The sequence below is a fragment of the Nelumbo lutea genome, chromosome 7 (assembly GCF_056320005.1).
Source record: "Nelumbo lutea isolate HS-2025 chromosome 7, American lotus-T2T, whole genome shotgun sequence".
In the NCBI taxonomy this organism is placed as follows: domain Eukaryota; kingdom Viridiplantae; phylum Streptophyta; class Magnoliopsida; order Proteales; family Nelumbonaceae; genus Nelumbo; species Nelumbo lutea.
Window position 1 is genome coordinate 22,286,814 of NC_142690.1, and position 141,061 is coordinate 22,427,874.

Sequence of the window (141,061 nt, forward strand, 5' to 3'; positions counted from 1 at the left end):
TGACGTTTGATTGCACTACTTGAAACTTTGTCCACAATCATCCTTCAACCCTTAAAACACTAGTCCAGGGACATCTAATCCTTAAGGTTTTGTTTGATTTGAAGGAGTCAAATCAAATGCAGCCTAAAGAATGTGATTCCCACTTGGGCACCAAAAGTATGATAACCAATCAATTGGTATTTATCAAGTGGTAACTAATCATCTGGTGCCATTATCCAATGTTGGTCTTCAGCTATCTAGGGCCTTGGGAGGGGTGGACCGAAGGACTACGTATTCTTCTAACCTTTAGCATTTTCTTTGCATAAAATGGTTGCCTTCAGACTTGAACACACATTCCCATTATTGTCAGCCCGAGATTTTATCATTATTTTGTAACTAATTAACTGGTGCAAATTTATATGGGTTTCTGATTGGTTAAAGATTTTCAGATTCCATACCATCCCGGCACTTTGTAATTATCTAAAAAAGACAAGAAGGAATTAATATTCAAGTTGGTTCAATTCAGCCTTCTTCCAATTATATTGGGTCGACTACATGAATCTTGTTTCACAATTCGGATATATAATCCTTGAACAAGGCAATAGAAATAGACAGCAAAACTAAAACAATATCAAAATGGAATCACGGTTACTTTTGTTAAGAGTCAAATGCTGGATTAAGGTTAATTTGTACTGTAGTTCGTTTTGGCATTGTTTGGTAAGAATATTACTTTATACTGAAAATGAAAGTAAATTTGTTCTTGCATTTAATATGGGAGCAAAGTATGCTTCTAAAAACAATGAAGAAACACTCTGCTGGTCAAATAAATTAGGTAGACCAGACTCTTGAAATTTGTGGTTGTACTCATTTACCAAACACAGTGCAAAATCTGTAAATGCAAAACCGAAACAGGTTTGTATTTGTACTTTTTGATCAAATTTGCATTTACATCAATAAATATAATTTTTACACTTTACCAAGCACGTTTATGACTCTATAATGAAGTAAAGACGCAAACCTTACAAAGACGCAAGGAATAATGTGGCTAATGTTAATGGTTTGCATTTTTCTTTTTGTTTTTGAGAGAAAGACAAGAGGGGTTAGAGGTTAGCAAAAACTTTTGCTAAATTAGATTTATGTTTTTGTATCACCTGAATTTTCTCTGTTCTCCGGCTTTGTTCAACCAATACATTATAAATCAAGGTTTTAAAAAACAAACCGGACAATGAACGGTTTGGGGTCCGGTTCTTAGGTCGAATGGTTTGACCTTTCAAATAAAACAGATGGCCCGTTTTGATAAAAAAAAATAATAATAAAAAAATGTCCAAAAACCATTGGAAGGTTCGAACAGTTTGACCACCTGAATCAGCGGTTTGCTGACCAAATCAACAATTTTTGGCCAAAAGACGGTTTTGGGATAAAATGGAATTAGTCAGGTTCCTGATTTTTTTGGTCCGACCATCCGGTCCGGTTCGAGCCGGTTTTGAGAACATTGTTATAAATAACCATGTAAATATGATTCCATGGCTGTGACCTAGGTTTGAATCTTTTTCTTTGCATTTTATTAGGTGTTTAAGTTTTTAAAGAAGTTGTGAGTTGCTTAGGCTATGTCTGGTTCAACTTTCATTCTTGTTCATTCTTTCCAATAATAAAATCTAGAATGGACTGACAATCCTATGTATAGATTTTTTAGGGGTAAGGCTTCTACGTCCTCCTCTCTTAAGTTATTAATTTTTGTATTATTAATAAAATTTCAATGGCCACCCACTGAGAGCAAATTTTGGGACTTAAGAAAAAGTAGAAATAAGCAAAATGAGAAAATGTTTCTACAAACCAAACACTATTTAAAAAAAAAAGAATTATTTTTAGGACAAGAATAAAAATAAATTTTAAACCCATTTGGTTATAAATTTCATCTTCATTTATTTTTTATGGAAGCGGTTAATATCTATTTAAAACTAAAAGAAATTAATTTGTTGAATTGAGTAGGCAGTTGTGCAAAAGAAGAAAAGAGTTTGGAAATTCAAAATAGAAATGAAATATAAAATTTCTAAAATTAAAAATAAAATTAATAACATGAAGAAATACAAAAAAATCTAATAAGTTCATCAAATTGATAATAGTATATTCAATAAAGATAATAATATTAATAGTCATAAAATATAGTAAAATATGACAAAATTGTGCCCCATACTGTTTATTTTCATTTTTTAAGGAAGCTCTGTGCCAGCAGTCATAACCCGCTGACATATATTTTTATTGGCGGATGTCTTCACAACAGATTGCTGGCCATCCACCGCTGAAAACTATGACAATGGTTATTATTCATTCTTGCCCAAAATGAGCAAGAATTGAAAGAACAAAGCTTGCAGCAGTGAACCTAACATGCCTTAATGGCTGAAGCTGAAATTGGCTAGATTAATATATCATTTACTACTTTATTACTTAAATATTTATTCACTATTAACAATAAGTCGTTTAATTCAACTACTTCAGCCATTAACAACAGACCATTGATTGACAACTGAAGTGGGTGAACTGAATGATTTATTGCTTTGTCTTTTAATGAATAAGTTATAAAGTTGGTTTGAAGTGTGAACTCCTTAGGGCTGTAAATGGATCATATTGGATTGGCAATGAGTAGACCCGAATTTGATTTGTTTATATTCAAATTTGAATTGGATCTCATCTATCATACTTATGTTGGATTGCAATCCCGGTGTTGAATGGCATAAATAAATAAAACTAAAAATGATTTTGTTATTATATTTTATGAACAAAGTTAATTAAAAATTGCAATCCCTTCATAATATACAAAAACAGTAGAGGTAGAGTTAGTCAATTTTCTAAACTTTAGGGGTAGTTTAAGAAATTTGCCCTTCATAATATACCCTTATTAAAAGGGAGAATGGCGGTTCAGCCCAGGGTCAGAATTTGTTGGCTCAAAGTACATTTGGGATAGGTGCCAGCTCGAAATTGATGCCAATTCACGGGTGGGTATAGGTGCATAAAGTGTGAGTTTTTGACCTTTTGAATGTGATGGTACGCGATCTAGAAGCTCCTAGCTGGAAGATTATCTGGATACTAGTCGCGTAGCGAGTTGGACTGAGCTGCAAGACAAAGGATCAGAGAACCCAGGGTGAATAACCCGGGGAGGTCGCTTCGATGCTTAAGTTAGTATTGTACTCTGATTGTGAGCTGAAAGTTTGAATGCAAGTAAGCTAGTGAGCAAGTAATCACACGTACCTGAGTCTTGGGGGTTGATGCCCTTATATAGCTGGGATGTCATGGGTCTCATGAAATGTTCTCGGGGTCTTCGACTTGAGCCGTAGGGGTACGCTTGGGAAGGCGGGAACCGTGCTAATTGATGGGGGTTACCGTTTCCCTCCGATTCGGATGGGATGAAGTTAAGACGAATGGTTATGCGGCATGATCCCGAAAGGTTCGGAGATAGCTGACAAGCTCCTAGAGATCTGCTACATGTCGATTGCTTAGCCTTAGTCATCCAAGGTGCCTGGATCTCGGTGCCATCAAGGTGCTCGGAGTTCGGTGCCATCCGAGGTGGTTGGGATTTCGAAGTAACTAAACTTGCCGAGGTGATTGTGGTGCTGAGTCATCGTCCAGTTGGTGGTCTACATCCACATGTTCTTTGTTTATCAAGTCGGGCCAAATCACCCCTCATCAATTGCCCCCCACTCCTCGCACGAGGGTCACGACCCGATGCAAGGAGTTCACGTTGAGTTGAGGTGGATTTGGCTTCAGTCGGTTTAGTGGTTTGAGTGCAACTGGCTTTGGTATGATTGAGTACTTCAATTCTGGTTCGCTCTCGCCCTCGAACACTGTTGCGAGGTGGATCAGCATTCCTTCTTCCTGCTTCTTCTTGGTCGGGAGACCGGTGTTGGCTATTGTGGGGTGCCGAGGGGTTTTGTCTCGAGCCAGCACCTCGAGCCCCAAGCTGGCGATCGTCGAAGTGCGACTCGCGATTCTCAAGCCGTGAGTGTTGTTGCTGACTGGTCCTTTCATGTTGGATGACCTCGGGCCTATCCTTTGGGTTCCCTCTTTGAGAAACTGGGGGGTGTGTTGGCCGTTGGTCCTACCCCGAGGTGGGGTCTGACCCCTAGGAAGGACCGGAACCTCTGAGTTTCCCTCATCCCAATGGGGAGATATGCGAACGCTTAGATGAGGCTGCTGGTGGTGCGAGCGTTGGTTCTGGATCTGATTTTGGTACTGACCCGGTTGCTGGTTCGGCTACAGTGGTGGAAATTACTGCTAGTACTGTTGATAGAAATAATACTGTTGAAGTTGTTGAAGCTATTGGAATTGATGCATCAGTTGCATCTAAATCTGCATGGTTCTAACACTTTGAACTAGATCATTGAACTGGTGACACCCAACTGCGAGAGGAATCATCGAAGGGGATGGTGAACTGCCCGATAGTCACTTAAGGGCCTTGAGGGAGTGATGTTGGGTGGTCCTGCCCCCCTAGTGACACTCATGTCGATGCCCTTGCTAGTGTTACTTGGAGATACCATTGAGAGAGAGAGAGTAAGGTAACGAATGAGGTATAATGTTGACATTTTGATCAGATCCCATAGATGGCGCCAATTGATGGTGCATGATCTGGAAGCTCCTAGCTGGAAGATCACCTGGATACTAGTCACGTAGCGAGCTAGACCAAGCTGCAAGACAAAGGATTAGAGAACCCGGGGTGGCTAACCCATTGTGGTTGCTCTGATGCTTAAGTTAGTATTGCACTCTGATTGCGAACTGAAAGTTTGAATGCAAGTAATCTAATGAACAAGTAATCGTGCGTACCTGAGTCTTGGGGGTTGATGCCCTTATATAGCTGGGTTGTCGTGGGTCTTATGAAACGTTCCTGGGGTCTTTGGCCCAAGCCGTAGGGATCCATTTCGCTCGGGAAGATAGGAATCACGCTAATTGATAGGGTTTACCATTTCCCTCCAATTTGGATGGGATGAAGTTAAACCGAACGGTTACGTAGCATGATCTTGAAAGGTTCGGAGTCAGATGACAAGCTCCTAGAGATCTGCTACATGTCACTTGATTAGCCTTAGTCATCTGAGGTGCCTAGAGCTCAGTGCCATCGAGGTGCCCGGTGTTCAGTGCCATCCGAGGGGTTGGAATTCCGAAGTAACTAAATTTGTTGAGGTGACTGTGGTGTTGAGTCTTCGTCCAGCTGGTGGGCTACATCCACGTGTCCTCTGTTTATCAGGTTGGGCCAAATCACCCCTCATCAGAATGTTTATACCATTTGTAGTGAAAATTAGAAATCTACATTGGGCTTGTCTGTACTTCTCCGTAATAAAAATGAAAATGAATGATGTTTATGTATGTTTGATAAAAAAGTGTTATTAACCAATATTATCATATGTATTGTCTATGAAATTACCTTAGACATAAAATTAATATAACAAAAATTATAAAAAATCCATAAACCTTTGTATATTGTTTATTATATTATTGGTTCTGGTTTTAATCGGTTTGGAATAGCAAAATCCGCTCGTAGGGACATAAAACAAACCAATAGAATCAGTTGATTGGTTTGGTTTATTAGGTAGATTATTGACAGCTCGACTCAGTATTGATGGTTCTTGGTTTTTGTTAGGAGTGCAAGTTGGGTGGGTTGGTCTGGGTTTGAGCTCAACCTAGGCCTAATCCACATTAAAATTTGATGCATTCAAGTTGGACTCAGATTGGTCAATCAGAGGGAGTTTGGATTGGGTTTGGACTACAGGGTTAAGCTTGAACCTAGCTAAAGAAAATATAAAAACCTGAATTTTTGGACTTAAGCTCAGCTCGAGGGCCACCATATAAATTTGTGAGCTTTGATCAGTCTGAGTTCGGTTGGTTCGACCCAAGTTGCATAGTTGTACCTATAGTTTTTGTTAGGGGTGCAATTTGGGTGGGCCCAACCCTAAATTTTGCATGGATTGGGTTTGGATTTTTGGTCTTCGGGCCCAAGAAGTTAGGCTTTTTATTTTTTGGGCCAGGTCTGGGTTTAACCCTTAGGTAGAGTGGGTTCATTGACCAACCCGAGCTCAAACACAACTCGAATGCATCAAATTACAATGTGGGCTGCGCTCGGGTTGGGAAGATCGGGCTTGACCTCGACCTCAGGCCTTAATCCCAAATTTTAGGGTCAGGCCCGAGTTGACCATAAACTCAGATCAACCTTCTAGACTTGCACCCCTAGTTTTTGTTCGGTGACTCTGGTTTGAGTTTGTGTCCTACTTGTTTGACAATGTTGAGATTTCAACAGGTTTAATATTTCATATCGTATCATATATTTGAAAAATATATATGGGATACGCATGAAAATCGGGGGTCTCATCTTTTTTCATGTGTATCGGATCCATATTGGGGCGTATCGAGGGTGTATTGGGGCATATCAACAAAAAAGATACAGCCAAAAACTAAAAAAAAATAAAGGGAGAAAGCAAAATTTTCCCCCTGAAATAAGCCTTCTTTCACCCCCAAATGTCTCTAAAACTCCAGACCTCATTCCTAGAATTACATTTGCAAAAATTTGCAAGAAACAAGTGTGAATCGCTAATTTTTTTGAAGATCTTTCAAGTTTTGAAAAAATATGGCAGAAATAGGTAAGTTTTTTCAAATTTTTATAATATCTTGTGATTTCTTTTTTCTTGAAAGTTTAAATTTATGTTGATCTAGAGTTCTTACATTCAAAATCACATTTTTTTTTTGTGTTATCAGTAGATTTATAGAAATTTCATGAAGATATTTGGGAAAATATACATTAACAAAAATTTGAAAATGTATTTTTTTTTCTTTGCCTATAAAGACTAAATATGTTTACATCTATGGGTTTATCTATTATATCCATAGAGGAATTGAAATTTCTTCTTTAATATATATATATTTTTTATTTTTTATATTTTTTGAATTAAAAAATAAAAAATTATATTTTATCATTTGATCACATAATATATTATAATTCTATGGATAATCTATCATACCCACAAACCAATTGAAATTTCTTCTTTAATATTTTTTTTTTATTTTTATATTTTTAGAATTAAAAATTAAATAAATAATTAGTTATATTTTATCATTTGATCACAATGATTGAATATATTATAATGCTATGGATGATCTATCATATATCCATAAAGCAATTGAAATTATTATATAATATTTATTTATTTTTGATAATTTTTAGAAATAAATAATAAATATTTATTAATTATATTTTCACTTAAACGTTGTGCCAATACATGTTTTATGGTTGGATAGAAGAATTAGGTTTTTCCCATCCCATAAAACATCAAAATCTTAAAAATTATAATTTATATATTATAATTAAACATATAATTTTTAATAAAATTATAATTAACTATAAAATATTTCTTCATAAAATTATTATATATATATATACCTCATTTCTCATTCGCATGCGTATTCAACACATATCCCATTACCTTTCGAATACACTTGATATTTTCGATACCTTAGCCTTCATGACGTCCAAACTCCTAAGGGTCCCGAAAGGTCGAAAATTCCCAAACATATCCCTTGAAGTTGAAGATCTCCTCCTGCACGGCAGAAGAGATAACAGGGTATGGATTTGTGTGAATAACGCCGTTATTTATCGTTATAACGGCCGCCGTTGAAACACCCATTTGAAAAAGCTTGGTGTTTTCTGGAACATTCCAGCTCATTCCCCGCTCCCGTGGAGTCTGCATACGGAAGCAAAGAATTTAAAGGTCTCCCCCTGTGTCCTGCAAGTCTGTTCTGTTGCTCTCTTCGTTTGGCACTTCTATTGGAAGTCTATCTGTCCTATCAAAACAACATTATATTTCTTTCTTTCTGCAACTGATTTTTCTCCAAGTTCAGATATGAGGTAAGCTCTGGCTCGATCTCTGGTCACAGCCTTCCATTTTTCCTTATTGCTCTTCTTTTATCTTTATTTCCTAGCTTCGCATAGTGGGTTCTAAGTTCTAACCAACAAAAGAAAAGAAAAAGCTGTTATCTTGATTTGAAGGTTGCTCCTCTGTTTACCTCCTGTAGTTTATGTTTGTCTTTTTGGTTTTGAATGTGGGTTCTGACGTTCTGTTTTTCTTTCTCGTTTTTTCTTTTTCTTATTTTTCAAGCACTGGACAATGGGATCCAGTTTCTAACTGGAAATATAAGAATAATAGATATTATCTTGATTTGAATGCTTTATGTTGTTTTTCTTTTTACTTTCCTGGTTTTTAACATGGGTACAAGTTTTCTACCATAAAAAAAATGGGTACAAGTTAATTTGTTAAAATGATATTTCTTGGTTATATATACTTTAGATTCCCGAACTTTTATAGGTGGAACTCTGTTTCTTTCTTGTACAAGTTTTAAGAAATATTTTCCCTGGTTTCTGATTTGATTTTCATTACGGATTTCTTGACATGGGTATTGGTTAAATCTTGCTTACTATTCTTGTAGATATTTGTGTTCTTCTTTGTTTCTGTAGTTGATCAGTAGGGGATTCTAGTTATGACAATATGGGAAGATCAGTATGGGTTGGATAGCATACTTTTTATTCAGTTTTGAAATCCCCTCTTTTGTTGTCTCTGTGGTGAAGCATTTATTTCTCTGAAAAACAGTATCTAACGTGTCTTCATTATAACATTCATAAGCAAGTCAAATTTACAATTTTTATTCACGACAAAAACCCATGGTTTGTTTCGGGTGATTTCCTATTTTTTTTCTTCAAATTTTCTTTGTTTTTCCAGGGGAGTGCTTGTTCATCCATGGAGTAGATTGAATCACAGTGGATGAACATATGGGCTTTGGAAAAATATAAGAAAAGTTAAACATAAAAGCTTCAAACAGTCTTAAAAATGGAAGTTCTGGATTTGACATTTATACTACTGTCATTCACTAATGAACTTTCCATGGGTGGGGGTCCTTTAGCTCTGACGTATGAGGAAGTTGTTAATGATAAATGGAGTGCTTGTGAAATCTATTAAGGAAATCAAATTTAAAGAAGAGGAGAAAAGGAATATCAAAACCAAGTTTTTATATCATTTATATGTATGAAACCATTATGTGAGATAAAGAATCTAAGCATGCAATCAAAAAAAAAAAAAAAAAAAGATAAAGGATCTAAGCAACTAAAGATTACTCATTAAAGGAACTTGCCTTTTATTGTTTCAGCCGACACCCAACTTTGAAGTGGGCTCAGCGGTCAGATAAGATCTACTTGACGGTTGATTTACCTGATGCCAAGGATGTGAAACTGAAGCTCGAGCCTGAAGGGAAATTCATTTTCTCTGCCACCAAAGACAATCTCCCTTACGAAGTTGACATTGATCTGCATGACAAAGTCAACGTTGAGGTATTGGCAGCTTGCTAATTGAGCTTCATATATAAATGAAAATAGAGTAATCACCATTGCTGTGGTTACAGGAGAGCAAGGTTAGTATTGGTGTGAGGAGCATTGTCTATGTCATAAAGAAAGCTGAGAAGAAATGGTGGGGCAGGCTACTTAAGCAAGAGGGGAAACCACCTGTATTTCTCAAGGTGGATTGGGATAAATGGGTTGATGAGGAGGATGAGAATGGTAGGTTATGAAGTTTTAGGTTTTATAGTATCCCTATACTTGTATACCTCAAATTCCCTTAATAACATAGATATTTATTTATTTTTCTGTTTGTAACAGAGAAAGCTGGCATGGACTTGGATGACATGGATTTCTCAGTAAGTCAGAGAGTTGAAAACTTGCAAACATACTCATGAGTGCAATATATCCTGTTGAAGAATTTCCTTTTTCAATTAATTTCTAATGTGCAACATAGACCATCTTGCATATGAAGAAGTCCTTAAGAATTCATCTTATAAGATTTCGTAAGTGCAATATAGGCTACGTTGCTCGATATATTTATGTTAGTGTCAGAATCTGTTGCTGGAAATTGAAATTCAGACCAAGTTTTTGGACTTAAGATGTGTCTGAGATAACCTTTATTTCTTTCAGCAGTAAGCACCAGTTCTAGCATTTAGGTTGTGCATGACATTCACATTAGCAGTTGTACTGGGATGGGGTTGTCCTCTTGTCATCTCTGGATGGCTTGAGATGGTTTCCATTCCAGGTGCATGCTGGTTGATATGGCAGTGATCCATTGAAATTCCTCTGCTTTTGACTGCTCTAGAAGGAGGTTTTCCACAGACTTCCTTTGGAGAAATGAGACTGATAGACCAAATGCAGGGTTCAAGGAAGAGCTAAATAGAAGATCCACTATAAAAGTTGAATTATGAGGCTGCTTGAGCATTATATGTAATAGGTTCAAGTGGCTGAGTTTTGCTGACCAAGATGAACATTGTGCAGAAGTTAGACATGGGTGGGGATGATTATGATATGGATGAACCCAAAGACGAGGAAGGTTAGGACTTGTTTACAACACTGTATCTTTCCATGAAATTCTTCTCTTTTCCATATTTTATAGATATTGAAACTTCATAATGCATCACTTAGTGGCTGGACCTTACAGAAGCTTCCATATTCTTGTAATGTTGATCATCCTTTAGTCATTAGATTGTTATGTTGATCATCCCAATGTTTTATTACTTTTGTTGTCTTTGCCTTGTCATAAGCGAACTTCATTGTAAATTTGCAGAAGAGATCGAAGCAAAAGAAGAGGAAGAAGAAAGCAAAAAGGAAGGAGAACCTGTTGCAACAGATGCTGAGGCGGCTAAGGCTTGACTGCATTGGTAGAACTAAAAGGTGACTAGAAATCAAAATTTAATTTTGGGTGTCCAACCATGACGAAGTCTTCATCTTAAAGGTGTGCAAAGTTGTTGGTAGTGTGTTCTGGATCAAGCAGTAGGCATTGAACATTTCCAGTTAAAATGACTGGCTGTGTTTTATCTAATTTTTATATTCTATAATTGGGTGGCAAATGCCAATTCTGCATGATCCCATATGGAACTGTTATTGCTAGAATCCGTTTCCTCCCTAAGGATTGTCAATTCAGCAATTTATATATTGTGTTGCTTGTGAGTTTGCCTTGGCTTGTCTAGCAGACATACTGAGCTGAGGTGGGTGGGCTTAAACAGTGTTTATGTGTGTCGGTTAAGTTTATTGGGGTTTTCTAGTTGGATCCGAATCTGGCTGGATAACCAAGGATTTTTTTCACATGGGAACTTGGTTTTGGGCCCAGGTTCCTGAAGGGTCAGTTTGTTTACAGTATGGGTTTCATTTGCACTGGTGTAAATGTATGGGACTACAAATTGGGCTGAGTAAAATTTCTGGTTTACTTTTGCTTCATATTTGAACGACTTGTTTTTTTGTGAGAAGTAAAAAAGTGGTATCCACTCTATATGAAAGAGAATGGAGATACCGAGGGGGTTGTTTATTTGGAAGTGAGGTAGGAAGTAAGATGAAAGGAAGGTGGTGCAAATTTTGCATCAGTTTTTGAGATGCAAAATTTGTATTGCCAGTGAATGCACGAGGCAAAAAGTACAAATTTTGCAACAGGTATGTGCATATTATGTGTGCAAAGAAATGTATGCAAAACTGAACTGGGTGCAAATTTTGTATCAGGTTCAGATTTGCACTGCAAACAGAGGTGAGGGGACCTCATATGTGATATGTTCCCTCTCATCAATCTCTACCAGCGAGTCAAATTTGAGTCTAGAAGCCTAACACTTGTTCAAAATGGCCCATTGTTTAGCTCAGTGTTATATTAAGATACTGAAATGACCCCCCTTCTTTTACATTGTGGGGAATGGGTGGGTTTGAATTGTACTGAACATGGTCGCGTAGGTACTCCCCACATCGAAAAGAGTTTTCTGAGCGGGTCAAGTAGGGGGTTTCCAATGCGACCCCGCCTATTTTTCTACATTGTGCAATGTGGAATATTGCCGTTGATCCCGGATCAGATTGAGCGGTCTGGAGTCTCTGGACTGGCTGTGAAAAAGCAGCAGTTATAGCAAATCCTTCTATCCGATGAGATTGGGCTCCCAAAGTCCAACGAACATCAGATCAGCCCATTAGGAATGAATTAAGATTGGGCTGAGCCTTGTTTCAAGGTTTATTCCACTTAGACCCACTATGATGATTCATTTACCGGTGGGCCCTGTATTGGGTGTAGACCCGAATCCAGAGCGTTAAGTATAGATAGTTGGGCAGAGTCCAACCGATGCCTTCAATTAATAGATGGAGTATATAGAAAGAGAATGATGGTTACAAGCTTCAAATTTTTACATTGTAGCGTGCAATGTCGCACTAAAATCAATTGAGGCTCGGTATGGGAAAAGTGCAAATATAAATACGTGGGGTGCAAAACCTTGTATATGGTATTTCTATGCCTTTAATTTGCTTGGGATCAGTTCGGAAAGAGTATAAATATAAATATGTACAATATGAATATATACAAAATAATACAAAATACAATGTTATACACACTACAATGTATTTGTATTCCTTCCAAATTAAATTAGGTTGCTACTATCCAATTCAACCATGAAAATAAACAATTCGAAAAAATCAATGCTTGAAAACGATTCAAAGATATAATTTTCATAATTGAAGTAGATGAAGAAGGCACTTTGAGATGTAAGAGCAGAAAATTACATTTAATGACCAAAAATTAGTCAAGAAAATAATAAAAAATAAAGTACCAATAATTTTGTCATAATTACCAAAATTAGATTAACATGATTTTCAATAAATATGATAAATTACCAAAAATAAAAAATATATATAGAACCATTAAAATTACTTTTTGAAAATATGTATTAATTATCAATAATCTTCAAGAAATAAATATAATTAGTTCATATTGTATTTAAAATACATTTGTGTTTTCGTATAAATTATAAATTATATAATTTAAACATAATAATCCTTGCCTATGATGATATTTGTTCACTCAACAAAACCTGTGCATGGCAGGGGTCCCTGCTAGCAAGGGTGTTCATAGTTTGGTTAACCGAGCCACGGGGCAATTTTTGCAAACCGAACCAGAGCTACCAGTTTTTCCATTTCTCCAAACCCAAACCAAACTGGTACCACCAGTTAACCAGTCTGCCAGTTTCAATTTTTGACCAGTTCAGTTCTTCAGTTTTTTATATATATATATATATCGGTCAATTCAATTAACCGTTAGCTTTTTTGTAAGTTAAACAAAAAACGAACCTATCCTTTGGTTTTTCAAAAATTTCAAACCAAAACCGAACCGATCAGTTTGGTTAACCGCATTTTGCGGTTTGGCTTTCTCGGTTAGGTTAGATTTTTCGGTTTTTCATGGTCACCCCTACCCGCTAGTATGATACAGAAGACCACGCATTGAACGGCAAATAAGTTAACAGAGATGGAATTCATTAATAACGAAAAACAAACTATGGGCGTTTACTGAAATCTCAGGTCTCTTGGAATAGTTAAATAGAACACCCAGATAGACTATCGAGTTCTTCTCTTGAAAGAAAATAAGAGAATCCATACACCTTTTTACCAAATATTTCCAGCAAAAGATTCTTTGACTGAGATCTCCACTGGCATTACCGGAAAAAAGAAAAAAAAGATATCCACTGGCAAACCTGTTCAAGCACCAGTCACCTCGCTCATTTCCTGTTCCACGGTGCCTGGGGTGACTGGATAATATTTAAAGTGGAGTTCCCCAACATCATCACCAGATAGCTTCTTCCATCCATTCGGTCCCACATAATAAACTGATTGAAGGGGAAAAAGAAAGTTGAACTTCCCAGTAAGTGCACACATGCAGGTAACACACACATACGAGAGAGAGAGAGAGAGAGAGAGAGAGAGAGAGAGAATACCACTGGCAACTCCACCACTAGCTCCATCTCGGAACGTTGCGTGATAAATAGCTCGGCGAGCCAATTCAGCAGCTTCTTCTACTGACATATCATAACGGTATCTGTTTAACAAGAATAAAATTACAAGAAAAATGAGATATATCACACTTACTATAAAGCAAACAATCAATGGATCAACATGAACAAAAGGCATACCCATTATCCAATACACCATAAGCATATGGCGAACCAGATCCAACTGAAAATCGTGTTCCTTTAAGTCTTCCCCCTTCGCTGTCCACATAATACAATCCAGGACCCTAAAAGGAAATAGAAGGTAACAGTTTAAAAGAGCCAAATTGGATAAAAACATGATATCATGGATGAATAAGATTATTACCGTCTCATCCCATCCAGCAATCATGGTCCCAACAGACAGACCCATTCCACGATATGAGTACAGAATGTTCGTCAACAGCTTTGAAGCCCCTGTGACTGAAATCCTTCTCTTGTTTGCCAGCTCATGCAATCGGCACTAAAAGCAAAAGTTGAAACACAAAAATCTTTCAATGCTAGAAAACTTGGTGCAGAACAATCTTATTCATCCGAAAAACAGAGTATAAAGATCCATGAGCTAGTTCATTGCTTTTTATAGCACTTTGTAACATATATAATTTAAAGCATTGAATAAAGTAATTGCTAGAGAAAATATATGGACTTCTGGTGCAAGTTTAGGATTGTTGAGGATCACCAGTTCGCAGTTGCCGGTTCCCAACTACAAGATCTCAATTATCAAAAAGCAAAACAGATACATCTGATTTTACTCCAAACAGTTGCAGATAACCACTAAAAGAATGGAATATTGCAGATTGCTGCTATAAAAGACACACTACTTATGAATACAACACTGTTTAATTAAAAAAAATTATGGCAAATTATGTTAAGTTTATCAAGTATCACAAACTCAATTCATTGCCAATGTTATCCTAGGAACCAGAAGTTTTAGCTGCATATAACAGACAAGAAGAATTCCAAGTATCATGTCAGTATCCATGCCTGATGTGACTCCAAGATTCTTTAAGAATTTCAAAAATCTGTTAGATAGGATTCAAAGAGTCCCATTTTTTACTTCAAAATTCAGTCAGTGTCACACTGACACAGCATGGATACGGCATCAGAAATGGAATTTGCACTAAAAACTTAAGTCTCCACATAGACATGGAACCAAGGTTCAAAGTATCATTACGCGCTACTGTATTGGCAGGGGTGTATTGATACTTTTTAGGCCACGTGCTTTATTTTTTTTAGTTTTTTTCAAAAATTCATTTTTATACATGCTTTTATATAATTTAATCAATAAAAAAATTGATTTCCACAAAACACCTGTAAACAGGTGTATCAAGAAGCCAACAATACGACATGATACGCCTGATACGGGGCATGCATATTGTACTGATACTTTGAACCTTGCTAAGTAATGAATCATGGGTGAGTTTCAACTGCCTGAAAACATCCAAAATTCCACTGATGCAACGTGGTGATATGACATTGATCAGGACTTTTGCACTGGTGAAACACCTAATAATATGCATCTAGATCGAAAAACACACAAGTTGAATGTTCCTAACCATCTGATCAATTACCCACTTTTGGATCTTATAACTAGTAGATAATATGAATTCACAGTATGATTCTTTGATATTTCCAATGGAGATGATAAAGTTGCACATTAGAATTAGATAAAGAAAGAAGCTAAACCAAAACAAATCAAGATAGCTAATGCGTTGATCTCAATTCATTTAAACTACATTGTAATGAAAACTTGGCTCCAGCTTCGTTATAGTTAATCTCAACCACAAAAACTATTAACTTATTACCCTGATAATTTAGATGAGATGGTGCATGTTTATGGAAAAGGGTGCATAGGTTTTAGGATAGAAAGTTTTTTATGCATGGCACCCATCTTACAAACTCCATAATAAACTATAGCTGTCAAAAAGTTGATTCAGATAGGATATACATAGAACCAAATTTATGGATAGGATTGCAAAGGAATCTGGTTTTGATCCAATTAAATAAATGCATAAATTTTGGGACCAACATTGGGTGATGGTATTTGTTTTTTAATTTTTGAACCCGTATCTGGCTAATTAGATAAGACCAAATCATGATCTAATCCATTGATAGCCCTAGCTTAGTCTAATCACCAAGATGCACCATGTACAGCATATATCCATTTCTGCAATACAGTTAGTGGTTATATTATCAAATAGTTCCTCCTCACAAAGCAAACAGACAAGGAGCAGAAAGAAGATTAATAAAATTTACAAGTATGTTACCTTGATGCCCAAGTTTCTATGCCAAAATTGGCAATCAGCAGCTCCTCCCGCCATTGTACCAAGCATGTAAGGATTGATTTCAATAATTTTCTTAACAGATTGTGATGCTGCAAACATTGCAAAAGAAATGATTCAAGAAATTTGGCAATGAAACACTTGCTGATGAGATGAAAACCTGGAAGATACCCAGTATTATTAGTGAGGAATATAGTTGTTGCAAGGTGTAAAATTTCTATTCCTTTTTATCTTCAACCCACCCACTAACCAAAAGAAGAAAAAGAAAAAAAAAGGAAAAAAATAAATAAAGAAAGAAAACCATACTCATACATTCCATTCTTTGTGAGCGATTGGGTCCCGAGAGATGGTGAGATGGTAGTTAGGGGGATTAAGAAGTTATTTTGCTGGGACTAAGTCAGTATAAACATGATATACATGTGGCATGGGCAAAATATCAAATCAGATGTGCTTTTTTATACATATCTTCTTTTTTGATTAATTAAAGCTCCTAATTCATATATGAGCAATAACTCCCTTTTTTTTTTGTGCACAGTTAACCTATTTATGGCAGTATTACAAAGTGTTAACTAGTCAATCAACCAGTCAGTTAACAGCTTTACCAACTGCATAGTCAGTCAATACTAAATACCCACAGGAGGCCACATAGTACAACTAAACATCAACTGGGTTGACAAATGACTAGTCAACCTAGCCATAAACAAATTTATTTTAAATGTTTATTTCTTTGTTTTTATATATTTATTTAAACAATATTATATTTTATTTATGCCCTTGATTTGTTGTATAAACGCTAGTTTCTTGAAAAAAAATCATGATGGACACCTAGGTCTGATTCTACCACCCAATGCAGTATCAACTCAAAGGAAGAAAAACAATGCATGGCCTGGAAAAGGTTATTAGCCTTTGAAAAAGTTTGACAAAAAAGGATGGAGGACGAGAGAAGGTTCAGAGTAGTAGGAAGATGGAGGTCTGAGGTGTCGATCGAAGCCAAGACTTTCAAATTCGAAGAGGAAAGGATCAAAGGTGAGGATGCAATGAAAATCAGAGAGAATAACAGGGTGCCTGTGTTGGTATCAAAGGAGGTCATTGTCTGGATGAAAGGTTTCATAGATGGTAAGGTGAATGGCTGGAAAAACTCCATGTCAGTTCTACGTAAGAAATATGTTACAGAATTGAAAAGAAACAGAAAGGGATGGTTTATCTCTGTGGTGGAGTTTTTTGGAACAAATTGAAAACAAATGCTATGTGTGCCGGAAGGGAGATTACGGAAAAGGTGGATGGATTTTGTGAAGATGCTACGGTCTTTCCTTGTAGCCTCGGAAGATAAGAGAGTGGATGGGGTGAAGAGAACTGGTCAAAAATCCAAAGACCAGGGTCAAAAAGTTCAGGAAGGGGCAGTTTCGATTAGTACCTCTGGGAGTGTAGAAGTGCAAGGCCTTCCAACTGAAATGGTGGTTGCTTGCTCTTCTATTCATCGAAGATTATTGGTAGGAGCAGGGAAGGATGAGTGGAAGAAAAGAAGGGTGCTAGTGGCTGATAAAGGAGTGACAGATTGGAGGAGGGTTCTGAGTACAGTTGCAGGAGAGATAGGTATTGGGAGTGAAGCTATGCTGTTCCCTTTTGCAGAGACGAAAGCTGTGCTTGATGTAGGCGACCAGGAACCAAGTTTTAAAGCAGTTGTGGTGGATGGAGATCTGATACAGGTTTAGAACTGGAGCCCAATCTGCAATGAAGTCGAAGTCCAAGATGGGTGTGTCCGGCTGAAGCTTGTAGGCCTTCCATTTCACCTCTGGAGAGACTCTGTTCTTGAGCACATCGTGCAGAGTCTGGGAGGCATCTTGGTGAAAGCTGATAAACAAAATCTGAGTGCCGTAGAGTTACAGGTAGCTGGTGTAAGGCATGAGAACCAGACGAGGTTCTTTGAAATCTGCTCGGATGAAGCCTGGTACAAGGTGTGGGTGGCTTCAGAAGTTGAACGGTCATGATGGGAAGGTGCTCCTAAGGTAGAAGATGATGAGCTGGCAGGGTGGTGGACACGTGGAGCAGATGAAAGTTATTTTTGGGGTTACTGAGCCGGCTTGGGAAAACCAAACGACAAGCAACTTGATTAAGGAAACTAATTCAAATGGGTTTGAATTAAACAAATTAATGGCGAGCTCTTCTTCTTATGCTGATGTGGCAAAGAGGCAGGATGGGTTGGGGAGCCGAAAGGTTTGGTCCGAGCCGTTGAAGGTGGCGGGTGGGTCGGGCACGGTGAAGTTTGAGTCGGAACAGCGTTGGAAGGGCCCACATGACAACTTAAAAGGTCACGCGGGCGGGTCGGGTGGGTGTAACACAGAAAGGAGGTTCCACTTGAAGGACCCACGTGATAACTTAAAATGTCATGTGGGTCAGGGTATGGGGACTCTTCTTGGGCCACTGATAGACGATGATAATGGTCTATCATCGTCCCAAGTCACGAGAAAGGGGAGGAGCTTAGCCCCCTCCGACGCTCCTTAGAGAGGCCGAATCCAAGATACGCTAGGGAAAGAACTGAAGAAAGGGAAGAGAAGGATGAAGGTTGGGTGCAGTGCAGTGCAGTGAAGGAGATGAAGAATCGGAGGACTTTTTTGTTGATGGTACTAGCGTGGTTAGTGTAAATGACGACGATAGCTGTGCTGGAGGTGACATGGACGGGTGGAATATTACAAGCTTATTTCAGGGTGAAGATTGTAATCGGCTTAACTCATTCCCAAGACTACAGAGTATGCAAGGAATAACAGAAGGGGCAAACCAGGAGAACCGGAAGCAGAGCAGGAACACACATCTAGGTGTGAACCAGGGATAGAGTGAAAGATCACCAGGATGACCAAAGGACAGAAGTACTTTCCAACCAACTCAGGGAGATAGACGTTTACCAACCTCTGGAACAAGAGAGGGAGGCCGGGAGCAGTCCTTTTCTAGCCTGTCCATCATTCTCAGGTAACCAAGTGAATTCGGTTTGTGCTACTAATGCGTCTCCTGTGTCTTTGGTTCCAGATTCCGTTCCTGTTCCATGTCCTGTAGCCCATTAATATGCAGCCGAGCTAGTTGGCAGGCTCTCCAGGGAGGGGGAGAGGGGAAGGAAGGAAAGTGGGAAGGTGCGGGAAGGAAGGTATAGGAGTGAAAAAGTGTGAGAAATCATTGCAAGAGTGTTTAAGGAAGTGGAAGGAAAGTTGATCTGGAGGAGGGAAGGGGAGGAAGGAAGAGGGGAGGGGTTAGTGGAGAGGAGGGAAGGGAATGACGGTAGAGATGGAGAGGACTACAAGGAGAAAACAGGGAAGGAGGGAGGTAATAGGAGAGGGAGGATGGGTGGAGAGGAAAGAACAGAGGTGAGACCAGAGGATAGGAAAAAAGGGTAGGTGGACAGAGATGGAGGGGATTCTGTAGGAAGGGTAGGGGTGGAGGACTCGGTGAGAGAAGACATGATAGCAGAATTTGTAGGGAAGTTGGGTTGTAGGTTGGAAGATTTGAATGTGTTGAAAGAAAGCTTATAGAAGAGGAAGAAGGAGATCAAAACAAAGAAGAGGAGATTGAGTGAAGTAGAGAGACTGAAGAGAAATGTAGAGGGTGACAAGAAGCTCGGGGTAAAAGGAGATAGAAGGAAAGGGGGAAAGTAGTGGGTAGGTGGCAAGTGGTTTAAAAAAGAAGCGGAATGAAGATTCTTAGTTGGAATGTGAGGGGAATTGGGAGTGCAAGGAAGAGAGTGACAATAAAAGAGGTAATAAGGAGGTATGACCCAGACATTGTGTTGTTGCATGAGTCTAAGAGAACGGAGTTTAATAACAAATGGACAAAGAGTGTATGGAAAGCTAGAGGGATTAGCTGGGTGCCTACTCCCTCGTGGGATGCTTCCGGGGGGATTGTAACAATGTGGAAGAGGGATGTGGTTGAAGGTTTGGAGGAGTTGATCGGAAAGTACTTGGCTTGCATGAAGTTTAAGCAGCAAGAGGATGATTACATGTGGGTGCTCACAAATGTATACGGACCAAATGACTACAGAGAGAGAAAGGAGTTGTGGGAGGAATTGGCTGATGTTAGAGGGTTGTGGGATGGGCCCTGGTGCATGGGTGGGGATTTCAATGTGATCAAGTTCTCGGAAGAATCCAATAAGGTTAATTAGAGGGTGGCAGAAAGCATGAAGAAGTTTAACAGTTTTGTGGATGCCTTTGAGCTTAAAGAGATTCCCCTAGCCCATAAGACATTTACATGGTCAAATCTCCAATCTAGACCCATTTGCTCTAAGCTGGATAGATTCTTGTTCTCTTTGGATTGGGAAGAACATTGGGGAACCTTGGCTTCTAGAGCTCTCCCAAGGGTGACCTTGGATCATTGGCCCATAGTATTATGTAAGGAGGAAAGAAGGTGTGGAGGTTCTACCCCCTTTAGATTTGAAAATATGTGGTTACTTCATCCAGGGTTTACTAACAAAGTGAGGGAGTGGTAGTATGAATGTAACCCAATGGTGGAATGGGAGGGAATGAGATTCCATAAGAAACTACAATTCTTGAAAGCAAAAATCAAGTAGTGAAATTTGGTGGAGTTTGGGAGGATAGAAGAAAGAAAGGGAGCTCTGATGGATAAACTTGAAAGCCTTGACTCTAAAGAAGAAATGGGAGAATTTGGAGAGGAAGACAATGAACTCAGGAGAGGTTTGAGAAGACAGTTAGAGGATTGCCTACACAAGGAGGAAATTAGTTGGAGGCAAAAATCTCGATGTAAACGGTTGCGAGAGGGAGACAGAAACACTAGGTATTTCCACTCTTTGGCAGATGGCAGGAGAAGGAAGAACTTTATCTCCAAATTGGTAGTAGATGGAGTTGAGTTAATACAACAAGAGGAGATAGTCGGGGCCTGTGTGGAGCACTTCAAAATCCATTCTAAGCAGGCCTGTGAGTAGAAGGGTGTGGGTAGAAGGATTGGATTGGCTAGATGTAGGGGTGGAGAACAGGAGAAGGTTGGAAAGAAGCTTTAATTTGGAAGAGATCAAGGAGGTTGTGTTTTCTATGGATAGAACAAAAGCTCCAGTGCCGGATGGGTTCACAATGGCTTTTTATCAGGACTGTTGGGATATTTTGAAAGATGATCTTTTGCGGGTGTTTGATGAGTTTTTCAGGAGAGGAATTGTCAATTTGGGTGTGAACTCTACATTTATAGCCTTAATTCCAAAAGAGAAAGATGCATCCCACCCGAAGGATTTTAGGCCAATTAGCTTGGTAAATAGCTTGTATAAGATCATTGCGAAAGTGTTGTCTTTGAGGCTGAAGGAGGTATTGCCAGATATCATTGTACATTATCAAGGAGCTTTTGTGAGTGGAAGACAAATTACTGATCAGATTTTAATTGCTAATGAGAGTGTGGAGAACTTTAAGAGGGATAAGAAGAAGGGAGTGGTCTGTAAGTTGGACTTGGAAAAGGTTTATGACTTGGTGGACTATGATTTCTTGAGGAAAGTTTTGACTAAATTTGGGTTTGGGGCTAGATGGTGTAAGTGGATCAAGGGTTGTGTCCGGAATTGTCATTATTCAGTGCTAGTGAATGGGACAGTAGTAGATTTCTTTCCAGCCAGTAGGAGAATAAGAGAAGGAGACCCCCTCTCTCCTTTCTTGTTCATTCTAATTGTGGAGGTATTGGGGAAATTGATTCATAGAGCAAATTCTAGGGGGCTCATTAGAGGTTGGAGAGTTGGGAGGGTGGAAACCCCCCTTACTCACTTACAGTTTGCTGAATACACAATTCTGTTTTGTGAAGGCGGTAATGTGAGCTTTATCAGGAACTTGAAGTCCGTGATACAACTGTTTGAGCAAATGTCCAACTCGAAGGTTAACCTTGGGAAAAGTTGTGTAGTGGGGGTGAATATGGAGGAGGGAGAGATCAGGGAGAGTGCTGAAGTGTTGGGGTGCGAAGTCTCGGGGTGGCCTTTGAATTACTTAGGGTTTCCATTAGGTGATAATCCTATGAGAGAGAGCTTTTGGAACCCGGTAGTGGAAAGGTTTGAAAAAAGACTGGTATCCTGGAAAAGAACTACCTCTCTCTTGGTGGGAGAATTATACTAATTAAAGCCACGCTTGCTAACTTGCCCATCTTTTTCCTGTCGGTGTTTAAAATCCCAATGAAGGTTTCTAACAGATTGGAGAAGCCAATGAGAGATTTCCTGCGGGAGCTGGGAGAGGAGAAGAGGGATCATAGAGTTAGCTGGGAGATAGTGTGTAGGAATAAGCCTTGTGGTGGTTTGGGGCTTGGGAATATTAGGAGAAGGAATATGGCTCTTCTGGGAAAGTGGTTGTGGAGGTTCCCTATGGAGAAGGAGAAGCTATAGGCTAGAATAGTGGCAAGTATACATGGGCTGGAGCATAATGGATGGGACACTGGAATCAAAGCTAGGATCACAAGCAATTCTCCTTGGAAAGCCATTCATGACCTGCTTTCTCTCCTAATATCAGGTATGATTTGAATTCCGGTAACTCCATAAAATTTTGGGAACAAACCTGGGTGGGGAGTGCCCCTCTAAAGGATCAGTTTCCTTCTTTGTATGCTCTATCTGATTTAAAAAATGAGCAAATCTCATCTTTCACCACCCCGTCCTCTTCCACTTCTGGGATTGGGTGGAACTTGGATCTAAGAAGGGATTTGAGGGACTTTGACTTCGATAGTATTTCGAGCCTTATTGCACTTATTGATAACGTTGCCTTAGACCCCACTAGGGCGGATTCTAGAATTTGGACAGCTTACTTGTGCTTCCTTCTTCAAAGTCTTAAGTCAATCCACCAGTCCTACTTTCCCCCCTTTCCCTGTTGATAAGGTTTGGTGTAGAGCAATACCTCCCAGGGTTGGTAGTTTTTGTTGGGAAGCCTATCTGGAAAGAATCAACATTGGTGATCTACTCCAAAAGAAGAGACCCAATACTAGCTTGTCACCTCATTGGTGTGTTCTTTGTAAAGCGGATGGGGAGGCTGGCTTTCACCTACTGGGATTGGGCTTTCTCCATATTTGGATGTAGCTAGAATCCTCCATCAGACATGCAGAGCCTTTTTTCCCTTTCTTTTTTCAGGTGGTGGATAAAAAGGGGAAGGACTATGTGGAGAGGACTAAGGGTTGCAGTATGTTGGACACTTTGGGAAGAAAGAAATTATTGGATATTCTCAAAAACAGAGAGAGGAGCAGCAGATCTGAGGGTATCATACATGTCAGGGTTGTACAGTGGCTGAAATCTTTGGAGCTATTCACAGATTACACTGTGGATGACATGTTGAGGAAGTGGGGTGAAATTGCAAATTGCACACAGACCAAGTCAGTAATTAGTGTGTCTTGGACCCCTCCACCTGTTGGATTCTTGAAATTAAACTTTGATGGGTGTAGTAGGGGAAATCCGGGACAATCGAGGATTGGGGGTGTTTTTAGGGATGAGAATGGGGTCATTTCTGCCATGTTCTCAGGCCCAATTGGAGTGGGTGACTCCCTTAGAGCTGAGATCTTCGTAGTTATGGAAGGAGTCCAGAAAGCTAAGGAGTTGAGCATAAGGAAACTCATAATTGAAGGGGATTCAAAGGTGGTGATAGGGTGGCTGAATAAAGATAACAATGGCTTATGGAAGTACAACAATGAGAGGAGGAAATTTAAGTGGCTAGTGCGGGAGATGGAAGTTAAGATATGTTGGCTTAAAAGATCGGCTAATTCCCTAGTTGATGATTTAGCTAAACAAGGGGCAGAAAGGGATTCACTGTTTTGGGCTAAGTTGTAACTTTAGTGTTTTTTTCCTTTTCTTTTTCCTTTTCTTTTGGAAGATAAGTGTGTTTGTCTTCCTCTTGTAAATCTTCTATTGACGATTTAATGAAAGTGTTATTGATAAAAAAAATCATGATGGCACATAGTGTTATATGAAATAAAAATAATACATAAAACAAATGAAAACAGTGGAGGAGCTCTTTAAAGTCTTATTCAAGTTAGTGGTTTGCCATTATGCAGTTGCCACAAACAAGGGGAAAGTGTCAAATAGTCAAGGTTAACCTCTTGCCTTGTACAACAAAGACTATCCACCTTTTATCTCAACCTTCCCATCCTTTTTTTTTTTTTTGGTTTTGTTTTGAACATTAATCAATCAGAATATATTGATTACAACTAAAGAACAAAGAGTGTACCTTAAGGTCCTTAACCCTTTCCTCCTTTCTGCTTTACCTTTCCATCAGATTTCTATGGAAATATTCCTCCGCTACAACTGGTTTACTACAAACCTTTCCTAGCCAATGCATCAGGTAGACCATTTGCTGATCCTTGAATCCAAATGAACCTTGTCCCTATCTGCCCTGCCAAACTTCTAATTATCTTTCATGATATGTCTATATTTGCCACAATCCTTGGTTATTGTTTCTCATTCATCACACAACCTTAGAGTCCTTGTACCACTTATCTTCTATAACCAAGAGAAAGTCCTAATCTCAAATCCTGTAGTAACCAATTGGTACTAAGTAGATGGTCATAACTCATAAGCTCTCCAGGATTGCCCATGCTACCTCCATCAAAGTTTAGTTATGGCTGATGACCTGATTCAGGTGGGGTCCTAGAACAGCTAATAGTATAGCTGATCATCTGGAAAAAAGGGTGAACAGGGCCAATGTTGATCAGGGACAACCAGGACATGGGTCTGACTTGTAACGCTGTCTTTGTTTGGAGGTTTGATCAACACTGAATAGTCATAGCATGAACTCGGGAGGTCATATATGCAATTACACAAGAAGAGAACTTGACTACATAAGATAGGTCATGGTCTCATGGATGTCGCATCAAGGGATGGAAGAGAGGAGCCAACTAAGTGGAACTAATTGGACTATTTGGGAAATGCATGTGGAGGCGCATTAGAACAGCTACTTTGTGGACCATTTGGGAAGAAAGGAATTCTAGAATCTTTCTTGACAAGGAGAGAACACTTCCAGCAGTGGGGTGTATTTTAAATAGAGCTATACCCTGGTTAAGAACCTAGAACCCTTCACTCTCTTCTCCTTTGCAGCAGTTTGGATACCTCCTCCAGAAGGTTTTATTAAACTGAACTTTGACGGGAGTAGCCGAGGCAATCCGGGTTTGGCAGGGATTGGAGGGGTCTCGAGATCTGAGGAAAGCAATATCTTATCTCTGTTTTCAGGTCTGGTGGGAGTGGGTGATTCTACAAGGGTTGAACCGTTGGCTTCTGTACAAGGAGTTCAGAAAAGTTACTGATTCTAAGGTGATTGTGGGTTGGTTGCAAAACCCTGATTCAGCTACTTGGAGGCTGGAGCTATAGGGATTTAATGAAAAAATTTTAATGGTCAACTGGACACATGACAATTAGAGTCCAATGGGTGGGTAGGTCGGTAAATGCTTTTGCTGACTCTTGCCAAACAAGGGGTATCTAGGGAAAAGCTATTCTGGGCAAGTTTGCAACTTCTTCTGGTTTATTCTGTTTTCACTGTAATGTCTAGGAGAGGCTGCACCTCATGCCTCTCCAAGGGATGCTTGTAACAGCTTATATTTCTCTGATAATGAAACTATAATTCAATTATCAAAAAAAAAAAGAAAAAAAACTAAGTGGAACTAATTCATGCCCTACAACAAGAGAATAGAAAGGAACATGGAAATGTAATGTAAAGCAGTGATTGAGGGATAAATTGATCAACAATGAACATGGAATTTAAGAAAATCAAACAAGAAGCTAAATGTAAATGTAGAATGACTTTGGACAAGTGCATCAAGAGAGTAGCAAAAGTGATGCAGAACCAAAGGTTGAGGAAAGGGAAGTCAAACCCTTTCTTTCCTCTTGATCTGTATGGACCTTCTAGTGGCTGTATATTCAGCAAGGCCAAGCCTATTATTTTGTGAGTTGGTCCAAAGGTCCATAACATTAAGTCCATTTCAGCAAGCCCAAGAAGTTGGTTGTCAACTCATATGGACCCAACATGAGAGGCAAAATATTCAAGTCCAATAAAATCTTCTCAAGATTCTCGTAGGCCAATCAAATATTTGAAGGATTCAGAATATTCATTGTTCTAGTAAGTATTTCTTTAGTTAGTCTCATTGTTTAGGGAAAGAAATAAAGTGTAGATCTCAAAAGAGATAGTTTGAGTTCTCTACGTAAATCCATGTAAACACTTTTTGGTATGAACAATGAAGGTCGAATTATTTTGCAATTTTATGGTCTCCTATAGGCTTTGTTTAAAACCCCTTCACCAATTTACTAGTTCTTTTGTTAGTCTCATTGTTTAGGGAAAGAAATATAGTGTAGATCTCAAAAGAGATAGTTTGAGTTTTCTATGTAAAGCCATGTAAACACTTTTTGGTATGAATAAATGAAGGTTGAATTATTTTTGCAATTTTATGGTCTCCTATAGGCTTTGTTTAAAACCCCTTCACCAATTTACTAGTTCTGTTTATTTAGTTGGTTGATTGTTTAATTTTCTTATATTCTGTCCAGCCTACTTTGTTACGCAAATCAAGGTTTATCTTTCAAACATACAAACAGAGGGCCTTGTGGCCCGTTACCAGCTTGATTAGGAGTTCTGGATTGGCAGAAAACAGAATTATGGACACTGAACTGGGCAACCTATCATGAGTGGACATGGCGGTGTTCTGTACACATGGGGCCCATGTGGGACCCACACCTTATGGATATGGAACACTGGTGTGTTCACTTGTAATAGGTTGCCCATCCTTGTGTGCATGATTTTAACTCTAGCCCATCCGGTTCCCCTGCTTAGGCCCATCCCAGCCACCTAATAAGCTTCTGTTTAGGTAGGCCCTCAATCAAAAAGAAGTTGAGAAGTCTGAAAGGAAAAGGAGAATTCATGAAGAGACTCAGTAGTGGATAATATAAGAAGAGAAAAGTCACTAGTGAAAAATATACTATTTAAGATACTACAATTAAGACAAAATTTCACTAATAAAAACTTGCCAAGAGGATAACAAAAAACTAGGCTAAGCTTAATAATATAGTAACCTATATAATAAGTTAAGGAGAACAAATTTAGCATGACACAGAGTACATAGGGTCCATTACTTGGTGTAATGGTAAAATCTCGGGCTGGCATGCGGGAGAATGTCAGTATGAGTCAAAGGGCAGCCACTTTGTAGCAAAAAAAAATGCTGACGGTTAGGACTGTACCTAGTCTACCCCTCCCAAGACGCCAGATAGCTGGGACCAACATTGGGTAATGGCCCTTTTACAGAGAGAATATATGGATCCAAATCCAGATATCAAAGGTTGGAACAAGGGCATGGAGATGGTTAGCTGTCAACGGATCATCTTTTATTATTTGGTCCAGCCAAAATAAGGATGTAACCCCTCTAACTGTTAGTCCTGTTAATTTGTTGTGCCAGTTTGCAGCGTTACTTTAAAAGAAACCAATGGCTAGGCCATTGTTTCTAAAGTGTGCCTCTACCAAACTGAGCATTAAAAGCTACACAGCGTAGTCAAAAACACATACAACATAGCCACAGTACTCATGAAGAACAAATTCTTCTTCTATTGTTTCTGTATCATCTCTCTACCAAAACAGAACATTAAAAGACACACAACAGCATAATCACAACACTCAAACAGATACATAAATTTTGAACTGATATTTGTTAATATTTGAGGCCAATTTAAAATTTTACTTGGACATTTGTCAGTGAGATCCTAGGGGCCATTACTTGGTGTAACAGTAAATCTCAGGCTAGCAAGCATAAAAATGCAGGTTCGAGTCCAAGAGTGGGCACTTTGTGCAAAACAATGCCGAAGCATAGGACCTTATCCAGTCTACCCCTTCCAAAAGAGCTAGGACCAATATCGGGTAGTGGCCTTTTTTATAAGTCGGTGAGACTCTGGTTGCTTAGTCTAGATTTATATTGACGTATTTACAAGAAAATATACTTGTGTTTAGATTGTATCAATTTGTATTTTAACTGATTCAGCAACTATGTGACTTTAGAGGCCTAGCACCTAGTTTGTTTGAGTTCAAAATATGGGTGATTGGCATGAATGAAGAATCTAAAGGTTTTCCCCTAATCCATCACCTAGGTGATGGGTGATGGCTAGGCAGGTGCCTAAAACCTTGGTGCCTGGCCAACTATAGTTGGGAGCAAGATATAGGAAAGACAACTGAGATGCTTTTTCAATCTCAAATAAAGAATGAAAATTTTCATCATTGAAGGATTATTTTGCAAATTGAAAGTCTTAAAGCACAGAGGGAAACTTAAAATCAAGTAGTAGGAAGAGATTTTAAAGCTCATTGTTTAAAGGTTAATGGACCAATAGGGCAGAATGGAGGGAAATGATCCGTGCAGTTGACCCTCAATTAGCTTGGTCAAGAAAGATCACAACAACAGCGATAATGGACAGGAACTTCTTATTAACTGAGTAATTTATTCAGTAAAGGTTAAATTGCTCCAAAATAATTAAACGAAAAAGAAAAAACGTGAGCAAAGTTTAACACCAAATAGACACATTCAATGTAATGAAAGTGGTTACAGTTGGACACATACAGATATATCCCCCCATGCTAGCTCTAGAATCGGCAGCGACCATGACTCCTTCCTTGAATATGAAAGCAAGTGTTGTTGTCCCTTTTGCTGGCTTCAGCGTTTGTTTGGCATCTTTCTGAAAGCCATCAAACTGCGGAACAAAAGAAAAGGTTCAGCCTCTAGAAATCCTTCTTTGTGAAAACTAAAATGGAGCCATATTAAAACAAAGCAACTGCTTATAAAAAAAAAATAAACAAATAAAACAATTACATCAGAGCTTACATCAGTAGTACAAGGAAGCTCAAATGAAGGGACCGCTGAGAATCCACTGCTAAATTCATTGCCTACCCCAAACAGCGGGGAAGCTGATTCAAGACCACTTAAATCGAGCTTCATGCTTATCACCTAACAAAAAAAAAAAAAAAAAAAAAAACGGAAAAGAAATAAAATTAAGGCAAATATCTCTAATTTTAAGAGAACAATGAGTGATTTACAATGAACAAAACGCAATGCAAATAAAAAAGAACCCCCCCCCCCTAAAAAAAAGACGTAGACAATTAAAACCATGAATATTCCACCAGAGATAAACCATAGAATCGTCCCTGGATATAGAAAAAGGCCTAGCATGACAAATTATCACACTACAGTATTCATTAGAGAGAGATCCGGAAGTCCCTATTATGCAACCTTCATTCGATGTAGTTGGCTAGAATCCAGCTGCGTAAAAGAAAAAATCGTTTCCTGTGGCACTTGATTCTCAGACCATAGAGAATTTAAAAAACTTAGTTTACAGAAGGATTTCGAACATTGAAGGGAGAATAAGTGAAAACCTAGCCTCACCTGTGAAGTAGAAAAATGAGAAGAAGAAACAACGAACACAAAACAATGAACAGAATCCGCAACCTAAAGAAGAAATTGTTGTTGCCGAAGAAGGGAACCAAAGAGGACGCCAAGCTTGAAGAACAAGAAACGTTTTAAAGGGAGACAAACAACGCAGATGAAAGCCGGTGCTCTGTAAACTCGTAGCGGACCGGATGATCTGATTGGTTTGATATAAAACCACACCCTCTCGATCTCGTTTCGACTTTGTAGTTGTAGAAGTAGAACCCAAGGCAGGATTTCGACTTTACCAAAAAGAATGGTCCACCCAGGCAACTAGGGAACCAGGCCGAACGGTTCGACCCTAAAACTCTTCAAACAGAAGTTACAGAACTGATTTGGGAACCCGGATTTTTTATAAGCCAGGCTATTTGGTTGGTCATGTGTGGGGGTTGTAATCGGATTGGTTTCGGAACGGACCCAACTACATCCATATATGAACCGATTAACAATCCCTTTGATCCGAATACGATCCGAAATGTTGGACTCGGATAGGATTCGGATTTAATCTGCATCCAAAATATTATGCTTAAACATAATAAGAAATTAAAAAAGTTTTAAAAAATAATTATTTTCAACTTATACGCGTATGATAAATGTGTAAGATATTAAATTAATGTTAGCTATACATTATCTTCATTCATGCTTTATCCCAATTAGATGGGCCAATTACATGAATCCTTTTCACCAATTCATTTTATCTAAAGTATATATATTTCAGACGAGATTAAATTCATATTATTTATAAAAAATTAAATCCATATTCAATCCAATTATTAATTGGATGCAAGTTGTAACATCTAAATTTCATATAATACGTCGAATTCAGTATCAAATCAAGTATCAAACTTTTGGAGTAAAATGGGATTAAAAAATTAATGGTAATATGAAACGGTCATGAATGTTTTTATATCAAGAAACCTGCCTTGTTCAAGGTTCTGCTGTCTATATATTGGGCTCGAGCAAAATGGGATTAAAAAATTCTGCTGCCTTATTAATCACCCCTTCATATCAAACAACCTAAATGGTCATGAACATTTTTATTGAGCTCGATTAGCAAACGAGTTTATACATTGGGCTCGAACTTGACTTAAAGTTCAGTTAGATGAGTCAAATTGAGCTTTTCATGAGCTGAGTTCAAATGGCTTGTGAAAAACGCAGTTCGTGGCTATCCCTATTTACTAGTAATGGGTTGGGCTACACGATTGACCTCTTGAACAATGTTTCTACTTGTCTTAGTGAAGAAGAGAGCAAACTCTTGGACTAGCAAGTCACTAACCAAGAGATTCTGAATGCCATAAATCAGATGTCCCCCTCCAAAAGCTCTTGGACCTAATGGCCTCCCAAATTTCTTTTTCCAAAAATATTGGAAAGTTGTGGGAAGGGCTGTTCTTGAGGCAGTTCATGAGTTGATCTTTAAATCTAGTGGAATGCTTAAAGAGCTTAACAATACTATTATCACCCTCATCCCTAAGGTTTTGAGTCTTCATATGGCTTTCCAATTCAGACCGATCAGCCTTTGTAATACACCCTATAAGATAATAAGCAAGGTGCTGCCTAATAGGCTTAAAGGGGTGATTAATAAGCTCATTAGCCAAAAATAGAGTGTTTTCATCTTTAACAGGCAGATTCATGACAATATCTTGTTGACCCATGAAACCTTGCACACTATGAAGAAATCAAAGTCTAAATGCAGGTACATGGCCATCAAATTAGACATGATGAAAGCCTATGATAGAGTGAAGTGGAATTTCCTTGAGGCTATGATGGAAAAAATGGGTTTTGATAGTGAATGAAGAAACTGGATTATGCAGTGTGTAAGCTCTATCTTGTATAGAATGCTTATTAATGGTTCTCATGCTAAAGTGATTCATCCCTCCAGAGGTCTAAGACAAGGTGACACGACCTCCCATATCTCCTACTAATTTTCGAAGCTCTCTCTGCTTCTCTTGTTGCTAAAGCTAGGAGCAATGGCATCTATGGTTTTAAGCTCATTCATAGAGCTCCCACTGTTACTCACCTCCTTTTTTTTTTTGCCAATGATAGTAATCTCTTTACCAAAGCTAACCTAGAGGAAGTCAAAGAGATTCTGAATGTTCTTGAGTTGTATGAAAAGGATGTGGGTCAAAAGAGATTGGCATGAAGCAAGTTGATCACCCAAGCTTCTATCTTGGCCTTCCCTTTGAAGTTCAAAGATCCAAAGAGGAAAACTTTTGATTTCATCACTAATAGAGTCGCGAAAAGACTTCAAGGTTGGAAGAATCAAACCCTTTCCCATGCTAGTAAAGAGGTTTTAATAAAGTCAATTATGTCAGCGTCGCCAGTTTGCTTAATGTCTTGTTTTCTTCTTTCTCAGTCGGTTTGCAACCATGTTTCATAATTGCAGATTGTGTTATTGGGGTGACTCATATCAAAGGAAAATATCCATTGCATTAAGTGGAATGTTGCTTGTAAGAACAGGAATGCCGAGGGTTTGTTTTAGGGACCCAAGTGCTTTTAATAAAGCCCTATTGGCTTATCATGCCTGACAAGTTTTAAGAAACCAAGACTCTCTAGTAGCTCGAGTTCTCAAGACAATATACTATCCAAATGAGTCTTCCCAGAAATTCCTCTTGGTTAGGAATGGATTCAAACCAAACCGAGTCAAATAGCTAGCTATTCAAGCTCAGTTCCTCAAGGTAGTAAAAGGCTCAAGCTCAAACTCAACCTTGGTTCAAGCTAGAACCTTGAGCTCGAGCTCGGCTCGAGTCAAAAGCTTGTAAGTTCGAGTTCGGTTTGGCTCAAGCTCGACTTGAAAAAAATGTTTTATAAAAATAAAAAATTATTTTTATTTGATATTTAAAAAAAATTAAGAATTATAATAATTAGTCATTATTATATATAAAAATAAAAATACTATATATATATATATATATTATTTTCTATAATAATAATAATAATTTTTCGAGCCGGCTCCCAAGCCTCACGAGCTGAACTTTATTAAGCTCAAACTTGGCTTGAAGCTTAGTTGGAACTGAGCCGAGCCAAGCTTGAATATCTCGTCAAGAGCTTGGCTCGTGTCCACCCCTTACTCTTGGTATTGGCGTAGTCTTTGTGTTGGAAGAGATTTAATCAAGAAAGGTTGTATTATAAGAATTGGCAATGGGAAGTCAGCGGAGGTTTGATTGGACCCATGGATTTCATCCCTCAGGCTATGTTTGATTGCAATACAAATAAATTTGTAGTGATGCAAAACTATGGTAGTGCAAGTGATTTGAGTGTAAATTCTGATCTATTTTTGTTTTAAATTTTAGCTTATTTTGTTTGGTTACAGTACAAATGAAGTCAATTAAAACATAGAGCAGAATAAAATAAAATTCAAAACAAAGTCAAATGAAAATTTGCATTTTTTCATTTGCACTCCCATGCATTTATACTAGTGCAAATAAAATTACACTGCAACCAAACACACCCTCAAAAACTTGAGAGCGCCTATCTCAGCCTAAGAATTGCTCTATAACTATGGTTAGTGAACTCATTGATCATGAGTCTAAATCTTGGAAAGCCCAGACTGTTAGAGATCTCTTTCCTAACCATGTGTCCTACAAAATTTTGAAGATCTACATCCCTTCAGGTAACAATCAGGATACGTTTTGTTAGAACTTCACTAGCTCCGGTGAGTTATCGATTAAAAGTGCCTACTGGTTGGCTAAGTCCATCCTTTCCTGAATTTGAATTCAGACAAATGAATGCAGTTTGAAGCCATAGTGGACTCCCCTGAGAATTGAAGCTACCAGGATTTTCATTCCTTTTTCTTTGATAGAAAAAAAAAATGTGATATCCTATTCATGTACCTATAGCCATATGATGTGTACACAAGGTCAGAAGACAAGCTGATGAGTGTACATACATGAAATATGTTGTACAGAAAGAGTTACAAGCTCGTCAGGCTTCACGTCCTCTTGGAGGCAAAAGCAACACTTCATGACGAAATACAACCCATGAGATCCAAAGAACAGGTATCCTTAATTGTCAAGGGCACTTGGATCCATACCCTTCAATCATCAAGATTCATGAAATAATCCTGTGCAAATAATGAATAATATGACTGGCATCCTAGTTTCTCCCTAATTTTGTGTACCAGTTGATTGCATTTCTCCAATAGTACCAACATTTTCAACGAAATGTCTGGCCCTACACTACAATCTTTATAATAAGAATCAGATGCTACTAAAGGTTTGTTCTTAACCTTGTTTGCCAATGATGTGGTCTCATTCTTATTCTCCATCAGAAACTTCACTTTATGTGTTCTTCTCTGATCATTCTCACCAAGCAGATTGCATGTCCTAAGACATGATTTCAGATTTGACGTTGACTTTCCCTTTGTGCATAATGATGGAGCTGAAATGTTGGTGGCTCCTGCTCTTGCATGCTCGTGTTGATCGAGCCAATACCGGACATTGGCTCCACCAAACATTTGTTTCTTTCTCTTTGCAAATTGGTAAGCAGCAACTGCATCAAGACGGTGCAAGAAAAAGACCTTAGCAGAACCTGTATAGAAGAAAACCTTGGTTTTTGATTGATCGATTGGCCCGAAAGGCCTAAACTTTTTTACCAACTCATCCCTGGAAGGCATATTAAAGTCTCTAGGGAACTTCATATGCAAAGAAGTGGGAACCTCTGAACAGACATTGGAAGCTTGACAATTGACTTCTCTGCTCGAGTCAGCACGCTCCAAAGCACATGCATAAAATCTATTTAGTGGGAATAAAGCAAGAGAATGTACAGACTTTGAGGAGAAATCAGAAGCAACTTCTTGACCAAGCTTCTTCACATTAGAACCATCTTCAGATACCTTTCCTGTGCTCACATTTCCCTTCATGCTAGATACAACACCAGCATCATTATTTTGCTCAATCTTAACTAGATCACCACAATGATGAGAGGGTAACGGTGCCCTAGCAGCTGCATCACTTACAATACCAGCCCTACCAGAAGTAATGGTTTCCACTATATCCTTGGGTACTGATTCAACAGAAAAATGTTCCATCACATGACTTGAGCTGCAATCAACTTTCATAACCTCACAACGAACCTCATTGCTGATCTTACCACTTGATGGCATCTCAACAGTATCTTCTTTATCACAAGGAGTGAGCTGAGACTTCTCATTGTTAACTGTAATGCCAGAATGACCTTCAGCCTCCTTTTTCCTGGTAACAGTAGATTGATGTAAAGCTGAATCAAATAAAGAAACTTCCATTGTTTTGACTGCCTCAATTTCATGACCACGGGGACATGTATATTTTTCAGGTGCAACATCAAGATTCTGGTACACCAAACTTCTGTATATCAAAATTTTCTGGCTCACAGACACTGAACTCTCCTGCTCGGAATAGAATGGATCCAGTGCAAGGCAGCGCATGTATATTAGGATGTCATGCAAGCATTGAATCTTGCCATCCTTGGAAGGGTAGGTTCGAGTCCTCAACCTTGTAAGAGAACCCACGGAAAAATCATTTGGAAATTGTTTTTCAACTTTCATTGTCAAAGGGTCAATATCAATGCTGTTAACTGCAGCATCAACCTTAACACTAGGCCAAGCCTTAACACTACTACCATTATTAACATGACGTAATACCTGAGTATCACTGAGCTCAATAGGACACTTTTTTTTGGAAGAGACGTCAGAAATATTCTGGTAAGCCAGACATCTGTATGTTAAAAACCTCTTACGTAAGGTCTTCAAACTCTCTTTTCCAGAATAAAATGGATCCAAAGCAAGACAACATAAGTCACTCAACATGTCATCAAGGTAAAACTCCTTTTGCTTAGAATTGCTGTTTGGAGCCCTTGAACTAACCCTTGATTTCATGGGAAAGCCAATGCAAAAATTCAGTTCATTGGATCCTGTTTTTATCCAAGGATTGTCATGTGAATGTGCATCTAAAGTTGCAGGTCTACTATTCGTCTCTTTGGAAAGGATACAATCATCCAATCTGCAAGGGCTAGAAACGTCATCCCACCGTTGCTTATTTGTTTCACATGTGGTCCTTGCACTTGCATCTGTATGATAATGACCTTGAAATTCGTTTCTGCATAAGTTTGTTATTTCCTCATGGATATAATTAAAATCTGACAGAAGAGAACAATTACCTTTGTGGAGCTCAGTTCCATCACTTTCCTTGCTTCTGTCCTTCATATACAATTGTTGTAGAGTGCCAGCACTAGCTGATTTATCAACTGAAATGGAAACCCGTTTCATTGATGAATTCAACAAATTAACATTTTCATATTGATTTGACCACAAAGGTTCAGATTCTTCATTTTTTTCGGTAGTCCAAGAATTTACTTTGCTCTTCATACAGGTTGCCAAATCCTCTTGCACTTCCACTGAAACTACCTCAGGTTCCTCTACCTCTACTTGATCTTCAAGAGGTTCAGATTCTCGAGTAACTAAAAGCATTACCTTATTGTCAGAAGAGGAATGGAATCTCATCTCGGGGAAAGTTCCTGCACAAGCATCAAAGAGTTGCCATTTATAAGAATTAAGAACAAATGCAGTGGATATTTTCTCTCTAGGCTCTACACAGGCATTTTAGTACCATTTAATACTGTCAGAATCACTACAACTGCGAGATGACCAATCAGAAGGAATACATTCTAGAGATCGCTAATCAGATCATAATCAGATCTATTGTGATAAAAATACTAAAGACAAAGAAAAAAGGATAAAAACTCAACATGTAAAGTACATTTTGGTGTGAATAAGGTTGTAACCTCATGAAGCATGAATATTGCAAGCACAAGCATGCAGATGTTCAGAAAGGGGACAAATAGATGATCTATGATGATTATATTCTTTTTTTATAATTGGTATGATGGTTATATTCTTGGTACCTTACATCATATAATGAGCAACTTCAGACTGGTCAATACCACATACCTCATCCTGGTTACCAATTACCATCCCCCATTTTATATGTAGGTTCTTGCTTGTCAGTACCAGTATACCACATACTCCTCTAATAAGAGTAAAATCAATTATTGGAAAGGAAACTCCATATAAAATCATCTAATTGTCAGAAATTGTGTTCCCAATGATCACATAACCTTTCCTCTAAATAACCCAGTTCAAAAGAATGGTCTTTGCTACCAAGTGGATGTGGATCCAATGTCCCTCTCCTTCAGGAAAGATCAGCTTTCTTGTTGTCTGCTCATCTTCAGTTGTGCCATTAACAATGTAAGCAGAAGAGACAAAAAAAATTCATTTTCAAGCACCCAGTTGGATCACTCTGCCTAGTGAATATCCTAATTAAGGAAGCCCCCCCCCCACACACACACACACCAAAGAAATATAAAAACATAGAATGAGAAAAAAAAAAGACAAATAAAAAGAAGAAAAATATATAAAGAAAAAGAAAAATGACAACAAGAGGGTTGTATTATTTGTTTATGATTTTGGAACACAAACCAACCAGTTGGACCCAAATGATTGGGATTAAGGTTGAGTTCAATTGATACAGGTACAGAACAACATCAATCCCATTCATCAAATCCTAACTATTTCATCACAATATTCTTCCATACATCTTCACTAGACAAAAAGGCAAATTAGCTCTAAGTTGGGCCTTTTAGACAACTGAAACAGCAGATTACTGTAGATAAATTTATATAAACAATAACTGTGCTAAGAGCCTCAATAACTGTGCTAAGAGCCTAAGACTTAAACTCCATCCATCGATATGAACAATAACTGTCTCTTCAGCCATTAGTCTATCAAAATATCAATAGTGAAACTTCAAGGTGAACCAATAGATCAGATAATTAAAAAAATTATGTCACCAGATAAACTAGCATTATTGTAAACCCATTTTGTCTAGATTGATGATATGGATTTTCTTAAAGAAAAGCAGAATAGCAGATAGCTTGATCTCCAATAATAGAACAGAAGATACAAACCACTGATACATAAGAAGAGCACCCTCAAATGAAAATTTGATTTAATGTAGAATGAGCAATGAGCCAGCCCTCTGATCATTGTATGTCTGCTTGTAGTCCTTTCAATTAAGTTTTTGTGACAATATACTAAAGTATATATTTCGTAACAGTTCTCCACATACTACTACAACGCCAGAAAAGTTTAAGAATCACACTTTTATACCTCCAACAAATACCACAATTTGTTAAACTGTCTCAATTTTCACTAATTTAAAAGATATCTTTTGGAAAAACCTTGTATATTGTATTTCTAAACCTTGCTTTGCACTGTACATATTTGTATTTGTACTCTTCCCAAACTAAGACCATAGAACAGCCACCCTCACACATTGCCAAAGAATTCTTTTCACTCCCAGTAGACTGATCCAACACATCTATCTTTAAACAAATCCACCACCTCAACAAGACCCCCCCTTTTAGCTAGTGTTATGCATCTTGATTCTTCTTAATATAAATGATTTTTATTAAAAATAAAGAAAAATGAGATCCTCTTTCTCTTCTTCCTCCTCCCCCTCCTCTTTCATCTTCCTCCTCATCCCCCTCCTCTTAAGGAGGCGTATGGGAGCCTTATGCCTCTTATGTTCGGAACTACACCTCATGCCTCTAGGTAGTGGAACACCTTGCTACATACCTCCATGTTTTAAAACATTGATTAAACTACATGAACATAACATATAAAACATACTCAAGCACTCAATAGTTCGAGCGCATGAAACTCTCAATCTCTTATTTCTCTCCTAATTGGATCACCCTAATTCTACAAGCTGTTTTGTACTGAGCCCCTTGAGGCAAGCCCAAACATATCTATTCTTTGTTAACCCCCATTTCTACTAATGTTGTTCTTTTGTTTCAGATAATTGAAGAGTAATTTATTTTATTATCAAACGATGAGAACTGTTACAAGCATCCCACAAAGGGGCACAGAGCTGCAACCTCCCATGAAAATGTGAAAAACCACAGAGCACTAGAGATAAAATATTACAGGTAGCCTTGTACAGATGTTCCCTGAAAACCCCTTGTTTAGCAAGATAATCAGTCATAGCATTTGCTGACATGTCCACCCAAAGTAAGCTAACATTCATATTCCTTAATAACCAGCTAGCCTTCTTTAGAAGATCCTTGTAGTACCAAATGACTGAGCTCGGATCTGTTAACCAACCCACCACAACCTTGTTGCCAACAACTCAGCCCTATTTGAGTCACCCATTCCTATGGGGCCCAAGTACAAGGCTAAAATATTACTTATCCTTATCTCTCAAAACCCCTCCTATACCTGAGGAGCCAGGATTGCCTTGACTACTTCCATCAAAATTCAGCTTTAACAACCTTCAGGTGGCAGGGTCCACACCAAAGTAATCCTTTACTTCTTGGAGGAACTAGTTACTGCCACTGACCAATTCCTCCACAAGTCATCAAAGGAAAACAAGTGGAAAGAATCCAAAGTTTTCAGCCAATGAATTGCCCTTGTTAAGATGTACTCCTCGACATCGACAAGACTTCATTCCTTTTCTTGAAAAATTCTAGTATTCCTTTATTCCCAAATTGTTTGAAGTGCAGCTGCTCTAATACATTTCCACATAATCCTCCCTCTTTTAGTGGGCCACACAAAGTCTGACGGATCGAAAAGTAGACTTATATGAATGGGTAGGTTCCACCTACATCCAAACAACGCAAAAATCCAATCCCAAATAGCAACAGCAAAAGAGCAGGAAATTAGGAAGTGGAAGCAGTCCTCACCATTAGCTTTGAAAAGAATACACCAGTTAGGGGACAAGCACATAAAAGGCTTTTTATTCTACAAGTAGTCTAAAGTATTGATTTTCCCATAAAACACTTCCCAGCAAAACAAAATAAGGGGGAACAGGCCTAGCCCAAATCTCCTCTACCGGAAAGACCAACTGATTTGAGAAAAAACCAAAGGTCTTAAAAAAGAAGCACACGTGAAGGACCCTTTTGGATGGGGAGACCAAATCCTCTTGATTTTAAAGGACCTAAACAAGCATTATCAAGAGCCAGAAGGAGTTGTGAAACAACATCAAGTTCAACAGCCCTTAAACCCAATGGAAGCCAAAATTCCAACTTAAAGATAGAAGAGAAGGGGAGGAGGGAAGAAAATTGGAGACAACCTTATGCTTAAACAAGGAAATAGAGTAGAGAGAAGGGAAAAGGTATTTGAGAGCCGAATTTCCCACCCAGACATCTTCCCAAAAGTAAACAGAATCCCCCAAGAAAACATCATACTTAGCAAAGTTAAGAAATTGGGGAAGGATATTGTGAATTGCTTTCTAAGAAGTGGTCAAGGTAGCCCGACAAAAAACACTAGCATCCCAGCCATTTTCCAAGCACCCATGAATACTAGTTATCACCTCATACCACAATCTCCCTCTTTCCAAGGGCCATCTCCACAACCACTTACCTAGCAAAGCTATATTCTTTAGAACCAAATTTTCTATCCCCAACCCACCTTCTTCCTTGCTCCTACATACTATTTCCCACCCCCACCTTATTAAGTGGTCATTCCTTGGCTCCCACAAGAAATTCCTCATTAGTTTCTCCAACTCCAATTCCAAGTCGTTAATATTTTTTCAAACTTTTCCAGGATTGGAGTCCAAAAATCACTCTCTTCGGGTTAGCACCTAGAGGGAGCCCTAGATAAGACAAAGGCCAAGAAACAATGTGATAACTTAAGCACTCTGCAACAGACTCAATAACCTCTTCATTCAAGTGTATCCCCACCACACAGCTCTTATCTAGGTTTTCAGGTTAGAGACACTTTCAAAGTAATTTATTAAAATTTTCAGATTCCTCATTCTCCTTAAGTCATCCCTTCACTAAAAATAATGATATCATTAGTAAATTACAAATGGGTCATTCATCCTTGTCAATACAAGACATTTTTTTATAGATGAGGAACCAAAATTAAGAGTAAAAACCAATTTTTTATATATAGATTAAGAATTTAAGAACCTAGAATGGATATGTTTGGGCTTGCCTCAAGAATCTCAATTAGGGGTCTAGTGGTGGAGCCCTCGACCTAGCCACCATGCTTAAGAAAGAATAAAAAGAAAAAATTTAACTGAAGAACACGTCTGGGCTGAGGTGCAAGGCGCACAAACACACGCCCAGGTGCACCAAGTTCACACATTTTTAAAGGAGTTGTGCCTGGGCCTAGGCGAGGTGCAGACCTTGAAATGCACCTGGGCACTAGGCATGTGGATGAAGACACACTACATTCAGAATCTCCATCAGTGGACCCAGTGAATCCACCTCTCAATCATTCAGGTTTAGATGAAATCTTGGGGTCCATGCCATCTAGGATCCCAACCACACAGAAAAGTCCTTCACCACGACACCCTTATCTGCAACACTGGAAAAGCATAAAAAAGAAGCTGGTTGATACACCTAACATCCTTCCAAAGTACCATGTGGCACCACTACCCAACTTAAAACAAATATGTCTCCAAAAGTCCACCCTAAGGTTCACAATTCCCCTACAAAGGTTGGATCCATAAGATTGTAGTGGCACCAATGAATCCCGCTCCATAGGAGATCTCCCAAATTTGCAGCCTACCACTTGTCTCCACAAGTGGTCCTTTTCTTAACCAAATCTCCACTTGCTGAGGAGAGCCTCATTAATGGCTTTGAGTTGCTTCAAGACTGCCCCCTTTCTCCTTAGGTTGGCAGATGGTCTTCCAATCCACCAAGTGAAACATCTTCTCTTCCTCTGGTCCATCCCACAAGAAATCCCTCCTAAGCTTCTCCAATGTCTTGGCTATTAAAGAAGGTAAAGAGAACAAAGACATGTAATAAATCGAGAGGCTGGACAATACACTTTGTATGAATGTGAGCTTCCCATCCTCAAAGAGACTGCTCTTCCACTTATCAAAAAAAAAAAAAAAAAAAAAGACTTCCACCTAGCCAACTTCCTTCTAAATGTCTCAATGACCAAGTCCCACAAGGTAGTAGATCTGTAGCTAGCACCTAGGGGTAGGGGTGTAAACGGATCGAATTCAAATTGGATCATGCAATATCCGAATTTGATCTGATATCCGATGGATATTGAAAATTAATATCCAAATTTGAATTCGAATATTCAATTCAAATTGAAATTGATTAATTAATTATTTTAGATAATTAATAAATATATAAAATAATAATTTATTGATATAAAGTATATAAATATATAAATCATTTATATAACTTAATTATTATATAAAATATTTTATATATTATATATAAGAATTAAATAATCGTTCGAATTTGGATATTTATCGAATCGAATTAGGTCATATCCGAATTCGACCAATTAGATATTCGAATTATCCGAATTCAAGTTGATTATGTCGAATATCGAATTCGAATTTGGATTTTCGAATATTGTCTACACCCCTACCTAGGGGAAGCCCTAGGTACCTCGTAGGTAGGGATCCCACAAGACAGGACACAACTAATTGCATAATGCCACTTCTTGTATAAGGTAATTAGATATAATAGAGATGTAATATAACAATACAAAAGCATGTAAAAATAATTCTATATGGTACGTGTTCAAGTATTAAACAGAAAAAAAAAATGCATATTATGGTACATATTCAAATACTAAATAAAAAAATATCACATTTCTTATGTTAACAGCAATATTCTCCAAATGCAGAAATAAATCCTTCTCTCTATTCAGTTTCCTTGAGGAAGAATCAAATTGTGGCCAGGTGTCTTTCTTCTCCTATCACCCCTGATACTTTTAATTAGGATTTAGGGTTTAGAAGAGGTTTAGGGGAGGCAGAATTGACTTGTGTGGCAGACCTCTTGTTTCTCTTGGCTAATGTTTGTCTGAACCCCCTTAGAAGGAAGTTCGGACTAAGCCCATTCCCCCAAAGGTCTCTGTCTTTTGTTGGGAAGTATTCCTTGGAGAGGTTAATACTTTGGACAAGGTGCAGAAGAAAAAGCCTTAATTGTGCTTGTCCCCAAACTGGTGTTCTCTTTGCAAATCCAATGGTGAGGACTGTTTCCATCTGTTTTTATCTTGCCCTGATGCTACAGCTATCTGGCGTTGGGTTTTTGCCATCTTTGGTTGTAGGTGATTGCTGCCAGCAGAAGTCTCTCAGTTGTTTGAACCTTCAATCCTTGGAAGACAATCAAAAAGAGGAAGATTAACTTGGAGGTGTATTAGGGCAGCTTCCCTCTGGACTATTTGGGAGGAAAGGAACACTAGAATCTTCCACAATAAGGAGAGAAGCCTTTCTTAGTTGAAGGATTGCATTTTCATAAGGGCAATACACTGGTTGAGAACAACAAACTTATCCCAGTAACCCTGTCAATGGTGGCAAGCACTTCATCCTCAAAACAGAGTTTTGTTGTAGTTTGGATCCCTCCTTCTGAGGATTTTGTTCAACTAAACTTTGATGGAAGCAGCCAAGGTAACCCTGTCCCCTCTGGCATAGGAGGAATCTTGAGAGATAAGGACAGCACTGTCTTAGCATTATTCTTAGGTCCAGTCAGTTTAGGAGACTCTACCAAAGCAGAGCTTCTAGCTGCTGTACAGAGGATTCAGCTAGCCAGTTAACTTGGTATAGAAAAAAGGCTGATAATTGAAGGTGATTCCTAGGTTGTTGTGGGGTGGTTGCTGGATCCAGATTCAACTCTCTGGGGTTTAAGAGATCTTCTTAAGAAGGTGATTTGGTTAACAAGGAATATGATAGTGAGGATCCAATGGGTAAGAAGATCGGCTAATGAGAGGGCTGATTCTCTTGCAAGACAGGATGTTAACATGGATTCTCTGTTCTGGGCAGCTTTGTAATTGTGTATTATCTCTCTACTAGTGGTTACTTGTTTTTCATGTAGTTCTGATATTTATTCTTAAGAGTGAGGCTGCACCTCGAGCCTCTCTCTGGGCTTGTTTGTATCAGATCTATCTTTTGATTAATGAATTAAATTTCAATTATCAAAAAAAAAAAAAGAGAAGCAGAAAACGAAAACAATGAAAATAAAGAAAAGAATCACTTCCCATACCATTGCTTTTTTAATCATATACTCGTTTTTACAAGAGCAAAAAGATTATTCATTGTCAATCTAATGAACTAGAAGAACAATGAAAGACCACGTACCCCTTATGGTTGCTTCTACGTCATCATTACTAGCAGAGCAACTCTCAGAAAGCCTCATCGTTTCACGGTACATCCAATCTTGTCTGATGGAAACATATTGTCTAAAAGCATTAACTTGGCCAGATGCTCTAACTGTACTAGTAATTTCTGCATCTTCAACCCAGCAACAAATGGCCATTCTCCGGGCAAAATCCAGGACCTCTAGTGGTTTTAATAACTTTGCTTCAACAAAACTTTCCACAGAACACTGTCCTACATTTTTCGGATGCACCATATTTTTATCTTCCACTGAAACCTGGCAAGGACAAGTTAGCCATTCCACGATTCTGTGATTCCACGCCACCAAAGCACACTCTAGCGCAGAGGATGCCCTCCATCCAACCTTCTTCGACATTTCCATAAAATTCTTCTCGAAAGACAAGATTTCTGATTCCTGAAAATACTTAGTTTTATCACAATCAAAAAATGAGATCTTAATCCCACGACGACCCCTTTTGCAAACCCAACCCGGCCACCAGGTGTAAGGGAATGCTTTTGCCCAAACAATGTCCCCTGCACAAAAACTCCCAACCCCCGAACTCTCACTCCCCTTCATTATAACAGAGTCCACCTCTTTCAAATTCTTACAATCACCTCTGTCTTGCGAACCCCCGCAATGTTCTTCCACTTCCTCCAAATCTTGAAACTGTTGCCCATCCTCTGAAACCCCGGATTCCTCCTCAGAAACCCCAAATTCCATTTCAGTCGCATCTTCCTTTCCCTTATTGCTTTCACCTTCGCTACAATTCCAAGATATCAGAACAGTCCTATCAATGCAATCCCTTTCTGTATCATCTTTACTTACAGAGGAACCGAAGGAAACCCTATTTGATGCAAAAGCTACAGAATCTCCGTTTCCATTCTTATTCTCCCTCCTCCTCGAAACACCGAACTTAGCTAAATCCGGACTATCTCTTCCTTGCTTTCTACTTCTATGAAACTGCGAAATTGGAACACCGATATCGAGGTCCCCACTCACATCACTCCCAGAGCAAGTTTCTGAAGTCCCATTCAATGGAGAAACCCCAGAAGCCTTTATTTTCTTCTTCTTATTCTCTGGAAATCCAGACTCCCGCCCGTTTAAATTCGACAACTTACGCTTTGCGGCGATTCTTAGAAGCCCAGAGAGTGGGATCTCTTCGTCGCTTCCATCTTGCAAATCTTCAGCGTTTTCATCACTGCCCCAGCTCCTGTGAGAAAAGAAGCTTGAAACGGCGTCAGAACAAGAAGCCCTAGATCTCAGTTCTCTGGACAGCACCATGGAGAGACACAAAGAATATCACAGTCACGATCTTCCGCTAGAAACTCCAATAAATTCGATACAACCGCGAAAGCGGATGCAAAACCATGGAGATCTCTCAGCAATTCGCCATGTCCCGTGTATGGAACTGCTCTGCTATGGTGCTGTTGGCTTCAAAATGGGAAGAATCGTGGAAATTGCTTTCTCGTTGTTTCTTCATTGTTTGGTTTCACTTTTCAGAAAAGCAATTCCCTCATTGAGAATTTGCCGCCAAATTGGAAAATAAATACCGCCAAAACGGAAAACTCCGTGTGATGATGTGATCTCTGTGAACCCTCCACCGCTCCACGGCTCCACCCTCGTGTGATTTGTGAACGCCTGAAATTTATGCAAGCATTTCGACGCGCGGCTGCAACTAAAACCTCTAAATGGAAATCCCGCTACACACTAAAGAATATCTCCCCTAGATATTCCTAATGTGCGATTGTTACAATACGAACAGAGTTGGGGATCTGTGGAGACCCTAATTACATGATCATTCATGAATGAACATACTAATATTCCGTATCCACGGGACGGGCCTATAACAGGCCTAGATTCCCTCCCCCATAAAAATCTCCACGTACCCCAGAACACTACACACCGGCATCAATACATTGGGAATGTCTCCCGTGTTTTTAAGGCTACGTTTGTTTTGATGGAAAAGATAGGAAAAAGAAGAAAATTTTCAAGAAATCTTTATAAACTTTGTATAGGTTTTTCTAACTTTTCATTCAAACCAAATATAGGGTAAGTGTAGATTAAATTCATGATATATGTATTTCTTTTGTTGATGCCTCATCTGTTTTTTTAGGGAAATTTCCTGATTTGAGTATCATGTACTTTTGGTCCTAGTGCCATTTTTGTCACTAAACTTTAAAATATGATAATTCAGTACTCAAACTTTCAAAATTTAACAATCCAGTACCTGCTATTAATTAGCAGTAACCAGCTGTTAAGTGGCATTTAAAAAAGATATAAATACCCTTTGAGTGTCATCTATTTTTCTTTATCAATCATCAAACATTGATAAAAATTTAACGGTCTCAAATCCTTGCCTTTTCTATTCAAGAAAGTTAGGGTCACCAGAATGCCCACTCAAACGTGACCCCAACTTTCTTGAATGAAGAAAAGCAAGGATTTGGGATTATTAGTTTTTTGTCAATGTTTGGATGGTTGATAAAGAAAATTAAATAACACTTGAAGGGCATTTGTGTCTTTTTTAAATGCCACTTAATAGTGGTTAACATCTATTTAACGGCTGGTACTGGATGGTTACGTTTTAAAAGTTTGAGTACTGAATTGTCACATTTTAAAGTTTGGAAACTAAAATGGCACTAGGCCCAAAGTACAGGGTCCTAATAGGGAATTTTCCCTTTTTTTATGGAAAAATGAATGTGCTACACAAGCATGAAGCCGGGGTAATATGTCCCCATAAATCACAGAAACAAAATAAACTCTAAGTCCTAAGGAATAGACATACAATCAAGAAAAACACAATCAGAAATCGAAGAGATAGCCAAGTTTGCAACCCAATCAGCCGTCTAGTTGGCTTCTCTATAAACATGCCAGCATCTTATTCCATTACTAAATTTACTCTTGCACAACAGGCAATCATCCATAATTTTTCTCAAGTTCCAAGGAGGAGAAGTGATCCCTTTCAGTTAAGGTGCTCCTCTTTACAAATAGCATTTCTCAATGATCTATTGAGGGGCGGTAATAAAAAAAACATATAGCTCTATTCAAATAGTTTGGGCTCGAGTTTGATTAGATTTGAATCGAGTTTGAACCTTAGAGTAAACTTGATTAGTTATTTGAACTTGAACTTGACCAATAAAAACATTGGCTCAAAATGTCATGAGTCTGACTCAATTAATACACACACACATACATACATACATACATACATACATACATTCGTATGTACATATGTATATATTATAAAATGTAAAAATATATTTTATAATATACTATAAAATATATTTTTACTTTCTGTATATAATATGATACCCTATATGTTATAAAAAATATATCATATATATAATATAAAAATATATTCATTTTTCAATCCTTCTGAACTGAGCTTGATCTCATCAAATATTTAATCGAACTGAGCTCAAAGATAAAAATATACTTTGAATTGAACTGAATTGAGCTTGATCTCATCTTAATTTGGCCCTCCTAGCTAAACAGTGTATGAGAATAGTTTAAAGGCTGAACTCATTGTTGAGTAGGTTGCTTAAGTCAAAATATTACCCCAATTCGTCCTTCTCCCAATCCTTTTCGTGGCTTGGAGAAGTAATTAGATCAGCCCCCTACAAGATTGTCCCTACAACGTCCCTGTTGGAAAATAATAAATAAGACATATAGAATTAATCAGTAATCGTTTTTCAAACCGAGAACTTGCAGGAGTATGATATTGCAGAATTGCAGAACTGAGATGAGGGTTAAGTCATGTCACTTGGTTATTCTCCTTAAAACCGCATTTGCTCCCTACGGTGTAGTCGAGTGATCGCAAATCGGTTGCCAAGATAAAACAATCCACAGGTCACTAATAAGCGTGCACTCGCTTACTAGACCTTTACGAACCACAGAGAGATGATGCTCAGATTTGTAGATAATACAAAAAGATTGTCGAAAATGTAAATGGTTTGTGTGAAAATTAGATCAACCAACACTCATTTTATAGAGTGTTCTCAGGGCCGAATGGATATAAGTGTTTGTTTAAACAGGTGCCTCTTCAGAACAATGCACTTGTTCGAAAAGACATAGAAGGAAAAGAGACAAGAACCTGTTAGAAAAGACACATAAAGGATGAGACATGAATAGGAAAAGAAAATTATTCAAAAAATAAATTCAAAATTAAAATTCAAATGATTAATTCGGTTAAAAGCAAAACTAAATGTAGTGCACTCTCACCCTTGACACACACATGTGAAAAACAACGCCAATCCCCCTCACATGCATGGGATATTTATAGTGATTTACTCATATCGATCCCTACCCATAGAGAGAACAAAACTATAGATACACTCTACATTTATTCATTTCCCAAGCAATGTGGGACAAAGAGTTTTCCCATGCACTCAAGAGTGAGAAAAGGAAAAAACAAACTAAAAAGCAAAATAGGGAGGAGAGAGATTCTTGAAAATTTGAATCTCCCTCCGACCAACAGTCCCACAACACATCCCCACCGTATATTGAGAACATCTTCATGATGACAATAACAGAAATGATGATATCATTATTGGGAGATATTCATAGTGCTGTGGAATCGTTGTGGGGGCAATGTTGTGTGTGGGTGGGTGTGGGGGTCTGATTTGAATTCTAATATTGGGAAAGAAAGTCTTAGAGAGAGGGCTGATTCGGCAAGTTGGCGATGAATGTTCGATAAACATATGGAGCCACCCGTGGATTCCTTCTAGTGCGGACTTCAAGGTTCATTCCAGTAAACCTCAAGGTTGTTTTAAGTGAATTGTTGAACCCAACAACTAAAGATTGGGATTTGAAAAAGTTAGTAGATATTTTCCCTTCTAATCTAGTGGAGGAGATGGCTTTTTTGTTGGGACAAACATCGGTGGTGATCAGGTCTGATGTGAGTTACTAGTTAAATGGTTAAACTCGGCCTGTATTCAACCACTAGCCGAGATTTGGCCCGTCTTTTGTGGACATCTTGGCACAGATACCTAGACTGGAGACGGTGATGTTTCTTACATATGTTTCTCATAACTCATACAGGGTGGCTCACTATCTTGCCTGTTCCTTGTGTGGAAAAGGTTGTTGGTTGGGATCAACCCCTGTTTGGTTGACGCCCATTATTAATTCCCATGGTGTACCTAGAAGGTGATTATCCAACTATTGACCCTAGATATTGTATTATCCAATTTAATAGACCCAACCTGCAAGTATTTGATTACATACGTTCTAGCAAATTATGAGGTTGACATTAAGTGGAAACTATGGAAAAATAGAAAACAATGAAGTTTTTTTCAAAATCCCAAGTTATTTTTCAAGAGTTTCCATAATTTTGGATGAGAATCTCAACCAATTTATGCTTTGTTATTATATTTAGAGATGTGCCCAATTTTTACATTTTTTTTTTTACTTTTTGCATTCATTTTTTAATTTAAAAGTATCATTACTTAACTATGACATCGTGGATGACACATTTGATCCAAACGATTGAATTGTGTAACTATAACCAAGATGAAAAAACAATTTTATTTCTGAGTTGGTTTAAAAAAACACGGGTTTTACATGATTAGAAGTATTGAATATAGATATAATTGATAAAATTTATATATAAGCAAAAATTGTTTAAATATATGATTCAATGAGAGAAAATGTGAATTCATATCTTGAATGCAAGACTTAATGAGAGTGAATTTAATAAATTAAAAAGTAGTGATTCAAATTATATTTTCTTTCCCTCACAACTAGAAATAAAAAAATTTAGAATCCTGGGTATTTTAATCGAGAATGGGATTCAATGCAAAATAATGGAACTTATATACACAATGGCATTTCTTAACTTACCACCCACCAAAAGCCATTCTACTATATTAATAGCAAAAACTTTATTTAATGTCATTAGATATGATGATGTATCATGGTTCAATAAAAGGGTGGTTGTGTTTTTAACCATACCACCTATTTTTTAAAATGAAAATATTGGTTTTGAACCACCATAGGCATTCTGATATGTATGGTTGTGGTTGTGTTTGAACCACAAAACTGCAACAACATTCAGTTCGTGGTTCATTTTATGGACTCAATGCATCGTCAGCTTCATGTGTACAGAAATGATGCATATATATATATATATTAAAAATATAATATAATATGAGAATACATACATAGAGGTGTAAATCAGGCCGTGCCGCTCGTGGCCCGGTATGATAGTTTGCGGGCCGTGCCAAGCTTGACATGATCATGCGAGCCATGCTGGGCCTAGGATTTTAGGTCCACGGGCCAACACGGCCCAACCCAGCCCAGCCTGGCACAACCCACATATATATTTTATATATAGTTATATAATATTATATAAATCATAATTATATAATAACATATAGTATATAATATATTAATAAAATAATTATTTTTTTAATGTTATTATATTAATTTATTTAATTATTGCATATATAAGCAAATTTATACACAAAATTCATATAAATTAAAATTTTAAGTTTTTTGTCATTTTTTAAATAAATAGCTTTGGCCTAATGCACGGCCCGACCTGGCCCAAGGTTTGACCCACGAGCCAGTCCGGCCCATAGCATGACCCGGGCCTGGGCCATGAGCCGTGCCATGCCGACCCCCAAAATTTTCACCGGGGAGGGCGACACGACCCGCAAAAAGTGTGGGCCACCCACAAGCAGTGCTGTGCCAGCCCCCGGTATGGCCCACTTTACACCTCTATACATACAATATGTTAACAAGTATATATAATTATATATTTTTCACATGTACAAATTATATATTATATTTTGTACATAATTGCAAATAGAACCTCTCTCTTAAAATATTTTAATAAGGGATAGAAAAATGTCTAAAATAAATATGCAATTACTATTGAGGATGATATCTACGTAAGAAAAAACGATACAAACTTAATGAACAAAAAACGAGACCTTAAAGTTTTTCTTACAGGATTCTAATGGTGGGGACCTAACTGTATCACTATAACAAAAAGTGATTGCCATTAGCAACTTTAGAGGAGGTTTCAGCAAGAGTGAGAAGCTTTAGGGGAGGTTTCAATAATCTATCAAAAAATTACTAATTTCTTAAAAACAAAACAATATACACCCGTTTCGGTGGAGCTGAGATTTTCGGCCAACATAAAACGTTCCAACCCTCTACCAACTTATCTAATACCGCACATTGCACCATGCTGCATCCACCATAAAAGTGGGACCTGATGTACGGTGTAAGATCATGTTGGTAAGGGTTGGAACGAGTTTCGTTGTCAGGTGATCCGGACTCGTTACTGTGGTATTAGCTAATGAACGATAATCTCTTAGGACAAGAAAAGTTAGTTTCCCCCGAAAAATCCGCGGGAAATTGAACCAGCGGAGCCGGAGGCAACCGTTTCAACATAGGACGGAGATAGAGGGAGGGAGGGAGAGCTCTGTTTTAGAGAGAGAAAGAGGCTGTGGAGGTTTTGGGATAGGGGTGTTAGAGAGGGAGGGAGGAGAGAGAATGTGATGAAAGAGTATATTCTTTGTCTAACCTGTTAGAGAATGATGAGCAGGGGTAGCTGGTTTTGATCCCAACAGAGAGAAAGCGGAAACCTCCTTCCCCTGCTTCATCGTCCCTGTCGACCTATCCCAATTACGTTACTTAGAGAAACAGAATAAATAAAACAAAGATCTGGGTTTCATAATGCTACGTTGGTTGTAACGAAGGCTATCAATCATCTCTACGAGAAAAGGTAGCAGATGTTTAAGAAGGAAACACAGGTCTTACGAGTAAATATCAAAATACAAATTGGGGAATGTCTTCAAAAGATATGGCCCCGAACAAGCCCAAGAGGCTCTACCAAGCATGGAAGGGAAGCAACGTAAGTTTTCATTTTCCTTTTTCTTTTCTTTTTTTGTTCTGTTCGACAGACGGAAGTTCATCTCATTTGAATTCTCATCTACGAAGAATGTGCTTGTTTGATCGTTAGATCAATTGGGTTGTGATTGATGAACTCCGAAAGGAACAAATATGTGGACATTACATTTACGAAAAGGGTGACTACTTGTTTAATTTTGGTTGTTGCATGGGTTGGATCGATCATTTTGCTTCGCCTAAAAGAAAGTGAATTTGGAAATTTTGATTTTGATTTTTTTTTTCTTGTAGATTTTGTGAAGATGATGTTGCTGATCATTTGCTGGTAGAGACGTGCTTATTTGATAAGAAAATTAGTCGCTTTTTTTTGTGTTTTTTTTCCTGATTTTCTCCAAAGGAAGTTTGAAGAGCAAGCAATGCAATGCTTTTTTTTTTTTTTTACTTGGATTCTTAATGTTTCATGAGTTTTTGTCATGGAACCAATGGTTTTTGGGTTGCGTATCTGAACTAATTCACGTTTATTGGATTTTTTTTTTTCATTTTTATTGCTTTATTGTCACTGGTCCAATGGAACAAATTGAAATTAGAAGTAAATAACTGAGTTTGTATTTTTTTCTTTCATTTTATCCTTTCTTTTCTAATAATTTATATTATTGTATCGTTCACTTGGCATGATTTGAATTTACTAATTTGATGAGGAAAAAGTGAGCTTTATTGGCAAATTATTTTTTCCTGTTTGCAATTGAAGTTGGTGGGGGACAGTATGGGTGATTGGGTTCATATTCTCTTCTTTTCGGTTCTATTTATCCATGATTTGGGAATCTTTTTTTGGTAAATAACCAAATTTCATTAATTATCAAAACAAAATCAAACACCAAAAACACAGTCCTAGAGGGCTCCAAATACAAAAACAGTGAGAGACATAATAGACTAAACAACAGCCCCTCCAATGGCAACCCCAAACATCAACAACCTATAGCTACCCTATAGTACACACACTAAAACAGCAGCATAGTACTACAACCAACAAACAAATCACAACCAAGAATAGACACAAAACTAGTTCCAAACAACACTTATTAGCACAACCAGGATCTCATAACATAATCACAAAGACCCTGGTCATACTTTGCCACTTCAAGCTTCTGGCCTTTCAGCTGTATCTCTTGAACTATTCAGCACCTACAAAGTTTGCTTTACCCCATAGGTCACCAAACAGCTGAGTATTTCTTGCCTTCCATACATGATAATCAGTGGTGCAGAAAGCAAGGTGAGAGAGAATAGCTGCCAAACAGTTGCATTGAAACAACTCTTGAGTCTAAATAATCTCTGGCATCGGCACCATCTCCCATATTCTTCTAGTTCTAGTATAATCACAATAAAAAAACAGATGACCAAGGTTTCAATAGCTTGGTTGCAGATTGTCATTGTTTAGTATGATAATAAGAAATTTAATTGGGATTGGGATAAATGATACAAGCTTGTTTTATTAGAAAATCAAATTTTCTAGTTAGAGTTTCCAAAAATTCATGATTTTCCAGTAACCTAGTATTATTTTAAGTGGAGGGTTTTGAATTCTAAGCAATATATATCTAAGAGAAATCTAAACAATATATATCTAAGTTTCTTAAACCCTGAAGGAGAACTTGTGCATAGTGATTCATGTTTGAATAGAATGTGGTGTAGTTAATGGCCATTTAATTGTTCTTATATTAGTAGATGGGTGATGGATTTTGAAATTGATATTAAAGTCTCTCCTACATTATATGGAAGCAAGGGCCCCAGACTATAGAGCACAAAATACCATGAAGTAGAAGAAAATGTTCAAAATTTTCTCTCCTTCCCCTCACTGTACTCCTCTCTTACATCTTGGTGTTTTCTTCAATGGGTTAGGAGTAAGGAGATCTTGGATGATGATATAGTAATTTTATTTTATTTTTTATATTATTTGGGTGCCCTAATATTCCTGGCATGACATTCTGTGGAAGCTTCATTTTGATTTACGGAATTGTGAGGGACTTTTTTTTTTGTTCAATACTCCATCTTCTGCAACAGTAATAAAGTGATGAATATTCTTGAGACATATTTTGGACACTTGGTAATAGAACCTTGATAGTCTAATTATTTTATATACTCCACATGCATGAAACACTATTAACTAATGAAGCTTTGTGTGTGTGTGTGTGTTTGTTTGTTGACAGAATTTTTTTTGTGGTGGGAGAATGATCTTTGGTCCCGATGTTTCATCGCTGTTTCTATCCACATTCCTAATAGGCGGACCCGCCCTAACATTTTGCATACAAAGTTTTGCAAAAGCAAAAGTCCCAGAACAATTTCTTGGGTATCCTATACCAACTGTGGGATTGATTGTAACAATATTGGTTAGTATATCTTTCTTTCCCTTTATTTTTTTTATTATCTCTATTTTAAGGATTATCAGTGTATTCTCAATTTCAATGAATCTCCATAGTTCCAGTTTACTCCCTATTTTACTTTGGGATGAACTATTGTAACTCTTTATTTGATTCATCAATATTCAGTTCAATGCCATTCCTCATACATCCATATATTCTAGTTGATTTAGCCACTCTGAAATTAGGCAAACCTCAAAAGACTGTGCTGATCAGAAACACTGCCTAATTAATAGTTTCTTAAGGGTGATAGAAATGACAAATATCTTCTAGTAACACTTTTCATAGAATATGCTAATTCTTGACTGGGAATATTGAACTGATGAGTTTATATATCGAGCAATTTTAATGCATTAGTTTTACATAGTCTAAATTGAGATGTCCTGGGGAATGAATGGCACATGGGGAGGGTTGAAGTTTGCACAATGCATTATAGACAACACAGCAGAAAATATTATTTTTGGGGATTTTGACTAGCATGCAGAATTATCACTATATGCTTTATGAAATCTATTAAGAATAAACTAATATTTCTGAATGGTCCTAATATCTATTAGAGTTTAGAGATGATTGCAAGTTCAGGAAAGATAGCACAAATTTAATTTGGAAGTAAAAGAAGTAGCTTATGTCATCTAACTGTAAATATTTCTATCCTCTTCCCACTTAAGTCTTATACTAGCCATTTTTCATCAGTTTTGCTATCTTCTCTTAGAGGTTAGGTCCATATGAAATCCACTCCCCTGGTTAGCCAGAACCTGCATTGGGTAATAGCCTTTTTCTCTGGAGTGCAAAATATATTTTCTAGTATTGGGTTTCTACTTCATTGGATGCTTCTGGTGTTAGTGGTGTATTGTGTCTCCGATTCAGAGGTTCAGTATTTATGTTGGCACCGTATGCATTTTTAAACATTGAAAGACCTGTTAACATTTGAATTATAAGGTTGCTCTGTGCCATTTATATATCTCTAAGGTATCATTTCTTGACCTGACATAAATATGCCTGCTCTTTCTGGATTTAAATTGAGAGTTTCTCACCACGGCCCAAACTTGATTACACCTAATCTCTACCCAACTCAATTTTGTAACAGAGTGGCTGAGATGCCTATTTTAAGTTTAGGTTGTAGAATCAGTACACATTTTTTTTTTTTAATGATGGGAGGTTGTTTTTCCTACCTGTTCAAATCCATCTTTGAATGCTTTATGCTAGCATGAGTTCTCTTCAATTATATTTGGCACATTGCTGGTTAACTCTGACTCTTTGATGAATCATGCAGGATTTGACATTTCTTTTCTTGACATCGGGTAGAGATCCAGGTATAGTCCCCAGGAATGCACGACCTCCAGAATCAGAAGAATCTTGTCATATGTCTACCTCATCTATGGAATGGGTGAATGGAAGACTTCCTCAATTAAGATTACCCCGTACAAAGGATGTGATAATAAATGGTCACATAGTAAAAGTGAAGTTTTGTGATACTTGTTTGCTTTATCGTCCACCTCGTGCTTCTCATTGCTCAATCTGCAACAATTGTGTACAGAGGTTTGATCACCACTGTCCATGGGTTGGTCAGTGTATCGGAGTGGTAAGTTGTTCTAATGTAGTCTTGTTTAAGGATTAGGACAACTTTTGAAGATCATTTAATATTAACTGTTATAAAATGGAGACTACACACTTTTTATTTTAGTAATAAGGTCAGTCCAACCTTTGTTCATTTTCTTTATGCTGACCATCTAAAAACAAGCAATCTAGTTGATAATGCAACCTGTTTCTGGATAATAAGTTTTCTGTGTAAGGTCCTTGCAAAATTCTAAGTTATGATCATGCATCAGTTTTAAGGTATACATCTGATTTTACAACATGATGCTGGTATGCCATACTCATCATTATTGCCATAGGTCTGGAAATTCTGATACAACATAATGCTGGTGTAATCTGATTTTACAACAAGATGCTGGAAATTCTTGGTCAAGCATGGCCTTCTAGAAGAAACAGGAGACATGATGGATTTGATCAGATAGTGGGATGGTATCTGTTAGGTTTGGTTAAGTTTTGACCAAGAATCTCCCTGAAAAGATTTCTTAAATTTCCATTATACAAAATTTGTATGAAAATTTCATTTCCATACCATACTTAATAGTATGCATAAATTTGGATTTCCAGTTCCACTGAACAGAACTGTTAAGCTTGTTCTTTCTTTTTGCTTGAAACTAACTAGCTTCTCCATGTCAATCTGGTTGCAGCGTAACTATAGGTTTTTCTACATGTTTATTTCATCATCCACCTTCTTGTGCATGTATGTCTTTGTATTTTCCTGGGTCAATCTTCTTAAACAAAGGAATGGGCGGTCACTGTGGAAGACTATGTCAAATGAGGTTCTATCAGTTATTCTCATAGTCTACTGCTTCATAGCAATCTGGTTTGTTGGTGGGCTAACAATGTTCCATTTCTATCTGATTTGCACAAACCAGGTGATCTTCTTTCTCCTAAGATGTAAATCTTGATTCTGGAAGTGGTGAACATTTAAATATTTTCTGCTGAAAAGAGAAATAATGATATATTGTTCTCATCATTTTATTTGATTTTTTAATTCTCAAACCCACCATCAACACTCTCTGTAGAGTTAACTGGAACTTAATTTTCCTATCCTTATATGTTGAACATGGTTGACTCATCAAAATTTATGAATCAAGGTTTTAACCGATTCATACTATTATTAAATTCATTTAAGATTGCTTTGCATTGTTCAGGATATTTGATCTTTCTTCTTGCTTTGGATTTTAGGAAATGCAGTCATATCCATGTTTTGCTGACTAGTGTCTTTGTCTGGACAAAACTGCTCTGAAGTGTCCATATTATAGTTTTGGTCCAGACAGCAAGTCTCAAATCTGGGTATTTTGACAATTATAGAATCATCAGGATAACTCATATCAATTGGAGTAATTAAAATGGTTTACCTTTCAGGGTTGTTCTAGTCATTCTTATGTTTTCTACCATGAGATAAGATTTGCAGACATGGCTAAACATATAGATGCTGATCCTTGAAACTGGAATGCAACTCCTTCATTTCTCAAAATGCAGGACATGAATAAATAAATAACCATCCCAGTATTCTTATACTATCTTTTAATTCTAGTTTTAAATTTATGTCCTTCCACTTATACGTCGTGCTCGATGTCATAGAATTTATATTATTTGCGAATTTTCTTCTAAATGCACCATTCACTAGGCTAGTATTAATGCAATATTTGTCACTGAATTTGGTACAATAGCATGACAAATTGACAATATGAAATAAGATTGTACCCATGTTTGGACAGAAACTTATATACTAGAAGTATTCTTGAAGTATCTGTAATTGATAAATAGAATTAAAAAAAAAAAAAACAAAATGAGAATAGATCTATTATAGGACTGTTATTTTGAGTACCTCCATTTTCTTATCTTTCCCTTTTTCTCTTTGATGGGTTGGGGGGGGGGATGATGAGACATTGCAAAAGGTTCAAACTAGTTTTATTAAAAATTTATATGCAAAATCAATTGCTGCAACAAGGTAAGAAGTGCCCTCTTGCATGGTCTGTAAGACTGTAACCTCAAAAGGATACCCCTAATTAATAATTAGAAGAAGCAGTTGATACTTGATAGTCACCGCCACAAACTCATATTTGTCCATTATTATCGTTGGTTTTATGAAAGATCAATTAGATAGAATACAGTTCATATGCTTTTACATTGTATCATCTATAGCTCTAGTATTTTCTGTAACCCATGGTTTTTAAAACCTAATTTGCCTAATGTGATGAACCTTTCTTTTCTACAGACAACTTATGAGAACTTTCGGTACCGCTATGATAAGAAGGAGAACCCATATAATAAAGGGATGGCGAGGAACATTAGAGAACTATTTTTCTCAAAAATACCACCTTCGTTAAATGATTTCCGATCATGGGTGGTGGAGGATGATCAGGAAGAAGCAGAATCTATTGCTTCAAAGAGGGGTGGAAGCATCATTAATCGAAAAGAAAAAGTTGACCTAGAAATGAGAAGTAAACTTGCAGAGGATGGGAGTATTTCACTTCCTGGAATACTACAGAATCTGGATTACAATGGTATTGAAAGTAACTTGAAGAATAAGGATGCAAAAGAAGGTATTGTATTTGATCCGTTTTTCTTTCCTGTGGATCAAGAACAGCGAGATCCTGGATGGAACTCTACTGGTGGAGATAAGACTCTTACAGATGAAAGGAATGTACAAAAGAGTTCCCTTCCAACCGAAAGACTGGTTGTTCATGCATAGAGGTAATTCAATTTCTGTATTTCCATTACATGTAACTAGACAGATAAATTAACTAATTGAATTGCTAGTTCTTTATAATGACATATAACTAGAGATATTTTATTCATAAAATAACTAGAGATATTTTGAGCCATACTGTTTTTTTCCCATATTGGTGACCATGGGTTGAGAACTCTGAAATAGACTAGCAACTCAATTAGTTGATTACATGTAATTCAAATTATCAATATGTTAAGAAGCTTTACTTACACTAATGTATTTAAAGAAACACATGAATTGGTAATTGGCAAAATGTAATGGAAATTATGGAATGTTCAAGAAATCCATTTGTGCTAGTCAAGTTATCTAATGAGAATCCTAAATGATTTGACTGAGTTGGCAAGATGATGTTTGGCCAGACTGGCCAGTTCACATCTTAAGCCTACCAGAACTTTATTCTAGTTAAACTGATTCAGACATGCATTTCGTTCACGAGTTGAGTTTGTAAACAAAGAAAATATTAAGGTGAAAAAATTTCTGTTAATTGTTGAAAGGTTTGATTTTAGAGCTTTCAGGGTCTGTTTGGGAGGATTGAAGCTTGGATTGATCTGTTTTCACCGAGCTGCTTTGGAGAAGCCATTAAAAGAAGCTTCAGCAGAAAACACTATTTCTGTCCAAAAGACAGATATGTTGGACTGTCTGGAGTTCACACCAAACTTGGTTTATGGGCTGTCCAGATGCAGATGGGGCCCATCTCACAAAGCCAGAAGTCACTACCTGAAAGCCCTCCCAAATGGGCACTATGATTTAAAGCTATGCCATGCAACTTAATTTGTAAGGAGTTAACATGCAGAAACTAGATTTTAGAGTCTTAGTTACTCTATCTCCATGTCATATAATTATGGCATTCTTAAATTTAAATTAGCATTTGGCAGTACCATATGTTTTTTTTTTTTTTGATCTGTATGCCCTTGACCTTGTATCATTGTTTGACAACAAGACAAACAGGGATTTTACATGATTTATGATTGTTAAGGAGAAAAATTATAGCAGTCTATTTGTTTTCTCAGATTTGCAACTAAATTGTTGTATTGGCTGAAAGCTTGGAATTTGGAAGTCAAAATCTTAGCTACCAAGGCTGTACCTGCCTATGAACCGTGGATCAGTTTATAATTGGTGAGCCTTGGATATATCTTGTCAGAATCAGACTACTGTGACAAGGATATAGAACCACACATCCTTCAAATCTAATTCCAAATTTTAGAATTGTAACCTGATTATATAGTAATTGTGGGTATGTTTTGTTGACAGGTTCAGTATTTTTGTCATAATTATTTGACTGATTGCAATCATTCTTGTATTTTGAACAGTGGGTGTCATCGAATTCTTTTTCAACAGATCCAGTGACAAAATATTCATTAATGCAGGGTAAATTGTCATGTGGGTTTTCCAGATTCATCAGATGACAGTTATTCGGTGGCTTGGAGAGGCTATTGGTTTAGTTCTAAAAGTGTAGGGGCTGAACTCAAGCTTACTGATGCTATTTACTGAATAGAAAGGCAGACACAATAATTGAAGTCATTCTTCTATTCACTGTAAAGTGTTTAAAGTCTCATTAATTGGAATTAGTAAACTTGGCACACAGAATGCAGAGTAATGCCAGAGCCAGCAATAGAACAAAGGTGCTGTTCTGGAAGTAAAATGGTCATAGGTTGTGGTTTTGCTCCTTTTTCTGGACCCAAACTCTACTTTCCTCTCCTTTTTGTAAAATATCTAGAGAAAAATGGTCATGATAAGATGAGAATGGGTAGAATCATTTTTGAAACAGGAATATTGGTATTTTCTATACATGTTTTATACAGAATATGTGGTAAATGTTCAAGCAGAAGAGGGCATATAAACACTATTTTCACTATTCCAGATAATTTTCCCCTTCCCTCTTAGGACAATTGTTAATCGTGATTATTTGTTCTAGTTGATAAAGTAAACATTGAAACACTAATCAAGGTCATGTAAAGAATTCTAGTACATTGAAAAGAAGCACTAGTTAATTTTTTGTTTTCTTTAAAGATGCTTCTATAAAAATCTTAAGAAAGGGAGATAATTTTTTATTAGGGTTTGACTATGATACTGGAAAGACGTGATATCAGTAAAATTTATAACCAATCAACTGATTATAAAATTGTTAATCATGATAATTTTCACCTTTCCCCTTTGTGAATTCCATTGACCAACTATCCCCCTCTCAAAATCCAAAAAACGAACCCTCAATTCCTTAAAACTGGACCAGACCGGTTGACCCAGGAACCGCTCATGGCACCTTGCAGTCATCCATCTAATCTCTTGTAAAGTCATTTTGGATGAGGATAGTCATATGTTAATAGTAATTCCTTTGATGAACTTACCATGAAAAATAGGCTTGGCTTGGGTTTTTTCTTCAGGCCTAGCCAAAGCTCAGGCCCACATCAGCCTTGGGGCCTGGCCCAGCACTTCAGGCCCATACCATAATATATAAAAAATTAAGTCACGTCATGTAGCCTTTTTTGCTCCAAAATCCTCACTCGATTTTTTTTTTTCTTTTGAATTTATTTTTTATTTTTTATTCTTTGAAAAATGATTTAGCATGTGCCACATGTAAACCTGTCTTAAATATTTCCAACTCAATTAAAGTAGAAGCCCAAATCTCCCGCAAGCAAAAACTTGGCACACATGACATCCAGATGCACATTGGAAACATCTCCCGACATCATGGCACCACACATCTCACCATGAGAATGGGACCCACAATAACAGTAGGACCCACCATGTATGAGAAGTGTGGTGTCCGATCATGTTGGAAGGGTGTTATTAATCATGAAAATAGAATAGAAAATTGAAAGTTGCCCAAAAATGAGATAATCTTTTTCTTTCAAGTCACATAGATCAACACATAATGTTATTTATAATAAAAACTAAAAAATATAAAAAACACAAAAACCTGTGCATATCTCTAATATTATATATTTACCATATTAAACATAAATAAATATGTTAACTAAGAAGCATTTTTGTTAAGAAAGAAAGTGAAATATAAAAATCCACCAGCACACCATGATTTGATTACTTATTTTTTATGAGTTCTAATAAAGATATTGAAATTATTATTGTTATTTGAAATTGCCACATTCAATGCATGTACATATTTACTAGTTTAGAATATGTATGATAGTGCTATAACCGATGTTAAAAACATTTGTCAAAGAGACACTAATTTTACAATTGTGATGAGCTTTCACCAAGTCTCATCACTTGGCCCTTATTTATTTGCACATGTCATAGATGAATTAACTAAGCATATTTAGGAGAAAGTCCCATGGTGCATGTTGTTTGTTGATGACGTCATTTTAATTAATGAAATTAACAAATGAATAAATGCAAAATTAGTCTTATGGACAAATGCCTTAGAAACGATTGAACTTAATAAAATGGAGTTAATGCTTTAAATATAAGATTTAATGAGAAGGAATTGAACGAGGTAAAAGCAGTTGTTCAAATTACATTTTCTACCCTTACAATTAGGAGGGATCAAATTAAAAAATAAGGGGTATTTTAGGCAAATAAAAGTTCCAAACTATCATTCATACATGCAATGATGATGTATTGTTGTATGATTGGAATTGCAATATTGTACAGAATGGCAAGTGCCAAAGACCCATGCTCTCCATGAACTGAGCCACTACCTTTTTTAGGGGTAGTTTGGTTATGTAATTTACTTAAATTCTTATATGGGCAATTTTTGTTAAAGATCCACTAATGTTGATCTAACAAATGGTGAGTTTTAGACAATAGAAACTAACTTACAAGGACAAGGAGACTCTCTAGAGGTTTTGAAAAGTCATGGTGAGCTTAAGAGAAATGTGAAAAAAGGCATGATGAGTGTTAGATAATATCTCTTACAAAACAGGTATAATATTTTAACTTCAGATTTTTGCAAACAAGTACCCCTCTGTTTTAAAATACCCTCATGGTTTCTAACAACGGGATAAATCTCTCATCCATTAAGTCACGGTCACATTCCGCATATAACAACATAACTTGACTATTAATTGTTGCTTTAGTTTCTTGTTGGCCTAATGATAATCTTATTTATAAAAACAATAACGAACAACGCATGACTAAGGTTGTGCTTGGTACCATCATTGGGTTGATTAATACAAATTGGTGAGAGATATAAGTTGTCAAATCACATGTAAGAGTTACTTCAGCTAGAATGATTAGACTTCACCCCTTAGGTCAAGAATCACCAATTTAATGTTTCTACAAACAACTTCTCATACATGCATTTTTAATTAATGTCTATTTCAACAATAAATAGCTTCTAATGACAATATTTGTATGCCAATAACCAATTTATATTGATCAACCCAAAATGTTTCAGGTAGAAACATCAATGGTACCAAACACAACCTAAATTGGATGGGTAGAAAAATGTTCTATGAAGTCATTGCTTACTAGCATTCTATGTCAAATATTAACAATCAAAATTGAAATTGGAATTAATTCATAATTCAACAACCCTGTGCTTTGATTAGGAAGGAGAATAAAATGAAACAAATGAACTCATCTAATTAAGCTTGAGAATTTGGAGGGGGTTTTGATTGAAAAATAGGTCTGCAAACACATATAGAGGAGATGGAGCATTTGTCACAGTCTAATACAGGCTTAGCCTTGCCTACGCTTGGCGGGCTTACGTTGAGTGGCACTATCATAAATTTTGCTAGTATGATTATTGAGAGAAGTCATGTTTTCTATTGACAGACCACCAAAAGCTTAACGTATTCTTTGAAGAGGGGTGGTCAACCTCCTTGGGTGCCTGACCTTGACACTCCTAGACCAACTTCCCTTGCAGGGCGGCCCTAGTTAATGGCTACCATGGCTACCAAGTTTCCTCATGGGCACACACATGCTCATGGGGATAGTGCATGGATCGGAACTATGCCATCGACACTAAAGGGAGGCTTGGCATATGGGCCTGGCCTAAGCATGTCCCTTCACCATGCTAGCCCCATGTCTAAGCTGGATGAGTTACCCTGTTTCCCATAGCACACAAGTGTGTTCTGGCCCAGCGGTTGCCTATCATCCTCGACATACAAGTGTCCCTTATCATCGGTGCCAAGTCGCCTCACATCATGGTCGTCCCCCTTTGGCACGTAAGAGGTGCCTCTCATAGACCGGCAAGAGCCAATAGAGAGCCCTGACCATGCACAATGAGGTCATGATCTAGTGCCGCTAACCTTGGTGGTGCCATCTCATCGGGCAACACCTAGCCCTCCAACACACATCAAGCTTGTCTTGGATATCGCACGAGTTTCGTCCACTGTAGAACTACCCTCGTGACATTTGGTATCAGAGCCAATTAGCCAAATGTTGTAGTTGGTATTAGAGCAAATCACCCAATTGTTGTTGCGGTTGGTATTAGAGTAGATTAGCCATCTACTCCTGTAATTGGCATAAGAGCACATAGAGCCAGTTGAATCGGTCATCTCGACAAGCAGCACATCGTGGGGTGCGGCCCCTCGACACTCCCACTTGGGTATAAGCAAGCATATACATCAGGCCTGGCAAGAGGCCATTTAACGTGTCCCCATTCCAATGACCCCGAAGCAGTGCTCATGTTGGGGTAGATGCATGGACCATTTTATGGAAGGCATATTGTGGTGGTCTGAGTGGGGGAGTGCCATGCTTCCTCACGAACATCTATCACTATTCAATTAGTGAGGTGTGGGTGGTGCTCCTGCATCTTGGTTTCATGACGGATGATCCTTTGTTCCATAGCTTGTTTGAGGCACTATTAAGACGGGGACAATGATCCAAAATTGGTTGGCATTGACGGTTAGTCAAGGAATTTCATTGAAGTGGTAGCATTTGCATCATAAAAGGGTCCTTGGTTGAAGTCATAATATTGGAATATTAGGAATGTGGGTACGTTGGGCATTGGAGCATGGTGGCCCTACACTGGCAATGCATCGGAGGATATGCTCAGTTCACACTAGGTGGAACATTTGCAGAAGCAACCACACATCACAAAGGCGAGTGCATGTTTAGCAACATCATGGGTAAAAATTGCCACACTTGCGCATAACTCGGTCGGATCCTTAAGGGAGCACACATTGGGCCCCCCTTGGAGCGAAGAGGTAACTCGACTTGGTGAGATGAAGTGTAATTTCAAGGGCCAAGAGAGCATAAGCCATGACTAGGTTTGAGTAACCCGGACATGGCGAGGTGAAGTCTGTAGGCCAACATGGTGAAAGAGTACCCAACACACTACACCAACAGCAGGAGAAGACCTATCACATCGTGATCGGTAGCACCACCGAAAAGCTACCACAAAGACAATCAAGTCTTGAGGTAAAGAATACATGGGGTGGACCACCGCGAAGTATCACACACTCAATTTCTTCGAGGGTCCTTCTAACAAACATTTCGACGGCATAGCCATTGTGTGGTTTGAGTAACCTCAACATAGTGGGTGAAGTCTAGGCATGCCGGCATGGTGAAATGGTTCCGTCAATACATGGACACCAACATAGGTGAAACCCGGGTTGACCAGGTGACCCTTAACTGGAGCACACGTGGATGGCATGGGACACATACGCCCATTCACAAAGGAGCCATTGTCGAGGACGATAATGGATTGAGTAGGGGAGTTTGTCATGGTCTGACACAGGCTTAGCCTTTCCTATGCTTGGTGGGCTTACGTTGAGTGGCGCAATCATAAATTTTGCTAGTATGATTATTGAGAGAAGTCATGTTTCCTATTGGCAGACCACCAAAAGCTTAACATGCTCTTTGAGGAGGGGTGGTTGACATCCTTGGGTTCCTGAGCTTGGTACTCCTAGACCAACTTCCCTTGCGGGGCGTCCTTGGTTAATGACTAGCATGGCTACCGGGGTTTCTCATGGGGATAATGCATGGATTGACATCGTGCCACTAACATTGAAGGGAGGCTTGGCATGTGGACATAGCCTAAGCATGTCCCTTCTCCATGCCAGCTCCATGTCTAAACTGAATGAGCTACCCCGTTGCCCATAGTGCACAGGTGTGTTCCAGCCCAGCGGTTGCCTATCATCGTCGACATATAGGTGTGCCTTCTCATTGGCTCCAAGTTGTCTCACATCATGGCTGTCCCCATTTGGCATGTAAGAGGTGCATCCCATGGACCAGCAAGAGCTAGTAGAGAGCCTCGACCTTGCACAATGAGGTCATGATCCAATGCCATTGACCTTGGTGGAGCCATCTCATCGGGCAACACCTAGCTCTCCAACACACATCAGCCTTGTCCTGGCCTCCTTTGGCTTGGACATCGCATGGGTTCTTCCGCTGTAGAACTACCCCCATGATTTCTCTAGTAAAATTCTGGTTAATGAAAGAAATAAGAAATCTCTCTCTCTCTCTCTCTCTCTCTCTCTCTCTCTCTCTCTCTATATATTATATATATATATATATATATATATATATATATATATATATATATATATATATATATATGCTACAATAAAAACTATGATGGATGACTTAGACTCTTTTGGAATTTGTTTGGCTAAAATTGACCCGGAAGCAAAATTGTTTTCTTTTTCATGTAGGTGGTGGATAAGCAGTTCAACCATTTGGGTCAAATGGGTAAACCCGGATGCCTTAATTAAATGGTAAAAATTTTAAAATAGATAAAATGAAAAAATAACATAAATTATAGAAAATTTTGGACACATCTATGATGTTATATATTTATCATAGTAAACAAAAATATGATAAATAACAAGTATCTTCATTAATGAAAAAAATTGGATATAAAAATATATATAAAATTGACTGAAATAAAATTACTTTCCTATTGGGGTGACTGGTCAACAAATCAAATGTTTTTGTGTCAAATTGATCAATCCATGATGTCATAATTAAAGTTTAAAATGTAGAGCATTGTTAAAATTGTTACAAGACCACAACAATGTATGTAAATATCCATAGAAGCCAAGATTAATGAGGTTTGTAGAGCATATTATAATAATAAGTCCATAAAATTTGATTTTTTATTGCAATTATTTCATTAAATAAAAGGTCTGAAAAACACATGTAGAAGAGACGAAGCAAAGCAAGACTTAATCATGGAGATGGATGAGTTTGAGGAGGTTGTATGGGAGCGCAGTTCTGAAGGCAAGTTTGTCTTTGAGCCCAACAAGTTTTAAAGGGCTGTGGCGTTGTTAGGCAACACCAACACTCGCTTATGCCTCTGCCTCTGCCACAATATGACGTGAGGCATGGAGAAACATGGGTTTTTCTATTGTCCAGAACATGGTTTTCAAAATTGGACCGGACCGGATGATCGGACCAGAAAAACTGGGAATTGGTCAGGTGACTGGTTCCATTTTACCACAAAACCGTTATTTTTCCAAAAAACATTGATTTGGTCAGCAAACCACTGACCTGGGCGGTCGGTTTGAATGGTTTGGTTGGTTTTTATTTTTTTGTCAGAATGGGCTGTCTGTTCAGTTTGAATGGTCAGACCATTTGACCTAAGAACCATACCCTTAACTGGTTCGATTTTAAAAACCTTCGTCCAAAACAATACCTTTCGCCTTTGAAACTGCCATTTTCACTGCTTGTTTTTTTCCCGGTTAAAATTTAAATCATCAACAACAACATTCATCAATATTGATGATCATAATAGCCATCAGTTGTAACCCTTGTACAGTTGTACTATAGGGTCAGTGACAATGACCCCTCTATACTTTAATTTACGACAAAGACCCCCTGAACTTTTATATTGTGACAAATACCCCTCAGCCGCTAAATCAGATAACAGAAATCATTAAATTACCAAAATACCCCATTAAACTTTCTTTATATTCTTTTTCTTGCCATTCTCTCTTAATACCTAACTGGCCTAAAAATACCTTTAATCATCACAAAAAACCCAAAAAAAAACCTTTAATCATCATGGAAAAGAAACAATCTGCGACAAATTTATTGGTGACCCAGAAATACTTGTGTACTCATTTTTTTTTAATGAAAAAATAACGTAAATAGTAACTGTTGCTACAGTACTGAAACAGAGCTCAAAATTCACATAGACGACCTCAAATCGGTAGTAAAAGATATTCTTAAGTTTATGGATACCCTTATCACAAAAGGCAGAAATTACATATAATAAGTCCTTTGTGATGAAAAAGATCGATCACAAGTTTACAGGTCTAACTCTAACCCCAACAATACTAGAGGTTTGACTGTTAAACTTCTAGCAACACAACATAGCACCGGTATTACCTAACCCACCATTAAGTTGTTTGGATGAGTTACAGAGAGGTTTGGAAGTAGTTGATTCATATTGTAATCTTGGAGAGTGGTTGTAATATTTTTCCTTTGATGCATTTGCTTTCTCTACATTCAGCCTTTTACATAATTTTGTATTGACAATGCTTAAATAGGAAATATCAGTAGCTCTCTCTCTCTCTCTGCCATCCTCCCTCCCCTGACATTCTCTGTTTCATTAGTATGCACTTGCAATAACAAATGCATACTAACAGGGGAAAACATTTAACATCTAATGGTTCTATAATGTAAGATTAGATCAAGCTCTAAAATTTTGGAAATATGCTAAATTTCTTCTCTAAAATATAACAAAGAAAATGAGTAGAAGAGCAAAATAAGTAAAGTGCGCAAATGAACGCATTCAAGAGGAGCTATCTAAAAGTACAATTGAGCATATAGAACTGCAAGACATCTATATTTACAGACATAGTAAAAGGCAAAAACAACTGATAATTGGCACGTAGCGTTTATCTCCTCTAGCTTACAAGACTCAAGTGCGAAGCAAGTTCAGCTCTGACCCTTTCTCCACTCTCATTTCCCTTCCCCATCAAACAGAGGAAACTTCTGTTCCATCAAATAATCCTCAGTTTCATCTGATAGCAGCTCACTCTGCTTGGCAAGAAAAGCATGCAGTAGATAACCCGTAACAAATAACAAATGGGAAGGAGTCGGTGCATTTCTCTTTCCATTTCACAGAAAGAAGCCGCCAACGTGCCCTCACCCTCGCAAGCTAACCAATTCGATTCTGTGATTATGAGCAGAATTAAATGCCACTTGCATAGAATTTGAACCATCATCCTTGCGTGGCTTGCTGAAAGGTGTGATAGCCCAAGGTAAAAGAGGACAACAAGAGCTCCCCAATACATATTGAGGAACCAAATTGCCCTCACTCAGCTCAGAGAGAGGTTCATTCAACAGTTCTTTGGATTCCTCAACCTACAAAAAGAATTTCGTCTGGCGTAAAATGGTGCATGGATTCATTGAAATTGGCCAACTAGCAGAAATGTCCAAGAACCTACCTTCAGAATCCACCAACGCATGTACAATAATGGCCCTATCCTTCCCTAACCCATTTACATCAATATGAAATTTACTGAAGCCCTGAATGCCACAACAGTTCAGGAGCAAAATCCAACTAAAACCTTCAGTAGTTCTCTTAAAAGTTAAAACCAGAGGTCAATTCAAGCAAACGAGGAAGCTGATTGTTCACCAACTCACAGACCGTGTAGAAAGCACGACAGGAACCAGTTGGGTCAAGACCAAATCACCTCCCAACAGACTTGAATGGAGCGACGTGAGCCAACCGGAAAAGATGAGTGGACGGTGGTGGTGGCAGGGGCCACGAGAGAGATGAGTGGGGAGAGATGCTTGTAGTCTCGGATTTTCTTTTTACGTCTTTTGCCGGCGGTGCCTCTCTTCCCTTCCTTGTCGGCTATGCCGAGAGCTGACACCGTTAGTCTTGCCAAGCTAATTTGCTGGAAAGGGTAATTTGGAGATTTAAAAAATTAAAATAATTGAATGAAAATATTTTTTTGAAGTTAACTGACGGAATATAAATGGAAGGAGGTCTTTATCTAACGGCTAAAGTTCAAGGGGTCTTTATTGCAAATTGAAGTATAAAGGTCTTTGCTATTGATATTACAGTACCGGGGTCTTTGTAATTTACTCTTAATTAAAAAAGAAAGTGGGAACATTAATTAAAAAAGAAAATGAAAACAAAGCTTTCAAACAGACAGAAGAGAACAACCGAAGAGAAGGCCAGAAGAATGGCGTTTAACTTGGTGGCTTCCAACTTTCCATGGCTAGCTGAGAGAAGAAACTTGAATACATGAATGGTATTGAATATGGCAAGCCACGATGTGTTTTTTATAGGGCATGTAACGGTGCGGGTTGGATTGAGACCCTTATCCTGTACTGTATCCATATTTAATAGGTTTGGAATATTTGTCAAAAATGACCCATGTCCATATACAAGTCTATATGGGTTTCAAGTTGAGCCTAACCCTTAGGTAGACTAAGTCACGTCTCACCATACACATTCATACATATATGGAGACATATTTATATACATGTATGTATATACACTATATGCATATTTGTGTCAAATTTTGTCAAATGGCTGATTGTCAAATCCAAGTTCAAGTCGAACCTAAGTGCATCAAATTTCAGTGCTACAGATAAGACTTTGCCTTGGTCTCAAGTGTTAGCCCCAGTGTATAAGGTTGGGCCTAGGTTGAGCTTAAACTTGGCCAAACCTACTTGACTTGCACCATAACGGTCTAATCGTTTGGGTAAAATGGGTCAACCAAAAAAATAATAAAGATTAAAATGTTAGGGTTACCAAAAAAATTTAAAAAGTTAGATATAAATACAAAAATACAAAATTAATACATAAAATTTATGGAACTTTTTGACATATTTAAGATATTACAAAATCATCATATTAAACAAATATAAGTGATAAACAAAAATTATTTTTAAACCTAATCATGAAAATAGAATAGAAAATTGAAAGTTGCCCAAAAATGAGATAACTTTTTTCTTTCAAGTCAAGTAGATTAACACATGATGCCATAACTATATAACAAAAACTCAAAAAATAGAAAGATATAAAAAATATAAAACACAAAAATTTTTGCATATCTCTAATATTATATATTTATCATATTAAACATAAATAAATATGCTAACTAAGAAATATTTTTATTAACAATGAAAGTGAAATATAAAATTTCACAGCACACCGTAATTTGATTACTTATATTTTATGGGTGCTCTAATAAAGATATTGAAATTATTATTGTTATTTGAAATTGTCAATGCACTACATGTACATATTTACTAGTTTAGAATATGTATGATGGTGCAATAACCGATATTAAAAACATTTGTCAGAGAGACATTGGATTTTACAATTATGATGAGGCTTTACCAAGTCTCAACACTTGGTCTTTTTTTTATTTGCACTTGTCATAGATGAATTAACTAAGCATATTTAGGAGAAGGTCCAATGGTGCATGTTGTTCGTTGATGACATCATTTTAATTAATGAAATTAACAAATGAATAAATGCAAAATTAATCTTATGGACAAATGCCTTAGAAACAATTGAACTTAATAAAAGGGAATTGATGTGGTGAAAAGTAGTAATTCAAATTACATTTTTGCCCTCACAATTAAAGAGGGACCATATTCAGCAATAGGGTACTTTATTTAATAATAGGATTCAATGAAAGATAATGGGAGTTAGTACATTAAATATAAGATTTAATGAGAGGTAATTGATTGAGGTAAAAGTAATTGTTTAAATTACATTTTCTACCCTTACAATTAGGAGAAATTAAATTCAAAAATAGGGGTATTTTAGACAAATAAAAGTTTCAAACTATCACTCGTACAACTAAGAAGCAACAATAGGTATAAAATATGCAGTATGTATTGTTGTATGATTGGAAGTGCAATATATTGTACAGATTGGCAAATGCTAAAGATCCATGCTCGCCATGAATAGAGCCCTTAGAAATTTTCTCACCTTTTATGGGTAGTTTGGTTATTTAATTTACTTAAATTCGTATATGGACAATTTTTGTCAAGGACTACTAATGATGATCTAACATAAGGTGAGTTTTGGATAATAAAAACTAACAAGGACAAGAAAGCTCTCTAGAGGTTTTGAGAAGTCATGGTGAGCTTAAGGGGGCATTCTTTTTTCGAATTTTGAGAGGGGGAAAGTTGGTCAATGGGATTTTGATTCCCATTGACCCCTATATTCTTTTTTTAGATTTATGTGGGGACCAAGGAAAGTTTATTTTCTTGGGTATCCGGGTAAGTGATACCCATCTCCTAGGTGGGTAAATAACTTTCCCACCTAGGGGGAAAGTTGCTAATACTTGAATGGGATAAAAATGCCCTTTTAATAATGGATTTTTATGGCTAAAATGGTCATTGCCTTATTTACATGAGAAATAAAAGAACACGGGTAAATACATTACCCAGGTAAGTGTTAGGTAACTGCATTTACCTGAATAAGTAATTTACCGAAAAGCGAACGGGGCCTAAGAGAAATGTAAAAAAAAAAAGCATGATGAGTGTTAGATAATAGCACTTAAAAAGCAGGTTAAATACTTTAACTTGGGGTTTTTGACAAATAAGCACCCCTCTCTTTTAAGGTACACTCATGGTTTATAACAATAGGATAAATTCCTCTGATCCATTAAGTCTTGGTCACATTCCAGATATAACACAACATTACTTGACTGTTAATTGTTTCTTTAGTTTTCTTGTTGGCTTAATGATAATCTTATATAAAAAAAACAATGAACAACCAAATGACTAAGGTTGTGTTTGGTACCATTGCTGTTTTTACCTGAAACTTTTATGGGTTGATCAATACAAATTTGTGAGGAATATGGGTTGTTACATCACATGTGAGAGTTACTTCAGCCATAATGATTAGACTTCACCCCTTGGGTAAAAAATAACCAATTTGATGTTTCTACAAACAACCTCTTACACATGCATTTTTAATGTATATGTACTTCAACTATAAATAGCCTCAAATAACAAATGTATGCCAAAAAACAATTTATATTGACCAACCCAAAATGTTTATGGTATAAACAACAATGGTATCAAACACAACATAAATTGGATAGGTGGAAAAATGTTGCATGAAGTAATTGCTTACTAGCATTCTATGTTAAAATTGTCAAATATTAAAAAGAAAAATTGAGATTGGAATTAATTCATAGTTCAACAACCATGTGCTTTGATTAGGAAGGAAAATAAATAAAAAAAAAAGAATTAATTCAGCTAAGGCTTCATGCCTGCATTCCTTATTTTAAAGACTTATATCCTTTTTGCAGTTAAAAACTTAGTATTCTTAGGGGAATTTTAACAGCAAAAAGGAGATGAATCCTAAAAATAAGGAATGCCAAATGCCTTGAATAATGACTCGGATCCTCCTGCCCATTGGTTATTTATTTAGAGCAAAGTTTCTTAATTTGTCCCATAAAATGATATAAATAAGACAAATCTATATCTATATATATACTACAACAAAAAATATGAGGGGGGGATTAGACTTTTGGATTTTTTTGATTAAAATATCCCTCTTTTCGAATTTGGCCCCTCTCTATATGAGGGCCAAAAAGGTAATTTAAATGCTATCATTCAATTCATTGAATTCCCTCTTATTAAGTCCCATATTTAAGGCATTAAATGCCATTTTCTCTCATTAAATTCTATACTTAAGTTAATTTTGTTTTCCAACATTAAATTCCACTAAGTAAATCCATAGACAATAATTTTAATAGTTGAAAAGATATATTTTTTTAAAATTGGCCTATAAGCAAAACTATTCTTTTTTTATATAGGTGGTGGATAAGAAATTTAACCATTTGGGTTGAATGGGTAAACTCCATATGCCAAATTTAAATGGTAAAATTTTCAAAATAGATAAAAATACAAAAAATAAAGAAAATAAAAAGTACAAATAAGGTCAGAGATTTCTAGAATTGTTTGACTAAAATATTCATCTTTTTGAATTTGATCTCTCTTTATTGTGAGGATCAAGAAGGCAATTCAAATACTACCATGGTTTGGTGAGTTTCTTCTCATTAAGTCCCATATTTAAAGCATTAGATCTCATTGTTTCCCATTAAATTCTATATTTAAGTTATTTTTATTTCTCAACATTAAATTCCACTAGCTAGCCCTTATACGGCCATACATGATATTTTTAATATATAGTATAAAAACCTATATTTTTAAAATTGACCCAAAAGCAAGATTGTTTTCTATTTCATGTAGGTAGTGGGTAAGTAGTTCAACCATTTGGGTCAAATGGGTTAACCCATGATGCCCCAATTAAATGGTAAAAATTTAGAAATAGATAAACAAAAAAAATATAAAGAAAATTACAGAAAATTTTGGGCCAACCTCTGATACTATATGTTTATCATAATAAACAAAAATAAGTATGATAAATAAGAAGCATCTTTATCGATGAAGAAAATTGAATATAAAATATAAAACCGATTGAAATGAAACTACTTTCTTATTTGAGTGGCTGATCAACAATTCAAATATTTTGGGTCAAATGGGTCGATCCATAATTTCATAATTAAGGTTTAAAATGTAGAGGGTTGTTAAAGTATATGTTTGGCATAGATGCTGCAGATGCAACACCATTTTCTCAATGTGTGGGTTGGAAACACCATTTTCTGAGAAAACAGTGTTTTTTTTTTTGGAATTGTTGCTGCCAGGTTGAACGTTCCTAGAGCAACAATAACTTTTTCTGTTTGATACCAATGCTCCAAAAAACGCTTTCAGCACTGGTACCCATTATTCAATGCCACATCACTGCCACCTCACATCCCTGTTGGCAACAACAAGCTGCAGTTACAGAAAACACCAAATTTGGCATTGTTCCAAGCTACACCTTCCTGATTTCTGAGGCATGACTTAGAGCACTGTTTTTTCCGATGTGGCAGCACAATTTTCTAGAGCAATGGCAACGATGCCAAACAGACTCAAAATTGTTACAAAACGACGACAGATTGTACGCAAATATCCACAGAAGCAAAGATAAATGAAGACTTTGGAGCATATATAATAGTAAGTCCACAAAATCTGATTCTTTATTGCAATTATTTCATCAAACAAAAGGTCTGCAAACACATGTAGAGGAGATGGAGCAAAGCAAGACTTAATCATGGAGATGGATGAGGCTGAGGAGGTTGTAAGGGAGCACAGTTCTGGAGACAAGTTTCTCTCAGATCCCAACAAGTTTTAGTGGGACGTGGCGCGGTTATGCAACACCAACACCGGCTTATGTCACTGTTACAAAATGCCCTGAAGCATGGACTAACATGAATTTTGCTATTGTCCAGAACAATACGTTTCGCCTTTGAAACTTGATCCCGGCTTCCATCTTCTTTGCCTGTTTAATTTTTCACAGTTGAGATAGATCTAAATCATCATCAACAACATCCACCAGTATAATATTGATGATCATAATAGTGATCAGCAGTGAGAATATTAATTAAGAAAGAAAATGAAAATAAAGCTTCCAGACTTACATTCATGGAGTGCGAAAAGAGAGACGAGAACAATCAAAGAGAAGGTCAGAAGCATGGTGTTTAACTTAAACTTGGTGGTTGCCATGGCTAGGTCTAGCTGAGACTGAGAGAAGAAACTTGAATGAATGAATGATATTGAATGTGCCAAGCCGCGATGTGTTTTTTATAGGACATGTAACGGTGCAAACGGGTTGGATTGAGACCCTATATATCCAGTACTGTGTCCATATTTAACAAGTTTGGAATATATTTGTCAAAATAATCCGTATCCGTAAACAAATTGGATTTGGGTTTTTTGTTGGGTCCCACTTAGTTATGGATTTGGGTTCATTTGGATTTGAATGCCTTTCTAAAATAACCAACATTTTAGATCAGTATATTTTTACGTGACCAGTGAAGTTAGTGTTTAACTGGTACTATATGGCGTTATATTTGAGGAGGAAATATTGAACACAAAACACAAAAAATGATTTGGACACGTAGAAGCCATTAGGGGGTGAATTCTAGTTGAGCTGAGCCAAATACTTGGTTAGTCGAGTTCAGTTTTCGACAAAAAAACATAAGGATTAAGTTAGAGTTAGAGACTTGAGCTTGAATTCAGCTGATCAAAAACTCATATCTTTAAGTTTGGCTTGACTCAAGTTCTACTATGGGCCAAACTTTATATAAAAGATAAAAAGTTATATATGTAAAAAACTGTACATATAAAAATATTATTTCTTATATATATATATATATATATATATATTATTTTCTAGCCTCATGAACCAAGTTTTATTGGGCTTAAACTCAGCTTGAAGTTCAGTTTAAATAGAGTCAAATCTAACTTTTCGCAAACTGGGCTAGAATAAGTCATGAAAAGCTTAATTCATTTCTACCCCTAGAAGTTAGTAGTTATCATGTGATTCAAGAATCTCTTTCCGTTGAAGAATTAATTGCTAATTAATTTCGACAGTTCATTAATCACATCTTTTGTCCTTACATCATACATGATATCAAATGTATGGTGTTATGTTCCCATCTTAACTTAAAGCAGTTCTAACCCAATACAATTTCTACCGTTGGATGAAAGGCTCTCAGGTGGTGCTAAAATATTAAAGCAATACCATGGTACCAAACAATAACATCCACCATAACAAATCGAAAAAGGGGTTGGAACGATATCTGGATCCAATCTAGATGGATGCACTTTTGTGTTAAAGCATGGCTTTTAAAACTGGACCGGGCCAAACGGTCTGACCGAAAAAACTGGAAACCGGTTAGGTGATCAGTTTTGATTTTTCCCAAAACTGAAATTTCTTAAAAAACCATTGATTTTGGTCAGCAAACTGCTGACTCAGGCGATTAATCATTCGGACGGTTTTGATTATTTTTTAATTTTTTTATATTTTGTCAGAACAAGCCGACTATTCGATCCAGTAATCAAACCCCTGACCGATTCGATCTTTGGGTCAGTTTTAAAAACCATGGGTTAAAGCCTTTGATATGTAGGGATGATCATTTCTGATCTGATTTGTCCATCTTGGTCGACTTAGGGTCAGGCCTGGACATATAATATTATGCTTGGGTAGGCATTAATGTTGTTGGTACCCTATAAAACTCGGTCACCCCTGCTTTGATGTGGTTTATATTGTGACCCTATGTTACTATAAAAATTGTGAAATACTCCTAAGGCTTTTGGATTTTTATCTTGACTAAAATATTTTTCTTTATGAATTTGGTCCATCTCTATCTAGGCAGAATTGTAATTTAAATATTACTTTTCAATGCATTTCATTCCCTCATTAATTTTCATATTCAATGCATTAATTATCGTTCTCTTTCATTAAATCCTATATTTATAGTATTTTTGTCTTTCATAATTAAATTCCATTAATTATATCAAATGACAATATTAATAGTATACAACCTGTATTTTTGAAATCAACCAAAAAATTAAACTAGTTTTTGTAGGTGGTAGTTAAGCAGTTCAAGCGACATGTCAAAAAGGTGAATCCATGATGCTATAATTAAATACTAAAAGGCCAGAAATAGATAAAATATAAAAATAAAGAAAAATTTGGGCACATCTCTAATATGTTTTTGTCATATTAAACAAAAATTAGTATGATAAAAAAGTATTTGCATTAGTCTTGGAAATGAAACACAGAATTTAAAACAGATATAAAGTGAATATATTCCCATAGCTTTTATGCTTTTTCTTGACTAAAATACCCCTTGTTATGAATTTGGTTTCTCTCTCTCTTGAGGGTAAAAAATTATAATTTAGATACTACTTTTAGATGCATTTCATTCCCTCATTAAATAATTTAGATGCTACTTTTAGATGCATTTCATTCCCTCATTAACTCTCATATATTTAAGGCATTAACTTTCATTGAATCCTAATTTAAGGTGTTTTTGTCTTTCATTATTAAATTCCACTAATTAGACCCACAAATACTAATATTAATAGTGTAACTGTATAAAACTTATATTTTTTAAATCAAACTAAAACTGAAACCCGTGCTTTTCCAGGTGGTAGTTAAGTAGTTGAATAATTTTGTCTAATAGGTGAATCCATGATGCCATAATTAAATACTAAAAAGTTAAAAATAGATAAAATATAGAAATAAAGAAAATTCTAGAACATTTTGAGCACATCTCTAACACAACTTTCAAGGTGCCAAGGTGAGGCTAGGCGATAGGGGGGGCACTTTGTTGCCTAGTTTTCTAGGTGTCGCCTAGGCAATGGATTTTCTTTTTTAAGTAAAAAACATGTGTCATAAGGTGTTTCCCTAGGTTCCATAACCATATTTCCTTAATAATTATCCATAATTTTCATATTATAAAGTTCATCTTAAAGTATAGAAAATCAACATATTCATGGGAAGAAAAAGAATAAAGAAAAGAAAATTAAAAAAATATAGGGGTTGAACCCCTATTTCTGTTATAGGAAAAGAAAACTAGAGAAGAAGAAGAAGAAGAAGAAGAAGAAGAAAAAGAAGAAAATGTATTAATCCTAATGGGATCCTTTTGTGATTCTCTTCTTCAAATTTAAACTAGGAAGAAGATGCCTCAACACTAACCTCCTTGCCCTTAATCAATCCTAATGAGATCCTTTTGTGATTCTCTTGACCTAGGCTTCTTATACGAATTGGACCTAGCTCAAGACTCAATAGTATTGTCAGCCATAACCCACTTATCAGCCTAACCATCTTCCGACTGTCATCTTTTCTACTTGTGATGGTTTCTCTTCAGTTATGACATGCCTCCTTTGCTAGTCCCGATGCTAACCCATCTTTAAAAGTTTGTGAATTTCCTTAGTTCCTCTCCTTAACTCTTTGCAAGCATGGGAATCCAATTGCACATTGGGACCATTTCCCCATGAATTTAACATACATGTATAGGAGATATTCCTAATATGCTTGAATGCTTTATGCGCAAAGTTTTTGCACCTAACTATGACAGGATTCCCTACAAGCAAAAACTCTGCACACACTTTGCAATGCATGAGAATCTAGTCTTACATGGAAACATCTCCTACAAATATATCATATATGTACACTAAGGAAGATATTCACAATGTATGATTAGATGCTATTGTTAGCATAGTTAAAACATCTATTAAACAGTTGTAACAGAAAGATTCTTCTATCTTGACAGCTGGCCTGTTGGTTTCAACTTACCTACGTCGGTTACCCTGTATCTATAAATTAGTCAGCACCTAATCTATGAAGTGTGATTCAATCTTCTCTCTTTCTTGTGTCTGATACCAATTTACATGGTATTAGAGCGGAAAAGGCGATATTGAGAGGTGTCTCACTCTCTTTTCAAGTTTTCAGTCTCCTCTTATTAATTTTTTTTTTTTATTTCCTATTCTTGTTCTTGCAAATTGCCACTGCCAATGGCGATTGAGATCGACAAAAGTTTGCCATATTTCTTGCATCATTTAGAAAACTCGAGAATAGTACACATTTTAACTTCTTTTATCGGAGAATTTTTTTGACATGGCAATATGCCATGAAGACAACCCTAAGAGCGAAGAATAAGCTCCGTTTTGTTGATAGATCCTTTTCACGACCAAGTGGTGCAGCACTAGAAGAATCGACCTAGTTCAAATGCAATGCCATGGTTGTCTTGTGGATTCTTAATTCCTTATCCCAAGATATCTACAATAGTGTTGCATTCATTGACTATGCTACGAAGATCTGGAAAGAACTTGAGGAGCGATTCTCGCAAGGCAATGTACCTTGCATACACCAACTGAAATGGGAACTGACACTCCTTCAATAGGGAGATCTAACAGTCATTGTCCACTTCACCAAATTCAGAGCATTCTGGGACGATTTAGGAACATTCATCACCATTTTTGAATGTTCATGTAGAGCAGCGTAGACCTTTGTAGCTGAAAGAGATAATGAGAAGGTACACTAGTTCCTCATGGGACTCAACCATTGCTTCAACTCAATCCGTTATACTATTCTTAGATCAGATCCTCTACCCAACATAAATCGTGCATACACACTTGCTATTCAAGAAGAGAGACATCAACTCACAGTCTCCCTGTGGCATCCTTCTAGACATCTAGAAGCAGCAGCGTTGAATGTATCTTGCTGACCATCGACACAAGGACCTGGATCAAATGGATAACCTTGACAAAGACCACAGTCTGATCATTGCAAGGAGAACGGCCACACCAAAGACTTTTGTTGCTGGATATCCAAAAAATTGGGAAAAGAATGAATCAAATTGTCATTTTGATAACAAGAATTCACAACAATAGTCCCAGCCAACATCATGTGCAACTGTTGAATCCTTAGGTCTCACTGATAAGCCCCCAATCCTAGGATTGACAATGAAGCAATACACTCAACTTTTATCTCTCCTCAGCAATGACACATCTAACTTCACCTTAGCTAATGCCTCTGGTAAGAATTCATCCACTCTCAATTGGATTCTTGATAATGGTGCCTCCAACCACATGATTATTTCTGAATCCATGTTAATCAACTCAAATTGTTTGAATCATGAGAAATTGGTTCGTTTACCAAATGGAACCATCATTTCTGCCACTCATCAAGGATCTATGAATTTGGGTTCACACACCATTCATAATGCTCTTCACCTCCCACACTTTTAAATGTAATTTGCTGTCTATAAGCAAACTAACCACTCAACTCCAATGTGCGGCAATTTTCTCCCCATCATTATGTGTTCTGCAGGATCTTGCCTCCAAGACAGTGACTGGAGTGGGCAAGTTCCATGATGGTCTATACCATTTCCTAGTTCCAACACAATCCTTCTTAGCTCTTGTAGTTACCTCTATTGTTGATGATGTTACATGGCATAGGCAACTTGGCCATGCTTCTCGGCAACACATCTCTCTAATAAATGGCATACCTACCACATGTGGAGATTTTTGTTGTGACTCTTGTCATTGCGCCAAATAGACATGGATCCCATTTCCAATGAGTGTCTCTCAAACTACTGTTCCCTTTCAACTTGTCCATTATGATATTTGGGGTGGCTACTAAATGATTTCCCACTCAGGTGCACGCTTTTTTCTCACTATTCTTGATAACTTTAGTAAATGTACATGGGTCTATCTCTCAAGTTAGAAGCATTGCTCTTTCTTATTGGTTTTTTTGCAATGGTGAAACGCCAATACAATTGTAATGTAAAATCTGTCCATTCAGACAATGGGCCTGAATTCTTTTCCAGACCCATTCAGCAGTATTTCACCACTGAAGGCATCATTCATCAAGGGTATTGCATAGATACACCCCAGCAAAATGGTGTTCCTAAAAGCAAACATCACCACTTACTTGAAGCCGCTCATGCTCTTCGATTTGAAGCTTCTCTTCCTGTATCCTTTTGGGGAGAGTGCCTATTTATAGCAGTATACCTCATTAACTTACTCCCTACACTAGGACCTTTAGCCAAGTCACCATTTGAGATACTTTTCCATAGACTACCTGACTACAAACATTCTGCACCTTTGGTTGTCTATGTTATGCTCAAGTCTAACCACTCCCCAGGGACAAATTTGTAAGTTGAGCTACCAAGTGCATCTTCATGGGATACCCTCTTAGATAGAAGGGCTATAGAATTTATGACCTTACCTCACACCACATATTCACTTCTAAAGATATTGTTTTCTTTGAGTCCATATTTCCTTTTCAAACCACTATAGCCACTATTCCTTCCACCTGAACAAATACCAGCCCATGAGCCCATCACCACATCAACCCATGAATTACCCACTGAACCTACTCATACAACCGCCACCACACCAGTCCATACACCCATAGTCAATGAGCCCACCCATGAGGATAGTCCTAGCCCATAATTCATGTCCGTTCCACTCATCCAACATGATATCATGCCACATCATGAACACCGTTTACCCTCACACCTTCATGATACCTTGTTCAACTTTTTCCATCCATCATAGAGAATGTCAATACTGCCCTTCACACTATTACTAGTACTATTGAGAATGAGTTCACTTCCTTTGCTCAAAAGCCTTCTCCTATCCAAGCTGGAAAGAAGCCATGACAAAAGAGATGGAAACTTTTGAAAAAAAACAACACATGGAATATTGTAGACTTACCACCTGGCAAGTGAGCCATCACCTTTAAATAGGTTTGTAAAATCAAGTACAAATTCAATGGTAGTATTGAAAGATTCAAGGCCTGACCGGTGGCCAAAGGCTATATGGGCTTAAGCAATGAGAACTCCATCAACTTGACATTAACAATGCTTTCTTTCATGATGATCTCCATGAAGAAGTTTACATGACTATGCCACAAGGATTTGCTAAGGATGGAACCCACAAAGTCTGCAAGTTATAAAAATCTCCATATGGGCTTAAGCAAGCCTCCAGAATGTGGTTTTTTAAATTCACTCAAGCCATTCTTTCCCATGGATTTAAGAAAGATGCAGATTATTCTCTCTTCACACTGATCCAAAGGGAATCCTACATTGCTATTGTGGTATATGTGGATGATGTCATCCTTGCATGGAATGATCTAGCCCGCATTTCCCTCATTAAGCAATTTCTTAGTGATCAATTTGGCATCAAAGATCTTGGTTCCCTTCAATATTTCTTTGGATTGGAAAATGTTTGTTTTTCTCCTATCATTTATCTCAATCAACAAAAGTACCTTAAAGATATCATTGAGGAATGTGGACTTAAAAATTGCAAGGTTTCTCCTACACCCATTGAGCAACAACGTCACTTCATTGATCCTTCCAGTGCTCCTCTTGATGATCCAGCTCATTTTTGATGTCTTCTGAGTTGTTTAGTCTACCTTACTATTAAAAGGCCGGGCATTAGTTTTGTAGTTAATTGTCTCAGCCAGCATATGCAAGCACCAAGACAAGAACATCTTGGTGCCGCATTGTGTGTTGTTCAATATTTCAAAGGCACTTTGTCCCATTGCCTTTTCTTCAGTGCCACATCTGATCTCATGCTCTGAGATTATTGTGATTATGATTGGGCTAGTTGCCATTAACTTGGCATTCAACTACTGGCTATCTTACTTTGTTGGGGTTTGCACCATTTTCATGGAAGTCTAAGAAACAACACAGTTTCTCCATCATCTGCCAAGGCTGAGTACTGTGCAATGGCCACCACCATTATTGAACTTTTGTGGCTGAAACGTGTTCTCCACGACTTAACAGTCTCCCTATCCTCTATGCACTTATACTGTGATAACAAAGTAACACTCCACATTGCCGCCAATCCCGTGTTCCACGAACATACCAAACATATTGTCATCGATTGCCATTTCATATGTGAACATGCACAAAGTGGAAAAATTCAGACCTTCCACTTATCAAGCAATTCTCAACCTACTAATCTTTTCACTAAAGCCCTCGGTTTAGATAGGTTTCAGCAGTTAATACCCAAGTTGGGCATTCAACTTCTTCTTGCACCAACTTGGGGAGGGGGGGGGGGATGTTAACATAGTTAAAACATATATTAAATAGTTGTAACAGAAAGATTATTCTATCTATCCTAACAGATGGCCTATTGGTTTCAACTTGCCTAAGTCGATAAATTAGTCACCGCCTATCTATGAAGTGCGATTCAATATGCAGCTATATATTTGATTAATGAAATGTTTTATTTGTGTTACGATCCATTTGTCCCATGTTAGTAGTATGGGATGCTAATGTGAGGTATCCCACATCGGTAGAATAGGATGCTGTTGTGGGGTATATATGTGCTTGGGTTCCCTCCCTCTAGCAGCTAGCTTTTAGGGGTGAGTTCTCCTAAGGCACATAATAATTGGTATCAGAGCCGGTTCGACCATGGACACCCGTGGAAAGACTAACGCGGAGTTCCGCAATGAGGTCAATGAAACCTTAGCACGACATGAGTCGAGCATTGACCAAGTGAACACTGTCTTACAAGCAGTGTTAACCGAATTCCAAGCCCTTCGAGCCTCACGAACCACTCCCAATACCACTCCCGAGACCAACCCCTTCGCCCATGAAGAATCCTCACATCCCCATACTTCCCGTTCAATCTCCACCCATGACCACCCTCATCAACACGTCAAGCTGTCATTCCCAAAATTTAACGGGGATGATCCGAGCGGTTGGATTTATAAGGCGGAACAGTATTTTGAATTTCAAAATATTATTCCGGACCAACAGGTGCAGCTAGCTTTTAGGGGTGAGTTCTCCTAAGGCACATAACAAATGGTATCAGAGCCTACACTATGCCTCGCAGTTGCAATCGTGCGGCACAGGTGGTGACATCAGTATTGTAGTGTTCGACCGGGACTAGGTGGACTAGTGCAAAGCCAGCCTGTATGGGCGCTGGGACTGCAGAAAGCGTGGTGGGATGTTACGATCCATTTGTCTCATGTTAGTAGTATGGGATGCTAATGTGAGGTATCCCACATTAGTAGAATAGGATGCTGTTATGGGGTATATATGTGCTTGGATTCCCTCCCTCTAACAGCTAGCTTTTAGGGGTGAGTTCTCCTAAGGCACATAACAATTTGCTGATTGAAAAACAAGCCCATTTCACTCACCAGACCACAAGCATAAACTCCTCTAGTTAGAAGTCCAATGAGGAATTGGCCTTGAAGTAAGGCCAACTTGATTACCAAGAAGACTGGCTTTCAATGAACCAAACCAAATTCATCACTTCCTCTTTGGGCTCCTATGAGCAAAGATTAACCGAGCGTGATAATTCATCACTTCATCTTTGGGCTCCTATGAGCAAAGATTAACCGAGCGTGATGGCCGCACGTTGTGGAACAAATGATAATGTTATACAGGCTTAAATTTTCTTCTTCTTATTATTATTAGTACGTAATTTCAGCCCCTGTTTTTAAAAACAAGATCCGGGGTTAATAGTTTTCACACAAGGTTTCAAAGGAGAACAAGCTAAAAAATTGAAAAATAAGAATAAAGAGTAAAATATCTACTGAGAATCTGCTGAAATCAAAGCAAGGCCATATGTTATAAGCTAGGTGTAATAATCTTAACCAGGAATTTGTTTCCTTGGATGAACCTGGTGAGCATCTGCTACGTGTCAAATCCTTATTAAAACTCATAGATTTCATTGGATGAGATTCAATCACTGTCAACCAACTATAAACCCACCTCTTATCCACCCCTCCAAAGACACTCACGACAGTCCAGTCATCCCCCATAGCCACTGCCTTCTCCCTGTTCTAATTCCCTCAACCCAGAAACTCTGCTGAAATTCCGGCCAAAAATGGCTGCAGAAATGGCTCTGATAAAACCCATCTCAAAATTTGGCGGAACCACCCCCAAGTTGAGCAGCCCAAGGCCTTACGGAATGTTCTGCGTTAAAATGTCAGCCACTGCACAGCCCGCACCAAAGTCCAAGAAAGGCAAGACAGCGATTAAGGAGACGCTCCTCACACCCAGGTTCTACACCACAGATTTTGATGAAATGGAGAGACTTTTTAACACTGAGATCAACAGGAAACTGAACCAGAGCGACTTTGAAGCGCTGCTCCAAGAATTCAAGACTGATTACAACCAGACCCATTTCGTCAGGAACAAGGAATTCAAGGAGGCTGCTGATAACATGCAAGGCCCTCTGCGACAGATTTTCGTTGAGTTTCTGGAGAGGTCCTGCACTGCTGAATTCTCTGGTTTTCTGCTGTACAAGGAGCTCGGAAGGAGGCTAAAGGTAAGCTGTTGATTCACCTATCCATTGATACAGTCAATTTCCCCAACTGGGTTTGAGTTCTTTGAGTTGTTTCCATTAAATTCCTGGGAACAAATTCAAATTTTTAACTCAAGAAAACTATCTTCTTTTATACTCTCATTATTTGATGGTAGCACAATGTGGACTTGCTGAAATTTCCTAGAGACAAAATAAAATTCCAAGTTGAAATTTTAGTTTAGACCAATAATGTTCCAATACATAATAAAGAGGGAAAAATAGAAGGAAGCTATAGTTGGGTTATTTTGTTGTTTGAAACCCTCTTTTTGTTTATTTTTTATTTAAGTTGGGTTATCTTTTAACTATTTAAATTACTACTGTCATGGCCAATCCAGGATTATTCTATGGTTTCCAAAGAAAAGAACAAAGAATGCTTTGTTGTTGATGTTATGGCTCAGTTTGGGAAGAGTGCAAATACAAATATGTACAATGCAAAACCTTGTATACGTTATTTCTAAATATCTTGTATCTGCACCTTACATATTTGTATTTGTACTCTTCCCAAACTGAGCCTATAGAAAGGGTTGTGACTCAATGTCTCTTTTTCAACCTTCTCTTGTGATAATAATACTATGATTCATATTTATCTTTGATGTTGCTTACTGTTTTATGCTAATGTTACAGAAAACAAATCCAGTTGTGGCAGAAATTTTTGCACTTATGTCCAGGGATGAAGCCAGACATGCTGGGTATGCAAACTTTGTTACTTTTTTATTTATAAGGGCTGTGGTTCTAGTTATGCTCATTGTTTCATGCCATCAAGACAATGAAATTGCTTGCACATATATTTGAGGAAGCACCTCTGCGTTCAAGTGAATAGAAGAATTTAGGGATCAAGACTCAGAGGCTAACTTGAGCTCATTGTGAATGATTATTCTGGATTCAAATCTAAATCAGACACAAACTCAAAGCATATAACCAGAACCAAGCATGCATTCAATATAAAAAACACAGGAATGCATGAATACAAGGGTGAGAGAAAAGGGAAAAAAAGGACTTTCGAGCTTTAGGAAGGCCAAACCCACTTTTAAATCAGGCTGGAATGACTCAACCAATCTTTGTGTATGGTCAGAACTAGAGGTGTCCACGATTAAGTATATATTTATATAATATATAGAAAATATGTAACATATATTAAAAATATACATATAAATATATATACCGGTCGGTTCAGTTAACCGCTGGTTCTTTTGTAAGTTAACTGAAAACCGAACCGGTCTTTCATTTTTTCATAAATTCCAAACCTAAACCAAACCGATCAGTTCGGTTAACCGCATTTTGCGGTTCGGTTTTTCATGGACACCCCTAGTCAGAACCCACCATCCCTTATATGGTCTTGCCAGGGGAATCCCATTAATAGGCATCAAGGAAGTCAGATCATCTTAATGATCCTATTCACACTTCACAACTAAAACAAACCATTCATGAAAGAAACCTGATCAGATAGCAATGCTTATTTGATGGTAAAGATCCCTAGCCATGTGATAATTGTGGCCCATATCACCAAGCACAAGAATGTGCACCATTTTAGATATATAGTACACTGATCAGTATAACTATTTTGTGGCAGATAACGAAGTATAGATCCATTTAAGTCTCACTGTTCTTTTTTTCCATGTTTAAATTACAGGTTTTTGAACAAGGGCCTAGCTGATTTCAATTTGGCATTGGACTTGGGTTTCCTTACAAAGGCTAGAAAATACACATTCTTCAAACCAAAATTCATTTTCTATGCCACATACTTATCTGAGAAAATTGGGTATTGGAGGTACATAACCATATACAGGCATCTCAAGGCCAACCCTGAATTCCAAGTTTATCCAATTTTCAAATACTTTGAGAACTGGTGCCAAGATGAGAACAGGCATGGGGACTTCTTTTCTGCATTGTTAAAGGCACAGCCACAATTCCTCAATGACTGGAAAGCAAAGTTGTGGGCCCGATTCTTTTGTCTATCGGTAATTCCTTTGTCTAAATTTGTTTTTTCATCTTTTAAAAAAAATCACTACAAATGGTTTGATTAATAAACCATCCCGGTAACTTGGTAAGGACCAAAACTAGTTAGTCGGTTGAAAATTATGCCCTTGTGGTTGCAAGTTGCAACCTAGTGCCCCAACACTTGATTAATAAATCTTCCATTTTCATGCTCTTAGCTTCCTATGGTAGTCTCTTTATTGTTTTTCTTGTTTGATTTTTGCCTTTAAACAATGGAATTGGATATCAAAATTTTGCATAATCTATCCTTGCTTCCCAAGTGTAGCCATAGTAATTTCATCTGGACCAATTTGGTGGTCTTCCAGGGATGAGGTCATCCAGTTCTTGAACTAATTGAATGACTGCAACCTTGTGACATGAGGAAGATATGCTAGCATATAACAAATGCAAAGAGTTTTCTTTTATCTTTTCCCTTTTTTGTTGTTTCCTTTTCCTTAAGTTCTCAATAATTAAAATATTGTTATCCTCTTCACCCACACCTGTTCTGAGATGCATCACAAGTTTCAACTTCATCCTGCAGGTATATGTGACAATGTACCTTAACGACTGCCAGCGAACAACTTTTTATGAGGGAATTGGACTCAACACCGAAGAATTTGACATGCATGTCATTATTGAGGTATCCTGAATTTCAGATTTGTATGTTACACTGTTCCACATGAACATGATTACTACATTACCTTAATATACATGGAAGTTCATTGGTACATGAGTTTTCATCTCTATATATACAGAAACATACAGACATAAATATATGTATTCATTCAAATGAACATTTGTACATTATTAGACCCTGTATCTTTTCTTCTTTTCTAGAAATTTAGAAACTTCTTTTTAGCTGAAAAGAGTATAAGATTATTTGCCCAAGTCAAGTATTGGTTTTATTTTAAATTTGTTTGGTGATAAAAAAGTCCCACTTATTTGCATATAGAAAACGCTTATGGTCTAATATCTGCTCATATCAGTTTAATGTCTGATACATGGGCCATTGGGTCACATGATATGAAATAAGAGAAAAAAAAAAAAGAAACACAGATGGTGCATGTGCCTATTCATTTGCCTTGCCATTCTATTGCTCTACCTGGTTTTTCTGTTTGTGTTCCTTTTCTGAATTTAAAAAATCCACCAGCACATTTTATTTGCCCTTGTTGGATACGCTCTGATGATTTGGTTGGATATTTTGTGATTCAAAATTTTTCAGACAAACCGCACAACTGCTAGGATTTTCCCAGCAGTTCTGGATGTTGAGAACCCAGAGTTCAAGAGGAAGCTGGACAGGATGGTGGAAATCAACAAGAAGCTGAGTGCTGTTGCAGAGAGTCAAGACATACCTTTTGTGAAAAACTTAAAGAGGATTCCACTCATTGCAGCGTTGGCCTCTGAGCTCTTGGCTGCATATCTCATGCCCCCAATTGAGTCTGGATCAGTGGATTTTGCAGACTTTGAGCCACAACTTGTTTACTGATTCGTTTGAAGCACCTATTTCATGCTTTCTGATAGTGTGCTTACTGCTGTTAACTGTTGTTGTATGGCTCGTGTACCAAACTGAGGAAAATTTAATTTATTGATGAAAGCCCTTTTTCTCGTAACACCGAGTACTTTCCACAGAAACTAGGTTTCCTTTCCCTTTGTTCATGGTGTCTGTGTTTTCCATTTTTGTTTTTATTTATAAATTCTTGGTCAGCAAACAAGACTGAAGAACAAAAAGATGGTAGAGGTTTTACAGGCTGATGCCACCTTTTGGGACTGCCATGGATGCATGTACATAAATCATTCTTTTTCAACTCAATAAAGTCAACTGTTAACTATCAAAGAAAACATATACATCAGAGGAAACATAAAAGATACCAGAGACCTATGTATAAACTATGCCAAGTTCAGAGTGGAGTGTTGTCTATGTATACAATATGAACCTATCAACCTTCTCATGCATGATTTTATTCTATTTTATGAATCAGTCTTTTTGCTGCTCTGCATTCATAGTAGAAGATATATTTTCAAAATTATTTAAAAAATCCAGTAGATGAACTACTGACATTTATACTGTAACTAAAAATAGAAGAAAACATTATTCAGGAAATGAATCACAACATAAAGACTGAGATATGATGCTTCCATCCTATGTTTTTGCACCCTTTGTTCACAGTTAGCAAATTGTCCTTTCTGGGATTTGAAGGGCTCTATGGCTAATAGAGCTCGTGATGCTAAGAATGCTCTTCAATGTCAAAGTTTTGCATCCTTCAAATGTAATATGAAAGCCTACTTTATGAGAAGTTAGATCCAACATATCCCGCTGTTACTAAATCTGAATATTCTATAAGTATTAGTTTTTAACATATAAAGTGAGCATGCAAAGAGATCCTTGTATCCCACCATCCCTTGTCTCTTGTTCCAGCAAGAGTTAGATTTCAGAGAGAATGCATCTGCAACAACTGGTGGTAGTAAAATCTTTTGACTTTCCAATAATAAATGGATATGTTGGTCAAAAAGCAGATCACCTGATGTCTTGAATATTAAACAAATGGGAATCATGCCAGTATTTTATTGGGTGGTAATGAATTCATAATATTTTCTGGAATGGTGGTTGCAGCAAATCTGAGCTTGGTCTCATAAGATTATAGGAAAATTACCAAAAGGATTGATATGAATTCCTTATGCCAACTATAAGGATAATACCCAACTTTTCTTATTTCCGAAGTTAATACCCCACTAAAAAATGGTGTTTTACAACATTTTGAAATTGTCACGTTAGCCAAAATAATTGAAACATGTTCTTAAACTGTATGTCTCGAGAAGTTAAAAACAAGTTCGTTTTGTTTTTTGAAAACAAAAACCTTTACTTTTTGAAACCATCAAAATGAATGATTTCAAAGGGATTTTAAAATTTGGAATAAAGATGTTATATGATTCATGAAACATGACAACGGATCACCGGACGAAGACATGTTTCTCAAACCACAAGGTAGTTTTGAAAACAAAGAGAAAAGACACGTTACATGCTTTGTTTTAAGGACAATTTGGTTTCAAACCAGATGGTTTTAATTCGATTTTGAAACACACGACAAGAAAAACAATGAACATTGAAGAGGACCCCCCAAGTTTTCAACTTAGCACAAACGTTATTTTGTGTTACTTCAATGCTTTACTAGTTTAAAGAATAAATAATTAAAATGAATATTTCTTTATATTCTTTCTTCTTATATTACCAAAGAAACTTCCCATTTTACAAATATGGGATACGATTCTCCATTTTCTAAAATCTTAAACCTGGATAAAGAGCTGTCAGCGGGTGAGGTCTACCGGACAGGACCAATCCAACATAACTGGTTATGTCAGTTCTAGTTCATTCACCATTAATAGTGAATAACATCTAAAGGTCTTTTATGTTTTCTTGTAAATTTTGTCATATTTTACCTATAGAGGATAAGGAAAATTCCACTTTACTACCCTTAACTTTGGGGGTAGTGTCAAGTTAGAATCCAAACTTTCAAATGTGTCACTGTAGTCCTAAACTTTCAAAAAGTGTCAAGTTGATCCCTACCATTAATCGACTGTCAGTTATCTGTTAAAAATGTCAAAACTATCCATCAAAAAAGAAAATGTTCATTGTCTTTACCTTGAGACTGAACCAGTTATCTTCATAGAAAAGAGAGAAAAAACATGAAATATGATAGAGGGAAACAAGAACTGAAATATGATGGAGAGAAAAAACATGAAATATGAAATATGTGTTTCAGATCTAAATGACTTCATTAGTTTAGAATATCAAACACCTCAACCGGTTCAATCTCAAGGTAGAAGAGAATGAACTGTGTCTTCTCTTGAAGGGTAATTTTGACATTTTCAACAAATAACTGATGGTCAGTTAACAACAAGGTTCAAAGTATCGACACGTATCAGTCTGTATCGACCGATACATATCGTTCCAGGTCCCCTCCGATATGCCCTTATAGTGGGTGTATCAGAGGTCTAACCAGTTCAAAGGGTAGAGGAGACCTAAACCGCCCCCCTGAACCAATTGTGAAAAAAAAATAAAAAAGGGCTTGAAAATGTGTATCGATTCGCCCGATATGCCCCTATTGACATATCAGGTGTATCAATATTTTGAACCTTAGACTTAACGGTAGAGACCAACTTGACACTTTTTGAAAATTAAGTACTGCAGTGATCCATTTGGAAGTTTGTTTACTAACTTAACACTACCCCCAAAGTTCAAGGTACTAAAAAACACTTGTTTTACATATAAACTATTTACTATTTTACTGACAATTTTATTAAGGTTATATTACAAAAAAAAAGTTTTAGGTTATTATCATAGTAATTATAGATATCAAGTATAATCGGATCTGACTAGGTCAGACCTAATTATCCCAAATTTGGGTCTATCATAGAACCCATTATTAATTGGTTTGCAACTGGTATGATATGAAGTGAGATGGCCTTAACTTCATGTGACCGGTGTAATAACGGCGAAGGGGATTGCATGGCCACAAGTTTACTTCACTTCATGGGACCCGATGTCATAAGAGGAAACATGCCAATAAGGGGGTTGTATGGTAAAAAGTTCATTTCATATAGGGTAAAATATAAAAACTTCCCCTGATGTTTCAGACAATCATAAAACCTCTTTTCCATCAATATCCCAGTAATGAAAACTTGGAATTTACAAAAAAAAAAAAAGCAATTTAGTTAAAATCAAGACCTAAATAGTTCTCCAAAATATGTGTTCCCATTATGTCCTCCTTTGGCCAATTTGTCCCCAAGCTGATTTGCTTTATTGTATGAATGAGATTATTTTAAGTGCAGTTCAGCATCCAATGCTATGTCCTTGCAATAGAGGGGCGGGGGTCAGTTCATTCCCATAGCATGTCTAGTGTTTTCAACATATTAGCATTTGCCAAAACAAAACTGGTACGAAGTGTCCTCATAGCAAGGAGGCATGGTTTGGAAGGAGTATAAATGCAAATATATAAAGTGTAAAACCTTGTATTTTGTATTATTGTGTATGTATTTGTATTGTACATATTTGTATTTCTACTCTTTTCAAACTGAGCCCAAGGAAAAATAAGTAATCGGGCTTATCTCTTCCTCCGATAACTGTGACTGCTCCCTGATATGAAGCTCGAGACTTTTTCAGACCAAAAAACTGTTATAACATTAGATGGCAGGAGATTGCCAAGAATGGACATAAAAAAGACCCAACGTTCTTCTAAATAGCATCCAAAACACTGCAAATGGTTTGAAAGATGATGGAGGCTAAAGTCTCGTCAACTGCACTGACTACAGTAAGTGTTCCAGTGGTTTCTATCAAAGCCTTTTTGGGCTCATAGATGCGTAGAAAGCAAGCATTATGTTCTCCCATTCCATCGTTGTCTATAGACCCGTTGATGCCTTTCTCTCTTAGAGCTAACAGTAGAAGAGTCAGGTCAAGGGAACCCCATTGCAACAGCAGTCGGCTCTGTGAATGATTAACAGGCTCGTTTTCAGATGTCAGCAAGTGTCGTCCATGATGTACAAGGTACTTTCCTTTAAGCCTCGCAATGGCAGCATTTTCCTGCTTTATTCTTCTTGGCTGTAGCTGGAACACCAAGTCTGTTGCCAAATCAACTTCAAACTCATCCCTAGACCTTGGTACACATATTGTTTCATTCTCAGAATAGCCAAAATATACAGATGAACCCGTATGTGAAGTGATCATGTGTGCCATCAAGTCCTCTGGGAACTGTGTTGAGCATCAGGAAAAAAATGAAAATACTAAATGGCAAAGTTATAATTAGAAGAATTGCATTCTCATCTAGTTCTTCCATAAAAGCTAATGACATGTCCGAAAGGGAATCTTGTTAGATTTCACTACCAGGATAAGCTTTGGCCGTAATATCTCCAGCAAAGGTTGAATTTTCTGCATCCTACAAACAAAACAGAATTGCTTTAAAATTCATGAAGTCAAACAGAAGTACACACTGATTTTAGACAGCTGTGGCTACAAAACTTCCAGCAAGGTTATGTCAGATATGGTAGCTGAATTCAAAATTTAAAAGATTTACATTTGTTAGATAATCATGTGGAAGGGAAAGTCCCTTCACCCAAAGTTATTTTATTTTTTTGGAGAAAGGTAAAATTTTATTCATGGAGCACCTGATAAAACAGATTACAACCAAAGCCCCCAAGACAAGGAGCCAAACACACTAAACCACCTACAGTACATCATAACTCGAGAAAGTCCCTGGATCTCAACTGAGAACAGACAGAAGTTTGAAGGCCCTTAGCCACAGCTACCGAGGAAATATTGCCAAAAGCAAAGGCAATCAAGCAATCTATATTAGAAGCCTTGTTTTGACAGATTCTTCTGTTTCTTTCAAACCAGACTGTGCATAAAATGGCTGCAGGCATGACAATCCAAATGCACCTCGCCAACTTTGAACTACCTTTAAGCTCCCAACTCCATAGCATATCCAAAACAGAACATACCATACACCATAGAAGCCACAATCCCGACAGAAAGTGATTCCAGATTGCAGCTGTAACAGAACAGTGAATGAACAGATGCTTGCTGTCCTCAGCAACTTGGCCACATAGAACACACAGCAGGTCCTGAATCTGCACACCCCTCCTAACCAGGGAATCTTTGGTAAGACATCTATCAGAACCGCTGCCCAAACCAAACCATTCACTTTTGAGGGCACTGAAGGGTTCCAAAATTTCTCAGCTGGAACTTTTGGTTGAATTGCTCCGTTCAGAGCCCCAGCAAAAGAACTAACAGAGAAAATACCATACGCACTATACTTCCAACTCCAAGAGTCCTCATACGACAAGTCTATGGACTGCTTGTCATAGTTGTCAAGACGACGCCTAGGCAACAAGTCGTCCGCCTAATCGCCTAGCAGTTTTCTACTTCCTACTATAAAATACTTATTTATTCATTCCTTTTTGAGATTATAATCATAAAATAGACATTATTAAACTAAAATAATTATTTTGTGTGTTTATATACTAATTTCTTTTTATTATTTTCTTATTTATTAGGGTTTAATCAACACAAACATTGCTAAATGCTGTATTGAACCCTCAGAGACTTAAAAACCTGAACCAACAAGGAAGAACTAAAAATTTTATCTAATCAGCACATTTCCTCTTCCATATATTCTTCTTCTACAACTACTACCAATACTTTTTATTTTCTTCTTTTCCATATATTCCTTCTTCCTTTTCTTCTCATGAATATGTTGATTTTCTATACTTTAATATGAAATTTATACTTATGAAAATCATGAATAATTATTAAAGAAATATGGTTATGGTACCTAGGGAACTACCCTAGGATCTATGCTTTTAACATAAAAAATCCATCTCCTAGGCGACTAGGCAACAAGGTGCCCCCCAATCGCCTAGCCTCGCCTTAGTGCCTTGAAAACTATGCTGCTTGTACAGCAACCACAAGAGATCTGCAACTTTCTCAATTTCCCAGTCCTGAAATGACCTTCTAAATGCATGGCTCCAAGTAATAGTACCCCCACTCACTTCAAACTGACTAGCCACCGAACCATTCTGATTTTCTGCAATATAAAACAGCTGAGGGAAAACTTCAGCAAGAGGTCTACTGTCACACCAAGTATCCTTCCAGAACTACAGCCTATTCCCATTCCCCACCTCTGGAGTCAATCCACTGCGAATCCAAGGGAGAACTTCCATGACTTTCTAATATAGGGAGCAACCTAATGAGTTCAACTGATTAGTGGTTAATCAGTCCCCCCTGTCAGTATCACATTTTGCCGCAATTAAACAACTTTAGCTTCCTGTTCCCAAAAGAGCTTTTATTAAATAACTTTAGCTTCCTGATCCCTAAACCCCCTTTCTCCTTAGGACCACATACCTGATCCCAGTTAACCAGATGCAATTTCTTTTCCTCCTCCCAACCCCTCCAAAGGAAGCCTCTCTGGATTTTCTCAATTCTTTGAGCTACTTTGACTGGAATTGGAAATAAAGATAGAAAATAGGAAGGAAGATTAGAGAGAGAGCTTTTTAATAACGTGATTCTGCCCCCCAATGACAGATATTTGGATTTCCAAGAAGTAAGCTTCCTCTCCACTCTCTACCACTGGATCCAACACCATCACAGAGATACATTTAGCTCCAAGAGGGAGGCCAAGATAGGAAATGGGCAAATATCCAATCTAACCAGGTAAAACTTCTGTGAACTCTTCAAGATTCACCACCTTTCCCACAGGAATCAGTCTGCTCTTAGTCCAATTGACTCTCAAACCCGAGACCACTTCAAATCAACTGAGCACCCCTAAGAGAATCTCCAGATGATAAACTTCCGCATCAATGAAGCAAAGAGTATGTTAGGTGCTGCCTAACTCAGGGTTCGTAGAGTGAACCAAGCTCATGAGGGAAGATGAACTGAAGGCAAACAGAGAGGGGAAGAAAAGGGGATTCAGAGGGAGAGAGAGATTTGTTCAGATGGAATTCCGTGCCTCTTTATTTCTTCTTCGGGTTTTTATAGACAGGCAAGTTGTTTACAGTTGCAGTCTGTTACAAGATGGTTACAGCTTGTTGTAGGACTGTTATTCTGTTCTAACGGTCAGCCACTTGGACTACATTCTTGCTGATGTGGCTTCTCCCTTTTTTTGTAAACTTGGTAGGCAGGCTGGCTATTCCCATGCACAGGCATTGGTTTGCCGCAGCTCTTGGTCTTATCAATACCCCCCTGGTTAAGCTGGACCTTGCCCTCAAGGTCAATATGGGGGAAATGGTGTTGCAGTTGTAGATAGGGTTCCCATGTGGCATCCTCTTCCGGTAGTTGTGACCACACAACTAAGGCTTCTGGAACAATGTGGGAGCCTTTTTTGACCCATCTGAAATTAGTGATACACACAGGCTCTGTTTCTAGGTTCATGTCACTTGAGAATTTTGGAAGATGTGGTTGAGTTATAGCCTCTGGTTTCAGGCATTTTTTTAGAACTGAGACATGGAAGACTGGGTGCACTCTTGAATCTGGTGGGAGATCCAATCTGTATGCAAGATGTCCAACTTTCTCCAAGATCTTGAAGGGTCCAAAGTAGCGAGGTGCCAATTTGTTCCATCTCTGTTTTTGTACAGAAAGCAACTTGTAGGGAAGAAATTTCAAGTAAACCATATCTCCAACTTGATAGTGTGCTTCCCTATGGTGTTTATCATATGATTGTTTCATCGATTGTTGGGCCCGGAGTAGGTTCTGTTTAAGTTCCTGTAGAATGCTGTCTCGATTTAGCAGGTGTTCTACTGCTATGGAGCCCCTTTCATAGGGAATCAGTGCAGGTGGATCACGACCATAAAATGCCCTAAAAGGGGTCATCCAGCCGATACTAGATAAGTAGTGTTGTACCACCATTCAGCCCAATGCAGCCAACTGAACCATTGTCTCGGCTTTGTTCCAGTGAAACATCGTAGATATGTTTCTAAGCAACGATTGACCACCTCCGTTTGCCCATCTGACTGGATGGTAGCTTGTGGATTTGCTGAGCTGTACACCTTGGAGGCGAAAAAGTTCTTTCCAAAAGAGGCTGATGAAGACTGGGTCTCTGTCAGAAACAATAGACTTTGGGAACCCATGGAGCCGAGCTATTTCCCGCACATAAGTGTTAGCTACTGTAACTGCAGTAATTGGATGTGACGGTGCTAAGAAGTGGCTGTATTTTGTAAGGCGATCAACCACTACTAATATAACTGATTTACCGGCAGAGGTCGGTAGGCCTGTTATAAAATCCATAGAGATATCTTCCCAAACTTGGTTGGGTATGGGTAATGATTTTAGCAGGCCAGCTGGGGATTGGGCCTCAATACTTGCATTGTTGACATACCTGGCATGTAGATATGTATTTCCTTATGGATTTTTACCCTTCCAATAAAATTGTGACGACACTCTTATATGTGCGTAGGGCTCCTGAGTGTCCACCCATCGGTGTCGCATGGAAGTAGTTTATGAGTTGGTCCAAAAGTGCTGAGTCCGCTGGTAACACCATTATCCCTTTATAGTACAGCACTGTCCCTTGGATAGAATACCACGGTTTGTCCCCTGTTTGTTGCAACAACTGTGTCTTTATTGCTTGGAGTTCCTTATCACTGTCGGCTGCCTCCCTTAGTTGGTCCCATAGTGCTGTTGTTGGTTGTTGGAACACCTGCAATTGGAGTATGCTCCCCACTCCATGTTTGGGTTGACGTGACAATGCATCCACAACCCTATTTGTTGCTCCCGGTTTGTATTCAATAGTGTGATCAAAGCCCATTAACTTTGAGACCCACCGCTGCTGATCAGGAGAAAGGACCCGTTTTTCCAATAGGAATTTCAGACTTTGGTGATCAATCTTAATTACAAACTTACGGCCTAGCAGGTAGAAGCACCAATGCTGAACTGCTAATACAACTGCCATCAATTCCCGGTTGTAGACTGAAGAGTGGTTTTGTGTGATGGATGATGCCTTACTGAAGAAGGCAAGGGGCTGACCATCTTGCATCAGCACTGCTCCCACGCCCAGTCCCGATGCATCGCACTCAACCACAAATGGTTTGTTGAAATCCGGTAAGACTAGAGCTGCTGGGGATGTGGGGATGACACTGCTGCTCTTAAGGCTTCAAATGCTACTTGGGCTTTGTTGTCCCAGCTGAATGAGTCCTTCTTTAGAAGGGTTGTCAGTGGAGCTGCAATTATCCCATAGCTTTTAATGAAGCGTCGGTAGTACGCTGTGAGTCCTAGGAATGCCCGGAGTTCCTAGGTGTTACGTGGCGTTGGCCACTGTTGGACAGCAGCTATCTTGTTTGGATCTGCTGAGACCCTTCCGTCTTCCACCACATGGCCCAAATAATGTACACGGCCCTGCCCAAAGGCGCACTTCGATTCTTTGGCATACAGTTGATTTTGTAACAGAATGTCTAGGGTGATCTGCAAATCCACTAAATGTTGGGCCCATGTGGGGCTGTACACCAAAATGTCATAAAAAAAGACTAATATGAAACAACGTAAATGTGGCATGAACAAGTCATTCATTAAGGCTTGGAAGGTAGCTGGGGCATTTGTAAGGCCAAATGGCATAACCCGGAACTCATAGTGGCCATCATGAGTCCGGAAGGCCATTTTTGGAATGTCACTTTCATGAACTCTAATCTGATGGTATCCAGCCCGTAAATCCAAATTTGAAAAAAAAAATTGCAGTCTTGAGTTCATCCAGTAGCTCATCTATTATTGGAATTGGAAAGCGGTCCTTAACCATAATATTATTAAGTGCCCTATAACCCACACAAAATCGCCACGTCCCGTCTTTCTTTTTGACAAGAACGGGTGAAGAAAATGGGTTGTGGCTGGGTTGAATAAAATTTTTATCCAACAGTTCCTGAACCTGCCTTTCAATTTCTTGTTTTTGAAAATAAGGGTAACGATAGGGCCTTACATTGGTAGGAGGCGCATCCAGCAATAGTGGGATTCTGTGGTCATGGTCCCTTGTTGGAGGTAGGTCCGTTGGCTCCTTGAAAACTGCAGCATATTGCTGGAGGATGTTGCGGAGCTGCTGTTTGTATTCAGCTTGAGTTGTTGTATCCTGGGCCTGAGATAGCGTTGGGCCTGTATGATTTGATCCCCAGATAATGAGCTGATTTGGGTCTCGTGCTTCTTTCAACATGGCTGCCAAGCTTATTGGGCTGGCTCGGCTAGCTGAGGGGCCTTGCAAATGTACTCTTGTCCCTTCTATCATGAAATCCATGACAAACGGGCTCAGTCGCATAGAACAGGCCCAAGTTGCTGCAGCCAACCATTGAGTTCCCAATACGATGTTGGCCCCACTTAACTCTAGTGGGATACAAATCAACCTGAAATTGTTGATCTTGGACGCGTAACCCAATGCCTGTGCAAATTCCATCGCATTGGAGTGAGGTCCCATTTGCTACATGGACCTTAAATGAGGTTGTGGGCTGAACTGGCAATCCTAATCGTCTGACTAGCACAACGGCTACAAAGTTTAGAGTGCTACCAACGTCGATTAGGATAGACACCTGGAGACCCCGAACTAAACTCGTCACCCTCATGGTTTGGGGTGATGAGAACCCTACTAAGGCCTGTAACGATATTTCTGGTTGTATGGTCTCGGCCCAGTGTTCTTTAGTTGACGATCCTTCTTCTAGTTGTTGATCCTCCTCTTCCTCCTCAGTTTGTAACAGGAAGGCTAGTTGAGTTTTGCATCTATGACTGGGGACAAACTTTTCTTTGTAGTTGTTGCAGAGACCTTTGTCCCGACGATTTTGCATTTTTGCTCACGTTAATTTCTTGAATGGAATTACGGGACTCGATCCTAAGTTACCTGGTGGTTTGCCTAATATGCTGTTGTCTTTACCGAACCCCATCCCTTCCGGTCTTGGTGTAGGAAATGATTTGTTCGTTTGCTGCCAGGGCCTGTTTAGACGTTGGGCTCGAGCTATCTTTTCTTCTTGGGTGCGGGCTAGGGCTGCTACGGCCATTACCATTGCTGGGTGCATCGCCTTGACCTCCAACCGGATCTCTTCCTTGAGTCCTCCCACAAAAGCTCCAACAAAAGCCTTCTCCAGCCACCCTTGGACTCTCAATGATAGACGTTCAAACTCCAATTAGTAGTCACAAACACTTCCTACTTATTTTATCTTCGCAAGACTCTCGTCAAAATCTTCATAACCAGAAGCCTCGAATCAAATGCACAGAGCATCCGTGAAGTCGAGCCATGAAATACGGGGGTGTCCTCGACGGTACCATTGATACCAGAGGATGGCATCTCCATCTAAATGCATTGCTGCCAATGCCACCCTGTCTGGTTCAGATGTCTCGTTATATTCAAAAAATCTTTCCGCCCTGTATATCCATGGGATGGAGTCTCCGCCTGAGAAAATTGGGAAGCTAAGTTTGGTGTTTCTCTCCAGGGTGGAGCTGCTTCTTCGATTGCTTCCTTGGCTAACTCGATCTTGGTCAATTTCCCTGTCTTCAGCCGGCGGACTTTGCTCCAATCTTTGCAAGATTACTGTTAAAGTATCCTTAAGACCTCGCATCTCACCAGAAACTCGGTGGAGCTCGACTTCCACCTGATCAACTCGGCCCTCCATTATTGTAGATCGCGTATTGGTCATGCTCTGATACCAATCTGTTAGGTGCTGCCTAACTCAAGGTTCATAGAGTGAACCAAGCTTATGAGGGAAGAGGAACTGAAGGGAAACAGAGAGAGGGGAAGAAAAGGGGATTCAGAGGGAGAGAGAGAGAGAGAGAGAGAGAGAGATTTGTTCAGATGGAATTTTGTGCCTCTTTATTTCTTCTTCGGATTTTTGTAGACAGGTAAGTTGTTTACAGTTGCAGTCTGTTACAAGATGGTTACAACTTGTTGTAGAACTGTTATTCTGTTCTAACAGTCAGCCACTAGGACTACATTCTTGCTGACGTGGCTTCTCCCTTTTTTTTTGTAAACTTGGTAGGTAGGCTGGCTACTCCCATGCACAGGCTTTGGTTTTCCGCAGCTCTTGGCCCATTAATCCAATTGCTCCATTTCTGCCCGAAGTTCATTTTCTTCAGCACAAAGTCCAAACACTTTCAGTTTACATGATCATACGCCTTTTCCAAATCCAACTTACATAGCAGCCTTGGTTTATCTTCTCGTATTCTTGAGTCAATCAGCTCATTTGCCACCAACATGCTCTCCAACATATGTCTACCCGGAAAAAAAAGTGAACTGATTCTTCTCAATTGATCACACTGAGGAGCCATCGACCTTAGGTATAAGGGAAATGAAGGTGCTGTTCAAACTTCTAACCAAAGAGCCATTTTGGTGAAAGTCATGGAACACCTTCAGCAAATCCCCTTTCATCCCCTCCCAGCACCGTTTATAAAAGATGTTAGTTAAACCATCTGGCCCTGGAGATTTCTCACTTCCCTAGTTTTTAGTTACCTGCCATATTTCATTTTCTGTGAAGGGAGCTTCTCACTCCCTTTGCTGATCCACAGAAAGACTTTTGAAATTAAGGTCTTCTGGAAAAGGCCTCCTTACCAAGTTTTCTTTGAACAACTCCGAGAAAAAATTAGTGGCAATGTGTTTCATTTCTGTCCATTCTTCACACACTTGCCCCAAAGAAACTAAACCGGCATTCTTATCCCCCGCTTTAAGCCACTTAACCTTAGCTCTTTGCCGTCACTTTAACTCCTCCTTGTATGCTATGGAATTCAAAGTCACTTTGGCCAAAAGTCTCTTCCTTCTCTCTTCCTCTCTAAGGGGTCCCACTTCTTCAGACGAATCCAGATCTTTTATTACCTCTAGGCACTTATTCTTCTACGCTTCAGCTTTTCCTTGAAAGTCCACTTTCCAAGATTTCAGCACCTCTTTGATTCATTTGATCTTTTTAGCCAAAATGAAGGAGCTGGTACCCTCCACTTGGAACTCTGCCCATTTTGACATAAGCAGAGGAGCCAATTCTTTCTCTTCAAACCAAGCATTTTCCATCTTGAAGGGGGGTTTGCTTCCCACCTGGTTTTCCAACCTCCCACATAGTAACTGAATTGGAGAATGATCCGATATAGGTCTAGGAAGAGGCGCTTGTTTTATTTGCTGGAATGCCTCTTCCCAACTCAAGGAAACTAAAAAACTGTCAAGTTTTACAGATTTGGGGATTCTTGATTATTTGTCCAGGTGTATTGTGCCCCCATAAGAGGCATGTCTAAAAGTTCAGATTGATTTACAAAAACAGCAAATCTTCTTCTATCCCTCGATCTCCCATCGCCATTATTTTTTTCCTCTGAAAATCTCACTACATTGAAGTCTCCAACAACCCAAGGCAGTTTAGAGTTACCTCCGGCTACGAACAGATCCTCACACAACCCCTCCCTCTCCCCACTATTCGTCGGTCCATACACGTTAGTGAAAATACCTTGAAACCCCACTCCACTTCCAGAACCACAGAGACTGTAAATTCACCCACATGAGAAGAAATTAATTTACATTTAGACCTATCCCACAAAGTCAACAAACTTCTTGCACTGCCCCTAGCTGGCTTACTAAACCACCGCACCTGACCTTGATCTCATAAACTTCTTACCAATCCTGCTGCATCTATTGCCTTCAACTTTGATTCTTGGAAGAGCGCTACATCTGATTTCCACTTACTCATCATATACTTGGTTAGATCGTTTGAGTTTCTTTGGAAGCACAAAAGCAAGCTAATAGATTTGAACAGAAGAAATGGCCTTAAAAATTCTTTTGGCTAACTCCTGCCTCAAAAGAATTTCATAGGAGAAGAATCTGTGAAAACAAAAAGTGGCCTCTAGTTAAAAATGCAACTCTTTTTATTGAAGTTGTAGGTGTCTTTGGAATATGGTATCAAGTTTTCTAGAAATTTATTGTTATATTGAAATTGCTATTTATGGTGATTTTCAAACTTACGATGTATAGTATTCTATCCTTGTAATTGCTATTCATAGTAAAATCACGATTTACTATTTTCACTAATTTCTAGTTTCTTTACATTAAACTAGTTTTTAGAGGATCACTAATGAGTTAATTCATTATTCAAGTGTCATCATGGGTTATTTATGAGCACGGTTCATGGTTACAATATCAATGGACATTTTTCCATGTAGAGATGGTAAAATTTCAGAGATATTTCTCTAACTTCACTAAGTATTTGGAAAATCAAAAAAAACCAAGAAAGTTTTCTAGGACATTGAATTAGTTAATAAACCTTCAAAGAATCATTAGAAGAAATACAATTGTACATTAGAAGAAAATCAAGACTTTTAGTATCTTTCTCTTTGTCTTCCTTTTAGTCCTTCAGCCATCTTCTCTTCATTAAATATGTCAGTTACTTGCCATTTTAACTTTTGTCCTTCTTGCTACTACAAGTTTTGATTAGATTTAGAATACTTCTTTTAGTTATATGCATTTTCCTTTTTCTTTTTAATTATAGTGAAAGAGTTGCCCGGCACAATATCTCAACACTCTCCCATATAAAATATTTATCTACCTAAATATGTTTGGTTCTTATCATGCTAAGTGGGGTTCTAACACCCCATGAGCCATTGCTCTATATTCTGCTTCTGCTGAAGACCTCGCCACAACACCCTACATCTTACTTCTCCAAGAAACTAAATTACCAGAAACAAGGGTACAATATCCAAATGTAGACCTCCCATCATCAATGCTACCTACCCCATCTGCATATGTATATGCCTCTATCCTCCCATGTCCATGGTTAGCAAACAAAAGAGCTCTCCGTAGAGATCCTTTCAAATAACAAAATATCCTTTCAGCAGCAACATGAACTGACTAATCACATTGATTGCATAAGATATATTAGGTCGTGTCATACATAGGTAATAACAACTTTCCAACAAGCCTCTGAACTACTCCCCTATCATCCATAAGAGAGGTGATTAGAGATACAATGTGCAGTACACTTACGTTTACATTTTCTTATGGCAACGGAAGGTCAAGGTTTAGTATAATGGGTGAATAAGGCAAAGTAGAAGGTGCCAGATCCATCACCTCATTAGTAATGGAAGGTACAAGAGGCCCTTAAAATGGCGGGGAAACAACCTACCCATGTGTGTGCCGAAAATAAATTCTCACTGGTTGGGTGGTAGACAAAAAGGGAACATCAGGGAGGGAAGAAGGGGAGAGTCAAAGGAAGGAATTGGAGAACTAGGAATAAGGGGTGATTCACTGGAGATGTCACAAGGGATATGAGCTGGAAGAGTAATATCAAAAAGAGGAGACTTCTCCCCCTAGGTAGGAATTGGATAAAAAGGAAATAACTCAGCAAATGTGACACCCATGGAAACAAACCAAGTGAAACTACGAGGGTCATAACAATAATAATCCTTCTATGTGGAGGCATACCCAAGGAAGATACATTTCCTGGCCTTAGGTTCAAATTGTCTCTGTGAACTAGGAATATGCACATAACAGTACAACCAAAAACTAAGAGATAGCAATATGTCTCCATCAGGAAAAAGAAGATTAAAAGGAGATTTGAACCCAATAACTTGACACACAAGGCAAGGCACGTGCCTTTTCGAGGCAAGGTGCAAAAATACAAAAAATGCCGAAAACTAAAAAATGCCAAAAAAGTAAAAAATGCAAAAATTAAAACATAATAATAATAATATAAATAAAAAATAAAATTTAATTTCAAAATAAATGTTTTAAAAAAAAACTATTATCAAAAATTTAAATGCATAAACATAACATGTAAAGCTTATTCAAATGAAAATAAAAAAAAATCAAACATTTAAAAAAGTTTCAAGCATGTAAAACCCACAATTTCTTTTTTCCTTAATTTGCTAATGCGATGTAAATTCTTGCATTCTTGATTCTGCAAGCTGCCTCTATACCAAGCTCCTCAAGGCAAGCCCAAACAAATCCATGTTAGGGTCTTAAATTCTTAATCCTTACACAAAAGTTTAAATGATTTTACAATGTTAATTGTCTTTTAAGAAGATATTTTACATTGTTAATTCTTCAGGGGCTTGGTCGGGGGTTTGGGGTCCGAGAGCGAAGCCCCTCATCCAACCGTTAGGTTCAAAAAAGGACAAAAAGCACAAAAAATTCTTAATCCTTACACAAAAGTTTAAATGATTTTACAATGTTAATTGTCTTTTAAGAAGATTATTTACATTGTTAATTCTTCAGGGGCTTGGTCGGGGGTTTGGGGTCCGAGAGCAAAGCCCCCCATCCAACTGTTAGGTTCAAAAAAGGACAAAAGGCACAAAAAATTAAAAAGGCGTACAGCTAAGGTGCAAGGCGCACCAAGCGCATGCCTAGGCGCACTAGGCATGTGCCTTTTGAAGTGATGCGCCTAGGACCTAGGCGAGTGCGTAGGCACACCTTTTAAATCATTGCAAATCATCAATCAAAGAAGTTGTAAGAACATCTCCCCAGTATTTTATAGGAACATGGGAAGCAAACAAAATGCTTCTAGCAATTTCAACATGTCAATTTTTACGTTTCAGCTACCTCGTTTTGTTGAGGGTGTGCAAGGACAAGAGCTTTGATGAATAACTCCAAAGTAGTCAAGAGAAGCAGAAAGACATTTCTCAAATTACAACTTAGCATTATCGGATCAGAATAACGTGATACAAATTTAAAATTGAGTGAGAACAAGTTCATGAAATTGTCTTATTAATTTCGGGGCCTCATCACAAGAACGCATCAAGTAGATCCATGTATATCTGGAAAATCATCAATAAACAAAATGAATTCTTCTTAAACCCTCATAGAAGGTAAATGGGGCAAAGACTAGAAGACTAGAAGGACTGGCACTGTTAAACAATTCAAGAAATAAAAGGGGCAAAGAAGAAAAAAATACATCTCAGGCATGTCAAGCATGTAAATCCTGTTCACCTCATAATCACTCCCAATCACCTTCCGAGACTTTAGAACACAATGTGTGGGAAAGAAGATTATACAACAATTCAAAGATTTCGTCAAACTACTACTAGAAAGAAGGTTGGTATTAAGCTTAGGTACATGCAGGACAGTAGGTAGGGTAAGGGTCTCAGTGGCTCAAATGTCAGCCTTTTTTGAAAGTAGATAGGAGTAATCCAACAGATAAAAATCCTATTTGGGCCAGGTAAAAGCTCATAGGAACAAAAAAGGTTAAATACGCTAGATATTGAATTGCCTACAGAATTGAGGAGTTTCCCATACTTTTCAATTCAGGCCTCACAATGGCTAACTGCTCCACATGGACTCTCCCTCATTGGATCCCTTCTCACTATCAAGTACAACAGTTACATTAGTATTTCCACCTTTCTGGTTATTTCTAAACCTTGTTGGCATCAAATGAGGATGCAATTTCCAACATGTACCTTTAGTATGCTTAGGCTTCTTGTAGAATCACATATGACCACCTTCTCCTGATCCTAACTACCCTTCAACTTCACACCAACATTAGCAAAATGATCAATAAAAGAACTTTGAAGATGCACTTGTTTTCTACTCTCTTTACTACCCTCCAAGGAATATGCCTTAGACAATGTAACATCATCCTTGGAGAGTAAATTTTGCCTCGTAATGTCATACTCCAGGTTAAGTCCTGTAAGGAACTCAAACACCATATTTCTTTCCACCACCTTTCTTTTATGTCTCTGCATCCTTGGTGCTCTTCCACACAATGGTTTCAAGTGGATCAATCTCATCCATAAGGATTTCAACATAGAGTAGTATACTACTAGAGGCCTCTCCCCATGTCTTAAATTATTGACTTCATTGTTTTGCTTGAATGCCCTTGCAACATTAATCTTCTAAGACTAGGGTAATTCCCATGTGTCCACTAATATGTGGTTGCACATCCTCTGTCTTTAGTTTTCTCTTTACTACCTACTAGGTATCCCCCAGTTGCAAAGCTAAATAGTTGGTGCCATCTAGATTTATTGTCTCCATTGATCAAACAGAAATAAATGAAAGACTGAAGCTTCAACTATGATCCTCCAACACCCAAGAAGGGAAAAATCAATGAAAAACAAAGTTTCACACTACCTGGCATCCTGGGAGAAACTAAGACTCAACCGCTACTACCAGTTATCATAGAAAATTTTCCAACCTAGACCAATCTTACTAAGGTCCTCCAAGAAGTCCTTCACACCCAGAGCGCCAATTTCAAAGGATCCCCTTCACCCTCAACTCCAATCCTTATCTAGTCGGGTAGGGTTTTGGGCTAAAAATCTCCAAAAACCTTCCACCAACTAGGCTGAATGAATCATCAGTCAACTATCAACTTAGCCCTCCATACACATTGAATGGGATTAGAGAGAGAGAGAGAGAGTTAAGGTTGCTTTAATACCAAGTTGACAGTCAATGCTGGAAAAAATGTTTAATAAAAGAAAAAAGTAGAAAACAAATCACGGTTGTCTCCTTACCCCTTTCGTAAGAGAAGATTACAAGAATGCCCCTAGTAAGTCTGGCTCCTAGAGTAAACCAATAAAACAAATAACAGGGGCTTTAGGCCCATGACAACTAAAGCCCAACAATAATAAAGAAATAAAAGAAGGGCCCATAATAACTAGGCCCAGTTAGTAGAAATTTTTAGAGATCTCGGAGTTGGTCATTGAAGCCCAGAAAGAGTTATGGACCAAAATCTGGGTTGATTAGAGTAGAATCTGTTACTATTTGAAGGGTTAAAGGGACCTTTAGGGACTGGAATGGGGCTCTAGAGGAGCTCTTTTACTTTTTTTAAGCATGGTTTGAGATTGGATAAACCCCTAAATTATAAGGATACAGTAGAGGAAAAGAACTTAAGGGTAATTGTGTGATGGTTTAAACATAACAAAACAGGCTCTTGGGTATATGACTGCATTATAAAAGAATTGAAATATCTGGCCACAAAGTTAAGAACAACTTTCAAGTGGATTCAATCATCAGAAAAAATGAATCATTTATATTTGAGGATGTCTCCCAGGATGGGAGACGGTGGGATGTAAATAAAATGGGGGGATAGTAAGAAGGATAGCAGGAGCTAACCCAAACACAGGTATTTTTAGCACACCTCTGATTGTAATTATGGGTACTGATCAGAAAAGGCAACACAATAATGCCAAACTCATGCTAAACAAGATTTCAGAAATTGTATATAATGCAGTAAAAAGGCAAACAAAAAATAGCTATGGAATATACACAGAAAATAAACATACAAGCAAAAAAAATGTGAACTATAATCCCTTGTATTATTTGTGAATCTCAACCCAAGAAAATACCAAACCATTAGTTCTCTTCACGATATTCTCTCTAGCATTTAAAATAATCTGAGATACATGTACTTTCACCCTAAAGAAGCCATAAAATGGGATATGCATATGTAGGGGAAAGAAAGGAGAGCATGAAATCTCTGTTTATGTAAACTTGAGCATGCTTCCTATACAGGTAATTACTATCACAAGACAATGTAGAATCCTTACTCTATTCCAGAGAGAAATGAGCATTGGAGGACTTTCATTGCAATAGGCTTGAAAGGTAAAAGTGCTATATCAGCATCCACCCCTTGCTGCAAGTTGTATGATCATTTTACCATTTAGTTCAACAATTCTAAAAAATCAATAGGAAGTTTACTAATTGTCTTAATATGCATGGAAAAATATCAAATGGAAGAAGATCAGACAAAAAAATCCTTCTTATATTGGTGATACAAATTATAGAATAAGCATACCTCCAGAACAAGCAAACAGCGTTTATCAGCAGACCAACGTCGCAGCAAGTGAATGGCAGGACCTTGCCGCAGGCTCCAATGGGGTGAAAACACTATGCAAGGTTCCATCCAAATAGCTCTATATACAAACATTACATCTTTCAGGAATGTAAATATTTAACATTTTTTTTATCGTTAACACTGATGCAGAAGATTTATTATCATTTAAAGAGAAACATGGATAGAAGGTCTTACAATAAATTGGGTGAATGAATTGTGCGAAACAAATGAAGCTTTTTCTCTTTTATTAGCTTCACATGACCAAACAATGCCTCCCCGGAATACAGCTGGAAAATTAATTAAAGAATGCATCATAATCATCTCTTTGTTGTGTTCTTACCAAATGTGACCCTGTAAGGGTGGATACAAACCAAGCTTCTCACGGGCCTAGTTGAGCTTATATTATATATAATATTTTAATTATATATATGTTGAAGATTAATTAGTTTTATGCTGTTTTTCTGAGTAGATGTTTTATGTTAGTTGTTAGATAGGAGGTGGGGACCACAGTAGTTATGTTAGTCCAATTTTTTATTATGTTTCTGAGTGTTATATATGCTGTTTTATGTTTTGCCGCCCTATAAGGGCATAGTTGTCTTTGTATTGTTCTATTATTTTAGTATAAATAATAAGTGAAGGGGGCGGCCAGATTATTGCTCTCTTTTCTTTTCAACTTCTCTTCTTCTCCTTCTCTCTTCAAGAAACTACTTTCTTTCATATTTTTTAATTCAGCAGATTCCTACTTGGTATCAGAGCATCGGCTAGGGTTTCTTGAAGCATTCTCATGCAGCCCTAGATCAGTCGACTGCATGAAGTAGTAAAGGGCTGATCGATCTGCTATAGATTGCCCAATTCTTGGAATTTTTTGTGGTATCTAGACATCAGGAAGGTGATCTACTGTTCAACATCAAAATCAGGAAGAACTGGAGTACGGAGAAGAGTCCCAAAAAAGTTGGACTCTTTGTTTTTGATCTGATCTTGGGCACCCAGGTATTGTTAGTTTTCTTTTGATTTTTTGAAGAGAGCGATTTGGTTTCTGAAATTTTCTAGGCCTCCCAGAGTGATCGATTCACTTTTCTCTCTATTGGGAGGTGTGGGGAGGAGAGATTTCCCTCCGGTGAGGGTTTTCTTATTTTGGAAGGGTTGGTTTCTGTGTGTGTGGTATTAAATTATTTTTTGAAGGTCTCCAATCTATTTTTTTCTTATTGTTGAATTGTTTGAAGTAAAATGGAGAGTTGGAATACCGAGATGAAATCTACCGGTACTATGGGACTAGGTGTTGGAGGTAGTAGTGATATTTTTTGGTCTGGGATCATTACTATAGTAAAACTTGATGGTACAAATTATTTGGAGTGGGCACAATCAGCTAAATTGGCTATTGGTGCCCGTGGAAAATTAGGGTATCTCACTAGGGAGGAGAAGAAACCTGATACAAACTCTTCTCGATGGGTGCAAAAGAATTACATGGTAATGTCCTGGCTGTGTAATTCTATGTTACCTCATATTGCAAAAAATTTCCTATTGGCTAATACTGCTAAGGAGATTTGGGATGGAGTGACTGAAACCTACTCTCATAAGCAAAATGAAGCCAGAGCCTATCAGTTAAGAAATCAGGTGATAAGTATGAAACAGGGAGGAAAACCTCTTGCTGTGTATTTCTCCATGCTGAAAACCCTATGGTAGCAAATAGATCACTTAGAAACTTTGGTATGGGAAAGTGTAAATGACACAGCAACTTATCACAAACTGGTAGAGAGGAATAGGGTTTTTGAGTTCTTGGAAGGGTTGATCCCTAAATTTGACATTGCTAGGCAGCATATTCTTTCTAGGGAGGGTGTGACACTCTCTCAGGACTATGCTTTTGTCTCTGAAGAGGAGAGTAGGAGGAATGTAATGCTGAGACAGCCTGGGATTGACCAGTCGGCTATGGTTGGTACAACAAAACCTAAGCCGAATGGAGATAGGGGGAGTAGTGAAACTAGAAGGGAAGATAAGAAAAACTTGGTGTGTGATTATTGCAAGAAGCCTAAGCATACCAGGGACACTTGTTGGAAGCTTCATCCAAATCTTATGCCTGCTCGGATAAGAAACAAGAAGGGAAATGCAAATGTAGCCACTACAGAAGACTCTTTAGCCCCTCTCTCCCAAACTGATTAGGAATCCATTGCAGTAGCAGTAGTGAGAACAGAACTGGAGAGGTTTGGACAGCTTATGAGTAAGAAAGATTCACCCAGCTCTAGTCTTCCAGATGGACAGCAGAATGCACCAACTACACCACTTCCTTTGCACATACAGGTAGTCCATATGCAACTGTAAATCTTGCATCCACTTCAGATAAGGAGGGACCTCCCTGGATTATAGACCCAGGAGCATCTGAGCATATGACTAATGCCCCTACCATTTTTAGTTCCTATCAGTTGTGCTCTGGTAGAGATAGAGTCTACAGCAAATGGTTCACATATGCCTATTGCTGGGAAGGGGACTGTTAGAGTGACCAATGATATAACTTTGTCTTTTGTTTTACATGTCCCTAGATTTCATACCAACCTATTGTCTGTTAGTTCTTTGACAAAAAATTTGAATTGTTCAGTGACCTTTCTTCCTGATAATTGTGTTTTGCAGGATCTGGAGTCAAAGAAGATGATTGGGAGTGGTCATGAGGTGAATGGAATCTACCTTTTGGATGAGATTCCGAGACATCAGGGCCATCATGTTAGCAGCAGCAATAATAGTGGGTCAGAGTCAGTGAACCAGATTATGCTTTGGCACAATCGCTTGGGACATCTTTCTTTTAGTTCTTTGAAATGTCTTTTCCCAAAGTTGTTTGAGTCTGTTCAATTATCTACTTTGGAGTGTGAGAGTTGTCAGTTAGGAAAGCATTCTAGACAGTCTTTTAAACCAAGTAATAAAAGAAGTACTTTTGCTTTTAATATTGTTCACACTGATGTATGGGGACCATATTAAATCCCTTCCATGGGAGGATTCCGTTACTTTCTCTTGTTTGTGGATGATTATACACGATACTCTTGGATATATTTGATGAGATCACGTGATGAGGTTCCTAACTTAGTACGACAATTCCACCAAATGGTTCTCACACAATTTGGAGTGAGAACTAAGGCTTTTAGATCAGATAATGCCAAAGAGTACTTTGAGAATGACCTAACCACGTATCTCTTAGAACATGGTGTAGTTCATCAGAGCAGTTGTGCATATACACCGCAACAGAATGAAGATGCTGAGAAGAAAAACAGACACATTGTGGAGGTGGCAAGGAGTCTTATGGTGTGTGCTTCAGTTCATGTGCAGTTCTGGGGAGATGCAGTTCTTACAGTCGTACATGTGATTAACCGTGTTCTTTCACGGACTTTGGGGTTTAAGGTGCCATTTAGCCTTCTTTTTCTAGATGGAGAGATATTTCATATACCTCTTAAGGGTTTTTGGTTGTGTTTCTCTTGTTCACATTATTAGCCCTCATCGCAAGAAATTGGATCCTAAGGCCAAGAAATGTGTTTTTCCTGGGCATGCTTAGAACCAAAAGGGGATTGTTGTTATGGTCCAGTGTCAATGAGCATATTTGTCACTATGGATGTTACATTTTTTGAATCCACATTCTTCTTCTTGAGTGGTTCTCCTCAGAGGGAGAGTTTTAGGGAGGAGAACTCACAACCTGTTCCTCTGCCTGTTTCTGTGGTGCCTCCATCAGTTCAGCCACCACCTGCACCTCCAGTTTCATTACCTGAGCCACTACGGGCGAGTCTCACAGCAATATTAGCGCCGGCAGATGATGGTTGACTCCACACATCCTCGACCCACACCACTCTCTATCAGTCCTTCTGAAACTTCAGATTTGGCAGATATAGCTCCAGATATTCCTCTTGAGCCTGAGCCTGTTATGTTTTTTGATGATAATGTTTTTGTTCCTAACACCATTGTTGCATATGATCCCACTGACCTCGATCTTCCCATTGCACTTCATAAGGGAAAGAGAAGGTGTACAGCCCACTACATTTCACACCATCTTTCCTACAATGCCTTATCACCCTCCTACCGTGTTTTTCTTTTCTTCCCTGGATTCTGTGTCTATACCCAGGAATGTTATTGAGGCTCTCTCCAAACCTGAGTGGAAAACAGCCATGCAAGATGAGATGGATGCTTTGGTCAAAAACCAAACTTAGGAAATAGTTGATCTCCCCCAGACAAGGAGACAGTCGGATGTTGATGGGTATTCACAATGAAGTATAAGGCCGATGGCAAGATAGAGAGGTACAAGGCAAGGTTGGTAGCAAAAGGGTATACTCAGACCTATGGTGTTGATTATTTGGAAACCTTTGCATCAGTAGCTAAGATGAGTTCAGTTCGTATCCTTTTATCTCTAGCAGCCACCTATTCATGGCCCTTGTTCCAGCTTGATGTCAAAAAATGCTTTCCTCAATGGTGACTTACAGGATGAGGTATATATGGACATTCCAGCAGACTTTTATGAAAATGTTGGTAAAGGAAAGGTGTGCAGACTCAGAAAATCTATTCATGGCCCTTGTTCCAGCTTGATGTCAAAAATGCTTTCCTCAATGGTGACTTACAGGAGGAAGTATATATGGACATTCCAGCAGACTTTTATGAAAATGTTGGTAAAGGAAAGGTGTGCAGACTCAGAAAATCTCTGGATGGGTTGAAACAGTCACCTAGGGCTTGGTTTGACAGATTCAGAGGGGCACCCATCCATTTTGGATACACAAATACAGTCTGATCACACCCTCTTTGAAAATAGGAGAGATGCTTTGGAGTCAATTCTAATCGTGTATGTGGATGATATAGTGGTGACAAAAAATGATCTGGAGGAGATTGATGATCTCAAAAAATCATTGCAACAAGAATTTGAGATCAAAGATCTTGGTGAGCTCAAATACTTCTTAGGGATTGAAGTTGCAAGATCCAAGCATGAGATCTTCGTTTCACAGAGAAAGTATGTACTTGACCTACTACGAGAGACTGGAAAGCTAGGAACCAAACCAGCAAACACTCCTATTGTTCCAAATCATAAAATTAATGGTGTGGATGGTGAATTGGTAAAGGATGTGGGGAGATATCAAAGAATGGTGGGCCGACTGTTGTATTTGTGTATGACACAACCAGATTATTCTTATGCTGTCAATGTTGTGAGTCAGTACATGCATGCACCTTGGGTTCAGCACTAGGAAGCTATTGAGAGAATACTTGCATATCTGAAAAAACACCCTAGCAGAGGAATTCTTTTCAGCACTGGGCAAGATGCTTAGATGACAGGAGGTTTACATCAGGAGTGTGTACCTATGTAGGTGGAAACTTGATCTCCTGGAAGAGTAAGAAGCAAGCGGTTGTGGCAAGGTCAAGTGCAAAGGCTAAGTATAGTACATGGCTCATGGTGTCTCAGAACTTCTTTGGGTTAGATCTCTTTTGAGAAAGATTGGGGTGAAAGCAGAGGAACCTATGATGTTATACTGTGACAATCAAGCTGCAATCAATATTGCCCACAATCCAATTCAGCATGATAGGACAAAAACCAGAGAAGTTTGTTTGCCTTATGTCTCTTCAGAGTTGCAACTGGCTGATGTTCTCACTAAAGGGGTGGCAAGGAACAAGCTTGAACACGATCCACGCAAGTTGGGAATGTGTGGCATTTACTCCCAACTTGAGGGGGAGTGTTGAAGATTAATTAGTTTTATGTTGTTTTTCTGAGTAGATGTTTTATGTTAGTTGTTAGATAGGAGGTGGAACCACAGTAGTTATGTGAGTCCAATTTCTTATTATGTTTTTGAGTGTTATATATGTTGTTTTATGTTTTGTCGCCCTATAAGGGCATAGTTGTCTTTGTATTGTTCTGTTATTTTAGTATAAATAATAAGTGAAGGGGGCGGCCAGATTATTGCTCTCTTTTCTTTTCAACTTCTCTTCTCTTCTCTCCTTCTCTCTTCCTTCTCTCTTCAAGAAACTACTTTCTTTCATATTTTTTAATTCAACAGATTCCTACTATATATTATAATTTGTTATATGTATATTTTTATATAAATATATATAATTCTTAACTCTTTACATGTATAATTTTTCATTTTTTAATGAAGCTTGGCTCACTATGGAGCTCAAGTCGAGGTTGAAAATATGAGCTTCTGAGTCGAGCCGAATTCAAGCTCATGTCCCAAACCCAAACACAAGCTTAATATTTATTTTGTTGAGCCTAGCTTGAATAACCAAATATTCAGCTCATAATGGATAAAATCTACCAATTAAACCTCTACAAGAATTTCCAATAATACAAAAATAAAAGGGAAATTGCACCTTTTGTTGTCGTTGTTCACATAGCCATTCAGGCACAACATTCATCAATGACAATATTTCTTCAGCCACATCGGAGATAATAAACATTGGGACCTAAACAATACATCAACATTATGATGTAAAAATTAGAAACACGACTCAATAATCACCGAAATATGAGCCCAAAATGTAATCATGGCAACAAAAGAGAATAGTAATTGTTGAGAAGATGGGCCATCCCCTTATACTGTTTAGTTCATTTTTATTTTTAATTGTCGAGCCTTAATAATAATGGGCCTACATTATATTCTTTATGATTAATTGTTTAGCCACCCCTTGAGGGCTATTTTTGTAATTTTCCCTTAATCATATTTAAATTAATAAAATCAAGATTAGAAGATGAGAAGACAGCTTCAATCCTTTCTCCCAAAAAACTTTCTTCCAGTTTCTGGTTAAACCTTAATTATTCCACTTATTTCCTGCTCCTTTACTTCTCTTCTTGGTATCAATAGGTTGTGCAAGAAAATTTGGCTACGTGGAAGAGAAATTATGTGTCTCTTGGGGGTCGTATTGCTTTGATTAAGTTTACCTTAGCTAATTTCCCAATTTACTTTCGTTGTGTGTTTAGAATACCACAACAGGAGGTGGTGAAAGTAGAGAAACTTGTGAGGGACATTTTGTGGGAACCGAGAGATGGAAGGAAAGATCATTTGGTTAGGTGGAAAATAGACTTGTTCACGGGCCGGGTCAAGCCAGGCTCGGGATAGGCTTTCACTTGTTATTAACAACATTTGATTAAGATCGAGCCCGAGCCTAGCCCAATCATTGGGCCTTCCCTCATAAAAGCCCGAAGCCTAACCTGGAATCTCAACAATTACCTTGCAAGTTCCAATCCCTCTATTGTTTCAAGAAAAGATCAAATCAGCAGAACAAAATGTAGAAATTTCTTGAGTAGCTTAGACTAATTTTGTTCTCCGAAGAAAAAAATTCAAAATGTAGAAAAATAAGTGCCCTTGTGGTGGTGTAGGTGACTGAAATGGGGCAATGGTGACTATTAAGTGTGAAGTGGGGTGGTGGTGATTGTTGAGTGTGAAGTGTGATGAGAAAAGAGGAGAGAGAGAGAGAGAGAGAGAGAGAAAGGATATGGTGGAAGGTGGTGTGGAGGTACTTGAAGAAAGAAGACTTCAAGTTCAAAACATCAAATAGAGTTTTGGGTTAAAGAGAAAAGGCAAAAAGGGCAAAAGTCATGTTAGAGTTTTGAGTTAAATTAATAATAAAAACATTTAAGATATATAAATTATTATAGATATATATATTATTAGATAAAAAAAAGTCGAGCCATGCTTTTTGGACAAATCTTGAGCCTAGCTCAAAAAAAAAGTAGGCTTGGTGTTTTGGGCCCGAGTTCAAGTCCATGGGCCTAACAGCATGTCCAAACCCAACTAGGAGCGGGCCGGGCTGGGGTGGCCCGTTGAGCTACTCGACCCATGAACAGGTCTAGTGGGAAATAGTGTGCAAGAGGAAGGAATAGGGGGTTTGAGATTAGGTAATTTAGGAAAGAAAAACTTAGTCTTGCTAAGTAAGTGAGTTTGGAAATGGCCTTTGGAAAGGGAAAAACTTTAGCAAAGTTGTAGGAAGTATTCACGGAGATGTAAGCAATGGCCTTTCGACATCTCTTAAGCTTCATTAGGTATGATGTGTGAAATAGAGATAGGGTTATGTTTTGGGAGGATATTTGGATTAGTAACTCTACCCTCAAGGGCATTAAAAAAAACTCCACCCTCAAGGAGCTCTTTTTGTTCCTCTATCTACCCAAAATGGATACTAATCCACTCTTTAATTTTGGATCCAAGTCTTTTTCAGTTTTTTATGAAATTTAACTCATTTTCACTTAATCCCTGTTAATTCTTCATTCCACCACTTATCAACCTTATAAACAAAATCTGGGTCAGTCAACCACATGTTCTCAAATTAAAAGGATCTAGGTCCACTATTTGGGGATTTCGGGCCTAACTTAATTGGGCAATGATTAGAGGTTACTCTAGGCAATGATTTAAAAGGCGTGCCTAAGCGCACAGGCGAGGCACATTTCAGGGTATGCGCCTCGCCTAGGTCCTAGGTGCAGCCCTTTCAAAAGGCGTACGCTTGGTGCGCCTAGGCGTGCACCTGATGCACCTTGTGCCTCAGCCCAGGCATGTGCCTTTTGAAAATTTGGCGCTTTTTTGCTTTTTTTTTGGAATATAACGGCTGGGCCAGGGGCTTTGGCCCCGGACCCACGTGCCACGCCCCTTGAGGCAAGCCCAAACAAGTCCACGTTAGGTCTTAAATGTCTTCTTAGGACCTAATAAAATGTCTTCTTAAAAACAACTAAAACTATAAAATCATTATTTTTTGTGTGAAAACTATGAATTTAAGACCTAACATGGACTTGTTTGGGCTTGCCTCGAGGGGCGTGGCACAAAGGCGGCTCGTAGAATCAAGAATGTAATATGTTTTACATTACATTATCTATGTGAAGTACTGCAATTGAGTGAAAAAAGAAATTAGAGGTTTTATATGTTTGATTTTATTTTTAAATTCCATTTGAATATGCTTTACATCTTATGTTTATGTATTTTAATTTTAGATAATAGGATTTTTAAAACATTATTTTAAATTTTAAATTTTATATTTTTTAGTAATATTATGTTTAATATTTTTTTTGAATTTTCTGTCTTTTTTTTTTATTTTTTAGCTTTTTTTTTGTATTTTTGTGCCTTGCTTCAAAATGGAGTACGCCTCACCTTGCGCCTCAAAAGCAAATTGACCCCTGCCCCTTTTTTGCACCTTGCACTTTTAAAACATTGACTCTAGGCAAGGCTCTAGCAACCAAATACCTCTAATGAGTCTCCTACCCTTCATTGAAAAGGAACCTATCCAACTTCAAATAGATTAGGTGTTCCTAAAAGTTAGACCAAGTGAAATTGGCCTTTCCACACACTTCATACCCATCTCCTTTCTAACTATGCTAGCTTGGTTTCCTACAACATCACTGTTAGACAGTCTTGTATGCCCTTAGCTTCAATCGGATTTGATGTACTTTTATTATTTAGTTGAAATAAATTAAAGTGCATGTTTGATTCATGTTGTTTGGTGAAATTCTGTGTAAGACCCTAAAACTGGACACTTATAGAAACTTGTGTTAGTTTTAAATGTTCACAGCCATTGGATAAGTTTGGGGAGATTTATCCTGCCAAGGCTGATACTGGTGTGCCACCAAGTGTTGGGATGGCTTGTTTCGGCCATCAGGGTAAGACCCAAGGCATATGCAGTATGGGATTGCTTGAACCCTTGAACCGGACCAGATTTCCAGCATTGCCCTAGACCTTGGAGACAGATGGGCAAAACTGGAAAGTTACACCTAACCCCTAAACTCGATTATGACACACCACTAAGTGTCGGATCGGGCTGTCTTTGATGTGTCAATCAGTGAGATCCTTAGTGGGGGTCAAAACCTGGACATATTGGGGCAGTCTGAGAATTCATCTGAGTGAGTGGTCATAGTAACAGGATCAGCCCCTTTGTCGGACAATGGTAATGATCGGGAATGCACTCTCTCTTATGGAAACCAAACTGCCGGCAGTTGATTTCAATCGTTGGAATTTTGTTTTGCAAAATTAATATAAATATACATGTAAATGTACGGTTTCAAAAGATTTGCAAAAGGTTTTAATTCCCGGGATCCATGTGAGTGGAGAGTGCGACACTGTTCCTTGCAGCCGAGAGAGAGGTCTTCTCTTGTCGGGCAGTGCTTGATCATTAAGGGCTGAGAGGTTAAGTGTAAGACCATTTAGGATAATACCTGATGAGCTAATCTTGCACCTGCCCGCAGTCCCTAGGTTTTTATAAAATGGCTTGGCCTAGGGACCACTTAATGTAAGTGTTGGGCCCATAGGGTCCATGTGATGGGCTCAAGGGGGTCACTGAGTCTTTCAGTGAATTCGGCTGGGCCTTGTAACAAAGGTTGGGCCGAACCCATGTGGTTGGTGTGTAGATCAATGCTTGGGTCCCACGCCATACAAAGAAGCCCAACTGGGCAGCAGATTGGAAACTAGTTAAACACTGAACACTTAATGGGCCAAAAGCCCATTTCGAACTGGGCTGATATGATCACCAGTTCATAGGGCGAATCTGAGATTAATGTTAGTAAAAGGATTGGGTCTTTGACCTTATCCACTCTAAGAGACCAAATTCAAATTAGATTTGAATATGGTAACCTCCTGATAAGATCAGGAGTTAACTAACTTAATCTGCAGATAGGATTAAGATTAACCTCTATCCAAATACTGATTTGGATTGGGATAACTCCCAAAATATTGGGAGGTTTCTTAATCAAGAAGAAAGAGGAGAAAACCCTAGCAGAAATATCAGATTTCGAACTAAGGGTTTGAGCAAGCAAGAAACACATCCTGCAAACTGAGATTTGATCTCTCACAGTCTCCAGAGAGAAGAGACAGTTCTGCCCTCTTCGTCCCTGACTTCTCCTCCTTCAGCCGCCGCCACTCCCTGTTGGAAGATTGGATCTTTGTAGCAACAGGAAGTCAAGAAATCAGTTCTTGACAATAGTCTCGCAAGAAAGACAAAAGGATTCGGTGTTCAAGGTTTCCAGAGGGTTCTTGTGAAGAATCCAGTGTGTAGGACGCACTCTGCTGATTCTGTTCCATCCACAACTGTGTCATCTTCAGCAGGAGCGGATCTTGGTTTCTTCTTTGGGCGTGAACACCAACTTCGGGAGATATTATTTCTCCGGATCAGGTATAATCCTTCCTGTTTCCTTTTGGTTCAGATCTGGTTTGTTTATGGTTCAAGTAGGATCCTTGAATAATGTATTCTAAATTTAGGGAATATGATTCCCAGTTGGAAGAAGGTAGGAAATTTTTTTTTAAATTCGCCCTCCATTCCGCACCCTTCATGGCGTCCATTAGATGGATCCTACCATTCTTTCAATCACAATCTGGTGGCCTTTCTCTTGATCTCTTCTAAGTAATTTCTTTATAAGCCCTCTCTTCCTAGCACTTCCTAGACCCCTCACATTCCAATCGCTGATTTTCAATATTTTTTTTGAAGATAAAAGAAAAGAATTTATTGAAACAAAAAAGAAGATGCAAGGAAGGTGATAGGCAATCACCCGAAAATAAAGACAAATGCAAACAGAACCCCAATGAGACAAAAAATAAAAACAAACTCAAATCAACCAAATCCAGGATCAAACTAAATTAAGACCCAACTAATGAAAGCCCCTTACCCATAACAATACAATACAAGACAAAAAAAGACGAGAAACCAGAACGTTAAACCAGCCCAATGCCTAACAAATACCGAAGCAAGACACCCAAACCCAAAAATGCGGCTTCAAACAGACCACCTTTTATCGTATTTTTTACTATTCCTATGGGCTTTTTGATGAGCTTGTTAAGTCCCACTCCAAATAGACCACCTTTTAACCCTATGAAAACCTTAGAGACCGGAATCTCATTTTTTTATTAATCAGCAATAACTTTCCCCTTCCCCTTACCCCCCTTTTATTCCCAAAGTGCTGGTTGCGGGATTTGATTCCGCAACAATGCTGGGACAACCCAGCTAACACAGCTTAGAGACCGAAATCTTCTATTGTATTCTTTTATTATTTTGAGTTTTGAATCTTCTAGATGTGTTTAGATTTCCTACCGCTTCTTCAAGATTCCCCGCTGGTTTCTAACCCCTATCTTCAACCACAACCCCCTTAACCTCTTATTCTGGCTTGTCTATGACATCCCTGCAACCTCCAGCAATCATTTCCACCACTTGCCTTGTTAAGCTATCACAAGTAGGATTAACCACTAGATCTATTATAAATTCATTCTTCCCAATTATTTCCTCCATAGATCTAAATCCTTCTTTTGTGAATTCCTCCCCTCCTAGAAAAAATATACCCAAAATTTCGCCAACTTCCACTCTCCTATTCACCACTTCCTCAATGTTAGGAGTCTTTTCTACCATATGGGTCTCATCAATCATCAGTTCAGACTCATTTTCCTCCCTCAATTCTGCTTCCATCCCCTCCTCTCCTATCTCCTCTAATGGGAAAGTTCTATAGTTTTTTCCTTTTATATGTTCTAACCTCCCCCCTCCCTCATTCTTACTTTCTTCACCTTCACTTCCCTCTACCTGAATCCCCAAATCCTTCTTCCCTCCTTCCTCCTCTTCTACACATATGTCCCCTTCTCCTTTTTCCCCCACATTTCTTCCATAACTCTTTTTTCCTTTGCCCCTTCAGTCCCAATCCCCTAATCTCCCTTTCTGTTCCTCCCTTCTTTAGTAATTCTGCTTTCATTACTTCCGGACAAGGTTAGAAGAGTCTCTCGCCCATTCTTTTCTTCCACTACACTTCTTTCTTTTCCCTAGCCACTCCCTCTGTAACTTCAGGACCTTCCTTACCATCCTTGGCAACCAAAAAGTCTTCCCCGTCCTCCTCTTTTACCTGTTGAAAAAGACTAAACTTAGATTCCACATGCGCATCTTCCGCCCGCATTTTTTCCTCCCAATCAATGTTCTCTAAGGTCGTTAAAATACTCCCTTCACAGAAAATCTTGTCATTCTCCACGCAAAACCTTCAGCAATACCAATTCTTTTATCAATAACACGTTTCATTAGTTAATCATAGAAATAATTACAAAGGGGAAGATAAACTTTCTTATCTTCCAACTGAGGCTTGAGCCCCCAAGAAAGGAAAAAAAGAGTTGCAACTGAGCCCAAAGCATAGACTCCCTCTCCACCCCTTGTTTAGCTAACCCATCAGCAAAAAAGTTAGCTGAACTTTTCACCCAACTGATCTTGACTTCCATCTCTTGAACCAGCCACCTAAATTTCCTCATTGCTGTAATTCCATAACCCACTGTTGTCTTTATTCAGCCACCCTACCACCACCTCCAAGACGCCTTCAGTTATAAGTTTTCTTATATCCATCTCCTTAGCTCTCTGGACTCCTTCCATAACTGCATAGATCTCGGCTCCGAGAAAGTCACCCACTCCAATTGGCGTGAGAACAGGGCTGCAACAATCCCATTCTCATCCTAAACACACCCCCAATCCCCGAGTGTCCAGGATTCCCTCTACTACTCCCATCAAAGTTTAGTTTTAAGAACCCAGCTGATGGAGGGGTCCAAGACACTCATTCCTGTTTTGGTCTGGGTGCAACTAGCAATCTCACCCCACTTCCTCAACATGTTATCCACTGTGTAATTTGTGAACAGCTCTGAGTATTTCAGCCACAATACAATCCTTATATGGATCATTTCTCTCGGCATGCTAGGCAGCTAAAACCATTCCTAACACATGCTAGGCAGCTAAAGCCATTCCTAACCCAATGTAAAATGCTTTCTCTCTCCCGTGAAGTGTGTTCATCTTCTTTTCCCCCTTTTCCAGGTCCCCCATCTCGACATTAGCACCACCACAACCTTTTTTCAAGTACTTAACACACCATTTATTCAGCGTCGAACTTTTAATATCAAAATTCCTTTCAACTTCTTCCTTTTCTCCCTTTCCTTCCGCTCTGTTTATGCCACGTGGATTTCTCCAAGCCCAATCGACATCTTCTCCGACCTCTCTCCCTCCATACCATAGAACCGCTTCAGATTCCACTACCACCTAGATTTTCCACCATTTTCCTTCTGCACAGAGATCAATCAAATTAGGGATCATATCCGATTTAACACGTGCAACTTTAATCCTCACAGTGCTTAGATCGATCAAACAAGTATATACCAAAACTCCTCCACATACCATTGCTATCTTAACAGAGACATGATCCAGCCACAAGTTGAAAGGAAGTCCAAAAATCTTCAAACTCACACTTCCTTCAGAGATTGAAATTTCATTACAAGAAGGTGTCCAATTCGCCACACTAATCACACCTTCCGACGTTTCTAGATCGATGGGCTCTACCTAGAAGTTCCTTAAGTCCAACACCACTTTTCTGTCATCAAAAGGCACAAGAACAGCCGAATCCAAGGTTGAAATTCTAGACGTAACAGCATCAAGAACCGTTTTCCAATCTACCAATTTCTTCTTCACTAGCACAACCATTCTTCTATTGCAATCTTCCTTACAATCTCCCAACATGATTCTAGGACTGCATACTACACAACCAAACATCAACTCAAGGCTCTTTTCTTTTGGCTATCCAGTACTTGTAACGGTACCACCTTCTTAACCCCCCAACTCATCGAACTTTCTTTTTTCAACCAACATCTTTCTGCAACCTCCTGCAACATCTCAGCAACTCTTGACCAGCCCTGGCTATCTCTCCCTTCTAGCAAACAAATGACCTGTCTTCTACCGTCTCCCATCACCTCGTCCAATCTCAAAAAAAAAACACCCTTTACTATTAACTTTCTTCTCGACTGAAAAGAAGTTCCCATCTCTTCTCCAAACGCTCTTCTAGCCTGGTCTTGTCACCGTGTGTATTGCCCCATCAAAAATTCCTTTAAACCAAAACACCACCTCGAGACAAGAAAACCATAGATCTCCCTTTCTCTTCAAACCATCTAATCATCAATGTGTTTGCATTGTTGATTGTTGATGTTTGGTGCATTATCAGATGTTCATGTCCTAGTTCAAATCTTACCATACGAATATCACCTCAGCCCTACTTGAGAGACTGCTTCTTTTCCCCCTTGCACTGAGAATTCAAGATCTCCTTCAATATCAGAGATTAAACTTTCCACTTGTGATTTTTTCTCTTTCTTTCCATCTTTTTTCTCCCACTCTTCTTAACAGTTCCAATGACTATGTTGGGACAGCTCCTTCAAGGTTTAGCTGGATTGAGATCAGTCCAATTGGCACCTAATTCTACACCTTTCTCTATTTTCCAATCTGCAGATTCTAGGTGCTGTCACTGCTGTGTTATGGTCGATATGGCATGAAAGAAATTCAAGGATAGTTCACAACAAAAGCTGTCAAGATGAGGAAGTGTGGAATAAGATTGTGGGGAAGCTGTTTTCCCGGTCTTAGATTCAGCTAAAAGTTGACAGTTCTTTGTACCTTAATTGTACAGCCTCTGGTTGTACTTTTCCTTTTAATGAATTGATACTTCTCAAAAAAAAAATTTCCAATTTGCAGGCTGGCAGAGTTCATCCTATTTAAACTCTTCTAGAAGAGCACAAATACATTCACAAATGTATTCCAGCTCCTCCTATTTCTTTTTAAGAATTCTGATCTCCTCCTCATAACAACTTGTAAACACCTCCCTTTCCTCTGCTACTTCCAACTAGTAAGCTGGAGTCTCTTTACTTTTCAACTAGTAAGCTGGAGTCTCTTTACTTTGTGCCAACACAAAGAGGTCCTGGTTTGAAAAAGGGCAGCCCAGTGCATGAGGCTATTGCCAAATAAATAAATAATATAGAATATGTTTGCATTTTGTTGTAATTCATGTTGTTGCTTTAAATAATTATAATGAAATATAATAAAGATAAATTGTAGTGTACCTATAGTCAAAGGCCACATCATACAAGGGACTATTGGGACTTTGTTGGAAAACCTAGGAAGTTCAGAAGAAGCCTTGGAAGAATGATTGGTACGTGCTTTAGACCTTAACAGTGGTGGAATCAAAACAGAAGTTGCTATTTTCGAGGGGAAGATATATGCAGAAAACTATTTGGATTGGGAAGCCAACATGGAAATTATTTTTGCATGGAAGCCAATGGCCGAGGAGCCAAAGGTATGTTTGTTAAGCTGAAATTGAAGGGTGTTGCACTTCAATGGTGGAAACGAGTTGAAGAGAAATGTTCTCATCAAGGGAAGCCAAAAATCAATACATTGGAGTCTATGAAGCCAAAGATGAGGAAGCAATTTCTACCAGCAGATTACACCATGGAGTAGTATGAGAAGTTCCATTTATTGAGGCAAAATGGGATGACAGCAGTAGAGTACACATCAGAATTTAATAATCTTTGTATTCGGGTTGGACTTAATGAGAGCAATGAACAACTAATAGCTCGTTATCTCACAGGACTTAAACCATCCAATTAGAGATGAGATGGGTGTAGTGAGGCTGTTCAGTCTGGAAGATGCTCGACAATATGCCTTAATAGCTGAGAAACGAGTATTTCGTTATGGTGCAAGGGTGCCCCGTCCTTATCATGCAAGCTCCCTTCAACAGCACCATACAAGTGATGTTAAAGGTGCTTAGAGTGAGCAAACATGTGTTAAAAATGCTAAAGGAGTTAACACCATGGGTTAGGCAACAATTAAAAATCCTATTAGAGTTAGTAAGAGTGCGAAAGGGAAAGGACCCACAAGATTCAGCAAATCTAATCATTCCGATGGGAGTACTTCTAAAGGTGGCAGTAGCTCTAACCTTCGTTGCTTCGCATGTGGTGAATAGGGGCATGCTTCTTACACCTGCCCACGTCAAAGAGTTAACTTAGTGGAGGCTGAAGATGAAGAAAATGAATTGGGGGAACCTGATTATGACCACTATGAAGAAGAACATATAGACATTTACCCAACTCAAAGATAAGTTGAACAGGAGGGGAAAAGTGTTTGCCAAGGTATCTTCCCCCCACCAAAGGTCATTTCAAAATTGGATTTTTAGCCCATTACCCACTTTGTATCTGATGAAAGAAAAGAAAGAGTAGGTTGAAGAGATACCCTTCCAAGGGTTTCAAGCCTTTACTAGGTTCAACTACACTTTCCTATCCCAACCAGTGGTGTGTCTTCTGTACTTACTGCTGATGATGGAACTCCACATAGCATCTGTCTCAATTGGGAACCTCCATAACAACTTCCCTATAAGGGCTTGATTGCTCTCCTTGATGTGTCCAATGCCAAGGCCACCAGTTTCCTTGAGCTTGCAAACCCGATCCCGACCAACTAGATGATTCTTTCGATCACCACCCTTGTTAGATTGTTGAAAGGAGTCATCATACTTGAGTTTGTTATTAGTGTTATCCTCTTATTAGATTGTTGAAAGGAGTCATAATACTTGTCACCTTCTTTACTTAGATCATACAAAACACAATAGTTGGGAAAGAAATCATGCAAAGTAAAAAAGAAAGATCAAATTTATAACAAGAAGATGAAAATTATCATACTTATCGCCCCTTAGAGGCATTTCGTAAAACTAATCTTCAATAGCAATCTCCTCATTCATGTTTTTAATCTTTGAATCAAATTCTCATCTTGAATTAACACTCAGAAAAGGTATTATCTTCTTGTTGGGTGAATTCTTTCTTCTTTTTCTTTTCAATTTCTTCTTATTAATTTATTGTTATTGCCATATTAATTAGATTATAGTAAAGGGTCATCAAGTATGCGATTTTCTTTGCTAAGATCAAAGAAAATACAATAAAACCAATTAAGAAAAGAACAACAGTTAAAACAAACAACAAATCAGAAAAGATAAACAAAAGCAAACAAAAATGTCAACTTCTAAACAAAACATAAAACACAGTAACTCGTATAGTTTATTTCTAATGACATTATTTTGGTTCATAATTCCATATATTGTCTCAAACACCCATCACATTTTACTTTTTCATCAAGGTTATTTTCTTTCTTTCCATCTATTCGCCTCTTCTTTGGAGCCTCACTTTTATCATTCATATCCCCATTAGATATGAATTATAAATCATAATATTAGTTACTTCCTCTGCTTAAAATCAAGTGGTAAATAATACTACAAAGATAGAAAAATGTATACATCTATAAAATATGTTTTTATGGAAAAATAAGTGGCGATGACATCAGCAAAATTGTCATTGTCCAATCCCTTACTTTTTTTCTTGTAGGAATACCAACATTACTTTAATGAAAATTTTATTTTTACTATAAAAAAGAAACATATAACTTGATAGGCATCTTCATCCACCTCATCTTTAAGTTTCTCTTATAATAAGTATAATTAATTTTTTAATTGAAGTTAGAATGATAAGTGAGGCACCAAAGAAGAAGAGGCGAATGGATGAAAAGAAAGAGAATATCTTTAATGAAAAAAGTAGAACATGATTGAGGTATTTGAGACAATGGATGAAAGTATGAGCCAAAATCATTTAATTAGAAATAAAGTACAGGAAAATAACCTTAATGATTGAGGTATTATCATTAAGGCTCTTCTCATGTAGTTTATCTCTAATTACATGATTTTGGCTCATACTTCCATCCATCCATTGTCTCAAATACCTCAATCATGTTTTACTTTTTCATTAAGGATGTTCTCTTTCTTTTAATCCATTTGTCTCTTTCTTCTTTGGTACCTCACTTTTATCATTCCAACTCCAACAGAAGAGTCAACTAAAGAGAAAAGCAAAGACGAGGTAGATGAAGATACCCATCAAGCTACATGCTTTTTTATAGTAAAAGGAAAACATTTTATTAAAAAATAATAATAAAAGTGAATACAACCATTGCTAAGGCAACACCTTAACGCAACAAAACAGAAACAAAAGAAACACCAACACCACAAACATAGAAAACACTCATAATCAAGACCTTTTTATGATGCCTAAATCCCTCACCAGTGCTAACTACTGTTTTTAAGATAAACATAATATTTCCTTTTTCCAAGTTATCAAACCAAATATTCAGTTATAAAATTTGGGAATCACCAACATAAATCTTTCCCATCGAACTCTTCTTCCCTCCCTTCAAATTCCTCATTTCAGGTCTATCATCCTTCCTCTACTACAGATTCCTTCAAATACAAGGGCTCTTCAAGCAAAACTCTCAACCAATTTTTCCATTTCCACACTACCAATCTTCTTCTCTTTCCCCATCATTAAATTCTCACCACTCTTCTTTTCAACTTCACTTCCAACCCCCCTTTCCTCTTCCTCTAATCTATCTCTTGTCTATACCTCCTCATTGGGGATATCCATCAATTGATTATCCAATCTAAATGGCACTTCAGAATTGTAATATATCCCAACAGAAACAACTTGCTAATAAATTTTAACTACTCTCTTGTACAACCTGCCCCAATCAAATCTTTTTAAAGAGAAAAACTTCAATAACATGCACTATATAAGGCTTACTTGGACATTAGGTTTTTCTAGCACCATCAAATCCCCAACAGATACCACCTTGTCATTTGTATCCTTCAGCCCACAAAATCCTTTTCTATTAGTGAACCCTCTAACAGGATCTTTTAAAGTGCAATTAATCTCCATATCTCTTCCATCACCTCCATCTATAGCAGTTCTTGCTACCAAAGTCTTGTTAACATTCTCCCGCACCCCCTTGCCATTATCTCCCTCTCATTCGTCGAACTTGTTTCCTCCCTCTTTTTTATTCCACCTAAGCTTCCATTAAACTAGACATCAGCTTTGAAACTATTGTCCTAATTCATAACAGATTGGGTTTCAATCAATATGGATAAGTGCTACTTACCCATTGATCAGAATCCATCTTGACCACATCCGGTTACCAACATATTTCTCACATGATTCAGCTCCATCCTTAAACCTTTCAGATCTTCAATGAATCACGTTGTCCACCAAGAAAATCCATGCTCTTCAACACTAGTTTCTTTTTCCTATAATTGTCATATCTAGCAATCACCTAAACCTACTCTTTCTCTCCCTTCCTAATCTTCAATTTACATGTGTGATAGTAATGTTGGTTTCCTACAAGAAAAAAAGTAAGGGATTGGACTATGACAATGAATAAATATTTTTATAAATATATACATTTTTTTATCTTTGTAATAATACTCATCACTCGATTTAAGCAATGGAAGTAACTAACATTGTGAGAAGTAACTAACTTTGTGATTCATAATTCATATCTAATGAGGATATGAATAATAAAAGTGAAACACCAAAGAACATACAAATAGATGGAAAGAAAAGAGAATAACTTTAATGAAAGAAATAAATGTGATGGGTATTTGGGAAAATATACAAGTTCTCGTGTTTTATGTTTTATTTAGAAGTTGACATTTTTGTTTGATTTTTATTTATCTTTCTTATTTGTTGTTTGTTTAACTTTAGTGCTTTTCTTGATTAGGTTTTTGTATTTTCTTTGATTTTAGCAAAGACAATTACATACTTGATGACCCCTTACTATAATTTAATGAAGATGGCAATACCAACGGAGTGAAAGGAAGAAATTAATTAAAAAGAAAAAGAAAAAAGAATTCATCCAATAGGAAGATACTTTTTCTAAAAGGATTAACTCAAGATGAGTAATTTGATTTCAAAGATTAAAAACATGAATAAAGAGATTGGTATTGAAGATCAGTTTTAAGAAATGCACCCTAGTGGTGATATGTATGATCATTTTTTTTCATTTTCTTGTTATAAAGATAACATTTATTTTTACTCTGTATGATTTCTTTCCCAATTACTGTGTTTTGTTTGATCTAAGTAAAGAAAGTGGAAAGCATGGTGACTCCTTACAACAATCTAACAGGGGTAACAATAGTAACAAAGTTGTAGTGAAAAAAAAAAAAAAAGCAAAACAAGAAACATGTCACCAAACAAGAAGACAATTCCCTTTTCTGACGGGTTAATGCAACATGAACCATTTGATTCAAAGATTAAAAGCAAGAAAAACATGCAATCAGGCCTTGGTTTAGCATGACCAAGGACGATAGACTACTGTTTTATTGAGTGGCATGTGTGAGGCTTTCAGTTGTTTAATTCCTTGGTTGAACCTCCCAGACCTCCTAGATGAGCTAGGATCATACTAGTAACTAGGCCTTGGTTTGTTGGTGCGATCAATCAATCAACAAAGTTTGATTTGGCGGCCCCAATGATAAGTATGATAGTTTTCCCATATCTAGATGCTAAAATTTAATGGTTTTTGCAAATTAATGATTGAACTCTTGCGCTTGAAGTAAAGTTACTTTCCTAAGCTTCATGTAGTAAGATTTGAAATGGTATATTTATCTTGTTAAGAATATTAGCAGTTTGCAGAATGTATCTCAATTGATGATGTTTATTTCACTTTTATAATCTTATGTATCCATGGACTTGATGGGAAGCCTCTAACATTGGCTTGGATAATCTTTGGCTCTACCCATATCCTCAATAGAAGTGGTTCATGTTTCAAAGATTAGACTACAATTAATCAAGACGAAGTTAATCCTAGATTGTCTGATCAGTAGGCATGTAATTGAAATTTTAAATTTTGGTGTTGAATAGCACATAAACAATTTCAAAAGAAAGAGCAAAGCAAGATGCATGCTCACATTTAAGAAACTTGAATGCATATAGAATGCTCCTTTTTGTTGGGATTAAAAGATGAGGCAAAATTCAGCATAATTCTTAAAACAAAATATTTTAATCCATCTTTTGGATTTTCAATTATATCTAGTTTCCATCCCTATCTTTGACTATTCCAAATTTCAAAGACTTGTCGATAGATGGTTATAAAAAAGAATTAAGATATCTTGGGCTTTGTTTGGATAAGCTTTTGCTTATGAACTTTTGGGTTGTGTGGAATAAAAAACCTTCCTTTCATTCTGTGTAGTGTAAAAGCTACCAGCAAGATTAATCACAAACTTAGAAGTGGTTTCCTAGGGGCCAAGTTAGCTATTCAGCATTGCTTTTCATTTTCTTGAGTTGTGTAACTTTATATGGACTTCATAATTGATTGTTAGTGTCCTGGCCTTTTATCTTTAAGTTGAGTCATGTGACTGTCATACGAGCCACTTAAGTGGAGGTATTTCTATCAAAGTGTGTGTTAGGGCGACACTTTGCTTGGAGGCAGCTATATAAGCCTCATATCATGTTGATAGAAGAATCGTTTGACTGTTTTGAAACCCTAAAAACTTGTTCTATCCACAGAAGTGGTGATTTCAGCCCTAAAAGTGAGTTATTCTTTGTTCCAACTTCAACTATATTGTTTCACCTCAAGATTTTATCACTCCTAGTTGCTGTTTCTACTGGTTTTTACATTTTGATGCATCAAATATGGTATTAGAGCTTAGGAAAATCATATCTGAACCATGGCAGCTCGTGGTAGGGGACGTGGAGGTAGAGGAAACTAGGTTCAGCAAGGAGAAGTGTTGGAAGGGTAGCTCGAAGTGGTTTATGAAGTAGGTCTTAATAAGGAATTCAAATGTATAAAATACTTGACCTACTTCAACAACGGGAGCAAGTAGAAGCCCATACGGAGATTCCGAAAGACAACCACAAACCTTCAAACATATCGGAAGGTAGTCTTGGAGACGAAGCTGAGGTTGAGGAAAAGAATCCCTTCCATAACCCTCATGACGGAGGGATTGGAAGAATGATTGGTACATGCTTTAGACCTTAACGGTGGTGGAATGAAAATAGAAGTTGTTAATTTCGAAGGGAAGAAGCATGCAAAAAACTATTTGGATTAGGAAGCCAACATGGAAATTATTTTGCGTGAAAGCCAATGGTCAAGGAACCAAAGGGCGTTGTTTGTTAAGCTGAAATTGAAGGGTGTTGAACTTAAATGGTGGAAGCATGTTAAAGAGCAATGTTCTCGTCAAGGGAAGCCAAAAATCAATACATGGGAGTATATGAAGGCAAAGATGATGAAGCAATTTCTACTAGCAGATTACACCATGGAGTTGTATGAAAAATTCCATTCGTTGAGGCAAAAAGGGATGAGAGTAGAAGAGTACACATCAGAATTTAAAAATCTCTGTATTCAGGTTGGTCTTAATAAAAGCAATGAGCAACTAACAGCTCGTTATCACACAGGACTTAACCCATCCATTAGAGATGAGATGGATGCAGTGCGGCTGTTCGGTCTGGAAGATGCTTGACAATATGCCTTAATGGCTGAGAAATGAGTATTTCGTTATGGTACAAGGGTGCCCATCCTAATCATGCAATCTCACTTCAATAGTGACATACAAGTGATGTTAAGGGTGCTCAAAGTGAGCAAATAGGTGTTAAAAATGCTAAAGGAATTAACGCCATGGGTTGGGCAACAATTAAAAATCCTATTGGAGTTGGTCAGGGTGAGAAAGGGAAAGAACCCACAAGATTCAACAACTCTAATCATTTAGATGGGGGTACTTCTAAAGGTGGCAGCAGCACTAATGTTCGTTGCTTCGCATGTGGTGAACAGGGGCATGCTTCTTACACCTTCCCACATCAAAGAGTTAACTTAGTGGAGGCTGATGATGAAGAAAATGAGTTGGGGGAACCTGAATCTGACCATTATGAAGAAGAAGAGATAGACATTTACCCAACTCAAGGTGAAAGTTTGGTTATGGCGGAAGGGGAGATAACCATGTACTTTGATGGAAGTGTGTTTGGAAACCCAGGTGCAGTAGGAATCGGTGGAATTTTTCGAAGAAGAGATGGTACAGTTAATTGGGCTTTCGGTGGACCGATAGGGATAGCCTCTTCAACAAAGGCTGAAACCATGGCAGCACTAACCAGAATCAGGATTGCAAGAGATTTGGGCTATCAGAACATTCAGCAAATACCATCAAGTGGCTAGCTGACTCTGGCAGTGGTCCATGGGCTTTAGCTCATTTCTTGGCTGAACCTAGATATATCCTATTTAACTTAAATGCACAGCTGGGTTGGATCCCTAGGGAGTTAAACTCGGATGCAGATGGCCTAGAAAAAGCTGGTGTTCACAGGGATTTCTTGTTTAGTGATAGCTTTCTTCCTACTTAACATTTGAGTTGTAATTTCTGTGTACATATTCTTATGTACCCACTATGTCATTAATAAAGTTACCATCTTTTTCAAAAAAAAAGTTTGGTGGTTCAAAAACTCATGATGTCACCAAAAGGTAAGGAGGCTAAAGACTGACAGCGACATAACATTTTCCACACTCAAGTTATTTGTGATGGCAATTGGCAAGGTCTAATGTCATACTTGATGGGGGCAGCAGTGAGAACTCGGTACCTAGGGAAGCTGTAGAGAAGCTGAAGTTGCCTATGGAGAAGCACCCAAATCACTACAAAATTGCTTGGTTTCAAAAGGGAAATGAGGTACCTGTAAGTTCTCATTGTTTAGTTAAATTTACTTTGGATGGCAAATTTCAAGATGAAGCTTAGTGTGATGTTGTGCCAATGGATGCACGTCACATTCTATTGGGTTGACCATGGTTGTACAAGGACATGCTCCATTACCCCAAAGCTAACACAAATACTTTTCAGAAAGATGGAAAAAATTAACATTGCAGCCTCTTAAGGATGATGCTCCAAATTTCCCTAAGGCTAGCAAGGTTAATGGGCTCCTCACGGCACCACGATTTAAGAAAGAAAGGAATCAAGGATTATGTATGCACTAATCAGAAAAGATGTGGCAAGCGAACAACTTCAAATGAAAGTTGAGTGTAAAAGTTGTTGAAAGAGTTTCAAGAATTAGTGAGTGAAAAGTTGCCACATGGATTGCCACCGATGGGAACAGTCCAACATGCTACTGATTTGACTCCAAGAGCATCTTTATCAAATCTGCCAGCTCTACACAACGAGCTGAAATGAAAAGACAAGTGGAAGAGTTGATTGAAAAGGGACTGGTTCATAAAAATAAAAGCCCTTGTGTTGTGCTTGCTTTACTTACACCAAAGAAGGGTGGTTCATGGAGAATGTGCATAGATAGCTGTGCAATAAATAAGATAACCATCAAATATTGATTCCCAATCCCAAGGTTAGATGATTGCTCAACATGTTGGTTAATTCTAAGGTGTTCTCTAAGATTGATTCGCGTAATGGGTACCACCAAATCAGAACGAGAAGTGGAGACAAATGGAAGACAGCATTCAAGAGTACACATGGGTTATATGAGTGGCTGTTCATGCCTTTTGGTCAATCCAATGCTCCTAGTACATTTATGCGTTCAATGACAAAGGTACTTAAACCATTCTTGGGCGCATTTGTTGTTGTTCATTTTGATGCATATTAATTTATAATTGAACTAAAGAAGAGCATTTAGAACACTAGCAAAAGGTACTAGAGACTCTCCACAAGGACAAAATCTATATCAACTTGAGGAAATGCTCTTTCTTGTGCAACAAGGTTGTCTTTTGGGGGTATGTGGAGATGTTTCAATGCAGCCACCTTATGAACAATTTGGGAAGAAAGAAACACTAGAATTTTCCAAGATAAAGAGAGGTCCTTTACAGAAGTGAAGGAATGTATCTTAACCAGGACTATTCATTGGTTGAAATCCTTGGCTTCTTTCAACTCTTTTTCATTTGATGACATTTGGAGAAATTGGGCCACAGTTGCGCACACTTCGGTTAGAAAAACCAGAGCCACTACAGTTTGGGTAACTCCCCCATAAGGTTTTTTTTAATTGAATTTTGATGGAAGCAACCAGGGTAACCCAGGAGAGTATTGAGGAATGAAAATGGCAACATCATATCCTTATTCTCAGGCCCGATAGGGATAGGGGACTCTACAAGAGCTGAGATATTGGCTGCAGTACAGGGAATTCAGATTGCTAATCAACTAAGAGTGGAGAACTTATTGATTGAAGGGGATTATAAGGTAATTGTGGGCTGGTTGTCAAATCCAGACTCAGTTGTTTAGAGTTATAGGGATCTCATAAAAAAGGTTAAATGTTTAACAAGGCACATAGCATGTAGGTATCAGTGGGTGGGTAGGGAGGCAAATGCTTTGGCTGATCATCTTGCTAAACAGGGGTCTACTAAGGACTATTTATTCTGGATAGCATTGTATTTTTATTTCTGATCTCTTGTAACAGTTAGGGGAGGCTGCATCTCGTGCCTCTCCAAGGGATTCTTGTAAAATCTTGTTCCTTTTGTTTAATGAAATCATTTTCAATTATCGAAAAAAAAAGGTTGTCTTTCTGGGGTATGTGGTTTCTGCATAAGGGTTACAACCAGATTTTGAGAATGTGAAAGCTATTAGGGAGTAGCCAACACCTCAATCACTAAGTGAAGTGTGCAGTTTCCATGATTTAGCCTCCTACCACAGATGTATACGCAATCTTAATTCCATAATGAACTGCATTATGGAGATTTTGAAAGGATCTACCTTTGTGTGGACAAAATCAGTAGACAAAGCCTCTCAATAGATCAAACAGGCCTTGACTGAAGCTCCCATACTTGCCTTACCAAGTTTTGATAAGCTGTTTATAGTGGAGTGTGATGCCTCACAAGTTGGAATTGGTGCAGTACTCAGCCAAGAAGATAAACCAGTAGCCTTTTTCAGTGAGAAACTAATTGATGCTAAGCATTGGTACTTTGCATATGATCTAGAGTTTTATGCCTTGGTGACAGCTCTACAACATTGGAAACATTATTTGATAGGCAAGGAGTTTGTTGTGTTTTCTGGTCATCAAGACCCACGGTACTTGAACTCACAAAAGAATCTCAGCCCTCGACATGCCAAGTGGACTTCCTACTTACAAGAATTCACATTTTCACCAAAACATAAGTCAGGGGGGTGTCAAATAAGGTTGTTGATTCACTTAATCGGTGGGTTCTACAGCTGAATGTGTTACGTACACAAGTCTTGGGCTTTGAAGAGTTGAAAACCTAGTATGGTAATGATCCATTTTTCATCTAAACAATGAAGGAACTGGAAGGGGTAGCAAATGGAAGAAGCTTGCAAAATGTTGTCCATGATGGGTACCTTTTCAAAGGTAATCAGTTATGCATTCCTAAGGGGTCTCTACGCGAAGAGATTGTTAGAGAGCTCCATGGAGGAGGTTTAGGAGGCTCTAAGAAGACTCTTTCAAGAAGCAACAACAACTCTGATAGAGGCAGGTTGATCTCTCCTGTTAGTTTGGGAGTGGTTATGCTCTCTCTTTGGTTCAGGTGGATCTCTCCTGTTAGTTTGGAAAAACTCTTTTGCCCATCCTTTCTGAGAAGCACAAAAAGAAGAGGCAGGATTTTGTGGAAATGTGCTAGGGCAGCAATTGTGTGGACTATTTGGGATTTGGGAGGAAAGGAATCTTTGAGGATAAACAAAGAAACAAGGAAGTTATCTTGGAGATTGTTACAGATAGAGTTGCTTATTGGGTGAAGACTTGAACTATTCTCTAACTTCTCAGTGGAAGACTTTTTTCAAAGCTGGGGGTCAATTGATCTTTCTTCTTCTAGGACTCAAAAGGTTTTGGAGATTAAGTATCTCCCAAGTGGAGGTTGGATGAAACAACTTTGATAGAAGTAGGTTTGGCAATCCAGGTCCCTCTGGAATTGGAGGAGTGTTTAGGGATGGGCATGGGAACATTTATGGGTTTTCGAGGCCTATTGAACAGGGTGATTCTATGAAAGCTAAATGGGAAAATGGGAATTACAAGGTTGCTAGTAAAAGGGGACTCAAAAGTAGTCATTGGCTGGCTGAAAAAAAGGAGAAGGGTATTATGGCACTTTAGAAATGAATTTATTTGGTTCCAGATGTTGTCAAGACATATGCAAATTCAGTTAAGATGGGTTAGGAGGTCTGCTAATGGATTGGCAGATGGATTAGCTAAACAAGGAGTGAATAGTCATCATTTGCTTTGGGCTCAATGTTAGTCGGGTGGTAGATCTCTTTGTTGTAATGGGTGTTATTTCAAATAACTACTTGTTGTACTTTTATCATTTTACGTTCTAATAAAAATCCATGAGTTTCTAATAAAAAAAAAACTTCTAAATATCTAGTATGGCTTATTGTAGTAATGTATAAGTTAAGAACATAAAATTTAGTGAGCATACATTTAGATTTGAAGATTCCAGGGATATTGATATCTGCTCCAAAAGCTGAAGTATAATACCAAGACGACCAATGGGTATGAGGACAGAACCTCCTTCCTTGACAGAATCTATGGCACAAGAGCATATGAAAGCAAGCTTGTCTATTTCCACTGTATTTTCACCAGTATCAGTTACTGACTTAATGAAATCTTCCTTACTATTATTTCCATCCCTGCCGAAGGAAAAAAAAAAACAAAGACGAAGCGATGGCAAATTTTCTTAAATACAATGAATCTGAAGGATAAGAAGATCTACTGATCAAAAGGGGGGTAGGAGATCTTCCCTCTAAATTATTGCTGGAATATGTAATATTATACCTCAGGGTTGAGAAATCAGAACCAGTTGGAGAGTTGACCTTTGGCCGTATCTGATTCATACTTCTATAAGCATCGATATCAACACTCACATTGCCACACGTGGATGAGAAATCTGAAAACAAGATTACACCATTCCCTTGAAGAGAATTATAATCAAATCCCATTGCATGTCTGGATGCAAATATGGAGCTTGATAACCATGTGAAGTTTCTTTTTGGACCATTTATAACCCAGTTAGAAGCACCTATTTCCAGGCCAGAGCTGAATGCTTTTATGACCAATGTCCCATTATGGTAGACTTCTTCAGCATACTTGAGGGACTGAATTTTCTGAATGCACTCCTTCACGTGTGCTGCACTGATATATCTCACTTATTGAATCCACAAAGAAATTAAAATATATAAAGAAATTTAAGTTGCTAAGAAGAAAGCATGCATCAACCAAATCTTGATACAAAAGAAAATCTGATATACCATGGAGAATTTACCCTGTTTTTTTGAAAAAAGGTAACCAAGAATTTACCATCTTCATTAGAAAACATTTTTTTATGGCACAATGTTACAATGCATGATAAATGAATATTTCTATGGGGACTGTTCAAACAAAAACCCTTGTAAAATAAGGTGCTCTATAATGAGAATTTACATCTTGTATTCAAGCCCTCTGTTTAGAAAGCAGAGTATTAGAGTCAAAAAAAATAACTGTATAAGACTCCTTTGGAAGTTTTATGACCAATATGCAAGTGAACAACATGCCAACCACCTTCTTAACCACTACAACTAGCTACCTCTTTATCTCCAAAAGTTCTTGCATTCCTAACCATACACCCCACAGTAGAGCCAGAGGAATCATATTCCACACACTCACGCATATGATGGTTTCTCGTGGTTTCTAGTCATCTAGTGGCATGTAATGTTTTTGTAATGATAAAGAGGCATTTCTACTGAAATATTTGCCAAAAACACATGACTCAACAAACAAGGTGTGATGTAAGTAAGATAACATATACAGCTTAGTGATATTTGGTCAGCAAGGCACACAATGTAAAGCATTTTCAACTGAACGCAGATGGAATGTGTCATCGCATTAAAAATATCTTCAGTTTACAAAACTTCAATTACTCCAGTTGTAAGCTTCTAACTTACAAAACATGATTATATTTTTAGAATAACTGTTAAATCAAATTCATAACATTAGACTACCAGTACCAGAAGACCAAAGCGAATGGAAACATCGCCATTTACCTATACAAAGGTTTCCAAGAGCCCAACTCTGCCCCATCCTCCCCCATTGCAATCACCCTCAATGCTGATGGAAGCATTTCAAGCTCTTCCCATTTCAACCACTGAGGGAAACCATTCTCCTCAGGTCCATAAAATTGCCTAAATTCTGCATGCATTGAAACAAGGTCTTCCATCATAAGCTTCCCAAGCCTCACAGTTGCCTCTGTTGCGTATATCTGATACATTACACTCGAAAACAAGCAATTCAGAACTTATTTGTATAAAGCAGAAATAACATGACTTATGTACACTCATATGTTTACCTTAGCAGAAAATTTCTTAAGTTAAAAAAAGGGAGATCTTCATTCTCCTCTGCCTTTCGTGGAGTCTGACACTTTGAAGCTCAAATGCTCAATCACGAACTTGTACACAACATGGGCGACACTTGGCTCCTACCACATGCGGCCTACCACTACAGATTTTAGTTTTAAACCTATATATTAAACCCTAAAATTAAACTCTAAACCCTTAAATCCTAAACCTAAGCCCAATATTAATGATCAATTTATTGCGCGACTAAGGATAAAAGAAAAATATCTCCTTGAGATGATTCATTTCTCACATTTATTTTGGGTGAAATAGTGAGATGTAACGAGAAATCATATCACAAATTTAGGGATGTGGGGTCTCACCAAATAAGTGTGATCCTGAGAAGCTTTGTGCGAAAAATATTGTCGAGGCATGTGTCTATCGTCTTAACCGAGCTCCAACCTTCCAATAGTCACTACCCCATCGTCTATGTCATCAGTGTCTCTGTCATCGTTTCAGTCATTGCCTCTGAGCTCCAATCTTCCAACGATCATAACCCCATCGTCTCCATCGTCATCGTCTCCGTCATCATTTTTGTCGTCATCTCTGAGCTCCAGCCTTCCAATGGTCACAACCCCATCATCATCGTCTCTGTTGTCATTGTCTCCAGCAAATGTATGTCGTCATCTTAGATCTAAAACCCTGTATTAGATCTGTTGAACCAGCCGTCTCTAGCAAATGTATGTCGTCGTCTCATATCTAAAACCCTGTGTTAGATCACCAACAAATGTATGTCGTCGTCTTAGATGAATGTTTTCTAGCAACCAAACTCTATGAAATAGATTTGGTAGGATAACTAGTCTTGGCAACCAGACAGAGGTGATAGAATTGAGAAAATAAATTTTCTCTTCTCATCTCATCCTTTCTCGGTAACTAAACAGACCAAAGGGTATGTTTGGTTTGCAGTTGGAATCGGAATCAAAATGGTCTATTTCTATAGTCTGTTTAGTTCAGACAATAATGGGAATGAGAATTGGAATAATCAAGAATGAGATTTCATTCCTAAGGGAGGCACGGGGAATGATTGGCATTCTAGTAGGAATGGAAATGGAATTCTGATTCCATCCAACCAAACATTTGGAATCAGAATAGTCAATTATGATTCTGATTTCAAACCCCTATTCTCGTAAACCAAACAAGGCCTAAACCTTAATTTTTTTTGTGAAGAAACACTAAACCAACCTTTAAAAGTATGGGTGCAATTGAATTGAGCTCTAATTCCACAGTTTGGGCTTGAGCTTGATTAGGTTTGATTTAAGTTCGATTCTAGTCAAGTTCATATCGAGCTCAAGTCTCATGGTAAATTCGATTATTTATTCAAAATTGAGCTTAATCAATCAAAAGTTTGTCTTAAAAGACCATGAGCTTGGCTCGACTATAATATTTTTATATAAAATATATATTATAATTTATATATAATGTAAGAATATACTATGTATTATAAAAATTTTACATATATTTACAAAATATAAAATATCCAAACTTGAGCTCATCATATATTTAATTGAATATAGCTCAAACCAAAAAAAATAAAGTTTGATTCAAACTTGAACCTATTAGTATTTTAGTCGAGTTGAGCCAAGACATGTTAATGTTCAAATCGACCCGCCTCAATTTCACCCCTACCCTAAGCCCCTAAAATCTAAAATCTAAATCCTTAAACTCTAAACGTTAATCTTAAATCTTAAACCCTAAACCCTAAAATCTAAACTCTAAAGACTTAAATCCTAAACCCTAAACTTAGTGTACAAAATGGCTATGGCAAGGCATGTTTCCTCCAACATTGTAGGATCCAAGTATTTCCTAAACAATAAAGACTCCACCCTTGCCACTTACTCCTCTGATTTATATAAGTTTCTGTTTCATAAATACTGTGTTTCTTCCTAAAAGGAAACAAGGGAGTAGTATCAAAGCAGTTGAACTCCTAACTAAGTAGGGGTGCAAGTCGAGCAGTTTGGAGTAGGTTTAAGCTCAACCCAGGTCCAACCCTAAGAATTGGGCCTAAGGTTTGAGCCAGACCTTAGCCTAAGGCAAAGGTCAAGCCAAAACTATCCAACCCGAGACTGACTCGAATTGAAATTTGTTGCACTTGAGTTAGGCTCAATTGATCAATCAGCTTTGTCAGCACAAATTTCTTATTCAAAAATCAAAAAAAAAAAAAGACTACAAATATAAATTCTTTGATATTTAGTAAATTATGATACAAATTTAACCTCTTTATAATAAGAAATCCTCTAACTCTTTTCTTTAAAGATTTAATATGAAGGTCTGAAAAACTTGTTATTCGATGAATCTAGAAGTGTGCACAATCCAAGAGTTGATGAAGCTTCCTCCTGAACTGATGCATGTGGATCTTATAGTAGTTGTACCTTTAGAGGTCTCTTGTAAAGAAAATCTAAGGATTTCTTGAGTTTTTTTAACCCTAAACTTACTCCAGGTGGAGGGGCGACCACCTTAAATTTTATTAACCACTTTCAAAGGGAAAATTTGTAATAATAGGGGAGGACTTAGCCTGCTTTGCCCCATAACCCAAGCATGCATAGCTCTCCCTCACCATCTCAGGCCCACCAAAAGAAAAACAAAGCAACAATGCCTAGAAAAACCTAATTAATATAAGGATAGGCAAACCCAAATTATCTTTGTGAAGAAGACGAGTCAAATCTCTAGGAATTTGGGAATTACCATTTATCATCTTAAGCACACATTTTTCATCAATTCCTTTGTTAGCTAGGAGATCAACACAGTGATTTCCCTCTTGGTAGATATGGGTCCACCTAATATTCATTATCTACACTAAGTTCTTGATCCTATGCAAGATGTAAACAAAATTCTAAGGATAATCTGATTTACCCATTAGAATGTCAATAATTATCCCGTTATTACTTTCAACCTCAATCTCTTTATAGCCTCTTTGTAAAGAAAGGCTTAGATCATCATAAAGCTAAAAGTTTTGCTTATATAGAGGTAGACTGACCATAGTAACAGTGAAAAGCAAATAATAGAGTTCCAAAAGTGTTTATAAGTAAGCCCCCACCTCCTCCTTCACCAGAATTGCCGCGACAAGCCCCATCCACATTCATCTTGTAGGTAAAATTACTTGGAAATTTCCAGCTAATCCATCTATATCTAGAGCTTTTGATGATGAAGAATTCTAAAGGCCTTTTGTAAATGGATGTCTCTGGAGCTTTTTTCTTGTTCTCCATCTCTTATGTGTTGGAAAAAAGGTCATTTCTTTATGAATGAA

At 37.9% G+C, this 141,061-nt stretch overlaps 6 protein-coding genes across 20 annotated transcripts; 3 read left to right on the top strand and 3 right to left on the bottom strand.

Moving 5' to 3' along the window:
- Positions 1 to 7,648: 7,648 nt before the first annotated feature.
- LOC148845621 (co-chaperone protein p23-1-like) lies at positions 7,649 to 10,974 on the top strand. 2 transcript variants are annotated; one of them, XM_088954188.1, is made up of 6 exons: positions 7,669 to 7,861; positions 9,154 to 9,334; positions 9,406 to 9,559; positions 9,659 to 9,696; positions 10,322 to 10,376; positions 10,611 to 10,974. In XM_088954188.1, the coding sequence occupies exons 1-6, from the start codon at positions 7,857 to 7,859 to the stop codon at positions 10,694 to 10,696; spliced, it is 519 nt and encodes a 172-aa protein (XP_088810314.1). In that variant the 5' UTR covers positions 7,669 to 7,856; the 3' UTR covers positions 10,697 to 10,974. The 2 variants fall into 2 exon arrangements, with proteins under 2 accessions (XP_088810315.1, XP_088810314.1); XM_088954189.1 differs by lacking the exon at positions 10,322 to 10,376 and having other exon boundaries at positions 7,649 to 7,861.
- Positions 10,975 to 13,282: 2,308 nt separating this feature from the next.
- On the bottom strand, positions 13,283 to 29,803 carry LOC148845622 (proteasome subunit beta type-5-like). 4 transcript variants are annotated; one of them, XM_088954192.1, is made up of 9 exons: positions 29,436 to 29,662; positions 29,283 to 29,312; positions 28,878 to 29,000; positions 28,617 to 28,746; positions 16,092 to 16,198; positions 14,153 to 14,287; positions 13,969 to 14,072; positions 13,774 to 13,874; positions 13,283 to 13,665 (listed from the first exon to the last, which is right to left on the bottom strand). In XM_088954192.1, exons 2-9 carry the CDS (start codon positions 29,286 to 29,288, stop codon positions 13,538 to 13,540), a joined length of 834 nt encoding a protein of 277 aa, XP_088810318.1. In that variant the 5' UTR covers positions 29,289 to 29,312; positions 29,436 to 29,662; the 3' UTR covers positions 13,283 to 13,537. The 4 variants fall into 4 exon arrangements, with proteins under 4 accessions (XP_088810318.1, XP_088810316.1, XP_088810317.1 ...); XM_088954190.1 differs by having other exon boundaries at positions 29,283 to 29,336; positions 29,436 to 29,656; XM_088954191.1 differs by having other exon boundaries at positions 29,283 to 29,344; positions 29,436 to 29,656.
- A 3,428-nt stretch (positions 29,804 to 33,231) lies between these two features.
- LOC148845623 (uncharacterized) lies at positions 33,232 to 45,237 on the bottom strand. 3 transcript variants are annotated; one of them, XM_088955117.1, is made up of 3 exons: positions 43,559 to 45,237; positions 35,610 to 35,966; positions 33,232 to 35,519 (listed from the first exon to the last, which is right to left on the bottom strand). In XM_088955117.1, the coding sequence occupies exons 1-3, from the start codon at positions 44,856 to 44,858 to the stop codon at positions 33,511 to 33,513; spliced, it is 3,666 nt and encodes a 1,221-aa protein (XP_088811243.1). In that variant the 5' UTR covers positions 44,859 to 45,237; the 3' UTR covers positions 33,232 to 33,510. The 3 variants fall into 3 exon arrangements, with proteins under 3 accessions (XP_088811243.1, XP_088811242.1, XP_088811241.1); XM_088955116.1 differs by having other exon boundaries at positions 33,232 to 35,534; XM_088955115.1 differs by having other exon boundaries at positions 33,232 to 35,966.
- Positions 45,238 to 50,894: 5,657 nt separating this feature from the next.
- LOC148845624 (putative protein S-acyltransferase 4) lies at positions 50,895 to 60,061 on the top strand. 6 transcript variants are annotated; one of them, XR_016102286.1, is made up of 7 exons: positions 50,896 to 51,435; positions 53,630 to 53,809; positions 55,113 to 55,421; positions 56,080 to 56,307; positions 57,657 to 58,135; positions 59,183 to 59,288; positions 59,483 to 60,061. XR_016102286.1 is itself a non-coding variant. In XM_088955119.1 (6 exons), the coding sequence occupies exons 1-5, from the start codon at positions 51,370 to 51,372 to the stop codon at positions 58,131 to 58,133; spliced, it is 1,260 nt and encodes a 419-aa protein (XP_088811245.1). In that variant the 5' UTR covers positions 50,895 to 51,369; the 3' UTR covers positions 58,134 to 58,135; positions 59,540 to 60,061. The 6 variants fall into 6 exon arrangements, 4 of the variants coding, with proteins under 4 accessions (XP_088811245.1, XP_088811246.1, XP_088811247.1 ...); XR_016102287.1 differs by having other exon boundaries at positions 59,540 to 60,061; XM_088955119.1 differs by lacking the exon at positions 59,183 to 59,288 and having other exon boundaries at positions 50,895 to 51,435; positions 59,540 to 60,061.
- A 23,918-nt stretch (positions 60,062 to 83,979) lies between these two features.
- Positions 83,980 to 88,327, top strand: CRD1 (dicarboxylate diiron protein, putative (Crd1)). Its single transcript, XM_088953043.1, has 5 exons — positions 83,980 to 84,707; positions 85,368 to 85,432; positions 86,374 to 86,701; positions 87,259 to 87,357; positions 87,940 to 88,327. The coding sequence occupies exons 1-5, from the start codon at positions 84,264 to 84,266 to the stop codon at positions 88,201 to 88,203; spliced, it is 1,200 nt and encodes a 399-aa protein (XP_088809169.1). The 5' UTR covers positions 83,980 to 84,263; the 3' UTR covers positions 88,204 to 88,327.
- A 3,381-nt stretch (positions 88,328 to 91,708) lies between these two features.
- Positions 91,709 to 138,326, bottom strand: LOC148845626 (integrator complex subunit). 4 transcript variants are annotated; one of them, XM_088953044.1, is made up of 10 exons: positions 138,141 to 138,326; positions 137,470 to 137,684; positions 136,226 to 136,582; positions 135,870 to 136,080; positions 114,264 to 114,356; positions 108,144 to 108,235; positions 107,910 to 108,027; positions 107,662 to 107,747; positions 92,593 to 92,644; positions 91,709 to 92,460 (listed from the first exon to the last, which is right to left on the bottom strand). In XM_088953044.1, exons 1-10 carry the CDS (start codon positions 138,189 to 138,191, stop codon positions 91,948 to 91,950), a joined length of 1,788 nt encoding a protein of 595 aa, XP_088809170.1. In that variant the 5' UTR covers positions 138,192 to 138,326; the 3' UTR covers positions 91,709 to 91,947. The 4 variants fall into 4 exon arrangements, with proteins under 4 accessions (XP_088809170.1, XP_088809172.1, XP_088809171.1 ...); XM_088953046.1 differs by lacking the exon at positions 138,141 to 138,326 and adding an exon at positions 137,772 to 137,794 and having other exon boundaries at positions 136,226 to 136,577; XM_088953045.1 differs by lacking the exon at positions 114,264 to 114,356.
- Between the last annotated feature and the right edge of the window lie 2,735 nt (positions 138,327 to 141,061).

Excerpts from the sequence above, each read along its gene's own strand:
- LOC148845621 (XM_088954188.1), top strand. Across the intron at positions 9,335-9,405 it reads ATGACAAAGTCAACGTTGAG|GAGAGCAAGGTTAGTATTGG; the intron begins GTATTGGCAGCT and ends CTGTGGTTACAG. Across the intron at positions 9,560-9,658 it reads TGATGAGGAGGATGAGAATG|AGAAAGCTGGCATGGACTTG; the intron begins GTAGGTTATGAA and ends TGTTTGTAACAG.
- LOC148845622 (XM_088954192.1), bottom strand. Across the intron at positions 28,747-28,877 it reads AGCTTCCTTGTACTACTGAT|TTTGATGGCTTTCAGAAAGA; the intron begins GTAAGCTCTGAT and ends TTTGTTCCGCAG. Across the intron at positions 13,666-13,773 it reads TAGTGGTGGAGTTGCCAGTG|TTTATTATGTGGGACCGAAT; the intron begins GTATTCTCTCTC and ends CCCTTCAATCAG.
- LOC148845623 (XM_088955115.1), bottom strand. The coding sequence starts at position 44,858 with ATGGTGCTGTCCAGAGAACTGAGATCTAGGGCTTCTTGTTCTGACGCC. Across the intron at positions 35,967-43,558 it reads CGTAGAAGCAACCATAAGGG|GAACTTTCCCCGAGATGAGA; the intron begins GTACGTGGTCTT and ends ATGCTTGTGCAG.
- LOC148845624 (XM_088955119.1), top strand. The coding sequence starts at position 51,370 with ATGTCTTCAAAAGATATGGCCCCGAACAAGCCCAAGAGGCTCTACCAA. Across the intron at positions 55,422-56,079 it reads TTGGTCAGTGTATCGGAGTG|CGTAACTATAGGTTTTTCTA; the intron begins GTAAGTTGTTCT and ends ATCTGGTTGCAG. Across the intron at positions 56,308-57,656 it reads ATCTGATTTGCACAAACCAG|ACAACTTATGAGAACTTTCG; the intron begins GTGATCTTCTTT and ends TCTTTTCTACAG.
- CRD1 (XM_088953043.1), top strand. The coding sequence starts at position 84,264 with ATGGCTGCAGAAATGGCTCTGATAAAACCCATCTCAAAATTTGGCGGA. Across the intron at positions 85,433-86,373 it reads GATGAAGCCAGACATGCTGG|GTTTTTGAACAAGGGCCTAG; the intron begins GTATGCAAACTT and ends TTTAAATTACAG. Across the intron at positions 86,702-87,258 it reads CCCGATTCTTTTGTCTATCG|GTATATGTGACAATGTACCT; the intron begins GTAATTCCTTTG and ends TTCATCCTGCAG.
- LOC148845626 (XM_088953044.1), bottom strand. The coding sequence starts at position 138,191 with ATGCCTCGACAATATTTTTCGCACAAAGCTTCTCAGGATCACACTTAT. Across the intron at positions 136,583-137,469 it reads TCTTGGAAACCTTTGTATAG|TGCAGCACACGTGAAGGAGT; the intron begins GTAAATGGCGAT and ends GAGATATATCAG. Across the intron at positions 92,645-107,661 it reads TCATTTCTCTCTGGAATAGA|GATGCAGAAAATTCAACCTT; the intron begins GTAAGGATTCTA and ends TTTTGTTTGTAG.